The sequence below is a fragment of the Lepus europaeus genome, chromosome 5 (genome assembly GCF_033115175.1).
Source record: "Lepus europaeus isolate LE1 chromosome 5, mLepTim1.pri, whole genome shotgun sequence".
Classification (NCBI taxonomy): domain Eukaryota; kingdom Metazoa; phylum Chordata; class Mammalia; order Lagomorpha; family Leporidae; genus Lepus; species Lepus europaeus.
The window spans coordinates 147,996,177-148,118,072 of NC_084831.1; the positions used below are offsets into that span (position 1 = coordinate 147,996,177).

General features: G+C 43.0%; 1 protein-coding gene across 1 annotated transcript; it reads left to right on the forward strand.

Annotated features, from left to right (window-relative positions):
- Window positions 1-58,680: 58,680 nt before the first annotated feature.
- RNF32 (ring finger protein 32) lies at window positions 58,681-101,878 on the forward strand. Its single transcript, XM_062193825.1, has 9 exons — window positions 58,681-58,769; window positions 60,863-60,942; window positions 61,524-61,788; window positions 68,268-68,410; window positions 80,267-80,299; window positions 80,852-80,976; window positions 81,178-81,286; window positions 100,264-100,431; window positions 101,493-101,878. The coding sequence occupies exons 2-9, from the start codon at window positions 60,928-60,930 to the stop codon at window positions 101,739-101,741; spliced, it is 1,107 nt and encodes a 368-aa protein (XP_062049809.1). The 5' UTR covers window positions 58,681-58,769; window positions 60,863-60,927; the 3' UTR covers window positions 101,742-101,878.
- The last annotated feature ends 20,018 nt before the right edge of the window (window positions 101,879-121,896 follow it).

Below are 121,896 nucleotides of genomic sequence, written 5' to 3' on the forward strand. Positions count from 1 at the left end.
TCCAGCTCTGAACTTGGCGTCTAAACCCCCTCGTCTGCGGTGTTCTGCTCCGGCAGCCTGAGCTGACTAGTGAACGCAGAGTAACAAAGAGGAAAAGCATGAGACTGGGTGGCGTGCTTCACAAGATGGGGCTCGTGAAATTCTTCGGCATCTTAATCTGGGATAACTTTGGATGTTCACAAAAGGGGCCATCCTTCAACTGCTTTTCTTCTTCAAAAGGGCCTTTGCTATTCTTGGCCCTTAATATTCTCATATAATTTCAGAATCTATCAGTTTCCAGAAAATATGGCTGAGGTTTCTATTAGAATTACATTGAATCTATAGATGCATTTGAAGATCATGAAATTTATACAACAAAGTGTCTCCCCATTCACATACATACCAAGTCTGTCCATACATGAGGATCTTCTTTCATTTATTTCCACAATGTCCTATAATTTTCAGTACAGAGATCTCAACATATTTCACTACATTACTCCTAAGTATTTCATGTCTGCTGGCAGTAATTTATTAAAATTTTATTTATAATTATTGAATTATTATATAGAAATGCAATTATTCTTAACTATGTATCCTGAAAATTTGAAAACTGCTATCTATTAATTCTAATTGTTCATCTGTAGATTCTTTCAGAATTTTTATGTACACTATTCAATTTAATATCTGAATGCACTAAATATAATACCTGAACTATTTTCTAGTTGCACTGACTGTGTTTTTTAAAGGAACCTATAAGAATTACACTTCCAACAGACTTCACTTAGATTGCAGGGCTCCAGAATTCTCTGACTTCCTCTACCTTCAGCCAGGCTGAGGTCTGCACTGTTCCTTGATGCCCGGGCAGCACAGTGTGCCTATACCTGCCTTTCTGAAATGCTCTGTCTATGAGCTCATCTTGACTCTGTCCTCCCCTCTTCTTGAATAGAAGTTTCTTCTTCCTCAACTTTATATCCTTAATGTCTACTGGAGGATAAGAAGCTCTCAATAAATATCCACACAACGGAAGAGCTCAACCAAGTTATTAAAGTCGAATAATGGCCAAGGGTTTCACTATATACTCCTATTCGATGCTCATGAAAATCTATGAGGTAAGAAGGGCAGATATAATTAATAACCAGGTTTCAAGAAACTACAGGTCAAAACAGTAATTAGATGGGAATTGTGCAGTTATAAACCTGGACTGGGGCAGATCCAAGGCCAGGAACTTGTGCTTTCCCTTCTGATGTGCTGTCTCCAGACGAAAATGAAAATGCTGACAGTGTAACTCCGGGTCAGATTTTTGAATACTTTGAGCATATAAAGAATATGCTTTGGGTGAGGTCATTATTGATTTCTGTGTTTGTTCTAGCATCTAAGCCTTCAGGGATCAAAGGACAATTGTGTTTTTGTAGCAGGCAAGAGAGTCTCCCATTCTTATTTAAAACTGATTATATCAGGCTAAATGGCTCCAATGTATAGATGGTTATAGTCAAGGCAGGCTGTTATGGACTGAACTGTCACCCCACCTCCTCACATGTTTAAGTTCTAACACTCTCATGTGACTTTATTTAGTGATAAGATCTTCAAAGGGATAATTAAGTAAAAGTGAGAGCATAAACATAAGTGAGTCCCAGTCAATATGACTGGTGTCCTTCCAAGAAAAGGAGATTAGGACACAGACGTTCCCGGAGGGAAGATCACATGAGGACACAGGGAGAAGACAGCTGTCTGTTAGCCAGAGACAGGTCTCAGAAGAAACCAGCCCCACTGACACCTTGATCTTGAACTTCCAGCCTCTAAGGCTGTGAGAAAATAAATTTCTATTGCTTAAACTCCACCCAGGTTGTGGGTTTGTTACAGCAGTCCAAGCTGACCAAGACATGGGCAGTCAAGAGAAATGTCAATTGAGGGTCCTCTCTAACATGCGTGCGCCTCCCCTGCTGGTCTCGCTCTTCCTCTCGTGTGCTCCCTCCCCTCCCCCTCACAACCTGAGAAAACTCTGAGGACAAGTCTTCCCACGCACACTGTCCTCTCTAGCAGACTCTAGCAGACTTTCCCCTTCCTCCACCTCAAAGCCTACCTACCCTGGATGTACAACTCACATCGGAATATATCATAAGCCAAAACAGAGCGGAGTAGCAAGCATTTTGCTACCCGATGAGGCAATGCACAGCTCTCTTACAGCTGACTCCCTACACACCTACCAGGCAGGACCGACCTAACCCTTCTGAACAATGGTGAGGAGAGAAGGTAAAATCAAACAACAGGATTGCTAGCTTGCTCTGATGCCGAGTCGACTCATTCAAGTTACCAGGGGAGGGAGCGTTGCCTTTCCCAGCTCAGGTTTATTTATACAATGCAGCCATAGCAGAATGAGCAAGGTAGACGGGTAGACAGCTGCAGCACTCACTCCTAATGCTTTCGTTGATCTGTCATTGGTGGAGCAACAGGCCTTGTACCCAACAACTGTGCTTGGATACACACCCTACATGTACCCTACGTTGTGCTTAGATACATACATTTCTGCAAAACCCTAAAGTTTATAAATATTTTAAATCATACCAAAATTCTTAATCCTTTGCTTGTTCTCTTGACTTCTCCAAGGTTCTCAACTAACATCTCCTTCTGGACAGTCTTCCAGTGTCCCCTGTCTAGGAGAGTAACTTAGATGCATATTGGTAGTTACTCCTACTTTCACATCAATACAATACAATATGAGAATATGTTTCTGACTCTGTGCTGCCTGTATCCCATATTCTTTCTTTAGTGATTACACAAAGGCAGTTGGTTGTCTCCCAATTGTATGAAAAGCATGGCTATGGTGTGACACTGTCCCCTGAGAGGGTTCACATGCTGAGATCTTGGTCCTCACTGTGGGAAGCTGGAAGGTGGTATGGCACCTTTAAGAAATAAATCCTAGTAAGAAGAATGAGGCCATTGAAGACTCTGCTCTCAGAGGAATGGATGTGATTCTTATGGGACATCAGCCACTCTCACAAGGGGGTGTTATCAAACAGCAAGCTCGGCCCCAAGCGGTGTCTCTCTGGCTTCCTATCTCACCGTTTGATCTCTCCTTCTCACATTCCTACCATAGGGCTACCCAATCGGATGTGATGCAGTCAAGGGGGCCCTACCAAGTGCCAATGCCATGCTGTTTGAGTTTCAGCCTCCAAAACTGTGAGCTAAATAAACCTTTTTTCTTTATACATTGTCCAGCCTCAGGTACTTTGCTGAAACCGTGGAAAATGGATTTATATAACCATATTTTGCTTCAGTAATTCACATGAAGAAAGCTAAAATTTTATTCCTACAAATCTCACCAGTTTCCTACACTACTAAAATCCAACAGGTCTGCTGATTAATTAATAGTATTGTGTTAATTAATAGTATTAATTAATAGTGTTAAGTTCCTAGATTTTAATCTTAGTGTTGACTATCCTGTGATGGTTATAAAAGATTTTAACATTAGAAAAACTTAGGTGAAAAGTGTATGGCAGGGGCCAGTGTCACAGCATGGCAGGTTAAGCCACTGCCTGCGACACTGGCATCCCATGTGGGCACAGGTTCAAGTCCTGGCTGCTCCATTTCCAATCCAGCTCCCTACTGATGTGGAAGAAAACAGGATATGGCTCAAGTACTTGGGCTCCTGAATCCATGTGGGAAACCTGGAAGAGGCCCCTGGCTCCTGGCTTTGGCCTGGCTCAGGCCCAACTATTGCAGCCATCTGGGGAGTGAACCAGCAGATGGAAGCTTGCTTGCTCTCTCTCTCTCTGCAGCTCTGTCTTCCAAATAAATACATAATTTTTTAAAAAGAATATATGGTAATTTTCTAGTATTTTATAACTCTTCTTTAAGTCTAAAATCATCTCAAAGTAAAAGTTAAAAAAAAAAGTCAGGCTTTGGAGCTGGCATGGAAATGAGAATAAAGAAAGCACTAATATCATTGCCTATGTTTTCTGGTTAAGGATTCAGGGATGGTGATGTCACTGTTTTATCAAGAAACCTTCTATTGGGTTCAGAAAATATTGGTATCTGCAACAAACATTTCCCAAAATGTCAATGGCTTAACAAAATAAAATTATATTTCTCCGTCAACTGCCAGTGCAATGTGGAAGTTCTGCTCTTGGCTGGTCGTTGAGGGGTGGGCTGGGGGCAGCTGTGCCCCACACAGTCACTCAGAAACCCAGGCCAGGGAGGCACAGCCATCTTCAGCCTGTGGTTTCCAAGATTTCCCAGTTGTCCACGCTGAGCTAGCAGATGGAGACGAGCAAGAGGAGTTTCCACGGCCAGACCAGAAGCAGCCACATCACTCCTGTTTGAATTCTATTGAGTAAAACTGGATGAAGGGAATACTACATGCCCAGGGAGGAAACAAAATGAACTCAGTTACAGCTGGTCCACTGTGCCACCCCTGTCCTCATTAGCCAGGCTTTAGAAGCTGTCAGAGCCGTCCAGGGACGTGGCATCCTATGTGACAGCAGTGAAAAGTGGCTGTGCTGTGCACACTGAGACCCTTCCTGTGCCCTAACCATCACCGGGCATTGTGACGCAATCCCCAAGCGTTAGTGAGAGGTGACGGGTTTCACACTCTCAGCCTGAGTTGAGTCACCAGGGTCAAGATGTAAGGCCAATGTAAAATTATAACAAGCCCCGTTCCGTTTGTCAGTATAACTCCAGGAGTTAGGCAAGGGCGAGAACAATAGGGCAAAGGCATCGGAAAATTTCTCACTAATTCCAGTAGTGAGAAAAGAGAACTGTCTGTATTTAATAATCCCCTATAACGTACCGTGCTTTGTGCTGTATTTTTTATTATTGTTCTCTCATTTAATACTCAAAACCACTCTGTCAATTCAGTATTGGCATGCCAGTGTTAGCAGGGAGGAACCCAAGGCTAGAAAAGTCCTGGAGTCCACAGAAGAAGAAGATATAACAGCCTAGGTTATCTGTGCCCTTCCACTCCAGTTAGGGGATTACAGCTGACCCACAAATTGAGCTCATAAATCAAACACTCAAGCCAAGGCCTCCAAACCAGTAAGTGTGTCTACCTGCAGTGTTCTAACTGTGACCCACTACCTGTGGTCTTAACAAGATGCAGGACAACAAAGATACCCCACAAACTGCTGATAACTTTGAAGGGGAGGCATCGTGGATGCCACCTCAGCTGTACCTTATCTGGACAATCCCTTTATTCCAAGGAGGTTCAAAAAGTTTTATCGAAAATTAATTTAAAGGTAACTTTATTTTGGTGCAAAAAAATCTTGAAGCCCATGCATACATTTTTCCATAATATATGTTTCTATGAATTCTTCAAAGACCCTTTGTATGCATGGATTTCAAAGGGTTTTTTGTACCAAAATAAGCTTATCTTTAATTTCTTTTTCCAACTTTTAAGGTGCCCTCCAATTTAAAAGATCCCTGTGGATCTCTGGCCAGAATTTTTAGGCAACAGAGTTACTTTGGAGGACTCCTAAAAGAAAAGTTAAGACCCTGTTTGAAAACTGTGTCCAGGACCCCTGCCAACCTTCACTTAACTTGCGTTCATGATCTCTTCCTGCTTCTCACAGGAAACACAACCCTAACTTCACTGAGTTAGCAGAAGTAACTGGTCCTTTAAATTGAGTGAAGAAGAACGCCACTGCCCAATCCGAAATGTCAGTCCTGGCTCTTCTGCTCTTATCCAACACATGCCACTTCTTAAAGTCAAACACTGGTATTTTGGAAACTAAAATGACTCAGACAATAACCTGAGCACTCCTAAGTCAGGTCATCGCCTTTTCCCTTGGGTCTGCAGCCATCCCTCCTCCTTTGGAATTCCTTTGTGCTTTGCATTCCCTTCCCAGGCCCAAAAGATTCCCAACAAAGTCCCCTAGAAGCCTACTGTCCTTTCTTTTTCTTTTTCTTTTCTTCTTCCTCCCACCCTCTTCTTTTTTTTTTTTTAATGAGTGAAGATGCAAGTGACTAAAGCAACAGGAATTGAGTACCTGATTCCAGAACAGCCTCTGCGAAGGGGCCCAGCCCACCCAACAGCCCCATCCATAAACACTGAACAAGCTCTCTCTGTTCAGCAGTGCTGATAGTGAGATTAATTATCCTCCAGCCTAGCCAAGCCAGAGGCTGGGGCTGCCACAGGGATGTGTCCTCAGCCACTTAGCAAGCAAGCGCTTATTCATCACAAGTGCTAAGACCCTTGAAAAGAACTCACATTCCTGGGTCATAATGTTTATTCCTATGCTAATTTGATTTTGGAAAAACCAGATTTCCTTCCTGGAAAAAAAAAAGAAGAGCAAGCTTTGGCCAAAATAAAAGGAAGACTCAAATTCACATCACAAGCCCCTCCAGACTGCACCTCTGCGTTCCCATTAGGTGGTTACAGAGTGTCTGATCCTTCACTTGTTTGTTTCTGAGACTTAGGACAAATCCCCTGACAGGCACAAAGCACTTTCTTTGTCCTTACCGTCAGTTAATTTAAAGGGGACATGTTTACTAACAGCTTAATCTATTTCGAGCAAATACTTGTTCACATTCTTTTCCTCCATCAAAAAACAAAGCAAAGCAAAACGACCTTCAGAAAAATCACATGGAAACTTCCAGAGTCCCGAGGTGGCCTACAGAGCAACGCGATGGCTGTATGTACCTTAGCTGCACAAGCATGCCTCGTGAGCTCCCTGAACTTCTGCCCCTTGTGGCGAAGCCCTAGGAAGAAGAGTGGGCATGTTAAGTGGCTAGTCTCGATTTTTACAAGTCTGCACTGCACAAACAATACAACAATGAAAGCTTGCTTTGACCCAAAGAAATTCCTTCCTGTGAGAATTAACTGAAAGAAAAATCAACGTTTATGTTCCCCAAAAAGTGACAATAAACTTAATTAGACTTGATGTATTTAATAAGCAAACAACCGCTTGTAACTTCACAAACAGAATGAGCCCAGTTTGCTTTTGTTTAGTTATCATATCGTTCTATCAGGAAGCATTTGTTTCTACCAAAGTAATCAATTGTGTGGAAGTTTTCACATCAGGTTTGCTGGAGAGGTACAGCACGATTTGAATACTGTGCATGCTTGTGTTTTATTTTAAATATAGAGTCATATTTTAAATTGAATTTAACTATAAAACTTTCATAAAATAAAAATGCATGATCTCATAAAATCAAATCAGTCTTTAATTGTAATAATAAAAATTACATTAAAGTAATGGTGTCTCTGGGTTAATAGCTCTATAAAATAGCAGCTGAAAAGCCAATCTGTGCTACCTGAGTGACTATTTCTTTAACATTTCTGTAATTAAAAGATGAAGTTCTGATACGGGCTCCCAGCGTGCCTGACTTGGCAGAACTCCAGTTGGGAGTGAATTTTTACTAAGCTTACCAATGAATAGTTAATGAAATGTAACACAACTAAGACACATTACCAGGATCTCAGAAAGGGTTACACATTTTAGCTACATACCATAGAAGAAAAGGGCAACATTAAGCCAGCGAACATTTTTAGAAAATTCTGCCAAAATTATAGATTCTCATCTAGACAGGAAAGCAATATTATTTGTCATTTCTTTTTAGTGCACACCAGGAATAATATTTCCCAAGTATTTTACACACCATTACTATTAATTTGTGGATCAGGAAATTTGTAAGTATGATGTCCATTTCTTAATGCATTTTGAAGCAAGCCGATTAGGAGATTCTATTTTACAAAGGCATTTGATTTCTTTTTAAAAATTTTTAAATGTATAAATAGGGAATAAATTTCATGTATTTCATATATACAGTTTTAAGAGTATAATGATACTCACCCCACCCTTCCTTCTTCCCTCTTTTTCTTATTTTTCTTTTAATTTTTAAATAGCATAATTTCAATTTTCTTTATAATCACAAGCTTAAGCCTCCACTAAATAAAAATTCAATAGGTAGTAAGTAGAAAAACCACTGTTCCTCAATGGTATAGACAAGGGCTATAAACAATAATCAATCTCAAAATGTCAATTTCACTCATATACTTTACATTTTTGTACTCAGTATATTAATTATCACAATTCAGGAAAAACATGATATTTGTCTTTTGGGAACTGGCTTATTTCACTACTGCATTTGATTTCTAAGAAGGGCTTCTATGCATTTACATCTTCAAGGTAACCTATTTAAAGAAATCCAATTTCTTATACTGTATAGCATACCATGTAACACCCAAATACAATAGGTGTATATTCATATTTATTTCATATATGTCAACCTCCTCCCCTAAGGAGGTACAAGTTCCCTGACGATAAGGACTGTGTGCCTTTCTTATGTGTTTGCCAAGAGTGAGTCTCCAACATGCCCTAAAAACCTTTGCCAGCAAACACAGCAGGCTGAAGCCAGACTTGCTATCATCCACATCAATCTCCAAACACCGCTCCTTCTCTCACCTGCTTTTCTCCTCTTTCCCCACTCCTCTACCGTGGCCCTTCAGCCTCAACATCACCTTCAGCCTTATGACTCACAAGAAAATGAGAAATCAAGTCCTGCCAGTTAATTCCCACCTCTCCAAACCCTCAGTGATGCCTGTGAGACAATCTGTCACTGAGCTCCCAAGGGCTGCTGGCTACAGAAACCGACTGTAAACTCCGAGCTGTCTGTTACAGACACGAGCGTGATCACCTACAGAATAAAGTGCACCCTGCAAAGCCTGAACAAAGGCTGTTCCAAAGTCCTCCCCATGCCCCTTCCTCCTTCCCAGCCTTCTCCTTGGCCTCAGAATGGCCCACAGCAGCCCAGCACCTGTCCCCCTCCACTCCTTCGTGGATCTGGGATCTCTGTGGCTCCCCTTCTCCTCCTTCCACTGCATAGAAAATTTCAGTTTAGCTTGCAACATATGCCTCCAGGGCAGCTTTTCAGAAAGCACCTCCTTCTGCCAAGTCCCCGTGCTTTTGTCTTCATACCTCCAGCACATATTTTTACTCCTTTGGGGGTAACTGCGTTAATGTGTGCTGCCCCTGCCCTACTGCAACTTGTCTGTGAGTTCCCCAAGAACAAGGACGTTACCCCATTCCTCTTCCTGTGCTCAGCACACAGTTGATCATCTGACAAACAACAGGTGAATGAACACTCCCAGGTGAGCTAACCCACCTACTCGGCTAACAAGATCACATTTCCTTAGAAACTCCACTGATACCTGGGAAATAGAACACATCAAAGTTAGTACATTTGAAATTGTACATAAAAATCAGTTGCATTCCAAACACTAACAACAAACAATATAAAAAAGAAAATAAGCAAACAATCCCACTGACAATAGCATCAAAAATAAAATACTTGGGAATAAAAAAAAAAAAAAAAAACTTTGCCAAGCAAGCAGAAGACTTGCACAATCACTGAAAACTATAAGATACTACTGAAAGAAGACATGAGCAAATGGAAAGACACCCCAAATGTTCATAGATTGGAAGACTCAATATTGTTAGATGCCAATAATACCCTAAGCAATCTGCAGATTAGATGAAAGCCCTAAAATTCATATAGAGTCTTCAAGGAACTCAGGATAGCAGAAACAATCTTGAAAATGAACAAAGTTGGGGAATCACACTTCTCAGTTTCAAAATTTACTAAAAGGCTACAGTAGTCAACACACTGTTGTACTGGCATAAAAAATGGACATATGGACCAAAGAATCTAGGAATCAACACTCACATATAAGGATGAATGATTTTCAACAAGGATAGCAACACTATTATCTGAAGAAAGGACAAAAAAATGGTGTTGGGAAAACTGGATAAGCACAGGCAAAAGAATGAAACTGGACCATTACCTTATACTGTAAATCATGTGTCTAATAAGAGATTGATACCCAAAGAGTATTTTAAAACTCCTACAATTCAGCAACACAAAACCAAATCAATCTTAAAATGAGCTAATTAAATAATGTTCAACATCACTAGTCATTAGGGAAATGCTAATCAAAACCTCAATGAGGGATGAGCACTGTGGTGCAAGGGATTAAGCCTCCACTTGAGACAACTACATCCCATATCAGAATGCTGGTTCAAGTCCTGCTGCTCTGCTTCTGATCCAGCTTCCTGCTGATACAGCCTGGGAGGCACGTGCTTGGACCCCTCCCATCACATGGAAGACTTGGGTAGCGTTCCTGGCTCCTGGCTTCATCCTGGCCCAGTCCTGATTATGGTGGGCACTAGGGGAATGGGCCTGAGGATGGAAGATCGATCTCTCTCTCTCTCTCTCTCTCTCCACGTTTCTGTCTCTCTTTCTCTCAGCCTCCCTGCTTTTCAAGCAGATGAAAGTAAGCATTAAAAGAAACACAATGAGATGCATCCAAGATGAATATTATTTTAAAAAAAACAAGAAGGAAGAAAAAGAGGGGGAGGAAAAGGAAAAAAGAAATGGAAGAAAAAGAAAATAACAGAAATTGGCAACAATATGTAGAAACTGGAACCCTTGTACATTGCTGGTAGGAATGTAAACTTGTACAGCAGCTTTGGGAAGAGTATGGTGATTCCTTAAAGAAATTAAGATTTATTTATATATTTATTATTTGAAAGGCAGAGCAACAGGGGAGAGAGAAAGGTAGAGAGTGACAGGGAGAGAGAGAGAGAGAGAGAGAGAGAGAGAGAGAGAGAGAGACTCTTTCATCTGTCTGATTCACTCCCCAACTGGCCATAAGAGTCAAGTGTGGGGGCTGATGCTGTGGCACAGCAGGTAAAACCGACGCCTAGAGTGCCGGCATCCCATACAGCTGCCTGTTCGAGTTCCAGCTGCTCCACTTCCGATCCAGCTCTCTGCCATGGCTTGGGAAAGCAGTGGAAGATGGCCCAAGTCCTTGGGCCCCTGCACCCTTGTGGGAGACCTGTAGGAAGCTCCTGGCTCCTGGCTTTGGATCAATACAGCTCCAGCCGTTGCAGCTATCTGGGGAGTGAACCAGTGGATGGAAGACGAAGACTCTCTCTCTCTCTCTCTCTCTCTCTTTCTCTCTGCCTCTGCCTCTCTGTAACTCTGCCTTTCAAACAAATAAATAAATCTTAAAAAAAAAAAAAAGCCAGGTAAGGGCCAGGACAAAACCAGGGGCCCAGAATACCATCCTGGTCTCCCACTTGGGTGGCAGAGGCCCAAATACTTGGGCCATCTCCCACTGCTTTCCCAGGGCAATCTGCAAGGAGCTAGATAGGAAGCAGAGCAGCCAGGACTTGAACAAGCACTCTGACATTGGAAGCCAGTGTCATGGGTGGCAGTTTAGCCAGTTGCACCCCAATTCCTTTTTTTTTTGTTTTTGACAGGCAGAGTGGACAGTGAGAGAGAGAGACAGAGAGAAAGGTCTTCCTTTGCCGTTGGTTCACCCTCCAATGGCCGCCATGGCCGGCGCGCTGCGGCCGACGCACCGCGCTGATCTGAAGCCAGTAGCCAGGTGCTTCTCCTGGTCTCCCATGCAGGTGCAAGGCCCAAGCACTTGGGCCATCCTCCACTGCACTCCCGGGCCACAGCAGAAAGCTGGACTGGAAGAGAGGCAACCAGGACAGAATCCGGTGCCCCAACCAGACTAGAACCCCGGGGTGCCGGCGCCGCAGGTGGAGGATTAGCCTGTTGCGTCGTGGCACCGGCTCCAATTCCTTTTTATATATATATAAAGATTTATTTTATTTATTTGAAAGTCAGAGTTACACCGAGAGAAGAGAGGCAGAGAAAGAGAGAGAGGTCTTCCATCCACTGGTTTACTCCCCAGTTGGCCGCAACTGCTGGAGCTGCGCCGATCCAAAGCCAGGAGACAGGAGCCATGAGCTTCTTCTGGGTCTCCCATGTGGATGCAGGGGCCCAAGGACTCGGGCCATCTTCTACTACTTTCCCAGGCCATAGCAGAGAGCTGGATCTGAAGTGCAGCCAGGACTAGAACTGGCGCCCATATGGAATTCCGGTGCTTCAGGCCAGGGCTTTAACTTGCTGCGCCACAGCACTGGCCCCACACCCCAATTCCTTAAAAATTAAACATGGAATTACCAGATAATCCAGCAATCCCACTTGTGAATATATGCTCCAAAGAAATAAAAGCATGTGATTTAATCATTCCACATTGCATTATGTATCATAATGCCACTTTGTACCCATAAATGTATATAATTATAATGTATCACTTTATAGCACTGTTTGAAATAAAAAGTCTCTAAAAGACAAAAAAAAAAGAAATAAAAGCATAGATTCCAATACATATTTGAACACCCATGTTTATAGCAGCACTATTCACAACACCTAAAAGGCAGAAGCAACTCAAATTCCATTACTGGATGAATGTATAAGCAATACGTGGTATATGCATACAACAGAATATCATGCTGCCTTTAAAAAGAAAGAAATGCTAACACATTGTACACTTCAAATGAATCTTGAAGACATTATAAGTGGAATAAGCCTGTCACTGAAGGAAAATATGGTGTGGTTCCTCTTTACATGATGTCCCTTTGATATGAAAATTCACAAAGACACAGAATAAATGGTCATTGCTGGGGATTAGAAGATGGAGAATCTGCAAAGCTAGTATTTGATGTGTACAAGATCTCAGTTTGGGAGGGTGAGAAAATTCTGGAGAGGATGGTGATGATGGTTGCACAACAGTGAGACTATACTTACTGCCATTCAATTGTACACTTAACGGGAGGCGGCAAGATGGCGGAATAGGCAGGGAGCACACTTAGTCCGGGGGGAGAGAAAGTTTAATATAAGTGGAGATACTGCAGGGTCAAGGAAGAGTAGGGGATGAAACAGCAGAGGAAACTCTTCCGGAACTAGTGATTCACAGTGGACCTGCGTGGAGAGCGTGGGAGCCCAAGTTCGGGACACCAGCGGCAGACTCAACGCACCAGCGCTGGAACGCGAGGTGAGCCGAACCTCAATAGCCCGAGATACCAGCAGGCAAGTGGAAAGAGGAGGCTAGAGGGAACGAGGCTTGAAACTCAGTGGGGAAAAGTTCACCAGGCTAACTAGAAGAGAGAGAAAAAAAATTTAAAAAAAGTGACTGATACGGACACAAGTTTCTCTCTCTCCGCTCACCTCTCAAAGGCGAGCAAGACAGAGCAGGCGCCATTTTGGACATACGTCATAAGCAGGGCGACCTCAGGTCTGCACCAGCCCTGAGCCTAGCAGAAAAACCTGACTCTGGGGGGAGGGGTGAAATAACAGGAGATTAGCATCTAACTTGGCAACCCAGTGGGAGACTGCAGGAGAATTGGAGCCCACACTGAGGGCAGCAGAGATTCCCTGTGTGGTCCTTGGGAAAGAGCTTCCGATCTCTGGCTCCTGTGGGTATATCATTTGCCTGCTAACTACCTCCAATTACGTTCAGCTGTGCGGAATTACTTCCCTTTTAAATCAAAAAAAGAAAGAGAGATTTACCACACCTAACCTGGGAGTGTCATCCTTGACACACCCTCAACCCTGAGGAACCAAACACAGCTCTCAGTCCACACTCATCTCAAGCCTCTAAGGCTCCACTGAAAGCAGACAGTCCACTTAATATAGAGCCATAGTGTAACAAGAAAAAACACCACAGTGAAGAAACCAAATATCTCCAACATGCCAAACAACAAACGCAAAAACCAAGCTAACAAGAACAAGGAAGAAACTATGACGCCCCCAAATGAAAAAGACACCCCAATTCAAGATTATGAAGATGATGAGATCGAAGAAATGCAAGAAGCAGATCTCAAAAAATTGATAAGAACATTAAGAAGTTCTCAAAAACAAATTCTTGAACTACAGAAATCCTTCATGGACAAGATAGAAAATCTCTCTCGTGAAAGTGAAATATTAAGGAGGAATCAAAATGAAATGAAACAACTAGTGGAACAAGAAACTCTGATAGTGACTAGAAATCATAATGAAATGAAGAGTTCAATAGATCAAATGACAAACACATTAGAGAGCCTTAAAAACAGAATGGGCGAAGCAGAAGAGAGAATATCAGACTTAGAAGACAGAGAACAGGAAAGGAAACAGGCAAACCAAAGAAAAGAAGAAGAAATTAGAAATCTAAAAAATATTGTCGGGAATCTACAGGATACTATTAAAAAACCCAACATTAGGGTTCTAGGAGTTCCTGAAGGCATGGAGAGGGAGGAAGGATTAGAAGGCATTTTCAGTGAGATACTAGCAGAAAATTTCCCAGATTTGGAGAAGGACAGAGGCATCTTAGTACAGGAAGCTTATAGAACCCCTAATAAACATGACCAAAAGAGATCCTCACCACGACATGTTGTAATCAAACTCACCACAGTGAAACATAAAGAAAAGATCCTAAAAGGTGCAAGAGAGAAACGTCAGATCACTCTTAGAGGATCTCCAATTAGACTCACAGCAGACTTCTCATCAGAAACCCTACAAGCTAGAAGGGAATGGCGAGACATAGCCCAGGTACTAAGAGAGAAAAACTGCCAGCCCAGAATACTATATCCTGCAAAGCTCTCATTTGTGAATGAAGGTGAAATTAAGACTTTTCATAGCAAACAGAAACTGAAAGAATTTGTTGCCACTCATCCTGCCCTGCAAAAGATGCTTAAAGATGTCTTACACACAGAAACACAGAAACATGGTCACCAATATGAAAGAAGGTAAAGGAAGGAAACCTCACAGCAAAAGATCACAGGAAGCTCAATTTCTCTTTGACATAGAATTAAACTCTGATGCTCTGCTAAAGCAATGCGTTAAAGTAATCTATTATGTTCTCTTGATGTCTGTTAAATTCTAATTGTTCAAAAACAGCTGAATTTTTATTAAGAGCTATGGGTTATTTAAATATGTGCTTTTTTCAAAAATTTGAATAATCACCTTGTAACAATGATCAAATTTGTTCTATGTTATGTCATGATTTTAAGAAATCTTATTTCAACCAGATATTTTGGATTTTGAGCCTTCTTGGCATTCTTGACAGGCATTCAAAAAATCAAAGTTTCAAACAATCTGGTCTCTAAAATTTCCAGCAAATCCTGGACTTTGGTTTTTCCAGTTTGGGCCCAACTGAAAAAATCGAAGGACCTATGTCTCTCATCTTATAGAGACACCAACTAATCAGTCTATTTGGAGTATATTAGAAGTACTGTCAAGATGTGATGTGGTACCAAACTTTAAGTTTCTATAATGGAAAATGCTATTAATACAAATGTTTGAGAATTAAAAAGTCTAATGATCTTGTGTTACTAGACATGATAGTTATCTTAATGAGAAAGCCCCAGAGGCTTAAAGGGTTAAATACTTGTAAAATCCTACAGGTGCTTTCAAAAATACTGTGAAGTAAGCAAGTGCCTCTTGTTGGTTGATGAGTTTATAATTTTAAACATGGCGACTTAAAGTCTTTTGTCATCCACAGTTATATATGATCTGCTGCTCATAAAACTAAAGCGTTGTTGGTTCTGTGTTTAGCTGTCCTCCTATAGGTTCCTATGGACTTTTTCCAGCCACTTCTATTGTATTCAGTACTTTGGGATGGCTCTGTAAACAGATGAAGCCAATAATGTATTAACAGTACCAACTGAGAGAAAGTATGGTTAACTGAGGTTACTAAAAAGAAAAAGCAATTCAAATCAATTGGCAATCTACAAAAAGAGTTAAAGATTTTAAAAGCTATTATTAAAATTGCTATATTGGTCTATTATGCTATATTATGTGTGTGTACATATTGTATGTCCACATGGGGAAATTTTATTAAGAGTTTTATTTTAAATGGCTTATAGATAAGATTGTCCATAAATTTCAGCTGCTAAAATCAATCAAAGATACATTTTAATTTGTGGGACCTGAATCTGTGTATCATATGTTTTAGACTTGTTGGTAGAAAGAAACTAAAAACATTTTAGATGGTTGTGCTTAAGTTTACTGCCTAAACAAACTACACCATGTTAGATATTTAAGAGGTGTTTCCAAATACATGATTCTTAAAATTTATAGAAGGCATTGGACCTTCTGGTAAATGTTTTCTTAAGTTGTTATCTAATGGTTGAAACGGTTTGCTAAGTATTCATGTGATATTGCTATTGTCAGCAAGCGATCTAGGACTTGCTCCCTCATTTCTCTATTCTAAGCCCAACTTGTTCTTTCATTTCTCTATTCTCTTCAAGGTAGGAAACTAATTCTATTATGAAGGAATCTGTAAGACGCACAATTTAATCTTTAGACCTTATAAAAGAGATGGCTAACATTTTTGTATAATAGCATAGCCAAAATAAGAACTTAACTAATAATCTCATAGCTAGATTCACTTCGCCATCAGCAAAGTATACAGTAAGTAGAAAAAACCTCCCTTTCAGACCAAAGGGAAAGAAAGTTTTAAAGTGAGAATATAATTTTCCTCATGGGCATTGTCTACCTTAGAAAAACTTCTACAGAACATGCCTGTGACTATAGACTTGTAGTTCAGGCCACCAAAATTAGAGATGGGACTTGGGCACTCCCTTGACTTGCATCCTCTGGTCTGCTTGAACACAAACCAGGAGGAAAAGAAAGCTCGGCATCAGAAGCAATGGGTGGCAGGCCTATTAATGGCTGTTCTGTACAGTGATCTGCCCTCAAGCAGACCCAACAGGCCAGTCCACTGCAGTGGCTTTCAATGTGGTAAGCCTGGGCTTCAGCAGAAGTCAGCTTGTGAAGAGCCCTGGCAGCTCTGCCAAGAGTTGGATCACTGGAAATGGACCTGCCCTGGAGTCGAAGGATGCCCAGGTCAGAGCCACAGATCTTATTGGCTCTAAGCTGAAAAGCCCTTCACTCAGCCCAACTTCCAAAGGGACCACTGCAGCTGAGGGGATGGTCAAGTAGGGTCAGCAACATTGCAGGCAGAACTGTAAATTTCTTGTTAGAGATGCCACCTGCCTTGACCTGGCCAGCTCTCCTCCCAGGCCAGCCAAGTAATGAAAGTCAACAGAGTGCCTTCCCCTAGGAGGTTCACACCTCCCTTAGGATGTACCCCATGTGAAGAGATAGATAGGTCTGGGCCTCTTAATTTACAAGGCCTAAAGCCCACCAGATTATTATCAAGCCCCTTCTATCAGGTTCTATTTGCCTCTCAATCAGAAAACTTAATTGTAGCTTAGACAGCACCTTTCTTAGCTCCTCTAATAATGACTCTGTCCTTTGTTCTAGGCCCTGTCTAGTGCACTTGGGCCTCATTCCTTTGTAATCATAACCTCTACTCTACCACCAATGGCTCTACTCCCAACCTGTGTGTACTGATGGTCCTCTTCCCCACTTAATGCTGTATAATTGTTCAGACCTGGTAAATGCCACTCTTAGGATCATTGGTTACTATCCTCACTCTGTCTTTTATGACCTTGTCTAAATATGATGAGAGTCGGCGAACTTGGAAGGCTTCCATAGCCTTGGCAACTCATGACAACAGCCTAGGATGGTTACTGGCGCCATAAACTAGAGTGTCAATTTGTTGGGTCAACAACAGGAGCCACTGTGCAGTTGCTCCTCATGTGGGATCTCTGTCCTTAATGTGCTGTACATTGTGATTTAATGCTATAACTAGTACTCAAACAGTATGTTTCACTTTGTGTTTCTATGTGGGTGCAAACTGTTGAAATCTTTATACTAAATTGATCTTCTGTATATAAAGAGAATTGAAAATGAATCTTGATGCAAATGGAAGGGGAGAGGGAGCGGGAGAGGGGAGGGTTGTGGGTGGGAGGGAAGTTATGGGAGGGGGAAGCCATTGTAATCCATAAGCTGTACACTGGAAATTTATATTCATTAAATAAAAGTTAAAAAAAAATTGTACACTTAAACATGGTTATGATGTTAAATGTCACATTGTGTGCATTTTATCATGATGAAAAAATAGACATTCTGAGATTCCATGATTGTTTACAGCCCTTGTCTCTTCCATAGAGGAACAGTGTACTTTTTTTTCCCTCTTCATACTATTTGTTGAACTCTTTGACTTAGTGTAGTGTTAATTATATGATCATTAAGTAAACTGAAAATAGATCTTTGTAAATATTAAGAGTGGGAATGTGCAAGGGAGAAGGAAGAAGAGTTGGAATGTGGGTGGGAAGGAGGGTAGGGGTTGGAGGTGTCCCTATGTTCCTAAATCTGTACATATGAAACACATGAAACTTGTATAACAAATAAAATTTTAAAAATAAGATAGAAATGTTGGGAGCCAACATTATGGCATAGCTAGTTAAGCTGCAACCTGCAGTGCCAACATCCCATATGAGTGCCATTTTGGGTCATGGCCATTCCACTTCTGATCTAGCCTTGCTACAGCATTTTGGAAGGCCCCTGGCCCACATAGGAAATCTGGAAGAAGCTCCTGGCTCCTGGCTTCAACGTGGTCCAGCCCCAGCTACTGCAGCCACTTGGAAAGTGAATCAGGCATGTTAACAGGAAGCTGGATCAGAAGTGGAATAGCCAGGACTCAAAACGGCTCTCTGAAATGGGATGCTGGCATTGCAAACAGTGACTTAACCCACTGTGCCACAAGACTAGCTCCTGTACCTATATTTTTATAAATGAATTTAAACTTAATCAGTAGCCAACCTCTAATAACATACAATTTAATTGCCATTGTTTTTATTCAGTATTAACTAAGAGCCATTTACTAAAGGAGAGAAATTATCCTAATCTATATAATTAGATAATTATCTATATAATTAATTATATCTTATTTATCTTCATTAAAGAAGGAAGTTTCCTTTCCATTGCACAAACTAACTCACCTCTTTGTGCTCTCTCTCTCTCTCTCTCTCTCTCTCCAATACACACTCATTTTATGACAAGCTTGAATTGAACTAAGGGTCAAATGAATGGAGTAGGACTTAGGTGCTACAACAGGAAGTACTGACATTGACACGTAATTCATTGTCATGAGAATTTCTTGAGCACAATTTTTCTCGAGCATCAAAATGCCTACATGGTGAAGCTACTGAGTTTCAGGAATATTTTCCTTGGAGTGACGATCCCCACTGCTACTGCTAGTACTATTCTGATTCCCTCTGTGATTCTGACTAAGGAAGCCAGCTTGCAAAATAGTTCCATGACTCTTTCCAACATATCTTGTTCAGAGATTATCAGAAAATCCGGCAGTCAGGGATGGTTTGTTTTAGCTGACTCGCCTAATTACAAAAAGTCACTGCTATATGCAAAATATAAAACAGATTATGAATTTAAAATAAGAAGTATATTTAAACAGTTCTACCAGAAAATTTTTCTCAAGGTGAAAGCATCTTCATTTGCAGAAACTGTGAATATCTTCTTACACTTAATGAGACCTTTATGCTCCTACTAGTAAATCACATTTTCTTTCATGAGGCCTTCTTTTCTGGCCTAATATTCTCAATACCCCCAGAATGCAAAACCAAAGCATATTTGCAAGATTTAGAGAGGCTTAGACTTCACATCCAAACTTTAGAAGAGGAACAACCTTTTACAATTACATACTACATGTCCATTTATTTTTAGCAGCTGAACCCTTTGAGTAAAACCTGTTAGGGGCCCCAGGATGCCCCACACCCAAGGTCAGATTCTCCCTGGGAGAATTTAACGTACACAGAGCCCCCACACACTCAGCATCTCACTCGGACCTTCAAGCTCTCAAGGCAGCCACAGAGACTCCTCCAGGAAACCCCCAGGACTTCAGGGAGCATAATCTGAAACCCCTAAGCTGGTCTAAGCCTCAACTTGGCACATGAAGCCCAAAGTGGGCAGTAATTTACCCAAGACCACTGCTATTGGTGGCACTCTAAGCTGAAGTTCAAGTTAGTACTTTCATGCTATTCCCTCCACAGAGAAAATTTTTACAAAGAAGTACAGTGGTCAGATTAGTAAAGCAGAAACGGAAACCCTTTAAGGTGGCAACTGGGAAAGTTACTCTGTCAAAAGTTTAGGTAGAAGTAGGTGTTTTGCACAGCAGATAAGATGCTCAAGTCTCACAGTCAGAACACGTGGATTTGATTCCTAGCTCCAGTGCCTGACTCCAGCCTCCTCTTAATGCAGACCCTAGGAGGCACAGGAGATGACTCGAGTAATTGGGTTCCTACCGTCCATGTTGGAGATATGGATTGTGTTCCCAGTTCATGGTTTGGGCCCAGCCAAGCCCCAGCTGTTGTGGGCATTTAGGGAGTAAACCAGTGGAAAGGAGCTCTCTATATCTCTGTCAGCCGCTCTCTCTCTCCCTCCTCTCTATTTCTCCTTCTGTCTCTTACCACACCACCCCCATCTCCCTAACTTTCAAATAAAACAAAAAAAAAATCTTAGAAAGAAAAAAAAAGTTTAGGATAGGAACATGTAGGGTAATACTAATCGCTTACAATGCCACCTGACAACCTGGAAAAGACAAAATTTCACCTGACTCCCAGGGTCTGTGTGGTGACTCCACACCTGTTGCCCCCACCATGCTCCTCCTCTCAGAACGAATCCACCTCAACAAATGGCAAAGATTAGAAGTATACTACCCTAAAAGAAAAGGTAAAATATCTTCCTGCTGCTTTAGAACAGGGCTTGACAGCCCCAACCACCATCCTGTGAGTGTTAATCACAGGGACCTTTGTGTGCTTGGCTACATCATAGTGCGGGGACTCAGGAGGGGCATCTGACATGGCCCATTAGAACCGTCAAGGTTATTGATAAAGTGTACAGAATGCATTTACAAATCGCTCCATCACGAGTGCCCTGATATTTGGGTCATCTGTCCATAAAGTACATGTATGTGAGGTTTCAGCACCTCACAGAGGAATGAGAGCTAGAGTTGGGTTCTTTTTGGCACCTGAGAGGGACCAGTGGATCTGTAAGGAAGGGAAGCCCCACCATTTGTGCAGGGAGCTGGGAGGAGCTGGGGCAGCACTGCACCTGCATCGAGGCACCAGCAGGGACTGAAACAGCATCCTGACCTGGGCGCTGAGAGCACCAGTGCTGTCTGACTGTGGCTATGACCCTGGCTTGCTTGCCCTCTCCACTGGGCCCTCATCCCACACAGCTCTGCAGCCCCCTGTCTCCCTGAGACTCTGCCTGGCCCGAGGCAGCCCATCAGCTCTTCCACCAGCACCTGTGTCCCTCACAGTGCTGCTTGGTCTCTTCCCTACAGCCTGTCCCCCCCACACCTCTCCCTCTCTCCACCCTGTCCCCCTGGTTGTCAGACCAAGTGTCTGTCCATGTCCTTCTCTTCCTTTACTTCTCATAGGCGGCCAGGACCCTTGGGTCACTTCCCCTGCTACTTGAGGTGTGCCCCTGTCTCATTCCCACTCTTTATAGAACATTCTCATAAGCCAACAGGACTCTTCACAGCCCAGCTTTACCACAACATCATCCACCACCCTGTCTGACTGTCACCCCAGGCACTTACATCAAAACTCTTGTTGTTGTTCTTGCCACCTCTTTTGTCTCACATCCTATACCCACAAGATCACCAAGTCACATAGGTTTCACCTTTAAAATACCTCTGGGCCCTCACACTGGACACATCTCACCACCTCCACCTCTATTCCCACCAGGGCGGGCCACCATGGGTCCCTGGCCCACTCTTGCCTCTCTGCAAGCCAGTTTCAACACACAGCCGTGTCGGAGCCTTTCTGAACCCAGTCAGATCATGCCACTCCTCCTCAAACCTCCTGGTGGCTCTCATTTAACTTGATATAATGACAAAATCTGTACAATGACCTACAGGCTGTCCCCAAATACTTGTAGACTCTCATGACTACGTGAGCTCATTGTCCACCCATAATTCAGCTTCTCAATGGTGCCTCTTAAGCCTCCTGTGTCCTGCAACAAGGCCAGTGCTCCCAAACCAGGCCTGTGAACTGGCTGTCCTGTCCAACGTTGCCTGTTCCCAAGACCCGTTCTCCAAAGAAAGTCAGACAGAACAATCCTATAGACTGCATAAATTGAACAGGTTTATATAGGAAGGCATAAAAACTTTTCATTCATCCTCTCATTCAACAAAATCGTATTGAGTTCATATTGTATACAACATATTGTCTTCAATACTGAAGACAAAACAATGAAGAAAACAAAGGCATTTCTACCTCTTTGGAATGCATGCTCCAAGAAGACAGACAGGAGACAGAGATGGGGGGGGGGGGGAAATGCTGGCATGTTAGATGGCACATATTGAGAACCATACCGGCCTGATAAGGAGGTGTTGCCACTGGTTTATAGAATGGCTGGAGCAGGCTGCAGAGGAGACATGAGCCAGAGACCTTAGGGCAGAAGGCGAAGGATGCACACAGATTTGTAGACACATGTGGGACAAGCCTGCAGGCTTGGGGAAGGCAGAGAACAGCACAGGGAAAAGGTTGCCCTGGCAGGTTCTCGCACTAGCAATGAGGCCACCCTTGCCAGCCCAGGAAGCAAAAGGAAGAGGGGAGGAACCAGGGGAGGCATGGGGAAACACAAGGTGCATACAGGGATGGGTCAGGAGAGCCCTGGAAGATCTGGCCTCCTCTCTGCATGAGACGGGAAGTTGACTTGAGGAAAGTCATCATGGTCCAGTACCACATTCTCTGGACTCTCCTAGTGCTTCCTGACACCTGGCCACCCTGCTGCACCTGGCCAGGCACGCTGCTCACCTGCCTACATGACTGTCTGCCCTGTTCCTCTCCTGGCTGTTCCTTATCCTGGACTTGGCCCCACCACCACCCTCATACATCCTATAAAGCTTGACAGACAGACCCACACTCAGTTGTACCAGTTCATCTCTCCAAAACCTTAACACTTGCTCACTCCTTAAAGAACTCCTTCAGTAATTAGTCCAGGCAGGCACTGGACATGTGAAGATCTGAGAGACACGCTCTCCATCTTCTGGAAGCCCCAGACTTCTTGAAAAGACAAACAGGTTTAAACATGGGTTAGGGAAGGGTGAGGGAGGGGAAGCCAACTAATTAAAAGGTGTGTCATATCAAAAGAAGTATATACATATTACTGTAGAAATACAGAGACAAACTAATGCAAATTTAATATTTCATAAATTTCCATGCTATCTATGCATAGCAAATTAGGTCACCAAGAAACTAGCTCATGAGCTTTCTGATATGGTTCCACTGAAACTTCCCAAACTGTGTGTTCACTGCTCTCTAATTGTGTCTGAAATGGTCAAACTGATCCCTTCCCTTGCCTCTGACCACATAATGATCTGTCCACCTGCCCTTTGGTCTTGACGTGCCCGGCCTCTTCTCCACCTTGCCAACCCCTCCCCATTCTGGTCCACGGAAAGTCTTCCATGAAATCACCTCTGGCTTGCTCTGACCCCTCTCTCTAGCCTACTGTTAGATTTATAGACACTTAATTATTTTTAATTATTTTGTAGTTAATAATGAAGACATATTAATTTAAACCTTGAAGGTGTTGGAGAGTTATTATTACATCAGAAGATGTGTCTACTTAATTCTTAAAATAAATAATTTTATAAGCTTGTTACAATTAACTGAGTTTCTTCTCAGTTTGCTCTTCTACCAGACAAGGATGATGGACCAGTTAATCTCTTGGCGCTAAGTTTGCAGCGCCTAGGGACATTCTTGTTCTGTATTCCTTACATTAGTGACCTTGATGGGAGAGTAAACAGTCAACAAAAATTTTTTTTTTTTTGCTCTTTAGCAGCTCATAATTAGGGCAGACTGGAAGGCTGGAAAAATGCTATTCCATACTACTCTAGCACGTTCCTAGTCCACCTGATAATATGTACTATGAAAAAACTACACATAAGGGCTGGCGCAGTGGCATACTGAGTCAAGTCGCCGCCTGCAGTGCCAGCATCCCATATGGGCACCAGTTTGAGCCCTGGCTGCTTCACTTCTGATCCAGCTCTCTGCTATGGCCTGGGAAAGCAGTAGAAGATGGCCCAAGTCCTTGAGCCCCTACACCTACCTGGGAGACCCGTAAGAAGCTCCTGGCTCCTGGCTTCCAATTGGCACAGCTTCGGCCGTTACAGTCATCTGAGGAGTGAACCAGCAGATGGAAGACCTCTCTCTCTCTTTTTCTCTTTATCTCTCTCTCTCTCTCTCTGTCTCTCCTTCTCTCTCTGTGTAACTCTGACTTTCAAATAAATAAATCTTTAAAAAAAAAAAAAACTACACATAGATTCCCAAAATTTTTTTTATCAAAATAAACTTACCTTTTAATTCTACCTGTACTCATGAGTAAGCAAACAAGAAAGCTGAAGAGTATCCCCCAAATGCCCAATCATGCACTGCACATTGTATGGAACTGAACTCTGGACCAAGATGTTGGGAGTCAAGCTCAACTTTTATGATTCAATTGTAACGTGGTCAGACAACTCTGAAAATGTGATCTTTGCTAGTAATTTTTTGCTTATTAGTTAAGAAAAACAAATAGAATATATCTGGCAAATTCTGGCTTTAGTTAAGACCTAAATAAACAGGACATTAAGAAGTAATTTTTCTTGGCACAACTTTCGTGTTTAGAATTCAAGAATTTCTTGCCACCAGATTTAAAAGAAAGTTGAACTTAAATTACAACATGTCACATCATTATTTTTCCTAAAAATCATTAGAAACAATTTCGTGGGGTGAGCACTTATTTGACCTAGCTGTTAAGAAAGTACTTGGGGGACCGGAGCAGTGGCATAGTAAATAAAGCCACTCCCTGCAGTGCCGACATCCCATATCGGTTCCAGTTCAAGTCTTGGCTGCTCCACTTCCCATCCAGCTCTCTGCTATGGCCTGAGAAAGCGGTAGAAGATGGCCCAAATCCTTGGGCCCTTGTACCCATGTGGGGGAGGCCTGGAGGAGGCTCCTGGTTCCTGGCTTCAGATTGGCCCAGCTCCTGCCATGGCAGCTATTTGGGGAGTGAACCAGTGGATAGAAGATCTCTCTCTCTCTCTCTCTCTCTCTCTCTCAGTCTCGCTGTCTCTGCCTCCCTGTAACTGCCTTTCAAATAAATAAATAAATATTTTTAAAAAAAGAAATAAACTGCTTGGAATACACACATCCCATATCATATAGCATATAGTGCCTGGGTTCCAGTACTGGTTCTGCTCCCAATTCTAGCTTGTGCTAATGTGCACCCTAGGAGGCAGTAGTTGATAGCTCAAGTGACTGGGTCCCTACTCTCAAGTGGGAGAACTGGACTGAGTTACCAGCATCCCATATGGGCACTGGGTTCTAGTCCTGGCTGTACTTCTTCCAATCCAGCTCTCTGCTATGGCCTGGGAAAGCAGTAAAAGATGGCCCAAGTCCTTGGGCCCCTGCACCCACATGGGAGACCAGGAAGAAGCTCCTGGCTCCTGGCTCCTGGATTCGGATCAGCGTAGCTCCTGCCATGGCGGCCATTTGGGGAGTGAACCAGCAGATGGAAGACTTTTCTTTCTGTCTCTCTCTCTCTTGCTGTCTGTAACTCTACCTGTCAAATAAATAAAAATCTTTAAAAAAAATTGTTACAGAAAGACGTAAGTGCTAATAACTTAGAATTGAAAATTTCTATTTCATATTCCTCCTACAAATAAGTCTGACACATGAGACTCAATAGAAAGCAAGCAGATCTGAGTTCTAAATAAATATTTAATAAGTATACTGCTAATGGTTGTCACCTCTCTGACCTAAACCATTGTCTTAGATCCACTAATTCTGAAGGTTTTTTTAACATTGAATAAATGTGCTACTCATCTTAAAGGTAGAATGAGGTCTAAATAAGACAATTTATGCAAAATTACCTAAAATAGTGTATAGTATGTGCTCAGTAAACAGGTATTCCTTTCTAGCATCCTTTCCAATGTTACAAACATTTGCACTATAAATAAAACTGTCATCAATTTTAACAGAAGCAATAGGGTTAAACAACATGAGATCAACAGTTAAGGGAGAGAGCCACAGCATCCAGCAAGAGAAAGCACAGCATGAATCCATGTTTAAGAGGGAAAAGGAAGTCAGAATCAAGTTTTCAGTATTCTGATGCTTATTATACAGAGAACCAAATTGTAACCTACTCCTCATCTGAGGCATATGACTTACAGAAGACAAGTCAAAGGAAAAAAAAAAGACAGATTTTATTTAGTCTTATGTCCTAAAAATCCATAGCTACGTGTTGGGATTCCTCCTCACACCTTTGCTGGTTTAGGATCTGAGACACCGAATGTGAACATGTTGCACGCTCAGAGATTTGGTCCTGAACCTGTGCCTCCAGAGTGCAGGTGTGCTCCTTATTTATGAGCAAGCTGGCCCAGCTTCCACTTCCGAATCCAGGCATGCGGAGGCGCCAGCAGCAAGTGAGGGCAAGAGGGCAGTAAGCCCCAAGCCAGAACTGGCTGCTGGTCTGAGCATCTCCAAATCCTGCATCCAGAACTTCTCTCTTCACCGACTAAGAAAACAAAGACTGGTTTAATTGAACTCCTTTCTCTGCTTCCGGTACTGTTTTAGGCTCCAGACTATAAGGATGATTAGGAAAGCAATCCCTGCCTCAGGGAACCCACAGTCTAGCCAAGATACAGACACCTGCCATCACTGGTCTAAGTGCTGGGACAGACAGGTGGGCAGGCAGTGAAGCCATTAGAGAGGGGGCAGCATGAAGGCTCCAAAGATGATCACTAGTCAGGGCAGGAAGATTTCTAGGGCAGCAGTTGTCAGACATGAGGTGTGGCTGGCGCCGTGGCTTAACAGGCTAATCCTCTGCCTTGCAGCGCCGACACACCGGGTTCTAGTCCCAGTTGGGGTGCTGGATTCTGTCCCGGTTGCCCCTCTTCCAGGCCAGCTCTCTGCTGTGGCCCGGGAAGGCAGTGGAGGATGGCCCAAGTGCTTGGGCCCTGCACCCCATGGGAGACCAGGAGAAGCACCTGGCTCCTGCCTTCGGATCAGCACCATGCGCCGGCCACAGTGCACCAGCCACGGCGGCCATTGGAGGGTAAACCAACGGCAAAAAGGAAGACCTTTCTCTCTGTCTGTCTCTCTCACTATCCATTCTGCCTGTCAAAAACAAAACAAAACATAGGTGTGTCTAAATCGCCTGAGAGTTTGTTAACGAACAGACTTCTTGGTCCTCCTCACACAGTGTCTCTGAGTGAGCTGCAGTGGGCTGAGAATCTGTATTTCTGACAGTTTCCAGTTCACACTGGCACTGCCAACTGATGATCAAATCTGAGGATGAAGGTGGGGGAAGAATGGCATAAGGAAAGGCAGGGAGCACACAGAACGTAAGAAACTGTCCAGGTACAGTCTCAAGGCTCGTCTTCCCAAAGAGCCTGACTCAGATGGTGCCCTTCCAGTGCCCTCAGGGGTCCCAATATGCAGCCAGCATTAACTTGGGTAACCCTGACATGTCTCCATTCTGTCATTCAGTGCATTAGCTCTTTCTCCCAGCTTTGTAGCATTCAGAAACATAATGGGTATTCTTCATTTAATTTTTATTTATTTGAAATGCATAGAGAGCAAGAGAGGGAGAGGAAGAGGGAGAGAGAAAGAGAGAGAGAGAAAGAGAGAGAGTTATCATCCATCTCCTGGGTTACTCTCCAGAAGCCCACAACACCTGGGGCTGGGACAGTCCAAAGCCAGGAGCCAGGAAGTCAATCCAGGTCTCCCACGTAGGTGGCAGGGACCCAAGTGCTTGATCCATCACCTGCTGCCTTCAAGTGCACACATTAGCAAGAAGCTGGATCAGGAACAGAGTTGGGACTCAAACCCAGAACTCCAAAATGGGCATCCCGAGCAGCAACTTAACTGCCGCACTAAATGCCCACCCCGCAGGAATTCTTCAATTCTTCATCTCACGCACTGATTAAATGTGAACAAGGCAGAGTCAGAAAGCCAGTTTTAATGACTTTTTTTTTCTCTCTCATCCACTTAACCCCTCTAGGATGGAGCACCGGCATTGTAATCTGCTTACTTATTTCTTCAGGGGTGGGAAGTCTCAGTCCCGACTTATACTAAATTAATCAGAAGCACCACAGACCAGGAACAGAACTAACTTGATGCCTGCACTTGGTAGTCACTTGACATTAATATTAGCTGAAGAAATACATTGAGAATCACTGATATTTTAGATAGACCTTCTGACTGAATTTTGCCTATATGATTTAAGTAAGGAAATGGAGAGGTGAGTTTCGGCATTCTAAGATCCAGTGTTTCAGTCAGGGAGGATTCTCCAGAGAGACAGAACCATGAGGACATGCATATGGATACAGAAGAGGGGCTTTATTAGGAGAATTGGCTCACATAATGATGAGACTGAGAAATCCCACGATAGGCTGTCTCCAAGCTGGAGAACTAGGGAATCCAATAGCATGGCTCAGTCCAAGTCTGAGGTTTCAGAACAACAATGCCAATGGTATAATTCTCAGTCCAAGGCCAAGAGCCTAATACCCCAGGAACCACTGGCACAAGTCCTAAACCCAAAAGCTAGAGAACCTAGAGTTCTGACGCCCAAGGGCAAGAAAGTGTGTCCTGGCTTCAGAAGAGAGAGCAAGAATTCATCCCTCCTATGCCTTTTTGTCCCATCTGGGTCCCCAGCCCATTGGGTAGAGCTCTACCACCTTGAGGGCAGATCTTTCCTCACTCCACCCACCAACTTACCCAACATCTCTCCTGGAAACACCCACACAGATTTACCTGGGGCAGCCATTTAGTCATTCTAGACTAAAGCAAAAAACACCTGGATCTCACTCGAGCAGAAGAGGGATGGGCTTAGTTCCTAGAAATACTGAGAATAATTAAGACTTTATCAGCTATCTAGATATCCCTAAATCCATTCAGCTTGGTGGCATTCATAATCCTCCATCCAAATCCAGCCCTTGTCAATCTGGCACATATATGCATCTCTTTAAACCACACTCAATCTCCAAATTAATAACAAGGCCATAGTTCTGCCTATCATAATACAACTATACTGCATGCTATGGTTTGGACATATCTTCTCCAAAATTCAAGAATTGCCAATATGATGGTATTAAGAGGAAGGAATTCAGTAAGTGATTAGGCCATGAGGGTTCCTCCTTCAAGAATGGGCTTAGGCACTACCATATAGAGGCTTGATAAAGGGAGTTGGTTTCTTCTTCCCTTCTGCCTCCCACCATATAAGGAAGCAGCAAGAAGGCTCACAATAGACATCTCGATACTGGACTTCCAGACTCCAGAACTATGATGAAATAAATGTGTTATTTATAAATCACCCACTCTCATATATTCTGTAACAGCAGCACAAATAGACTAAGACACTTGATAAAGCTAACGAAAATATTGGAATGCAAGAGACAGTCTGACAATCTGAGGTAAAATCTATTGGACTTGTTGACATAAGACATGGCTTACTGCTCCCTTTAGGCAGCATCTGTTGGTTTTAGTTTATCAATATTATCCTTATATGTGTGCTTATATGAGAGAGAAATTTGAATTCTTTAACACTTGCTCAATTTCCACTCTTTCTTTTTTCTTATTCTAGATTTATGAACTGGATATTGTCTAACCAACAAAGTCATAAAGTTGGGCCTATTATAGCAGCACTGTAGCAGCTCTCCATCAAGTTGAAAAACATTAGATCAGACCAAAGAGATTTTGAAGGCAGAAGCTGCATGAACTCATGGTTCTAATTCTCATAGCATCCTCTGCTACATCACATCCTCTCTTATCTTACACCTGTGGCTCAGTGAAGAGTGTCCTGTCAACAGCTGATTAAAGAATAAAATAGAGGATAGTGCTGTGACATAGTAGAATTAAAAAGAGATGAACACTCTAACATGGGAAGCAGTCCATACAGCAAACTCATAGAAACACAATCACTTAAAATAGCACTCTGACCTCAGAATCAGCCCTTAAGGCACTCTGATTTGGTTGAAAAGCTCACAAGAGCATTTCGGCATGGGAAGCTAAGACACCGTGGCACAAAGTGACCTACATGAAGGACCTCTGTGGGTGAGACCCCAGTGGAAAGAAATGGTCATCAAAGAAGGAGGTACTTGTTTCTGAAGGGAGAAGAGAACTTCCACTTTGCTTATGGCATTTTCTAAATACTGAAGGAGTTTGTGGATTCAAAAGGCTTCCATAGCTGAGATAGTTCATGTCAAGAGCCTTGGATGATCATTGACATCATACATAACAGTGTTACTTGTTAAATTAAAAACAGGAATCACTGTGCACTTAACTTCCCTTGCAGGACCTCTGTCCTCAAAGAGTTGCATTGTGAGAGTTAACAGTAAAACTTGTTCTCAAAGATTTACTTCACATTAGTGTATTAAATGGAGGATATGCTTATCACTTATAAGTTTTAGATAGGCCTAAGTGCCCAACTCCATTGCTTGTTTTGTTAGGTGCTTCTTAAATTAATGAAAAAACTTGTTCTCAAAGAAAAAAAGTAAATTCTCACAATAACTAAAAGAAAAATAAGAAAGGAAGTAGGAAAAAGGGTGGGTGCAAGGGAGGGAGGAAGGATGGAGTAGGAACTGTCTTTATGTTCTTAAAACTGTATGTATGAGATACATGAAATTTGTTCAATTTATATAAATTTTAAAAATAATAAAAAGGGGGTGCCACAGCTCACTAGGCTAATCCTCCGCCTTGCGGCGCCGGCACACCAGGTTCTAGTCCCAGTCAGGGCACCGATCCTGTCCCGGTTGCCCCTCTTCCAGGCCAGCTCTCTGCTATGGCCAGGGAGTGCAGTGGAGGATGGCCCAAGTCCTTGGGCCCTGCACCCTATGGGAGACCAGGATAAGTACCTGGCTCCTGCCATCGGATCAGCGCGGTATGCCTACCGCGGCGGCCATTGGAGGGTGAACCAACGGCAAAAGGAAGACCTTTCTCTCTGTCTCTCCCTCTCTCACTGTCTAACTGTGCCTGTCAAAAATAAAAAAAAAAAAACTGAATCAATAGTTTTTCTTACTCAGAAAAGGTCATACATATTCAGATAGTTTTATAAGTGACTTTCATAAAACTTTGAAAGAACAGACCACTAACCCCCTTAGCAAAATAGGAATAGAAGGGAAATACTAACCTTGATTAAGTAGTATCCACCAAAAGCTACATCAAACATCACTTGAGTGGGAAACCATTTAAAGCATTTTTTTCTTTTTTTCTTCTTCTTCTTTTTTTTTGGGGGGGGGCAGGCTTAGTTAGACAGTGAGAGAGAGACAGAGAGAGAGAGTTATAGACAGTGAGAGAGAGAGAGAAAGAGAGAGAGACAGAGAGGAAGGTCTTCCTTCTGTTGGTTCACCCCCCAAATGGCCGCTATGGCTGGCGCACTACGCCAATCCGAAGCCAGGAGCAAGGTGCTTCCTCCTGGTCTCCCATGCTGGTGCAGGGCCCAAGCACTTGGGCCATCCTCCACTGCCTTCCCAGGACAGAATCTGGTGCCACGACTGGGACTAGAACCCAGGGTGCCGGTGCCACAGGCGGAGGATTAGCCTAGTGAGCCGCAGTGCCAGCCTTGAAGCATTCTTTTCTACTATCAGAAGGAAAACAATGATGTCCACTATCTCTTCTAATAAATATTGGATAGGAGGTATAGCTTGAACAATAAGAAATAAAATTAAAGACGTGAGAACTGGAAAGGAAAGAATTTCATTATTTACAGATGGTAAATGCTCCAGAAAACACAAAAAGGAAATTTTAGACAAATTATTAATAATCAGTTTAGCAAAGTAGCTCACCAAATGACCTACATACAACAACCATCATTTCTTGAGCAATGATAGTTAGGAACAAAAATTTTCTTAAATATCATTCAAATAGCAACAAACACTATAGATAACTAGGTATAAGTCTGATATAAGACGAGAAAACCTGTATGGAAACGTTTTATGAAGAACTAAATATAAAAAATGAGAAAGAACTCTACCCTGTCTCACACCCTGATACTAAAACAAGGCAAACACAGTAAAGGAAACCACACACCAATATCTCTCAAGACCACGGATAAAAAAATCAACAAGGATTCTAATAATACTCGGGGCTAGTGTTGTGGCATAACAGGTTAAGCTGCCGCCTGCAGTGTTGTCATCCATAGTGGCACCAGTTCAAGTTCTGGCTGCTCCACCTCAGATCCAGCTCCCTGATAAAATACCTAGGAAAGCAGAAGAAAATGGCCCAAGTACCTGGGCCGCTACACCCATGTGGGAGACCCAAAAGATGCTGATGGCTCCTGAATTTGACCTGGCCCAGCCCAGGCCATTCAGCCATCTGGGGAGGTAGCCATCGATGGAACATCTCTCTCTCTTTCTGTCTGTCTGTCTGTCTGTCTCTCTCTCTCTCTAACTCTGCCTTCAAATAATTCAATATTTAAAATGGGCAAAATACTTGAACAAGCACTTCACCAAAGAAGCAACTGAAAAGACATTGAACATCTTTATGCACCAGGGAAATCTAAACTGTGATGAGATAGCACGACATACATTGTTAGGATGGCCGGAGTTGAGGGCCTGGGAGATTGACAATGGCAGGAGCTGGTGAGGATGAGAGGCAACTGAAACTCTAACTGTGCTGTGGGAAAATTTGGCAGGATCATATAAAGTTAAGAACTCTTAGCCAAATGACCTAACAATCTCACCCTAAATATTTATCGAAGAAAAATACTAACCTGTGCACTGGCTCGCTCTTTCTCCTTCTCTCTCTCTCTCTCTCTCACACACACACACACACACACACATCAGTGCATGAATGTTTATAGTGGTTTATTATTCATAGTTGTCAAAAGCTGGAAACTCAACTCTCCACCAACCAGTGAATGGATAAACGAAACGAGGTACATTCAACTAATGGATACATCTCAGCAGTAAACAGGACGAATGGATACATGCTGCAGTCTGAGTGATTCTCCAGTGCACTATGCCAAGGAGGAAAAGCCAGACTCAGTTACATATTGTTCATATATGTGACATTCCGGAGCAAGCAAACCTAATCCAGAAACCGGAAACACATGAATGGCTGCCAGGGACTTAGGGTGAGGGAATGAACTGACTATAAATGGACACAGGAGAACTTCTTTGTGAAGCTAGATATGTTGTAAATCTTAACTTTTGTGGTAGTTACATGACAGTTTGCATTTGTAAAAATTCTTAGAATGCACCGCGGCTCACTAGGCTAATCCTCCGCCTTGCGGCGCCGGCACACCGGGTTCTAGTCCCGGTCGGGGCACCGATCCTGTCCCGGTTGCCCCTCTTCAGGCCAGATCTCTGCTGCGGCCTGGGAGTGCAGTAGAGGATGGCCCAAGTGCTTGGGCCCTGCACCCCATAGGAGACCAGGATAAGCACCTGGCTCCTGCCATCGGATCAGCGCGGTGCGCCGGCCGCAGCACGCCTACCGCGGTGGCCATTGGAGGGTGAACCAACGGCAAAAGGAAGACCTTTCTCTCTGTCTCTCTCTCACTGTCCACTCCGCCTGTCAAAAATAAAAAATTAAAAAATTAAAAAAATTCTTAGAACAATACAATTGAAAAGGTAGATATGCTTTTTACCTCAATATACTTGATATTGAAAATATACCAAGTAGGCCGGCGCCGTGGCTTAACAGGCTAATCTTCCACCTTGTGGCGCCGGCACACCGGGTTGTAGTCCCAGTTGGGGAGCCGGATTGCCCCTCTTCCAGGCCAGCTTTCTGCTGTGGCCAGGGAAGGCAGTGGAGGATGGCCCAAGTGCTTGGGCCCTGCACCCACATGGGAGACCAGGAGAAGCACCTGGCTCCTGCCTTCGGATCAGCGAGATGCGCCAGCCGCAGCGGCCACTGGAGAGTGAACCAACGGCAAAAAGGAAGACCTTTCTCTCTGTCTCTCTCTCTCACTATCCACTCTGCCTGTCAAAAAAAAAAAAAAAAAAGAAAGTATACCAAGTATATAAATATAAATTGACAGGAAAGTATTACTACAAAACGTGAAACAAAAGGAATGATGATAAATAAGGTAGTGTTTCAATAAATTATTCTACAACCAGACTAAGTATTATTTTGCAGCTATCAATAATATTTTAATATACCAGCTTGAAGCTCTTACCTGTAATTAGTTCCACAAATACAGACTGAGCGGCAGAGCTGCATTTCTTTAGAGAATCACAATCTAGAAGAATAGAGACTTAAGTAGACACCAGTGGTCTACATCCCCAGCCTCTTTATTTTGCCTTGCTATTGATCTGAGCCAGTGTTTGCCAAAAATTAGAAAGGAAATAGAAGTTAGAGCAACCATGCATGGGAAAGAATTAATTAATCTCACAGAATAATCAACCCAAGCTCAACACAAAGAATCTGAGACCAAATGTTCAGATTAAGATTACATGCCTTTGTTTTTCATACCATTTTTATGATGTTTAAACAAGGATTTTTTTTTGAAAGCTTTGACTTTTAAAAGGTCACATTGTGCAACATTTTTCTAAATCTTTGTCTGGTCTCACAACAAGGTAAGTTTCCTTAATGCTGCCACGAAGCAGGTAAAAGGCACGCAGAGGTGAAAGTTAAATAAAAAGCTATCTCAAATAGCATTTTTTTAAAGGCAAACATCAACCTTGTAAGTATTAAAAGCACGTTCTAAAAATCACTCTGATGACAGGTTAAGAAAGCCGCCTTTATGTGCATGGAGCCCAGCTCTTTTAAATGCGAATGTTTACCTAAAGATGCAGGCAAGGACCAGAATCCAGCCTCCAAGAGGTGGCTTTTGATTGCACACAGTGAACCCAATCTTTAACTAATAAATTGTCCCACACCTTTGTGTCCCGAGAAAGGCAGAGGAGGTCTGCTCTCTCACAAGAACATACAAGCCTCTTTAAAAGCAAGGTGGGTTTTGCCTCCTGTCTCTGCACTTGTTGATTTAGAGTCTCTGTGACGATGCACATCATTGGATTTTTTTTTTTTTTTTTGCTCTGTCATCTGTGCTACTGAGTGTACTTTGAATCAGATCAAAGTTGAAAGCTTCTAGAAAGATACACAAACCACAATGTGACAAATAGCATGCTGTGTTTGACACAGCAAACAATAAATTACTTTCATCAATCCAGATAAAGAATCCCATGTTTTCAATGCTAATTCTGATGTCTGAAATGATAGAACTTCGGTGCATTCTTAAAGAACTAGAAGTTTTAAATAATAAAGACAAGACATAAATAAAAGTTTCATAGCACAAGTTCTGAGGTTTCCATTGTTCAAAGAACTATGGTTTCAATATGCTCCTTTCTTAAACCTATTCCAAAGTTTAAATTGACTAGTATACATTCAAATAACACATGTTCATTTGCCTCTATTTTCTTAGTTGAAAAACACTCTGTGGAATATCTATATCCAACTAGACTTGATCAAACAAGGCACCCACATCATTCAACAACACTCCAACAACCTATTTCTTACCTGTGTAAACTTTTACCATAAGATGCCCCTCAATAAGAAATTGAACTGAATAAAGGTGGAACAGAAACATTATCTGTGCCTGGATTGTATCTTATGCTGTCGATAACCATTGCTAACAGCAAAGACTATCACCACTTGACACCTACTAGGCACTGCCTAAGTGCTTGCATATTATTTAATTTAATCCCTACCAAAAAAATCCTCTAAGGGAGGTATTATCACTCTTATCTTCCAAATGAGGGAAGTGAGGCATGAAAAAGAACCTGCCCAAGACCACGTGGACACATTTAGCAAGTGACAGAAGCTGAATTTGAACCAAAGTGTTTTTACTTCCAAAAAATGCAAGCATCAGTCACACTTGGTCGACACTTTATTTTAATAAACCTGAGTCACTATAATGGCTTAAAATTATTGTGTTGATCTTTTATTTCAGAATTTTTCCTGAATCAGAGAGAAAAATAACCTTCTTATTTCATCCCTTACAGAGTAATTTACTTCCATCATGGAAGACGATGTATTCAACAAACATCCTTCAAGTGCTTACTCTGGACCATGTGTTGGCTGCATGCTGAAGATACAGCAGTCTTTTAAAAAGGGACAAAAAAAAATCTGGACCCTGTAGAATTACATTTTTGCTTCTTAAAAATGTACTCTTGGATTCAGAGGTCCTGCCAGGATCTAAAAAGTCCAAAATTAAACTGTCAATACTCCAAACTTTTTCATCCTTATATCCAGTACCATGGTGGTTGTCACAACCCGGAATAACTAGGGAATACAATTTATACAATTCGGACAGCAATTTATAGTCACAGAACCAAAGTAGGGAAACAGTAAACTGTGGAATTAGAGCTATGGGCCTTTCCATTGTCCACTGTAACGATGAATGATCAAGGAGAAAAAAATGTAAAAGGAGCCCTGTGCTAATGATAATCTTGACAGCAGAAGAATGGCTTGTACTCTTGGGCAGAAGCTAAATGACTACACCAGATCTGCTCAACTATAATTATGTTTTAAAGGTTTATCTGTGTTATAGCACAGCAGGTTAAGTCGCTTGTGATTCCATTTTTGATCCATCTCCCTGCTAACGGCCTGGGAAAAGCAGTGGAAGATGTCCAAGTGCTTGAGCCCTTGCCACCCACATGGGAGACCCACATGAAGCTCCTGGCTCCTGGCTTCCATCTAGCCCAGCCCTGGCTGTTGTGGTCATTTGGGAAGTGAACCAGCAGATGTAAGATCTCTTTCTGTCTCTCCCTTTCTCCCTGTAACTCTGCCTTTCAAATAAATAAATAAATGTGGTATTCTTACATATTTTTTATTTATTTTTATTTATTTGACAGGTAGAGTTATAAACAGTGAGAGAAAGAGAGAGAGAGAGAGAGAGAGAGAGGTCTTCCCTCCATTGGTTCACTCCCCAAATAGCCGCTACGGCCAGCACTGCGCTGATCCGAAGCCAGGAGCCAGGTGCTTCCTCCTGGTCTCCCACCAAACACCTGAGCCATACTCCACTGCCCTCCCAGGCCACAGCAGAGAGTTGGACTGGAAGAGGAGCAACCAGGACTAGAACCCAACGCCTATATGGGATGCCAGCACCGCAGGTGGAGGATTAACCACGTGAGCCATGGCGCCGGCCCCATCAATGTGATTTTTTAAGAAAAAAACAGTCTTTGCTGAAATTCACACAGGAAAAAAAAATTTCATATTAGGAATCTAAAACTCTCTTCCCACTGGAACTAATTTTTTAAGAATTTTGATCACATGAGGCAATCTGGGAACCCACTGGCTCAGTACAGCAGAACATGTTTGCTTCTACTGCTTTCACGCATGCAGGCTCCCAGCACTGTGGGAGCACCCTGCAGTCCTCCGCCTCCCCCCACAAGAGGCTGTGCCTAGGCCAACAGAACAGTCTTCCTCTGGCCCTCCCTATGGTTCTGACCACCCGGTCTCTGGTCTACCAACACTTGCAGTTCCTTCCCATCTCCCACCAAGTAACACTGCAGAACGTCCTTCCCCCGGACTTGGCTGCTCTCTGCAAACACGTTCCCCTCTCCCTCCTCCTCCCAACCTGTCCAGGGTCAAGCCTGTCCTTCTGAGCTTCCTGGAAAAGTCCTCTCAATCTGCACACCTTAACCACTCCCTGAAGACACTTTTCTCCATATTTTGCCACGTTCTGTTTTGTTTTTTCTCATTGCCCTTTTTTCCTCCCAGGCTTCCCTGACTCTGCATCACCTCTGTCTTCTCCACGTTCATCAGCAGCCCCTCATTCTTCTTCCATAAAGGCCACTTCGTTCTGCCTCCATCTTGCTTCGTGAGCTCAGTTTTCCCTTCCTTCTAAATGACCATCTCCTCGACGCTACCTCGATGCCAAAGGCCTTAACTGGTCTAGCTTTTCTGTCTCTATCATTCCTGGCAGAGTATTTTCTTAAAATAGGCATCGAGAACAACACTAAGTTTGATAAATAAATGAACAACATGGGAATTTAAAGAAATGGTCACCAATTCTGCTAACCTGGTTATGCTGGCAGTAACACAGGAAGGAATATAAACAAAAAAAATGCATTAAAAGGCCGGCGCCGCGGCTCACTAGTCTAATCCTCCGCCTTGCGGCGCCGGCACACTGGGTTCTAGTCCCGGTTGGGGTGCCGGATTCTGTCCCGGTTGCAGGCCCTCTTCAGGCCAGCTCTCTGCTGTGGCCAGGGAGTGCAGTGGAGGATGGCCCAAGTGCTTGGGCCCTGCACCCCATGGGAGACCAGGAGAAGCACCTGGCTCCTGCCATCGGATCAGCGCGGTGCGCCGGCCGCAGCGCGCCAACCGCGGCGGCCATTGGAGGGTGAACCAATGGCAAAAGGAAGACCTTTCTCTCTGTCTCTCTCTCTCACTGTCCACTCTGCCTGTCAAAAAAAAAAATGCATTAAAATACTCCAAAAACAAACGATGGAGAGGTTACAGAACAATGGCATAAACAGAACTAATGTTTTTATGTGTTGCTGCTTTATTTTATAGTTTCTTTTTGTATTTCTACAGGCATAAAGGTATAAATTTTTTTCTATTAATGAAGTATAACATCAGCAAAAGATCTTAAGACAACATTTGTTTCAATTCACTGTTTATTCCCTATTTTATTAATTATTTTAAGAGTAATTCAGCATTTCAGGACAATCACAATACAATACTCTCACAACTGGGGCAGGTGAACTCTTTCAATGTTCAACTGTATGCATTACTGTGCACACAAAGCGTGATGATATCTTTTTTAAAAACCCACACACCTGTTGCACTTATCTTTCTGATTCATGTTAAGGGTAAAAAAGAGACAGTGACAGTTATTATAACAGGATTTAACATGAATGGGAATATAACCTATCAACAAGGTTGTTGCTACCTAAAAGCTCGTAACTAAGAAATTGAGGTCATAAAAAGAAGTGAAAGAATTTTTCACTGTGGAAACTTCCAATAGATTTAGGTGAAAATAAATATAGTATGAATGAAAGAGCCACCTATGTTACTTAAAATTTCCATAAAAACATTTACTTCCAAGTTATTTTTGTGTGATAAACTGTGGAAAAGTAGCTTAGGATCCTCATTTTGAATATTTTTATCTATGAATTAATAAGTTCTAGACTACTGGACTAAGATCCTCTTGTTTAAAAAATAATAACAATATGTTCAATATGTAGCAATTATTGGACAATCATCAGTGAGGCTGTTTTCTCTTTTGTGTTTGCTTTAAAGATTTATTTATTTGAAAGACAGAGTGACAGAGATAAGGGAGAGACAGAGAGACAGAGACACAAAGAGAGATATCTTCCATGCACTGGTTAACTCCCCTAAAGGTGCTCCTAACTCCCACTCTAGTTCTGGGCTCAGTCATGTGACTTGCTTTGACGAGCAGCATGTTACCAGACATGCAAGCTAAGACTCACAGCAGGCCTGCACATGGGGCTTGACCCTCCTTGCACCAGGGAGACATACCAGGGCTAGCTGTTTAGAACATGAAAAGCATATGGAGCGAGGCTGGGTTGTCCCTCTTGCCACAGGAAGGCCAGTCTGGGATAGCCAAGAGCCTTCTAGTTCCATTTTGAATGTTAGCTTTTTTTTTTCTTTTTTTTATACTTCCTCAGCAAATTGACTATTCATTCTAGTTGAGACCAAATAACCTACAACTAATCCTGGTCTCAGAATTGCCAACATGTTGGCTTACTCATAAGACAAGTGAATATTTACTGTTTGAAACCATGGACTTTGGACATAAGAAGGGCTAGAATATAGCATTATTATGACAATAGATAACTGATGGAAACACTGAGAGACTGAATAGACAAGTATATAGTGGTGAAACCATATGTGCAAATAGAACATTGACCCACAACCTCTGGAGCAACCAGCCCAGGGAAGCCAACCACAACTTCTGGACCAATTGGCCCAGAACATCAGGAATGGATCAATAAGAGCCATTTTCTGTATGTTTTGTCCCACTTCCAAAATCCAAATACAATATAATAGTCCCCTTGTATCCATGGGGACTATACTCCAAGACATCCTAGATGAGTGCCTAAAACTATAGTAAGTATTAAATCCAATATATACTAAGCTTTTTCCTCACACATACTCAGGTACTTCAGAAAATTTATGGAAAAATTGTATTAAAAGATAAGTTTACTTTGTTGCAAAAAAGTCCTGAAATCCATGTATATGAGGGGTCTGCAAAATTCATGGAAAATATGCATTATGAAATACAATGTATGGATCAAAATATTTTTAAAAAATAAACTTTTTGGCCAGCACTGCAGCTCAATAGGCTAATCCTCCACCTGCAGCGCCGGCACCCCGGGGTTCTAGTCCTGGTCGGGGTGCCGGATTCTGTACCGGTTGCCTCTCTTCCAGTCCAGCTCTCTGCTGTGGCCCAGGAGTGCAGTGGAGGATGGCCCAAGTGCTTGGGCCCTGCACCCGCATGGGAGACCAGGAGAAGCACCTGGCTCCTGGCTTCAGTTTGGTGGGGTGCGCCAGCCGCGGTGGCCATTGGAGGGTGAACCAACGGTAAAAGAAGACCTTTCTCTCTGTCTCTCTCTCTTTCACTGTCCACCCTCTAAAAAAAAAAAAAAAAAAAAAAAAAAGCTTTTAATTTCACCTTTTCCATTAACTTTTTGAAGTATCCTTGCAAAACCTATGATAAAGTTTAATTTATAAATTAGTGAGAGATTAACAATAACAGCACAGATCTTAGCAACTTTAGCATATCTTTTTTTTTTTCTTATTTTCCTTATCAAGTAAAGAACTTTCACCTTTTCACTCAAAGGTAGCATTTTTATGGCTTCTTTTTGGCAAATTTGAATGGCCAGCATCACTACTTTTATATTTTGCAGCCATTATTAAGAACAAGAAGGGTTACTTGGACATAAGCACTGTAACACAACAGCAACTAACCTGATAACTGAGACAGGTAAGTGACTAATGGGCAGGTAATGTATACAGATTGAATATGCTGGGCAAAGAGGCAATTCACGTCCCCAGCAGGATGAGGTGAAATGATACAAGATGTTATCACGCTACTCAGAATGGCAAGCACTTTAAAAGTTATCAATTGTTTATCTGCAATTTAATATTTTGACTGAAGTTGACCTGGGATAAATGAAAGTGCAGAAAATAAACCACAGATGAGGTGGAACTATTGTATGCTCCCCCTCACCACTCACCTAAGATGCCCACGTCCAGTGAGCCACCTCCAGCTTACCCCTGCCAATAGCCTCCAATCAGGGCACACCTGAGCTTTCCCTGCTAAATGAAAGTGATGGTAGCTTACTTTCTTGCTATAGCAAGATCTAAATAAATAGACGGTTTGCCTTTGGCTGGTCTTTATTGCCACAACAAGAAGGAAGGGGAGAATTGTGTACCTTAATACTATGCATGACAGACATAACCAAGATGGTTGGATCATAGGATATGATTGTGATTAAAATGAACAAACAGTACCAGATTGAAAATTATACTGTAACAGTTATTCATTTCAACTTTGACTTTCAAAGTATAGTTTTTTGTTGCAAATGATTTAAGAGATTCTTCCATGTGTTCCCAAGAGCTTCCCTAGACCTTGAATATGTAAAATATTTCTCTTTTGGGGCCGACACTGTGGTGTAGTGTATAAAGCTGCCGCCTATAATGCCAGCATCCTTTATGGGCACTGGTTCAAGTCCCAGCTGCTCCTCTTCTGACCAAGCTCTCTGCTATGACCTGGGAAGGCAGTGGAAGATGGCCCAAGTCCTTGGGTCTTGCACCCGCATGGGAGACCCGGAAGAAGCTCCTGGCTCCAGGCTTCGGATCAGCGCAGCTCCAGCCTTAACTGTGTATAGTGTCTCCCATCTGTGAGAGACTACCTGACTAAGGCACAGTTAATAGTGGTTAAATGGGAAGGAACACTTGAGTAGCACTATTTTTTTTATTTGACAGATAGAGTTAGACAGTGACCAAGAGAGACAGAGAGAAAAGTCTTCCTTCCATTGGTTCACCCCCAAAATGGCCGCTACGGACGAGCTACGCCAATCCGAAGCCAGGAGCTGGGTGCTTCCTCCTGGTCTCCCATGCGGGTGCAGGGCCCAAGCACTTGGGCCCGGCGCCCATATGGGATGCCGGCGCCGCAGACAGAGGATTAACCAAGTAAGCCACGACGCCAGCCTTGAGTAGCACTATTTTTAAAAATGTTTCCTTAGAGAAATATGATCATGAAATACATGTTAATAACTCAATGTTTTCATAATTTTTCTATATTTTAGAAAGATTCTTTAGAAGCAAAAAACTGTAGTAAAAGTGTTATCTAACAATAAAATTCAACACTTTTTATTTTATATCTGGGGGGGGTAAATCCATTTGACCATGGAAAATGTTCTTCCAAATGTGCTGCTGAACTCAGTTTGCTAGTATTTTTGTTGAGGATTTTTGCCTCTATGTTCATCAGTGATCGTGGCCTCTAATTTTCTTTTCTTCTGATATCATTATCCACCTTTGATATCTGAATAATGCTGGCCTTGTGAAATGAGTTTAGAAGTATTCCCTCTTCTTCCACTTTCTGGAAGAGTTTGAGAAGGATTGGTATTAGTTATTTGAAGCAGAAATCTTGTGATTTGATTGTTGCCTTAGCCCTTGTTTATATTCCTGTGGAGCTGTGATCTTTCTGCTTTTTACTTGTTGAATATTATGGTTAGTAGTGCATTAAGCCTGTAATTACAGAGTGGATTGAAATTATGTTTTGGCAAAAATCAAAGAAAAAAAAAAGGAAGGAAGGAGGGGGACTGAGGGAGGGAGAAGGGAAGGGAGGCAAGTATGCTTATCTTCATAGAATTCTACCTATGAAGTGTATGAAAACTGTTTTCTCTATGTTAATGAAAATTTTAAAATATATTTGCACTCATGCATGAAAAACTGTGGGCCAGAAAGGTTTGATAAGCCAAACAGGATATAGATTGGTGGGAAGGAGTCAGGGACTTCCCTTGAACTGGTCAGACTTGAGCCATTATTAAAGATTTTGGTTTTGTCTGAATTAGCATTTTCCTAAGTCTAGCCCATGGGCCACCATCATCAGAATCACCTGAGAATTCTCATTAAAACCCAGATTTCCCAATATGTACAATCATGTTGTACAAACACCACAGGTGATTCTAATATAAGTTATCTAGCTATGGCCAAACTAAATCACTTCAAATGTAAGTTGGTTATCCAGTTCCCACTTCAGTGGAAGGTGAATCAATGGCTCTACTCTATTTGCACTGGTTCTTAGGCTGCTCTTGGTTAATCAGAAATGTCGTACCCCCTTATTCTTCTTCACCCCAATGCATGTTCCTCTCAATGTACTTCAAAAACTTTCAATTTTGCACACCTTAAACTGAACTAAAAATGTCTAATTTTGACACTCTTCCTCCTCTTTACCTACTCCTTAGTCTATGACAACCCTGATGAATGAAATAAATTATTCAAGCCTAAAAGCTAAGGATCACCTTTGACTATCCTTTTTCTTTACAGTCCTTACAGGATTTCTCTGTTGACTGATTACAACACCCTTGACACACTTTTTATTCAGTGTCTTTCAAATTCATCCTCTACTGTCATTGCTTGAGCTTATATAGTGAGTTCTAAAACATATGTTTTCTTTATTCCTAAGCCATATCATTATTTCTTTGCTTATTAAAATATTTTAGAGAACTATTAAAACTACATAGAAAAAATAAAGCCTCTGGCTTCGGATCGGCGCAGTGCTGGCTGTAGTGGCCATTTGGGGCGTGAACCAACAGAAGGAAGACCTTTCACTCTGTCTCTCTCTCTCTCTCACTGTCTAACTCTGCCTGTCAAAAATAAATAAATAAATAAATAAGGCTTTTACTTTGTTTCACAAAAGAAGGAGGAGGAGGAAGAGAAATGGAAGAAGAAGAGGAAGGAAGGAAGGAAGGGAGAGAGGGAGAGATGGAGGAATGGAGGGAGGGAGGTAGGAAGAAAGGAGGAAAGGAAGGAGGGAGGGGAGGAAGGAAGGAAGGGCAACCGAGAGACAGAGATGGAGAGAGGGAGATTTTTCCGTGTCCTGATTTAGTCCCCAAACGCCCACAAAGGCTGGGGCTGGGCCAGGCCAAAGTTAAGAACCAAGCGCTCCATCCAGGTGTGGCACACAGGTGTCAAGGACTTAACGGCAGAGTCATCGTGTGCTGTCTCCCAGGCACATTAACAGAATGCTGAGTTGGAAGGACAGATCCCAGGCACTCCAGTGTGGAATGTGGGGTCCCATGGGGTCACTTCACCTGCTGCACCACAATGTCTGCTTGGTGCACTTCATTTTTGTTTCTGGTTTTTGTGGGTTTCTTTTTCCTGTAATGTTTGGTAAAATTCAGCAGTGAAGCAATCATGGCATGGGTTTTTGTTTTACGGGAAATTTTTAATTACTGACTCAATCTCCTTAATCATTATTGGTCTGTTCAGATTTTTCTATTTCTTTCTGATATAATCATAGTCAATGGTATATGTCCAGGAAAGTGTCCATTGCTTCTAGGTTAACCAATTTTTTTGTGTATAATTGATCATACCGATCATCTCATTCAGTGGTACCAGTTGTACTATATCCTCTTCCATTCCTTATTTTATTTATGTGAGCCTTTAACCCAGGAGTGCAATATGGACCAACACACACGAAGTTATAAATGTGACATACCACATTACAAAATAAAAGACAAAAATCATCTAATAATCTCAACAGATGAATAAAGATATCTGACAAAATTCAATATCCTTTCATAAAAAACTAAAGAAATTAGGTATAGAAGGAATGTTCCTCACCACAACAAAGGCCATAAATGATAGTCCCAGAACTAACCACCACACTAAATGTGTTAAAGTTTTTCCCTTAGGATCAGGAACAAGACATAGATGTCCACTCTCACCACTTCTATTCAATGTAGTCCTAGTCACATCAGTCAGGCAAGGGAAAGAAATAAAAAGTACCCAAATTATATCTGTTTATTGACAATATGATTTTATATACAGAAAAACCTAAAGACTTAACCACAAAACTACAAAAACTAATAAACAAATTCAGTAAAGTTTTAGAATATAAAATCAACATACAAAAATTAAAGTCTTTCTATATAATAACAATAGACTACCCAAGAAAGAAGTTGAGAAAACAATCCTATCTTTGTCCATTTCGATCCACTGCACCTGCAAGAACTTTTGTTCAGCTAAAATGTTGCCCAGGGCTTGCTTCTCCAGCTGTTCCACCTTCTAACCTTAGGGTCCCTTCCTACTCCTCAAAAACCCAAACTCACCCCCAAAAGTACCCCATCACTAGAATCCCTGGGCTCACTACTTCCAAGCCCTTCCCAGGCTCTGCCTGGTTGGTTCTTTCTCACCCCTGTGTGTCACTTTCTCCTTGGTGGGCATTCCCTGTCCACCATCTCTGAGAAGCCTCCTCCCCATCTCCCTCCCCCACACCCCTGTTTAATGTCATCATAGCCCCCAGCATAACCTGTAAGTGTCTCTTTATTTTTTTATTTATTCTTTGTTTTTAACATTTATAGATTCACAGCACCACGAGAGCCCACATAGCCATTAGCCAGCTTCCCACAAAGGTACCATCTTGCCAAACTGGGGTAACTATAGTTCAGCATCACAGCCACTCTGACACTGACAGACAAAATGCGAGCAAAGATCCCTCCTGTTGCTATTTTGTGGTCACCTCCACCTGCCTCCTAATCGCTCCCAACCCTTCATAAGCACTAATCCACCTGTCTTTATTCAAATACACAATAAGGACAGTTTCATTTTGATGTGCTTCCTGTTTCTACTCTCCATCCCCAGGGGATGAGCCTTTCATCTGTGGCTTCCTGTGCAAAACGTTTTGGGCCACTGGGCTCAAAGGCTGAACTCCTGGGCTTTCCAGTGTTATTCTCTGCCCTCGCTGGCTCCCCCCTCCCTCCTGAAATAAAAACAATAAATGTATATATTCTAGAACAAAAAAATTATATTAACTAGAAAGCACAGCCAAAGAGCCAAAGAGACAATCAACAGAATGAAGAAGGAGACAATCTACTGAATGAGATAAAATGTTTGCAAACTATACATCTGACAAGGGGTTAATACTCAAAACATGTAAGTTAAACAACAAAAAAAATGAAATAATTTAATTTTTTTAACTTTTATTTAATGAATATAAATTTCAAAAGTACAGCTTATGGATTACAATGGCTTCGCCCCATAACTTCCCTCCCACCCGCAACCCTCCCCTTTCCCGCTCCCTCTCCCCTTCCATTCACATCAAGATTCAGAAATAATTTAATTTTAAAATGAATAAAGGACATGAGTAGACATATCACAAAACTAAATCTTTAAAAAAGAATAAGAAGGAGAAGACAAAGGGGCCAGTGTTATGACACAGCACATTAAGTTGCTGTTTACAACACCAGCATCCCATATCAGTTTACCAGTTGAAGTCTCGGGTGCTCCACGTCCAATCCAGCTCCCTGCTAATGGCCTGGGAAAGCAGTAGAATATGGCCCAAGTGCTTGGGCCCCTGCAACCACATGGGAGACCCAGAAGAAACCCCTTGCTCCTGGCTTTAGATCAGCCCAGCTCCGGCCATTGCAACCATTTGGGGAGTGAGCCAGCGGATGGAAGATCTGTCTCTCTCTCTCTCTCTCTCTCTCTTTCTCTCTCTCTCTGTAACTCTGCCTTTCAAATAAATAAATAAACCTTTTTTTTAAAAAAATGGATAGTTGATCATAAATTATGAATTTTCTTTTCCTCCTCCCCACTACCTTGCCACCACCTTAGCAGTGCAACAATATAACAGTGGATGACAACTAACAGAGCTGAAAGACACAGAATCGATTTAAGAAGAACTTTCAAGGGAAACCAAAAGACAACAGGGGAGACAAAAATCAGGACACTACTGCTAATACTAACTGATAGAATCAAAAAGGGAGAGAACGATCCAACACGGGAAGTGGGAGACACAGCAGACTCATAGAATGGTAGATGTCCTAAATAGCACTCTGACCTCAGAATCAGCCCTTAAGGCATTTGGATCTGGCTCAAGAGCCCATGAGAGTATTTTAGGCATGGAAAGCCAAGACACTCTGTCAAAAAAAAAAAAAGAAGAAGAAGAAGAAGACCTAAATGAAAGATCTCAGCGAGTGAGATCCCAGTGGAAAGATCGGGGCCATCAAAGAAGGAGGTACCTTTCTCTGAAGGGAGGAGAGAACTTCCACTTTGACTATGACCCTGTCAGAATAAGATCAAAGTCGGCGAACCCTAAAGGCTTCCATAGCCTCAGCAACTCATGACTAGAGCCTAGGGAGATTACTGACACCATAAACAAGAGTGTCAAATTATTAAATCAACATCAGGAGTCACTGTGTACTTACGTCTCATGTGGGATCTGTCCTTAATGGGTTGTCCAATGTGAAGTAATGCTATAACAAATACTGAAACAGTATTTTTACACTGTGTGTTTCTATGTGGGTACAAACTGATGAAATCTTTACTTAGTATATACTGAATCGATCTTCTGTATATAAAGATAATTGAAAATGAAAAAAAATCTGGTGTTAAATTGGAAATTGTATAGAAAATTAATCAATTTTTAAAAAAATATCATGTAGGATCTCTGTCCTTAATGTGCTGTACATTGTGATTAATACTATAACTAGTACTCCAACAGTATTTTTCCCTTTGTGTTGCTATGTGAGGGCAAACTGTTGAAATCTTTACTTAATATATACTAAACTGATCTTCTGTATATAAAGAGAATTGAAAATGAATCTTGATGTGAATGGAAGGGGAGAGGGAGTGGGAAAGGGGAGGGTTGCGGGTGGGAAGGAAGTTATTGGGGGGGAAGCCATTGTAATCCACAAGCTGTACTTTGGAAATTTATATTCATTAAATAAAAGCTTTAAAAAAAATCAGGACACTAAAGAAAACTGGAGACTCTTAGACCTACAGCTACAGTAAACAGTAAACATAGCACAACTCCCAGCCAGATAAACACAAAGCCTCAAACTAACAGCCTATTCATCTCAGTTCCTATTATCCCATACCTCTACCTGGCTTTCAACAAAAAATGACAAGGCATGCAAAAAGGCAGGCAGGCAGAAAAGAATCACTTCCTGAAGTGACAACGCACACATTAGCACCAGATCCAGATGTGACAGAGATTTTGAAATTATCAAATGGGGAACTATGGAAAGTGTAATATGGTAATGGCTCTAGAGGAACAAGTGAACAACATGCAAGAACAGATGGGTAAAGTAAGCAGAAAGACTGAAACGCAAGAAAGAATCAGAAGGAAATACTAGAATCAAAAACACAGAAATAAAAATGTGTTTGATGGGCTCATTAGTAGGCTAGGGATGGCCAAGAAAAAAAATCAGTGGGTCTGAAAACAAATCAAAGAAATAAATCAAAGAAACGTCCCAACTGAAGGGCAAATAAACATAAAAAGATACTTCAAATCATCAATCACTAGAGAAATACAAATCAAAATCACACTTAGATAACATTTTATAACTATGAAAATGCCTATAATTTTTAAAAGAACAGAAAATAAAAAATGTTGGTCAGAATGTAAAGAAATTGGTGGGCCACAGGCCACTGTGGCATAGCAGATAAAGCCAACACCTGTGAGACTGGCACCCAATACGGGCGCCCGTTCATGTCCCGATTGCTCCATTTCCAATCCAGCTCCTTGCTAAAGACCTGGGAAAGCAGCAGAGGATGGTCCAACTGCTTAGGGCCCTGTACCCATGTGGGAGACCCACATGAAGCTCATGGCTCCTGGCTTCAGGACAGGAATGAACCAGCAGATAGAAGGTATCTTTCTTTCCCTCTCTCTCTGTCTCCCCCTCCCCTACCTTTGAAATTCTGCATTTCAAATGAAGAAAAAAAAAAAAACACTGAAAAAAAAAGCAAGTATAGCAAGATTGCAGGATACAACAGTCAATGGTTTTTCTACATACCAGCAATGAAGATGTGGAAATTAAAGACACAATACTAGTACTGGTATTTATCCAGTAGGGTAGGATGCCTGTATTTCCTATAGAGCACCTGGGTTTCACACCATGCTCTGGCTCCTGACTCTAGATTCCTGATTATGCAAACCCTGGGAGGCAGCAGTGCTAACTCGAGTAACTGCCACGTGCATGGAAGACCCGGATCACATTCCCAGCTCCCAGCTTCAGTGTAATCTAGCCCCAGTCATTGCAGGCATGTGCAAAGCCGAAACAGATGGAACTCACTCTCTCTCATTTGGGAAGTCTAAGCAGATGGAAGTGCTCTCTCTAACTCATTGACTTGCTTTCTGCCTCTCAAATAAATAAAAGTTTAAAAATAAAAACAGAATATATGAACATTAGCATCCCAAAAATGAAATATTTAGGTATAAAGCTAACAAAATATGCATAGGATATATATGAGGAAAACTACAAGATTCTAAAGAAAGAGTTTATTTTTATCTTTTTAAACACTTATATATTTGAAATTCAGAGTTACAGAGAGAGAGAGGGAGAGACAAAGAAAGAGATTCTCCATCTGCTGGTTCACTCCCCAAATGGCTACAACAACCATGGTTGGGCCAGGCTAAAGCCTGGAATATAGAACTCCATCCCAGTGTCCCACATGGGTAGCAGGAGCCCCAAGCACTTGGGTCATGTTCTGCTGTTTCTTAGGTGCAGGGAGCTGGATCAGATGTAGAACTTTCTACACAATTTGCTTAATTTATAAGTAAAACTTATTAAATAAAACAACTGTTAATTTAAAAAATGGATTCAGTCAATAAAAAGCCTCTCTCTTAATATGCTGAACATATCAAAGCATCAGTTGACTCAATTTTTAGAGAAATTCAATGCTAGCCTCAGTGGTTAGAAATCAGCAAACATTTATTTTCCAGGTTATTTTAGTTTGTACTAGTAACCTGGCATTTATAGTGCTCTCATCCACCCATCAAAACTTTTAACTAGGGAAGAAAAATCACAAATGTCTGAATAGGGTCTGCATTATCCCAACTCTTTTGATGCAGCCAGTACACATAATTGCTTCTGGCAACATTTTGAAAGTGTCTGGTACTTGTTGATCAGCGTAGTAGCAGGAATTTCTTCATCGTGTCAGATGTTAGATCATAGCAGGAGGCTGTTCTTTACCAAAGTGATAAATTACTTCTAAAAATGTAAGATTCAACAACAAAGAGTAAATTTCTCCACTTTCTAAGAAAATCATTTTTTAAAGGAGCTCATTTTTTATACCCATGACTTTCAATTACAGACAAAGAATTGAAAAAGATGATTTCTCCTCCTGTCTTGTCCAGTGCAGAAGGTGTTTTCTATAGTGTTTCTCTACCACCATTTCAGTTTTTGTTTTTTTTTGTTTTTTTTTTTTTTTTGACAGGCAGTGGATAGTGAGAGAGAGACAGAGAGAAAGGTCTTCCTTTTTCCGTTGGTTCACCCTCCAATGGCCGCTGCGGCCGGCTCATCGCGCTGACCCAAAGCCAGGAGCCAGGTGCTTCTCCTGGTCTCCCATGCGGGTGCAGGGCCCAAGGACCTGGGCCATCCTCCACTGCCTTCCTGGGCCATAGCAGAGAGCTGGCCTGGAAGAGGGGCAACCGGGATAGAATCTGGCGCCCCAACCGGGACTAGAACCCGGTGTGCCAGCGCCACAAGGCAGAGGATTAGCCTGTTAAGCCACGGCGCTGGCCACCATTTCAGTATTGACAGGAATGATATAATCTGTTACAGACATCAAAAAGTATATAAGCCTTTTGTGAGAAGAGCTGAATTCAACTTCTCCTGATCCCCCTTTAGAGTACCTAAAAGGAAATCTATAGGAGTGAAATTGACATGTTGAGAAGTGATGACTCTTAAGAGCCCTTGCCTCAACTATTGAGGAATAGTGGGTTTTTTCCTTCATACTATTTGTTGAACTCTTTACTTCATGTAGGGCTAATCTTATTATTATAAAGTTAAGTAAAAATAGATCTTTGTAAAAATTAAGAGTGGGAATAGGAGAGGAAGGAGGAAGCAGGGTGGGAGCATGGATGGGAGGCAGGGTAGGGTGGGAAGTATCACTATGTCCCTGAATCAGTGCTTATAAAATAGATGAAATTTGTATACCTTAAATAAAATTTTAAAAAAAATCAAAAAAATTAAAAACAAAACTATAGTATAATCTCTAGAAAAGAAAATTGGCAGAAAGTTCCTACTGGGATACCTGAGTCTTTATTACAGTTACTGCTGATGTAGACACTCACAGAGATTGGCAAACTTACAAATAATTATTGAGCCTAACATATTAACTTACAATAAAGGACTTAGAGTCATTTGACAAAAGACCTTGGATGAAAGCAAGTTATTTTAGCTTTTCAACACGATAACAAAATACCTCTGCAGGCTAACTTAGAGAAAAGTGGTTTTTTTATCTCACACTTCTGGAGATTCTTTAGGTTTATTTTTAGTGTCAAGGGTTGTATTAAAAGAAGCAAGAACAGATTACACAACTGGATAGGATTAACACCACAGGTACTCCTCAGCTTATGATGGGGCTCTGCACTGAAGAACCCATCGTGAGCTGAAAATGCATTTTAATACCATGATAAAGTTGAAAAATCGTAAGTCAGAGATATCTGTATTTTCTAGAGAACAAAGGAGAAGTGGGAGAGCATTAAGATATTAAATATGTGAGGAGGATGTTCTCATCCTGCCTAGGCTTTGGCCAGTGCAGTGTTTGGAGACCATGTAGACAGGCAAGCTCCAATCCTGGGGGGGGGGGGGGGGAGGGTGTACTAAGAACCCTCACATTGCCAACACCCATGTCCAATAACTTGTCTACAGTATAATTTGGGAAAACCACATCCTCAACCAGGGGAGAAACAGCAACTGCCAATTCTATATAGTATTTGAACATCTCCCCTGAACTGCCTTCCACACAGGCTACATTTAAGATTTTCTCTTCATATGAATGTTTCCATTTAAACAGCCAGCCCCTCCCATCTTGAGCTATCTCTATTTGGAAGTGCACAGTCATCATCACTTTCTCATCAGAATGTTTACACAATAGATCTTAACTCTTAGTTACACACACACACACACACACAGCACAGTGGGGTACAGTATGCATCTTATTCATCCTTTCTCAATGCTTATTTATCCACTGTTTTATCTCAAAGGTCGAGCAACAGAGAAAGATAGAGAGATCTTCCATCAGCTGGTTCACTTCCCAAATGATCCAAGCCAAACACAGGAGCCAATAAATCCATCTGGGTCTCCCATGTGGGTGGCAAGGACTCAACATCTGGGTTATCACTTGTTGTTTCCCAGACATATCAGCAGGAATCCAGATTGGGAGCAGAGGTGGAGGCAGGACTCTATTCTAGGTACTCTGATATGGGGTGTGCACCTCATTCAAAGCATATCCATCATATCCATGCCCTTTCTCTCAGGACCAGGCACACGTACCTCAAATTATATCTTCTGTCCATCTCCACAAGTCCTAAGACATGTAATTAACATTTTTGAAATTAAAAGATCAATTAACCACAGAGGATATATTCAGTAAGAGTTTTCAGAAGATGTGAACATATTTTGCATATGTGCATTTGCTTAAGCCCATCAAAAATTTCTAAGGCTTAGTAAGTTAAATATCACTGACAGTACAGGTTTGGGAGCAAGACAGACGGGTTTTATGTATTAACTAACCTTATCCAAAAATGCTGCATACAATACAGTAGAACCCACTATCTTCAGGAAGGATGAATACTGTCTTCCTCTTATTTATTCTTCAAATATCAACCATGTTAGCTCTGCTTTCATCAAGAATTATAAAGTATTAATTATAAGCTTGATTTTCAAGCAAAAGCCTACAGAAAAAAATTCTGTGTGCCTAACTGAAGAATGGTAGATTTTTAAAAATTTCTGATGGAAAACATGGCAGACAGAAAAACTTTCATAACGATTTTTATTTTTAAATTATTCAGTCATTGGGTACTAGGTGATTTTTTAAAACACATGTATGCATTGTATGAAATTCATCAGGGTAAACATAGCCATCTCCTCAAAATTGTAGCATCTCTCCACAGTGAAAACATTCAAAATCCTTTCTAGTCTTTTTAGAGAAATACACAGTAAATTATCACCACCTATAGTCACCGTACTGTGCAAAAGAACATGAGAACTTCAGACTCCTATCTTAGTGAAATAGTGCTCATTGATCCACCCGTCCCCACCCCTCCCTTTCATGACAATGTAATACTTGGATGTAGGATAGGAAGTTTTTAAATGTTTTATTAATATAAAAACATATTTTATGCATTCCATAGGTGAAGTTCCAAGAAGACATGCAGACTTCCCTCACTTCTCTGTTCTCCTCATCCTTCTTCCTCCCTCCCCTCTCTTCATCAGTTTTTGCAAAGCCTTAATTTTAATCCACTCTATACTCACAGGGTCAATTTTCTACTAATCTTAATATTGAACAAGTAAAAAGTAGGAAGACCACAGTTCCACAGAAGTTTAAACAAGGGCTAAAAATGAGGACAGGGAGTTTCATATGAGTACTTTTCAGAATTTTACAAAGTTCAAGAAAAATACCTTATAACTTGATAGAACTGTAGTAGCAGTTCACATACAATCTCATATTTTAATCTTACCACAGCCCTAAGGTGGTAATAATATGTCTGTTTATCATTCAAATTCTGCCTGTTGCAAGTAAAAGAAAAACCAGACTCAAACTGGCTGAAGTTAGTAAGTGAATAGGCCAAGAGTAGGCTAGCTTCAGGGCTCAAACCATGTATCACCAGAATTTGGACTCTGAATCTCAGCACCGCCATTTCCTGTACAACCTCCTCCTAAGGTTCACGTGGTAGCCCCTAACCGCTTGAGGCTCTCACCTTGTGATTCTGAGATGGCCTACACAGCTGCAATTTCAAGTCTTTTCTTGTTTGTACATTCAGTCATAAGGAATAAAAGAACTTTCCAAGAGTGCCCACAAATATACTGATTTGCCTAGCTGGGTTATATGCTCATCCTTAATTAAGTCATGTGGCCAGGGTACTGGATTTTCTGACTAACGTAGACTGTTCATATGTTCCATTCAGGGACTGAAGAATCCCCAGGGCAACTGCTGGAGATTGGCTGATGGATGTACAAATAAGGAATGCATAGTTTAGGCAGATAGAGCAATTTGCTCAGTATCAGGCACCTACAAAGTATAAGCACACTTCAAAAAGCTGATGGGTTAAAAGACAAGTTTATTGTATGCAAAAAATTGAAATCCATGCATACTCTTCTATAATATACATTTTTCTTTAGCATTTTGAAGACTCCTCATATGCAGACTTCAAAAATTTTTGCAACAAAATAAACCTATCTTTTAATTCATTTTATAAGAACATGTTGAAATACTTAAGCTTAGTAACTTAATTTCATTATTAACCTAATCTGGCTTATCAAAACTGTGAGTCTATTTTTAGTCTGTTTTTACAAATTTCAAAGCAGGAATGACCAGTTTATAAAATTATTTCCACTAAGATAAAATAAGAATTTTTTAAAAATTAAGAATCATAAGTAGAGTTTGGGAGTGAGCATTTAGCCTAGCAGTTAAGACACCTGGTCCCATATTGTAGTACCTTGATTTGATTCTCTGCACCAACCTTTTTTTTTTTTTTCTTTTGACAGGCAGAGTGGACAGTGAGAGAGAGAGACAGAGAGAAAGGTCTTCCTTTCCCATTGGTTCACCACCCCCCCAATGGCCACTGCGGCCAGCGCACTGTGGCCAGCGCACCGTGCTGATCCGAAGCCAGGAGCCAGGTGCTTCTCCTGGTCTCCCATGCGGGTGCAGGGCCTAAGGACTTGGGCCATCCTCCACTGCCTTCCCGGGCCACAGCAGAGAGCTGGACTGGAAGAGGAGCAACTGGGACAGAATCCGGCGCCCTGACCGGGACTAGAATCCGGGGTGCCGGTGCCGCAAGGCGGAGAATTAGCCTATTGAGCCGCGGCGCCAGCCATGCCAGCTTTTTTGATTTGATTCTCTGGTGCCAGCTTCCTGCTAATGCAGACCCTGCGAGGCAGCAAGGAAGGCCCAAGTAAGTGGGTTCCTGCCAGCAGCATTCCTGGCTCCCAACTTTGGCCCTGGCCCAGCTCTGACCGCTGTAGGCATTTAGGGAGTAAATCAGTGGAAAAGAGAACACCATGTTTCTTAAATAAATGAGTAAATAAAATATAAGTAGAGTCTAAAATTATTATAGATAAAGCTTTTATTACCAATTTTTGTCAATTTTTAGGACCTAGTGATCAATTTCTAGTACAACTTGGCTGGTAAATTATTCAAACCTTGCTTTCAAGGAAGTTAAAAAAAATGACTATTTTACTGTTTTCTTTACACTTTCAGCCTAATTTTACTTCAATAAAAGTACAACATAAGATTGACCCAACAGGGTTCAGTGCTGTGGTGTAGCAACTCCTCCTCCTCCCTCCCCTTTTCTCTCTCTCCCATTCAAATCAATAAATAAAATAAATCTTTAAAAACAGACTAACACTGGGGCCAACGTCATGGCTCACTTGGTTAATCCTCTGCCTGAGGTGCCAGCATCCCATATGGGCACCGGGTTCTATTCCTGGTTGCTCCTCTTCCAGTCCAGCTCTCTGCTGTGGCCCAGGAGGGCAGTGGAGGATGGCCCAAGTGTTTGGGCCCCTGCACCCACATGGGAGACCAGGAAGAAGCTCATGGCTCCTGGCTTCGGATTGGCGTAGCATCACCATACTGGCCATTTGGGGAGTGAACCATCAGATGGAAGACCTTTCTCTCTGTCTCTCTCACTGCCTATAACGCTACCTGTCAAATAAAAAAAAAAAAAAAACAGGCTAACACAATACAGTCATTTTTAAAAAAGAAAAAAATCTGCTACTGACTTCTACTTCTGGCCATGATGGAGTGAGAGATAAGATTTAAATTCTTTTTTTTATTTGTTTATTTTTTTTCCTCCCCTCTCCCACCCTGTCTCCTCTTCCATTCACATCAAGATTAATTTTCAATTATCTTTATATACAGAAGATCAATTTAGCATATATTAAGTAAAGATTTCAACAGTTTGCACCCACACAGAAACACAAAGTGTAAAATACTATTTGAGTACTAGTTATAGCATTAATTAAACACCTAAGAATAATTGTGTATTAATTACAGAGTTCAACCAATAGTTTTAAGCAGAACATAAAAAATACTAAAAGGGTAAAGAATTAAGTTCTTTTTTTTCTTTTTTTTTGTTAGTTATTATTTTTAAGATTTAAATTCTTACCTTAAAAAATTAAAAATATATATATATAAGATAGGGGCTGGGATTGTGGTGTAGCTGGTAAAGCTGTCACCTTTCACACCAGCATCCCATATGGCCAACGGGCTGCTCTACCTCTTGATCCAGCTCCCTGCTAATGGCCTGGAAGAAGCAACAGAAAATGGCTACATGGTCTGTGCCCCCTTCACTCATGTGGGAGATTCAGAAAGCTCCTGGCCTGGCTCAGCCCTAGCCCTTGTGGCCCTCTGAGAAGTGAACCAGCAGATGGAAGAGCTCTGTCTCTCCTTCTCTCTATCTAACTCGTTCAAATAAATAAATAGATCTTTTTTTCTTTTCTTTTTTTTTTTTTTTTTTTTGACAGGCAGAGTGGACAGTGAGAGAGAGAGACAGAGAGAAAGGTCTTCCTTTGCCGTTGGTTCACCCTCCAATGGCCACCGCGGCCGGCGCGCTGCGGCAGGTGCACCACGCTGATCCAAAGGCAGGAGCCAGGTGCTTCTCCTGGTCTCCCATGGGGTGCAGGGCCCAAGCACTTGGGCCATCCTCCACTCCCCAGCCACAGTCTGCTGACCTGGAAGAGGGGCAACCAGGACAGAATCCGGTGCCCCAACCGGAACTAGAACCTGGAATACCGGCGCCACAAGGCAGAGGATTAGCCTACTGACCACGGCGCCAGCATAAATAGATCTTTAAAAAAAAAAAAAAAAGGAAGAAGTTAAGACAAAATAGGAGAGGAAAGACCTTCAGGTAAAGAGAGCTTCAGAGGAGCTGGCACTGTGGTGTAGAAGGCTAAGCCTCTGCCTATGGAGACTGCACCCCATATGGGCATCAGTTCATGTGCCAGCTGCTCCTCTTCTGATCCAGCTCTCTGCTATGGCCTGGGAAGGCAGCAGAAGCTGGCCCAAGTGCTTGGGCCCCAGCACCCATGTGGCAGACTTGGAAGGAGCTCCTGGTTCCATGGCTTTGGATTGGCCCAGCTCCGGCCATTGCAGCCATTTGGGGGGTGAACCAGAGGATGGAAGACCTCTCTCTCTGTCTCTCCCTCTTTCTGTCTATAACTCTACCTCTCAAATAAATGAAATCTTAAAGAGAGGGAGCTTCAGAGATCTAAAATGAGTTCTTTTTGAGTATTTACCTGAGTAGTGATCGCTGCATGCATAAAAACAAAGTGCCCAGGTAAAGCTGCTGCCTGCAGTTCAGGCATCCCATATGGGCAGTAGTTCGAATCCTGGCTGCTCCACTTCCGATCCAGCTCTCTGCTATGGCCTGGGAAAGCAGTAAAAGATGGCCCAAGCCCTTGGGTCCCCGCACCCACGTGGGAGATCCAAGGAAGCTCCTGGCTTCAGATTGGCGCAGCTCCGGCCATTGCGGCCAATTGGGGAGTGAACCATTGGATGGAAGATATCTCTCTCTCTCTCTCTCTGCCTCTCCTTCTCTATCTGTGTAACTCTGATTTTCAAATAAATAAATAAATCTTTAAAAATAAGAAAAGAAAAGAAAGTACCCAAAGCAGGGGACTGAGCCACAGAATCATTCTGGTCTCACATATTGGAAAGGGTTGAAGTTCCTAACAGCCACTGTGGAGGAATTTCTTTTTTATTTTTATTTCTTTTTATTTTTTTAACTCTCAAAAGATTTATTTATTTGAAAGGCAGAGTTACAGAGAGGCAGAGGCAAGGAGATAGTTATCTTCCATCAGCCGGTTCACTCCCCAAATGGTTGCAACGGCTGGAGCTGGGCTCATCCGAAGCCAGGAGCCAGGAGCTTCTTCCAGATCTCCCACGCAGGTGCAGGGGCCCAAGGACCTGGGCCATCTTCTACTGCTTTCTCAGGCCATAGCAGAGTGGGATTGGAAGTGGAGCAGCCAGGACTCGCACCGGCACCCCTCTGCGATGCCAGCCGTGCAGGTGGCAGCTTTACCCACGACGCCACAGCGCCGACCCAGAGGGACCTCTCCAACCTGGATATGTAAGACACTGGGTAGTCAGGCAGTGGGAACAACATGGCCTTGGAGAGTAGGCCCAGAAAGCAACACACTAGTTCCAAGTCACTTAACCGTGACGCACACAAAGCTCCAAATCATTCAAGAAAGATGAAGAAGCCAGCAGCCAGCAGCCAGGCCAGACATCCAATCACAAGTCAGCAGGCACAGGAGAGGAGAACGCAACCCATAATGGGCAGAAAAACGAACGAACGGAACCAAAATGGCACAGACGATACAATTCCTAGCCAGGTCTTCCTAGACAAAACCGAAGCCCAAGTATGAGCTATGGAAGACGCACACAGAGCCGTGTCGCGTTCCTCCCGTCGTGCCCGTCGCCTTCGAGCGCCCGTCCTCGCGTACCTCACCACAGACGCCGACGGCACGCGGTGCGGCGCCATGGGCGCACTGTCAAGGGCGGGCGGAGCTCAGAGAGCGTCACGTGACGCCCCGGGAGCTGGCGCCGCCCTCTGGGCAGGACGGGCGGAGCTGGCGAGTGAGCATGCGCCCTGAGGGAGCGCCCGCCATCGTCCCGATCGTTGGCGCGGCGCGCTGCGCAGGGAGCATGCGCGCTGGAGAGTGCGCGCCCTGGGGTCGGACAGTCAGAGCAGCTCGCGGGGCGGGGCGGGGCCAGCCGGCGTGCGCGTGGGGGCGGGAGCGCGGAGTCGCTGCGTTGCCAGGGTAACGGCGTGCGGCCGCGGGATCCCGGGGCGTAGCTCGCGAGGTTTGCGGAGGCCGTTTGCTGGGTACCGGCGTGTCCCCAGAGCGCCGCGGACGGGCGAGCCGAGCGAGGAGGCGGGAAGGCGAGGTGGGACGGACTGGGGAGCGCCCGGGAGGCCCAGCGCTGCCCTGGGAAGGCGCGCGCCGGCCCTGAGGAGCGGCGGGGTGGTGGCCGACTCCTCAAGTGTCCGGAGAGCGCCTTGGCTTTGCCGCCGGCTCTGGAGCCTGGTGTGGGGTTGAGGTGCTGATGATAAGTTGCCTCAGGGAACAGTACTCTGTGTGCTTAGTCTCCACGGAAGCGAGTTTCCAAGACAGTTTTAGTTCACGTGCGGCAGCTGGTTCTGTGTGAATGGGGCACAGTTATGCTGTTCCGGAAACCTTAGGAATAATTATCTGACATCAGGGGTTTCTCTGATACTGCCCGTTACAGAAACGGGGACCCAATGCAAAGATGGCTTCGCTTTGTGAGGAGCATTTTCACCATGCGTGTGTGCTTCCGGCTGTCGGAAGCGGAATGTCACAAAAAGTGTCTAAACAAGGAATTCAAGAGGGAGAAGAGACGACCCGGTGTAGAATTAGATTTTTTTGAAAAGATTGTGAGTGAGTGTTCATTAGCTTTTGGTCCCTTAGACAAATTACTGCGGCACCACAATGGTATTTTTTGGCTCCCAAGCTTTACCTCCTTTAAATAATTTTTAATACTGAGATTTATAGAGGTAGGGTGTACCTACTCTCATTTTTGATACTGATCCAGGGTTAACTCTGCAACCCTGCTGTTGCCTCAGAGTCGTGTCTATGTTTTCTCATTTGTAAACTGGTATTGGACTACATACTTGAAGAGTTTCCAATATCTTTAAATGTTAAATTCTAAAGGGACACAGTTTTGAAAAGGTCTTATCTTGGCATGAATCACATTGCTTATAGGTATGGATGAGATGAAATTGTAGACTACAGCTAGGTATGATTATTTTGCATGTTTTAGTATGATACCAGCTGTATCTACCGCCATGTTGCTGGCGTATTGAAAGTAGAAATTTCTAGTAGTGATCCTTGAGAATTTCAAATACCTTCTGTATCATAAACTTCTTTCCTACATCCTTGATGCCAGAATTGAAAGGGAACAAGAAAAGGGTTACAGTACAGATGACCATGTAGCTTCTAAAGGATTTTAGCAGTTATTCATCTTTCTTTGGAAGCCTTGGGTATCTCATAAACTGCTTTCCATTATCTTTTCTCTCTCTACATGCAGTTCTTCCTAAGTTTAGTCTTCCTGTTGGACTAAGTGAATCTGCATATTGGCCCTAAGAAGTATATTGGGATTCATTCCTTTCTATTCTTATAGTTACTCTTTCAATACATTTTGGACTCTTGTCTCCGTAAAATACAGGCTTGTCCAAAAATTAGAAGAGTTAATTTTAAATGCTGCTTCTACCAGCTTTGAAGGGAATTAGAGCAAGAATAACCATTAAGTCTTCTGTGTGAAAGATCCTTGGATTCTTCACTAAGTTTGCCTCAGTTAATCCTTTCAATAACCCTGCAACGTCAGTATTATTGTGCCTGTTTTATAGAAGAGGAAACCAAAACGCAAATACATCCAACACCTTGCCCAGCAGAGAGGGCAATCAGTGACAAGGCTGGAATCCCAAGTTCATCTGCTTCCCACGTACTATATTTCTGTACACTGGTAGATTGGAGTTAGCCAAAGCTTCTCTTCTATTCCAGTTTCTGCAGTGTTCCTTTTCCCCTCTAAATCGTAAACATGTCATACCTTTGTTTTCCTGATACCAGTAGAGTGACATATTCACTGCCCTTTCTCCTTTAAATCTTTCTTTAAATGTGACCTGTTTAGGAGGTTTTTCATTTTTTAGTCTCTGAGCCTTCCAGTGTGTGATTTTATTTAGTTTGAAGTTTGGTTATACCTAGGTATATTTTTGCCAGTGGATTGTTCTCCTGTGTATTGCTCTATGTTCTCTCCAAATCAGTCACTAGCTGTTTAAGGACAAGATGGAATCAAGTCATAACTGGTTTGGATTCCTCCCCTTCTTCTAGAATCAGAGTGCGTAGCTCAGTGCCTCACTGTAATCATTCCTATTACTTCACTAGCAATTAGAGCCTATAAACTTCATTAAAAAAAGACTTATGTGCATTCCACCCTTGACTTTCTGTTAATTGTTTTTACAGAATGAAAGGAATGTAATATGTGATGAAAAGATTTGTTACGTTCAGACAACCTGTTCAGATTCAACATGTTAAAAAAAAAGGTATATTATCCTCTTTTAAAACATCCACATTGTTTTACTCATGAAATATATCTTAATGCAGCCATTTGAGAATACAAAAAACAGTTTGCAAACCTTGTTTGGACTAGGTGTTGTCAGCGAGAATGGGAGATACTGGGTATGGTGTGGGAGCAGGGGGCATGTGGGTGAGAGAAGGAGTCTACTCTAGTACTTAATGTAGCCCTGTCTCCTCTGGGTGCTAGCTTTTATTCGGTATGGGAGATGTATTATGTTTTCATACACCAAATATGCTTAAGTGCAAGATTTTCTTTGGTATTTGCCTGGAGTCTAAGATAATTATAGTGAAACAGAATGCGTTTAGTCATGTATTTGTTTATAGGCAGTAATGAATTTATTCATATTTTATTATAATTAAGTCTTTAGTAATTTTAAAAACAGATATTTCTGTGTTGTTAGCATAAACAATGAGACTGAGGTTTTCTCCCACTCACATAACAATAGATTTAATGGGCCATCCAGGTTGAATATTAAAGCCTCAGGTTTTTCCCAGCTGATCATTACATAATGTTCCTGTGAAAAAGACTTTTTGTCCTCCTTTTTAGGGTCATTCATCTAAAAAAGATAACTTAGCAGTTACTGCAGTGGCTCTGCAGGATCACATTTTGCATGATCTTCAACTGCAAAACCTTTCAGTAGCTGATTATTCGAAAACAAAAGTACAAAAGAAAGAGAACAGATCTAAGTCTCTAAAAAAGGATGCAAAAGCAACAATAGATACTGGACTTAAAAAATCTACACAGAGTCCCAGAGTGGAGGATCCAGAAAAAGAATATGTTCTTGATCCAAAACCACCACCATTAACTTTAGGTAAGCTGATCTGTTTGTCCATGTCTTAGTTTATGAACTAATGATTCTATTGACATTAATAGTATAATTTTGGTGCAGTATAGAAATAATTTGCTTATACAGAAAAGTATGTTATGTGCTGAAGTTCAAAAATCCTAACAATTTGAGTAAGAAAATAATGATAAGCGGAATAAGTAAAAATAGTAGAGTAGAAAAAATATCCATTAATCCACACTAATACAAATAATTAATAAATGGTGAAGAAGGTTTATAAAATAGCAACTAATAAGTACAGCAGACAAAGTGATAGGAAATGATAATTTGGGAAACGCCACAGAGATTATCATCAATAGATGCTGAAACTCCTATCCTGAGACACAGGATAGCCACATAGTCTCATACTGTCTTCCCACACGTATGTATTCATTGCAAAAGGAGAAAGAGTAGCTTCACACTGGTAAGACTTGGCAAACAGTACCCTCACCAAGTAAAATGATTTCATCACTAAGGGCACATGCCGGCGTCCATTGCCTTCTGATAAAAGGTGTAACACCATTTGTATAGCCCTGCTAGCCCGCTTTTCCTTACTTTAACTGTAATTCCTGAGGGGAGCTTCTTTGGGAAGGAAAAGGTTTATTTCAGCTCAAAGTTTGGAGATTACAGGATTGTCCAGTCCCGTAGTCTGGTGTGGTACCTGATCAAGACTGGTCTTGGTGGGTGCAGAGTCACTATCTCCCAGTGGGGCAGAAAGCAAACAGCAAACCTAGGCTCAAATAATCAAAACCTCTCAGGAAAACCTCCCTCCAAGGGCACACCCCTCAGTGACCCAAAGAGCTCCCACCAGCCCCACATCACAGATACTATCATTAGATAAAATCTCCACCATTTTTGTTTTGAAGATTTATTTATTTATTTGAAAGTCAGAGTTATACACCTACAGAGAGAGAGAGAGAGAGAGAGAGAGAGAGAGGTAGGTCTTCCATCCGATGGTTCATTCCCCAATTGGCCAGAGATGCGCCGATCCGAAGCGAGGAGCTTCTTCTGGATCTTCCATGTGGGTGCAGGGACCCAAGGACTTGGGCCATCTTCCACTGCCTTCCCAGGCCACGGCAGAGAGCTGGATCGGAAGTGGAGCAGCCAGGACCTGAACCATGCCCATATGGGATGCCAGCACTGTAGGCAGTGGTTTTACTCGATACACCACAGCACCAGTCCCAAGTCTCCACCCTTAATCCATCAACCATTAGCATCAAGATGTCAGAATTTACACAGCTGCCTGAGTTTTGGAGAGACCTATGCTGCTGTACCCATAACAGTGGCATTCTTGCCAATAATACATATCTAAGTGGGATCATGAGGAAACTTCAAACAAATCCAAATTGGGGACACTCTACACAATTTCTAACTAGTACCCTTCAAAAGTATCAGCTCAAAAAATGTAAATAAAGAGCTAGAAGTTGTCCTAGATTAGGAGACTAAGGGAACATGACAACTAAATGTAATCAAGAATTGTGGCTCAGATCCTAGTTCAGAAATAAAGGACACCTAGTGTAGGGTTAACTATGCTATCACTAAGTAAACTGAAAATAGATCTTTGTAAAAATTAAGAGTGGGATGGGAGAGGGAGGAGGAAGAAGGGTTGGAGTGTGGGCAGGAGGGAAGGTAGGGGGAGAAGTAGGACTATGTTCCTAAATCTGTACATATGAAATACATGAAACTTATATAACCTAAATAAAATCTTTTAAAAAAAAGAAATAAAGAACACCAGTGAGATAAATTTGAATGAGGTATCTACACTATAATAGTTGTCCCTTTTGCACAGGAGATAAGTATCAAGATCCCCAGTGGATACTTCAAACCATAGATAGCACCAAATCCTGTATATGATTTTCCATATATATACACCTATAAAGTTTAATATATAAATTAGGCATAGTACAAGATTAGCAATGATGACAAAATAAAATAATTGCAGCATTATAATGTAATGAAAGTTGTATGAATGTCACTACTGTACTTGCCTTTCTCGTGGTAATGAGATGATACAGTGGCTTCATGATGAAATGAAGTGAATGCATAGGCATTGTGACATAGTGTGCAGCTACTATTGATCTTCTGATGCGACACCGGGAGGAGGATCACTTACTTCGGGTCATCTTGGGTTTTTGAGCCATGATGATATCAATGGATGGATGTCAGGTACAGTGTTGACGTTTGGGAAATCTCAGTGGTTAAAAGATTTTTTGCCAAAACCTTTTGGCAGGACATTATAATTAGAAGTTGTCTTTTTCTTTTTTAACTCATTGAGGTGTTGCTGTAAAGGTTGTTATCAGTGATCATATTGGTAACTTCAATCTGCATTCCATCCTTGGATCATATTCTATTATTTTGGCCTTTAATGTCTGTGCCTTTCAAAACACTTGTGCAATTTTCACTAAAATTTCCAGATCACTGGTTCTGCTTCAATTTCTTCTTCATCTTCTTCCTTTGTAGAGGATACAATATGTTTCCTCCTTAGTTAACACTTCTTTTTTTAATATTTATTTATTTATTTAAGAGGCAGAGTTACAGACAGAGAGAGGGAGAGACAGAGAGAGAGAGATCTTCCATCTACTGGTTCACTCCTCAAATGGCCACAACCGTCAGAGCTGGGCCATTCTGAAGCCAGGAGCCAGGAGCTTTTTTCCAGGTCTCCCACATGGTGCAGAGGCCAAAGCACTTGGGCCATCTTCCACTGGTTTCCCAAGCCATTAGCAGGGGGCTGGATCAGAAGTGGAGCAGCCAGTACTCAAACTGGCATCCGTAAGAGATGCCAGCACCACAGGTAGAAGCTAACCTACTACACTGCACCATGGCCCCTCGCTAACACTTCTTGATAGCCGTCAATATATTCTTCCACTTTTTCTTCAAGCATGTTAGCAAATCTTTCTCTACCAAGTTGTCTTACAGTGTGCATGATTTTCCTAAATTTTCCATGAATCACCAGAAAACCTTTAAAATCATTCCTGAGTTTGCCCCATAAATTCTTCCAGCAGTCATTTACAGCTTCTAGCTTTAATTCACTTGTTGCACCTTTGATGAATATTATTGTGTCAACCGTGGTGAGTGATTTGCAGTACACCATTATGTCCAGGTTAGTGTCTATGTTAAATTGCTGTTCAAATACAATAAAGTACCAGGGATGTGTGTGGCTTTAACAAATTGAATACCCTGGTCAAGAAACTGAAGCAATATGGTTGTATTTGGAGGGAAAAAATACAACTTCAACATTTTCATAGCAAAGAGATTCGGGAAGACCTGATACATTACTTTTTTTCTTTTTTTAAAGATTTGTTTATTTGAAAGTCAGAATTACACAGAGAGAGAAGGAGAGGCAGAGAGAGAGAGAAGTCTTCTTTCCGCAGATTCACTCCCCAGTTGGCTGCAACGGCTGGAGCTGGTCCAACCCGAAGCCAGGAGCCAGGAGCTTCTTCCAGGTCTCTCACGCAGGTGCATGCCATGCACTTGGGCCATCTTTTACTGCTTTCCCAGGCCATAGCAGAGAGCTGGATCGGAAGTGGAGCATCCAGAACTTGAACCGGCACCCATATGGGATGCCTGCACTGCAGGTGGCAGCTTTACCAGCTACACCACAGTGCCTGTCCCGATACATTGCTTATTATTAAAAGGAATTTAAATTCCAACCCTTCATCTTTCAAATATATATTTTTTTCTGCCTCTGGGATGAAGTAGTGCTGGAACTGTTCCATGAACAAGGTGATTGTCACTCACACTTTCCGATGATGTTGCAAGAACACAGGCAGATAATTTTTGTTTGTTGTTGAGAATATGTGTTTTCTTCGTTTTGTATCCTGTGCCTGCCTTTATCATCTGCCCTGCAGCACTGCCACTTGGTGTCAGAGTTAACCTGTCCTTTCGTGTTTTAAGCCCTGATGCCTTTTTTGAGTATATGTTCTACTGAGCATCTTCTTCCAGAAGAGCCTGATTTCATTGCTTTAGATCGTATGCCTTCTCCTTAACCAGTGTCTTCAACTTATGGGAAATGTAGCAAAACATCTTCACTGGCTGATGCAACCTCTCTAGTAATATTTGTAATTTTTGTTCCAGACTTATTTTTGAGTCTGTGTAACTACCCTTCATTTGCAGTACATGGCTTTGGGTCCGTCACTTCAGGGGATTCCTTGCTTAAATCATATAGGTTCAATGCTTTCAGGTGCAACACATTGTTGTCAGTTGGAACATGACTTCTGTTCATTTCTTCCACCCACAAATTTAATGTTTTTTCCATCTTAATTAAGCACTTATGTACTATAACCATAACTTATGCAGATTGAGGTATAATTGCAAAACAAGCATAATTTCTTTCTCCTTCATAATTTCACAGGTAGATTCATTAGATCTTAGCAACTCCCATGTGATTCTTTTTTCTTATTAAGTCAAGAACTTTCACCTTTTCACTTAAAGGAAGCACTTTATGGCTTCTCTTTGGCATATCCAAATTGCCAACATCACTACTCTTGTGCTTTGGGGCCATCGTTAAGTAAAATATGGGTTACTTGAATACCAGCACTATGCTACTATGACAGCTGATGGATGGATCCTTAATTACTAATGGGAGGGTAGCATCTACAGCGAGGACTACTAGACAAAGGGATAATTCATGCCCTAGGCAGAATGGAATGGGATGGAACAGGATTTCAGCACACTATTCAACACAGTAGGCAATTTAAAGCTCTGAATTGTTTATTTCTAGAATCTTCATTTCATATTTTTAAACCGTGGTTGAGCACAGGTAACTGAAACCACAGAAATCAAAACTGCAAATGGGGACTAGGGGGCACTACTGTGATTGATATATCAACATTGATCTCCTGGTCTTGACAGTTATCGCAAGGTTATGTAAAATGTTAAAATTTCACATAAAAGGTATAAGAATTCATGATGCTGCCTTTCCAGATTATTTTAAGTTGAAAAAAAATAGATTTTTAAAATGATGATGGGTGTGGAAAATAGATTTGGTTGGGGATAATGTATCCTAGTGCAGGTTGGATAGAAAAAAATGGAAGACCTGTGGGTTGGAGTTGGCACAAGGTAGAGAGGAAACTGCTCCCACAACGTTGCCCTCTGGATACCTTATATATTGTTTTCCTACAAACTTCTGCTAATTACACTAGCTATCTTCTAGAAAATGGCATGACTGAGAACTTGCTGAAGCTTGGAATAATGTTAGACAGTAATTTGTAGTGAATATCTTTGCCTGTATATACAAACTCTGTAGCAAGTCAAATAGCTTTATCATAGTTAAGCTTAAAGTTTTTTCAGGTAAGATTTAAATGAGACATTAGGAAGAACTCAATTTGGAAAACAAATAAAGTTATAAATCAGGGGGTTTTTTTAGGAGCTCTTAATGAAAAAACTTTATTATGCAGGTAAGTACCAATGAGATAGAACCATATGCTCATCACTAGTATCTACCCATAATATTCCACTTCAGTTTTCTGACTTTTATTGTAACATTTTATCTTATTTCTCTGAAGAAATCCTTGTAGGGTGATTTTTTATATGTTTATTATTTGGGTTTAAGGGAGGCGGTAGAAGCTGATACTTTGGTTTCTACCAGCATTTTGCCCAGTGTATTGCAGTTACTTCTCAGAACTTAGCAAAGAGTTCCTGACTGGGGAAATTTATTCTTAAAAAAAAAAAAAAAAAAAAAAAAAAGATTATTTATTTGAAACGCAGAGTTGCAAAGAGGCAGAGAGAGAGAGGTCTTCCATCCCATGGTTCATTCCTCGAGTGGATGCAACAGCTGGAGCTGGGCTAATTGAAGCCAGGAGCCTCTTCCGGGTCTCCCACGTGGTTGCAGGGGCCCAAGGACTGGGCAATCTTCTACTGCTTTTCCAGGCCACAGCAGAGAGCTAGATCAGAAGTGGAGCAGCCAGGACTCAAACCAGTGCCCATATGGGATGCCAGCACTGCAAGCAGCAGCTTTACCCACACACCACAGCACCAGCTCCAGGAAATTTATTCTTATTAACTTTATATTATAAGAATTTTTAAGCAGAGGATACTTACAACCGATATGCATTTTATACGGTCAGTGGTAGCAAAGAGGAATACATTGGAAAAAGGCAGAACTGAAGGGTGAGATTTAAATTAAGTGAGAAACAATGAGGATCTTTGGCCAATACATGAGAAAAATTAGTGTTCTTATTTTTCTTCTAAAAAATTGGATGTTGATCCTGCTTGCCTTATGGAGTTATTGTGAAAATGAAATAAGATATAGGAATACCTTATAAATCAAAATATAAACCATTACTGAAAATGTAAGATATCATTCTCTCTGACCTCTGTCTTCATAAGAAAACAGCATTCTAAATGTTGTGAAATACTAATGTGATATAGATTGCTTTTGTATTTGTTTGCAAGTAGCGTCATTAAAATTGGAGATAAGCACCATATTTTATAGTTCTAAGTCATTTTCTGTGTTGTCTTAACCATAGCACAGAAGTTGGGCCTCTTTGAGCCTCCCCCATTGCCACTGTCATCAGAGGAGTGGGAGAAAGTGAAGCAGCGATCCATCCTGCAGGGGGATTCTGTGCAGCCATGCCCTATATGTAAAGAAGAATTTGAACTTCATCCCCAGGTGTTAACATGAAGAATGTTAAAGAACCCTGGGGGCGGGGTGGGGATGTTTTCTAATGACAAGATAATGAGATGGAGCTTAAAAATCCAGGCTTTCCTCTTTTCAATTTCATCCTCCAATGTGACCGTCAATATTTAGGTTTTGTTTCCCATTCATTCATATGATGGGAAAGAGCCAAACACCTTTATAAATAGCTTTGTTTATTACTGAATGATACTAATTCTCAAGTAAAAAGTACTCGAGTACTGAACAGCAAGCTGAGACAACTGACGGAGGATGGAGAGAAGCAGGAAGGATGAAAGCAAAAGGAATTTTTAAGTTATTTTGTGAATTGAGTCATAAGAGAAAAGTAAAAACTATGCCTGAATATCTTCAAAGAATTTGTGGGAAAAAAATTTTTTTAAGATTTATTTTACTTACTTGAAAGAGTTTCAGAGAGAGGTAGAGAGAGAGGTCTTCTGTCCACTGGTTCACTCCCCAGAAGGCCGCAGCAGCCAGAGCTGCGTCAATCCGAAGCCAGGAGCCAGGAGCTTCTTCCGGGTCTCCCACGTGGGTGCATGGGCCCAAGGACTTAGGCCATCCTCCACTGTTTTCCCAGGCCACAGCAGAGAGCTGGATCGGAAGAGGAGCAGCCAGGACTAGAACTGGTGCCCTTATGGGATGCCGGCGCCTCAGGCCAGGGCTTTAACCCACTGCGCCACAGTGCCAGCCCCAAGAGAATCTTAAGAAAAGTTCAATCATTTCCTGTTTATTCATGAAACTGTCATAATAAGAGCATGATATTACCCTGGATTTATGGCTGGAATATAATCCATAACAGAGGTATGCTTCAGTAGAGATGTTGTCTGCTCACTAAATTGTCTTCTTTGGGAAGTTATGAACACACATTTTCAGAATTTTGTTCCTCCTAGTGGTTGCTGTACAGTGATTTTCCACAATCTATAGCATCATGCTTCCTACCTGTCAGGTACTTGGAGGCTTGCTGAGATACACGGCAGATGCTTAATTCAGGCATAGAATTCATAGCCTAGGAAACATGGGCTTCACTTAGCACACCACTACATACACTTTCAGTGGTCAATGGTAATTTGTTTCAATATGTTTCATCATCAAGTAGTTAAGTGTGCAATCATTAAGTACATAATTTACCTTTAAACCTACTTATTTCAGATTATTAAGATCTAACCTTATATATGTGAAAGTGGTTATTTTAGAGAGGTTTTAGCTCTTAAATCATAGAATTAACCGTCTGGTATAATTTAGTACATTAGCAAGATTTAATGAAGCTGTAAGGAATCTTTCTGGCATCAGCAACATTTTTATTAATTATATTATTAATATTTGGCTTGTTTATATGAATAATGAAAACTTAAAATTGATATTTTAAGGACAGAGTTGTCAGAGTACATCCTTCTCAGTATTTCTCCCATTCTGTATTTTTATACATAGATTTCTCATTTTCATACTAAATTCTATTGTTTTTGCATATCTATAAATACAGGCACAATTCTATTTATTTTGCATTTCCATCTTCTGTTTCTGTGTTTAGATTTTTCCCTAGTTACAAACAATAACATTTTCCCAAGACTTAATGATTTTGGAGGGTCTTCAGTTAATCTCACATATCTCAGAGGTAGGCATTATACTCATTTAATACATCAGAAAATTAATAGTTCAAATATCCACAGTCAGCCAACTCAGAATGTATGATAAAGTTCAACTGGAATTTATTTCTAACTTCTAGGATATTTTTGGTCTAAATACTACCACTTAATCTCCTATTTTTGTTGTATCAATGAGTGCTTACCAATTCACAAACATTTATGATCATTTAAAGTATAGTTAAATATATGAAATATAATGGCATTTAATATAGCTTATCAAATATCTGTTGGCTAAAACACTTTCAAAGAGCATAAAGAATGATAATCACTTGTTATCAAGATGGCGCTGGAGGTGAAGAAGGAAGCGCCTGCTACTCTCAAAGCAAAAGCAAAAGCTTTGAAGGCCAAGAAGGCCGAGTTCGAAGGTGTCCACAGCCACAGGCAAGACTACGTGTCACCCATGTTCCAGGGGCCCAAGACACCACACCTCCGGCAACAGTCCAAATATCCTTGAAAGAGAGCCCACAGGAGAAACAAGCCATCACCAGGGTCCCCCTGACCACTGAGACTGCCATGCAGAAAACAAAAGACAACACACTCATATGCATTGTAAGTGTGAGGGCCAACAAGCGCCAGATCAAACAAACTGGGAAGAAACTCTGGGACGTCAGTGTGGCAAAAGTCAATACTACAGTCAGGCCTGTTGGAGGAGAGAAGGCACGTGTTTGACTCACTCCTGATTTTAATGTCGCCAGTAAAATTGGCATGGTCTAAATTGAGTCCCGGTGGCTAATTCTGAATATATGTTTTTTCACCATAAAAAACAACAAATAATTGAGTACATAAAAGATTGTTGTGAGAATAAATGGTGGCGACATCTTCACCAGGTCCCCTGCCAGGGGATGCCATCTTGCCAGGAAGAGATGCAGACATCAGTGTGGGAACACAGGAAACATGAAGATTCAAGGAAGTATGACACCTCCAAAAGAACAGTTCTCTACAAATAGATCCTAATGTTAAGGAAATCCATGAAATACCTGAAATAATGATGATCTAAGGAATAAATACAGATAGACAGTTTTAAAAGTGAGGAACGTAATAGATAATATGAATGAATAGGAGTAGAAATCATGAAAAAGAACCAAAGAAATTTTGGAGCTAAAAACGTCAATTGGTGAAATAAAAACACAACTGAAAAAAAAAAAAATTGAGAGCTCCCACAGCAGAATAGACAAAATAGAAGCAGTAGTTTCTGATCTGGAGGACAAGACTTTTGAAATAAGGCAGACAGAAGAATGTAAAAGAATGAAGAAAGCCTACACAACATGTGAACATGTGATACCATTAAGCAAACAAATATTCATATATCATAGGGATACCTGAAGGAGAACATAAGGCAAAAGGCATTGAGAACCCACTGAATGAAATAATAGCTGTAAACTTCCCAAATCTTGAAAATGAAAATAGACATCCAGATACAAAAAGCTCAAAGTCCTGAGACTCAACCAAAAAAGATCGCTGAGGCATATTACAAGTCAAATTGTCAAAAGTTGAGGACAAAGAAATCTAAAGAAAGAAAGAGGAACATGCCAAGTTGCAAATAAAGGAAAACCAATTAGACTAACAGACTTCTCAGCAATAACCTTACAGGCCAGAAGAGAATAAAATTGTGTAGTTAAGATCTTAACAGAAAAACATCCAACCAAGAATATTATATCCAGTGAAGCTATCCTGTAGCCGTGAAGGGAGAAATAACGTATTTCCCATGGAAGTAAAAACAGAATTTTCCACCAGCAAACCACCCTTAAAAGAAATCCTGAAGGGAGTCCTACATTCGAAATAAACACAGGATAGTACCAAATTGACTAACAGAGCAGATACAATCAGTAACCAATCAATGAAGTGACAGGACTTAGTTCTTTATCTGTCAATATTAACATAGAATGTAGTGAATTAAATTCCCTAGTCAAAATATACAGATTGGCAGAATAGATTTTAAAAAAAGAAAAAGGTCTCGTGTATATTTCAAACAAAAAAAGTAACTTCACAGGGAAGATACACATAGACTGAAAGTGAGGGCTGTAAAAAGATATACCATGCAAATAGAAACAAAAAATGAACAAGAGTAGTTATACTCATTTCAGATCAAACACTATAAAAAGGGGCCAGTGTTGTGTCATAGCAGGTAAAGCCAGTACTGGCATCTTATATGGGTCCCAGCTACTCCACTTCTTATCCAGCTCCCAGTTAATGGCCTGGGAAATAGCAGAAGGTGGACCAAGAGTTTGGGCCCCCGCCACCATGTGAGAGACCTGGATAAAGCTCCTGGCTGCTGACTTCAGCCTGGCTCAGTCCTGGTTGTTGCAGCCGTCTGGGGAGTGAACCAGCAGGTGGCAGATTCTCTGTCTCTCTGTAACTCTGACTTTTGAATAAAAAATCTTTTTAAAAAATACATAAAAAGAGAAAAATATGCTTTGATAAAAAGACCTATTCAGCAAGATGTAGCAATCATAAATATATATGTGCCCAACGAAAGAACACCGACATATTTACAGCAAATATTAGACCTAAAGGGAGAGATAAATTCAAATATAATAATAGTCAGGGTGGGGTGGGGACATGCCATTTAGACAGAAAAATCAACAAAGACATGTGAGAGTTGACCTATACTATTAAACCAATGGACCTAGTAGATATTTACAGGACATTTCACCCAACAGCTACAGAAAAACATTCTTATCAGCACATGGAACATTTATTTTCTAGAATAGATTGGATATTAGGCCACAGATCAAGTCTCAGCAAATTTTAAAAGATTGAAATCATACCATGTATATTCTCAGACCACAAAGGAATAAAACTAGAAATCAACAAGAATATACAATTTACTAATAGAAATTAAACAACATGTTCCCAAATGACCAGCGCATCATTGAAAAAATTAAAAAGGAAATAAAAAACCTTGTTTTTTTAAAAAAATGATATTTATTAGTTTGAAAGTGTTACAGAGAGAGGAGAGACAGACCTTCCATCAGCCTATTCACTCCTCCCAAATGGCTGCAATAGCCAGAGCTGAGTCAGACTAAAACCATGAGCCTGGATCTCCATCTGAGACTCCCCTGTAGTGGCAGGGGCCCAAGTACCTGGGCTATCTGCTGCTTTTCCAAGTGTGTTATCAGGGAGCTAGATGAGAAGTAGAACAGCCAGGATTCAAACCAGCACCCATATGGGATGCCAGTATTGCAGGTGGTGGCTTAACCCATTACACCACAACACCAGCTCCAAAAACTTTCTTGAAACAAATGAAAATGGAAACAATATATCAAAACCTATGGGATAAATCAAAAGCAATATTAAGAGAGAATTTTATAACAATAAGTGCTTAGTTTTTAAAAAATAGATCACAAATAATCTAATGATGCATTTCAAGGACTTCTAAAAGATCATCAAAATGAAAGTATTTTGAGAACATAAACAAGACAAATGTTTAGCCAGAATAACACAGGAAAAAAGAGAAAATTCAAATAAAATGGGAGATGAAAAGGCAGATATTACAACCAGTACCACAGAAACATGAAGAATTTTAAGAAACTACCATGTACAGCTATATGCTAACAAATTAGAAAGCCTCTAATAAATGGATAAATCCCTGGATACATATAACCTAACAAATAAATCAAGAAGATATATAAAACCAAAAAGAGCTATAAAAAGCAATGGGATTACAGCAGTAATTAAAAGTCTTCCAACAAAGAAAAGCCCAGGCCCTGATGGCTTTACTACTGAATTCTGAAAAATTTAAACAGGAAATAAATCTTTTTCAAATTATTCTAAAATATTGAAAAGGATGGAACTCTGCCAAACTCTTTTTACAAGGCTGGCATCACTGATAGCAAAACCAAACACATGTGAAAAGGAAACCACAGACCAATATACTTGAACATAGATGTAAATAATCTTAAGAAAATAATAGCAAATTAAATCAAAAAGATTGTACATCATGATTAAGCAGGATTCATCCCAGACATGTAAGAGTGGTTCAACATTTGAAAATCAATAGACATCATAAATCACACCAGCAGAATGAACAAAAACCATATGATCTCAGTAGATGGAGAAAAAGCATTTGTTAGATTCAATATCCCTTCATGCTAAAAACCCACAACAAATTAATTACAGAAGGAACATACCTCAAAATTATAAAAGCTATATATGACAAACCAGCAGCCAGTATCAACCTGAATGTCTTAAGACAAGAATGTCAACTTTCACCACTCTTGCTCAATATAATATTGGAAGACTTAATAAGAGCAATTAGGGAAGAGAAAGAAATAAGGGGCATTGCAACTTGAAAGAAGAAAGTAAAAATAACCATGTTTGCAGATGATGTGATACTGTATGTGGAAGACCCTAAACACTCCATCAAAAAGCTGTTAAAAATGATACACTAATTCAGTAAAGCTGTAGAATACAAAAGCAAAATACAAAAACAGTAGTGTTTTTATACACCAATAATGATCTTGCCAAAAGACAAATCAGAAAAGAAATTCCAGGAATTATAGCTTCAAAAAAATCAAATATTTAGAAATAAATTCAACCCAAGTGAAAGATCTTTATAGGAAAAATATAATCCACTGATGCAAGAAATGAACAAGAACACACACAAAAAAATGGAAAGATATTCCTTGCTCATGGATTGAAAGAATATCATTAAAACATCTGAAGTAATCCACAGATTCAGTGCAATCCCTATAAAATATCAGTGATATTCTTTACGTAATTCATATGAAATAACAAAAAACATAGAATAGACAAAGCAATCCTGGGAGGGGGGTGGAATAAGCTAGAAGCATCACAATACCTGATTTTGAAGCATATTACAAAGCTATAGTAATTAAAATAGCATGGTACCTGCATAAAAACCAGCCCATAGAGCAATGGAAAAGAATAGAGGCCGGCGCCGTGGCTCAACAGGCTAATCCTCCGCCTTGCGGCGCCGGCACACCGGGTTCTAGTCCTGGTTGGGGCACCGGATTCTATCTCGGTTGCCCCTCTTCCAGGCCAGCTCTCTGCTATGGCCCGGGAAGGCAGTGGAGGATGGCCCAAGTGCTTGGGCCCTGCACCCGCATGGGAGACCAGGAGAAGCACCTGGCTCCTGGCTTTGGATCAGCGAGATGCGCCGGCCACAGCAGCCATTGGAGGGTGAACCAGCGGCAAAAAGGAAGACCTTTCTCTTTCTCTCTCTCTCTCTCTCTCTCTCTCACTATCTACTCTGCCTGTGGGGAAAAAAAAAAAAGAAAAGAAAGAAAGAAAAGAATAGAGAGCCCAGAAATTAATGCACATACATAGAACCAACTGACTTCTGACAAAGGCGCCAAGAACCTACATTGGAAAAGGAATCTTTTGGTTTTGCCAAAACTGGATGTATATACATAGAAGAGTGAAGTTAGATCCCAACCTCTCACCACATATAAAAATCAACTCAGAGTGGCTCAAAGTTCTGAATGGAAGACCTGAAACTATGAAATCACCAGGGGGAAAAAAAATACAGGAAAAGTAGTTCAAGCCATTGGTATAACTGATGATCTCTTGGATAAGACCCCAAAAGTGCAGGCAACAAAAGAAAAACTACAAATGGATTATATCAAACTCAGAAACTTTTGCAAAGAAAACAATCTAGTGAGGAGACAACCATTAGAATGGGAGAAAATCTTTGCAGACTATTTACCTGACAAAGGGTTAATATCAGTAATATACCAGCAGGGACTCTCGTTGCCACGCAGTGCAATGCTGGCATCCCGTGTGAGAGCCACTTTGAGTCCTGGCTACTCCACTGTGATCCAGCTGTCTGCTGTGGCCTGGGAAAGCAGTAAAGATGGTCCAAGTGCTTTGGCCCCTGCTCCCACGTGGAAGACCCGATTGGAGTTCTAGGCTCCTGGCTTTGGCTTGGCCCAGTCCCAGCCATTGTGGCCATTTGGGGAGTGAACCAGCAGATGGAAGATCTCTCTCTCTCTCTCTCTCTGCAACTCTGCCTGTAAAACAAATTATATATCAGTAACTAAAAAAAAAAAAAAATCCAGTTAAGAAATGGACAGCAGACTTGAATAGACAGTTCTCAAAAAGAAGAAATATAAATGGCCAACAAATATATAGGGGAAAAAATGGTCAGTATTACTAGCCATCAGAGAAATGCAAATCAGAAGCACAATGAGCTGCCACCTCACCCCTGTCAGAATGACTGTTATCAAAAAGAGAGTGACCTGGCCAGGATATGGAGAAAGGGAAACTCTTATACACTGTTGGTAGGGATGTAAATTAGAACAGTCACTGTGGGAAACATGAGATTTCTTTTAAAAGTAGAAATGGAGCAATTGCACTACTGGGTAGATACCTAAAAGACATAAACTCATTCTATAAAGGAGATACCGGCATCACCACGTTTATAGCAGCACTGTCCACAGTGGCCAAAATATGAAATCAACCAAGGCATTCATCATCAGATGAATAAGGAAAATATGATGTATATGCATAATAGAATACTATTCAGGTATTTTTTTTTAATTTTTTTTATTTTTGACAGGCAGAGTGGACAGTGAGAGAGAGAGAGAGACAGAGAGAAAGGTCTTCCTTTGCCGTTGGTTCACCCTCTAATGGCCGCTGCGGTAGTGCGCTGCGGCCGGCGCACCGCGCTGTTTCGATGGCAGGAGCCAGGTGCTTATCCTGGTCTCCCATGGGGTGCAGAGCCCAAACACTTGGGCCATCCTCCACTGCACTCCCTGGCCACAGCAGAGAGCTGGCCTGGAAGAGGGGCAACCGGGACAGGATCGGTGCCCCGACCGGGACTAGAACCCGGTGTGCCGGCGCCGCAAGGCGGAGGATTAACCTGTTGAGCCACGGCGCCGGCCTATTCAGGTATTTTAAAAAATGTGAATTCCTATCATCTGCCGCAAAATGCATGGAACTGGGGAGCATGTGGAGTAAAGTAAGCCACATAAAGGCAAATGTACCACATGTTCTCCCTTGTATGTAGAAGCTAAAATTTAAAAGAAAAAACTCAATCTGAACACAGAATGTTGATTACTTGAGGATAGCAGGGGTGGGAAAGATAAAAGGAAGCTGGATGTGGTTAGTTGTAACAAATATACTAATATGCAGTGTTAGTAAGGGAAATGAAGTGAGGAGTATCTGAGAACTCACAATTTTATTTTGTAAAATTAAAACTATTCTGGGGCTGGTGCTGTGGCATAGTAGTCTAAGCCTCCGCCTGCAGCGCCAGCATTCCATATGGGTGCCAATTCGAGTCCTGGCTGCTCCTCTTCCTATCCAGCTCTGCTTATGGCCTGGGAAAACAGTGGAAGACATCCCAAGTGCTTGTGGCCTTGCACCCATGTAGGAGACCTGGAAGAAGCTCCTGACTCCTCGCTTCAGCCATTGCAGCCATTTGGGGAATGAACCAGCAGATGGAAGACCTCTCTGTCTCTCCCTCTCTCTCTCTTAACTCTGACTCTAAAATAAATAAATAAATCTTTTAAAAAATTAAAACTTCTAAAATAAATTAAAAAAAAAAAGAATAGGTGGTAGGATGGGCTTTTGGCCAGCATGTGGGACACCCATATCCCATATCCATGTGCCTGGATTTGAGTCCTGGCTCTGCTTCCAATTCCAGCTTCCTACTAAGGCACACCTGGGAGGCAGCAGTGATGGCCCAAGTGCTTGGGTCCTTGCCACCCACCTGGGATACTTGGATTGAGTTTGAAACTCTTGCCTTTGTCCTGGCCCAGCACTTACAATTGTGAGCACTCAGGGAGTGAACAGCAGATAGAAGATCTCTGTCTCTCTGCCATTCAAATAAGTAAATAGTTTAAGAAAAAAAAAAAGAAAAGAAAAGAGTAAGTGAAGAGAATAAAAAAAGAGGTCCAAGTAACCGAGTTTATCTAATTTAGACTGTTGGTAAAAGTTTCCAGAATAGGTTTTATAACTTTCTGAGTTCTATGTTTTCCAATATTTTTTCCTGTATTTCCATTTAAGAAGTAAAGTATAGATTAAATGAAGGCAGGTGGGCTGGCACTTTAAAAGTGAGAAAGTTTAGGGTGGGTATTTGCCTATCAGCTGAGATGCCTGCAGCCCACCTCAGCGTGCCTGGGTTTAATTCCTGGCGCCAGATCCTGACTCCAGCTTTCTACTAATGTAGACGCGGGGTGGCAACAGTGGTGGCTCAAGTCACTGAGTTGCTGCCATCTGCCTGAAAGACCTGAATTGAGCTCCTGGCTCTGAGATTCAGCCAGGCTAAATTCATCCTGGCTCTGGGATGCAGTCTTAGAGAAGGAACCAGCAGATGGGTGCTCTGACTCTCCAGGAAAACCAAACCAAACCAGAGACTTATCCCCAAATCAGGTGGCACCCCTGAGACTGAACCCTCACCCAAGAGTGTTACAGACTGCCCTCACTGGTTGTTTTGACCAAAAGGTAAATGACTTTGATGGCCCCATTCCCCTTTTTAGTTCCATGAGTGTCCACCCTTCTCAGCTAGGGAAACTCTATCGTTGCCAGGAACAGGATCCTTAGGTGCACAGCCCAGTACATGTACCTATGGTGGTGGTTCCACCCCACTTTGCCTTCCTTCCACTAAAGGCCTACTAGCTGTCTTCTGTCAGCCCAGAAGACTATTTTGTGGGAATTTAGGTCACAGAAGGGTGAGGTTTCCTCCCTCCCTCCCTTTCTCCCTCCCTCCCTCCCGTCCTTCCTTCCTTCCTTTGAAAGGCAGAGTTACTGAGAGAGGAGAGACATAGAAAGAGGTCTTCCATATGCTCATTCACTACCCAAATGGCCACAACAGCCGTGCTGGGCCAGGCCAAAGCCAGGAGCTTCATCCAGGTTTCCCACATGGGTACAGGGGCCCAAGGACATGCGTATCTGCTGCTGTTTTTCCAGGCGCATCAGTAGGCAGCTGGATTGGAAGTGGAGCAGCCAGGACTTGAACTGATGCCCATATAGGATGCCAGTGTCACATGTGGCGGTTTAACCCATTGTGCCACACACCAGCCCCATAAGGTTTTCTTGTCAGTCTACTTTCCAGCACTTAAAAAGGAAAAAACTTCTATGTCTCCATATTTTTAAAGATTTATTTATTTACTGAAAAGAGAAAGAGAGAAATCTTCCATCTGGTTCACTTCCCAAATGGCTCAATGGCCAGGGCTGGACAAGGCCAAAGCCAGGAACCTAGAACTCCATCTGGGTCTTCCACATGGGTGGCAGGGGCCCTGAGTACTTGGGCCATCTTTTGCTGCCTTCCCAGGCAGCTGGATTGGAAATGGAAAGGCTGGGACTCAAACTGACACCCATATTGGGTGACAGCTTAAACTGCTATGTTACAACTACAGCCTCTCCTTGATCTCTTCCCATCTAAGACTAACAGATTATATTTCAGAAAAAGCTGTGGTTAAAAGAAAAAATTTCAAGAGTGTAAGTCAGTTGAACAAAGCCCCCAAAGATGCTTACTTAGTATGTATTTGTTCCTTCCCCTACCAGCCCACATCCCACATAGACTGGTCCTTCACACTCACCTTCATCCAGTTTGTATTCACTTTTAGGATCTACTGGAAAATATATCTGTTTTGTAATTGGTTTTATTTAATTTTATTTTTGTTTGTTCATCTGAGACACAGGGAGGGATGGACACTAAGTGAGAGGGAGAGAGAGACAGGCAGTCTCATCCACTAGTGCACTCCTCAGATGCCTGCCACTACTGTGACTGAGCCAGACACTCCATCCAGGCCTCCCATCGGGTAGCAGGAAGCCAAGGACAGGAGCCATCACTGCTGCCTCCCAGGGTCTGCATTAGCAGGAATCTGGAGTCAGACGCCAGAGCGGGGTAGGGGGCGGGGATCAAGCCCAGGTATTCTGATATGAGCTGCGTCTTAACTGGTGTGGCGATCTCTAGGCTACATGCCTGCCCCCATAATTGTTTTGCTTTTAAGTATATGCTCACTTTAATAGCTTAGTGTCAAACTTCATGTGTTTATTTGATGTTTCAGATTGTTGTTAACTCCAGTTTTCTTGTTTAGACTGTGTGCTTATGCTGTGCTAACCCTGAATGCTAAATAGAAATATCAAAGTTACTGATCTGCTTCTTAAATTTTTCAAAGAAATAATACTGCTTACCTTTTAAGCGTTCAGAACTCTTTTAATTAATGCATTTATGCTGCTTCTCTTTTATTGAACTTCAAACATCTTTTTGTTTCCTCATGAGCAGGTGCTGCTTTCATGTTCCCATGTGTTTCACAGAGTAAGTCACCCTGCTCCACCCCCACCATCAAGTGTGCTCTGCATCAACTTTGCAGCCCAGAGAAACCCCACGCATTGTAAAGTCTCCCCAAAAGAGCCATTAGTTTCTCCGCAGTCACCATTCATAGTTGGAAACATGACTTCAGGCTACAAGTACAATTCATCCTGTTTTGAAAATCATGAATCCGATGTGACAAAAGAACCACAAATGTTTGTATAACAGATTGTTGTTGGTAATGCACATCCAAGTGAGTGATAGCTTAATTCATGTGATCTAGCTGCTTGGGAGTCTTAGACACAACCATGAGCTACCTGTACACCAGTTGACTTTCAGAAGTTTTTGATCTCTCTGCATGTTTATTCTTGTAAAAACTCATTTTTGGAACAGGTTTCGTGAAGAAGGTGTTAATATCTGATGAAGCTTCTTCACTTTGTAATCTAAATTGGAGCAAGTCTCATAATTATGAGAGAAAAGAGCACTGTAATTACATCAGAAGTAGAAATGTTTATAAATAATGACTTATAAAATTTTAAGTGAAATGTTTTCCTTCAGGCATGCCTTCAGGCCTTTGAAAAGTTCACAAATAAAAAAACCTGTCCTCTCTGTAGAAAGAACCAGTATCAAACCAGAGTGATACACGACGGGGCCCGCCTATTCAAACTAAAGTGTGCCACAAGGTAAGAAGGGTCTCCGCCCACTCACTGGGACCCCAGCGCCGAAGGAGCAGAGGGTTTAAAGATCAGGCTGCAGAAACTAAATGTAAAAGACATTGGGGTGTCAGCTCTCTTTTGGGCCACCATCGTCTCCCAGGGCCTGCGGCCCAGAGCTTATGCTCACTACTGAACTATTTGTTACAGTCTTCAAATATCTCCTTTTAGAATCCAGGCCTACTGGAGAGGATACATTGTTCGAAAATGGTACAGAAACCTGAGGAAAACAGTACCTCCCACAGACGCCAAATTGAGGAAAAAATTCTTTGAAGAAAAGGTAGGCATAGATCATCAGTCCTCTGGCCGTAGTCTCCATATGTCAGTGGTTCATATGGGTGTTACGGGCAGTAAAATGTTGATTCTTCCCTCAGTCTGGGGGCTTTTTAAAGTCATTGGAATAGTCATTGAGTAGTTTTGTTGTACTTAAATTGGCTGCCAACATAGACAATAAAATACTTTTCAATTTCCTTTTCTAGCTGAATCTTCAAGCTTATAAAATTATGATAGTGTAATTGAAAACAACTTTTCTTTGGCCATTTTGTGCCAATTGTTTAATCTTTTCAGATAGAAGAAAGGAAACAAGTCGTAATTTTTCACACCCTCTGAACTGAAAGTAAATGAAGATATCAGATTCGATTCTTCTAGTCATGATGAGAATGGAAGAAAGCTTTATAAAGAAGAAAGCCTCCACAATGCCAGAGTATATAAAGGAGAACTGCCTTTCCATCCTTTCTTTTAACCACTGTGTCTCTTCTTACTTTTGGGGTCTGTTTTCTGTTACTTGTACCCCATACGTAAAGGACAGGCATGGCAGAGTGGAAGGAGCCAGCCCCATACCTGTCCTCCTTAGCTTTGTGGCCTGGGGCAAATGGCAGCAACCATAAGAAAGCAATCATTGCTACCTTGCCGTATTGCCCTACACACTGGCTGTACCGTCCATAAAGCACTGTCACGTCCTGACATATGTTAGCTGCAAGTTGAGATAAAACTCGCGGTCACACTGCTCTGTCACAGTTTGCTGTGGCAGTATCATTTACACACTCAGATCTTTTTCTAAACTTTATCTTGCTAGCCTGTACTCCCATTTGGAATAATGAGTAATAGAAAGATACTCTTCCCTGGAGAAAGCAATCCCTAATTCCTCCCTTCACTCGGGAGGCTAAGCAGCCACAGTCGTGTCCTTTGGGTGCCTTGGCTTATTTGTACCACAACACTGAGCTTCCTGGGTTTATCCCAGACTCACAGTGCACCCTGTCAGAGTAAAGTGCTATTCTTTCTGGGTGCCCTCATGCACTTCTCTTAATTTAGTGATGCTTTTACTGACCTGGGATAAGAAAGCTTCTTGAAAATGTCCCAGAATGACATTTAGGGACCCTAAAAGTAAATGGCTTTAGGCTTGACTATAAGGCAGTGTGGTTTTTTAAATCCCCTGATAACCCTTTCTGGCCACTTAAGCAATGTAAAGAAGCATGAGCAAAAGGAAATGGGGACATTGACTTAATGTGGTGTCACTGTGTCTCAGATGTAATCAAGTAAAATGTATTTAATTTGCCTTCCTGAGTAGGAAAACATTAAATGCAATAGTAACATGTGAGCAAATGGCCTTAAAATACTGTATGTCTTGAAGACAGAGCTGCTGAACCAGTGGCTGGCAAGTATTAGCTGCTGTGGCTTGAGCTGCCAGAGTCGCCATCCCTGTTGTGACCAGTGTGGAGCAATGAGGGGCTTCTACTTTTGGGACACAGAAAAGGCAGGCAGAACAGGGGGAGACCACGGCTGAGGAGAAAGTCTGCAGTGTTATTTACATATGAGATAAATTATACTCTCCCAGTCATTGGTATCCCTCATAATATGAACTGATAGCAAAGGATATTTAGGGAAAGAGCTAAGAGTCCTAGTAAAAGACACCCTCCACTTGTTTACAAGAGTCGTGTAAAAAGCTTCTCACTTTTCAGTGCTGCCTAGTTCTTTCTCACATAGCCCAGTTGACAGAAGAAACAGCAAATCGGCCAAAAGTCCCCATAATTACTGGATATAAAGGATGTGCTACCTTCCCTTTTTCTTGAATATGACCAGTCCTCTTGCTGTTTAGAAAGCAGTATGTTGACCTCTCCAGGTTGGCTCTCGTCCTTGTCCAGCAGCCAACATTACAGCCTCAGCCTCACCTGCAGACCTCACACCCACTCCTGCAGGAAGCATGTATCTCTGGCCAATTCTTTGTATTCTCAGTAACGTCTCTCATCTTTCATCGGAGATTGTTAGTCTCCAGTGTTCATTCTCAATTCAATAGCTGACTGTCTCCCATGATGGTTTCCATCCTTTTATATTCTTTTCATGTTTTTATATTCTGTAGTCTCACAGTCTGGATCTCTGAATCTCTCTGACTCATTTCTTTTTTTTTTTTATTTCATAAATGTGAATTTACAAAGTGCAACTTTTGTATTGTTATGGCTTCCCCCACCAACCTCCCTCCCTCCTGTGGCCCTCTCCTCCCCCTCTCCCTCTCCCATCCCGCCCTTTATCGAGTTTCATTTTCAATTAGCTTCATATACTGAAGATCAACTTAGTATATACTAAGCAAGGGTTTCAACAGGCTGCCCTCACACAACCGCACAAGGTATAGGGTACTGTTCAACTAGTAGTGTTTTTACATTTCATAGTAAAACACATTAAGGACAGAGATCCTACGTGGGGAGCATGTACCCAGTGACTCCCGTTGTTGATTTAACAATTGGCACTCTTATTTATGATGTCAGCAATCACCTGAGACTCTTACTATGAGCTGTCTAGGCTATGGAAGCCCCTTGAGTTCACCAACTCTGAACTTGTTTAGTCAAGGCCGTGTCACAGTGGAGGTTCCTTCCTCCCTTCAGAGAAAGGCGCCTCTCTCCTTGATGGCCTATTCCTTCTGCTGGGGTCTTGTTCACCAGGATCTTTCATTTAGATTGTTTTTTGCCACCATGTCATGGCTTTCCATGCCTATGAGTCTGAGTCATTTCTAATATGTAATCTGCTGGCTCTTCAATCAGAATCATTCATTGTTTTCTCCTAAAATTTTAGACAGTGATATTTTGCCTTATATATTTAAAATTTTTGTTATGAATTCATCATCGGATAACAACTTTGAACACATTGCTTTCACTGCAGTAGTCATGAGACTCAACTGATCGTCCTGGCTATAGTATTACCTGTGTATGATTTTGTGACACACAGATTACTTGTCCGTTTTCCACTCTATAAAATATAAAAGACCCAGTGTGATAGGATTATTTTCAGAATCTGGAATTTGGAATAGAGTAAGGAGCTTTTAAGTCTATAACCAAAGCCAAAACAGCACTGTCCTGTGCCGAGGGTGGCCATCAACAGAGCTGCCTCACAGCTCAAATGCTTTTCAGAGAAAGAATATTGACCGTATCTCTACTTGCCAACGTTTAACCCTGTAATCATTCTGCTTAGAGCTTTTTAACCTTTGCAAATAAGTCCTCCCAACTAAGTAAACATATTTTCAGTTTCTTAAAGGAAGATAAGGAAAAGCAAACCCAGCTGGCAGGTGAATAGAGTGCCCTTTCCTCATCCTCACCCAGCGCCACTTCAAGGGATGGCCTCATTCCTGCCCTTGCTTGGTGAGATGGGAGCCCCTGTGGCACCCACAAGGACCCTCATGCTCCTCAGTACTTGCTCTGGGAACCCAGTCTCTCCCACAGCTTCATTTACCCTTCTGTGGGAAGGAGTATCACGCCAATGGCTGTTCCTGTCCCCTATTTCCAACTTCTCACAAGTCCTAGGATTTACTCTGCCCAATCCGGCCCCTCTGCCCTGTTTCTCTTCATGCTATCTCCTTCCTTTACGCTTTTACCCCTAATCTACCCTGTACCTTGCTAAGTACACTAACTCGCCCTGCGTGTTGCCATGATTAGTCTAACTTGTGCCCCTGCCTCAATTAAAATATTACCATTTTCAAGGCCTAGTTCAAGTACTCTTCTAATTTCATTGGCCTTCTCTAAACCTCAGTTGTATGCTAAAAAAGAAAGAAAAAACACTCAAAAGGTAGAAAAAGGAAAAGTTTAAATTATATTTGAGCTTATATTTTACATTTCTAGTTTTTTCTTTTGAGGCTTTTAAAGATGACCACAGAAAATTTGGATAGCTAATTCACTTTAGCTAACTATCTAAGAATAAATTGATAAGCAAAACAATTTTGGTGCAGGGGAGGGGGGAAAGTAGTTGTGTTAGGGGAGAGAGGTGTTGCAAGTAAACTCTTCAGGGCAGTGACTTTCAGACTTTTCCCACAACTCACAATAAGGAGTTTATTCTGTACAATGACCCAGCATATGTGTGCCCTTAAGGGAAACAAATCTTTCACAAGACAGCAGCCACCCTTAGCACATCCACCAACTGTGATCAGTTGTGTTCTATGTCATCTCCAAAATGAAGGACTCACACATTCATGTAAGTCAATATTGGATTACGTACGCTAGTATATAAATAAATGCACATCAAACACAAGCAATGTTCTTATCCTCTGAAGATAGCCTTGCTTACTCAGCCGTCATGTGTGGGGTGGGGAAAGGCAGGATAGATACACAAATTCAGATCACAGGAAGCTGGTGCTCCACACTTGGTACATTGGATAATTGCCTCTGCTTTCAGTTGTTAATAAACTGTGGAATCCAAGAATTCCAGGCTCTGTCTCTGCTGGTTTCCTAACTCATCCCTGCAGTTTCTCTGTGCCATGCTCTTGTCACTTATCCTGTTTGGCCACAAACATCTGAAATCTGTAACCCTCATTTTAAATGAGTAAAGATTGAGTCTAATGTAATATATACATATATATTATATTATATAAAATTATATAAAATATATTGTATATACTATAACATATATATATAAAATATTAACTGTAGGTAGATGCTCTTATCACAGCTCCTGGTTGCCTGGTTTGTTTTTTTTAATATTTTTTTATTTATTTTGAGAGGTGGAGAGACAGAGACAGAGTTCTTCCATCTGCTGGTTCACACCCCTAACAGCCATTATGGCACAAGCTAGGCAGATCTGAAGCCAGGAGCCAGGACTTCTGGGTCTCCCATATGGCTGCAGGGGCCCAAACACCTGGGCCATCTTCTACTGCTTTCCAAGGCCATAGCAAAGAGTTGGATTGGAAGAGGAGTAGCCAGGATTCGAACCAGCACCATGTGGGATGCTGGCACCACAGACAGAGGCTTTAGCCCATTACACCACAGCGCCAGCCCATGATTGCCTATTTGGATAGAACTGGAGAGCTGCTCTTTATGATGTAGGCTGCTTGTTAGTCATTTACCAAATGGCACTTGCAATTTGATGATTTTTTTCCTACCTTTCCAACTTCATGGAACTCATTTTCTGAGCTGTAAGAATTCTCTGGGAAGTATTAATTAATATTATAATCTCTAAATTAAAATCATCCACCTGTTTAATGGAATCTGTCAAACTGGGCTATTGGAGTTCACATTATCCAGGTGTGATGGTTAATTTATGTGTCAACTTGACTGGGCTAGGGGATGCTCAGATTATCTGGTTAAACATTATCTCTGGGTGTGTCATGAGGGTGTTTCTGAAAAAGATTAGCACTGGAAGCTATGGACTCAGGAAAATAAATCACTCTCCCAGTGTGGATGGGCAGTACCCAACCCCTTGAATAAAAAGCCAAGGAAGAAAGAACTCTGCTGTTTCTGGCCACTTCTGGGACGTCAGTCCTGCCTTTGGTCTAGGACTCCTCCCAACCATACTCCTGATTCTCAGCCTTCAGACTCAGAGTGGAGCTGTAGTCACCAGCTTGCCTGAGTCTCCAACTTGCAAAAGATGGACTATAGGACTTCTCAGCCTCTAAATCCGTGCGAGCCCATTCCTCATAATATATTCCCCTACACACACACACACACACATCTCTTACTGGTTCTGTTTCTCTGAAGAACCGTGACTAATACATCAGAATCCAACAGATGCATTTTGACCATGAGGATGTGTATACAAATGATAGTTTGAAGAGAATTTATGTCAAAAAATCACCGTAAACTGTGAGGTGAAAGACCACTAAGGAATGTGACATTTGCAGTCTCAAACTATTACCCCACAATTTACAAACTATTACCCCACACGTTACTCAATTTACAAAGAGAATGAGGAATCTTTACAATGGGGAAGTCTGGCATATGTCTCCTACCCAGTGATCAAAGTGATCAATAATCAAGTAGATTGACACCATTTGTCCTTAACGTGCACAGGAACCCTGGAGCATTTTCATGCCAAAAATGCTTGACCTGTACCAAATTAGGAGAAAATAGTAAGCAGATTAATCAAAAATGAGAACTATTCTTCAAAATAGCTGGCGTGAACTCTAAAATATCAATGTCATAAAGAAGAAAATGGCTGAGGAATGTTCTAGAATACAGGTGTGGAGAGCAGTATAAGTTTAATGAGATCTTTGATTGTATGATGGACCAAACTGAAACAAGAGCTATAATTGAGGTAGTTTAGGAGTTTTAATATGCATTATATTTTACACAGCAGTAATCTATCAATGTTAAATTTCCTGGTATATTAATCATAGTATGACTTAAGGTACAGTGATCTGATTCTCAGGAGTCACATGCCAAGTATGTACAGGTAATGTCTTACAATGTTTGCAGCTATCACACATTCATATAAAAGTGTAAAAGCTAACCAAAAAAGGAAAATAGTAGAAAATGTAAGATGATAGGATTAAAATATAGCAGTAATTGCAGTAATTATAATAAACGTGATTGAGATAATTTCCCTGTTAAACACAAACTCTTGGATTACATTGAAAAAATCAGGTAGTAACTGCTTATGAAAGACACATTTAAAACAAAAGTGCTCTGTATAAAATAATACTCAAACGAGACAATTTAAAAATGAGATAAATGGCAAAAATAGAACAAAATGAAAATCATAATAAAACGAATGGATTATAAAGTTAGTATGGAAATTTAGAATCTAAAATGCACCCCCTTCTCGTGTCCATGACAAGAACACTGATGTTCTGTGGTATACAGCTAAAGCTTCATGTAGAGGAGAATTAGTAATGTTAAGTGCCTTTGTTAATACCAAGAAAGATTAAAAGTAATGAATTATTCAATTCAGGAAACCAGTGGGGAAAAAGCACTAATTTTGTATTTCACTTCATTCATTTCATCTGGAAGGCAGAGCAAGAAAGAGAAAAAAAGAGAGATCTTCCATCCACTGTTTGATTCCCCAAACGCCCAGAACAGCCAGAGCTGAACCAGGCTGAAGCCAAGAGCCCTGAACTCTATCTGGATCTTCCATGTGGGTGACAGGAGCCCAAGTACTGGGGTCGTCATGAGCTGTCTTCCCAGGTGCACTAACGGGAAGCTAAATTGGAAGTAGAGCAGCTGGAATTCAGATGGACACTGTAACATGGAGGCCGCCATCCCAAGTGGCAGCTTAACTCACTGTGCCAAAGCACTCATCCCTAATTTTTTTAAATGTAGGAAATACAAAGATAAATTATTAGGGAATAAGTGAAACTAGTAAGTAAAACCAATAGCTGGTATTTGGGAAAAGAAAAGATAAATTTCTCATGGGGGTTTTTTTCAAAAAGCCTGCAAGAGGGTCTCGTGTTTGGAGCACTGGCCATACCCATATTATAGTGCCAGTTCCAGCCCAGCTGCCCTGCTTCTGACCCAATTCCCTGTTAATGTGCCTGGAAAGGGCTGAAGCCAGGGCCAGAAACTCCATCCTGGTCTCCCACATGGTGGCAACGGGCCCAAGCAAAACGATCATTTTTTATTTCTAAAAAAAAAAATAAAGATATATTTAGTAAAAATAATGTTTGCTTATACATATATTAACATTTAGGGGTTGCTACTATTACATTTATTTTTAAGAGTTATTTATTTATTTGAGAGGCAGAGTTACAGACAGAGAGAGGGAGAACAGAGAGAGAGGTCTTCCATCCACTGATTCACTCCCCAAATGGCCACAATGGTTGGAGCTGGACCGATCCAAAGCCAGGAGCAAGGGTCCTCTTCCGGGTCTCCTACATGGGTGTAGGGGCCCAAGGACTTCGGCCATCTTCAACTGCTTTCCCAAGCCATTAGCTGGAAGCTGGGTCAGAAGTGGAGCAGCCAGGACTCGAACTGCTGCCCAGATAGGATGCAGGCACTGCAGGCAGAGGCTTAACCTGCTATGCCACAGCACTGGCCCCTATTATTCTTTTTTAAACAATGTAATAAATAAAATAAATATGTTACAGTTCAAAATAAGAACAGCTTAAGAAGAGGCCGGTTTTTCAGTTTAGTGGTTAAGACTCCTGCATCTCTCATCAAAGTACCTGAGTTTGATTCCTGACTCCAGCTTCCTACCACAGCAGGGCTCTGGGAATCAGTGGTGATGGCTCAAGTTAACTGGGCTCCTACCACCCACGGGGGGAGACCTGGAGCGCATTCTCAGCTCCTCACCTCTGCCCGGCCAGGCACTAGCTATGGTAGATGTTTGAGTCTCTCTCTCTTGCTTTCTCTGCCAAAAACAGAAAATGTTAGACAGTAGGACCACACAGCCCATGTTCGTAAATAAGGTAATCATCTTCCACAGAGGGACTTTTATAAAAGCCTAGCTTTTTTCCGTGATTTAATAGTATACGCTGTCTTACAAAAATAGTGAAATGTTTTTCTGATTATAGGAACAACTTTATTATTTTCAAGAAAAAATTTCGGATATTTTTCCTTTAAATACCTATAAAATTTTTTGTTTAACATAAGGTGTAAATAAAATGAGTCTTCAAAATCTGGAAGTTCCGGATTAAGATATTGAAAATAAAAATGGAACTGTTGGCCTTGGATTCTCAATGCAGGCTTCTGTTTTCCATTATATTCATTCTTACATTATAATGATGAAAGTGCTTTTTTTTAAGATTTATTTATTTATTTGAAAGTCAGAGTTACACAGAGAGAGAAAGAGAGAGAGAGAGAGAGAGATCTTCCATCCGATGGTTCACTCCCCAGTTGGCCACAACAGCCGGACCTGTGCCGATCCGGAGCCAGGAGCCTCTTCCAGGTTTCCCACATGGGTGCAGGGACCCAAAGACTTGGGCCATCTTCTACCGCTTTCCCAGGCCATAGCAGAGAGCTGGATTGGAAGTAGAGCATCTAGGTTTCGAACCAGAGCCCTTATGGGATGCCAGCGCTTCAGACCAGTGTGTTAACCTACTGCGCCACAGTGCCGGCCCCTGAAAGTTCTGAAGAACCAAAAATACATACTAAAAGTCTGTTTTCACATAAAGCAGTGTTATGGGTTCCTAAGTAATAACAAATATTAATAATGAATAAATTCCAAAGCCAGAATGAACGGTGACTTTATCAAGGCTTCCTTGGATGAGAGGACAACTTCTACATAGTATGGGAAGGCGGGCATTTGGTATGGCAGTTAAAATGCTGCTTGGGATGCTCACATCCCATATCAGAGGGTCTGGCTTCAAGTCCTGGCTCTGCTTCCAGCTCCAGCTCCTTCCTAATGTGCACCCTGGAAGGCAGCAGGTTCCTGCCTTCCTGCCACCCGTATGGGAGACCCAGATTGAGTTCCAGTCTCCATGGCCCAGCCCTGGCTGTTGTGTGCATTTGGGGAGAGGACCAACACATGCAAGATCTCTCTGTCTCTGTCTCTTTGCCTTTCAAATAAAAGAAAAACCAAGTCAAATCAAATGGAGAAATTGTAATCGATTCTCCTTTCTGTCTGAACAACCATTCCAACTCTGTGTGCTGGTGGTTCTCAGACTCTTCGAGACTCACAGAAATGTAGAGAAATTTACGGCTTTAATGGTCATTGCCAACTTGTAAAAACTTTTTATTTTATTTTACCAAGTAAGAGTTTTTAAAAACAACAGAACACCCATATCTTCTCAGAATCACTTCCTAACAGAAAGACTTCTCTAACAGCAGGAAAGTGCAAAGTCCCCGACCACACCCTTTTCCTGGCATGCATTTAGCCTCAGGAACATTTCACCCCGTGGAATGTACTCTTGTTTCTTTGCTGGCAGATAGCTGAAGACTTTGCCATACATGGGAACCATTGGCTTAGATCGAAGATAAATTACCTTCAGGGAAAAAGGAGTCTAATCAATAGAAGAGAAAGGCAACGCAGAATAATAGTGAATTTGATATTTTTAGACACAATAAATTAGGAAGTGTTTGTTTCCTTTGTATGCCTCAAGACCTCAGGAGGATGGATGTGTTTTTAATTCTCTAGATTAGATTAGCACAAGCCAATGTTTTTATAAGTTAATCTATTTTACTTGTTAAAGAACCGTAGTCTTGCATTTTCATTCAAGTTAATGAAGTCTTTTCTTTGTTTTTCACGCATCTACTGGGGGGTTAACTAATTAATAAAACGCAAGGATCATCTTTCTACAAATAGGACTCCTTCCGTACTTGGAGAGTTTCTTTTCACAAATGTGCCTTGCTTTAAAGTCCTGGCGTACTCCTAACACAGCGAAGTCAGGTTACAAGCCAGGTTCTTTTCCATAGGCCACAGTCTTGTGGTAAAAGCTAAAAGGTCAGATGTTGGGTTGTGTACCCTTGAGTGAGAGTCAGAATGAAAATGCAGTCCGCGAGGCCTTTGTCACAGGGGTGTTTGACTTGTCTGGGGATGATACAGTAGTCCCAGTGCACATTCATTCTGGTTTTGACAAACTCAGATCAAAGAGGCCCGGAAAGGTCACCGGAGCTGTTATGCTAATACCCAGCATAGTGTGTACAGAAAGCCCCAAGTGTGGCCCAGAATGCAGTGCTTGGTCCTTGAATGCCTTTGATCCTTATCTAAAAATTCTGCTAGCATATGTCATATAACTGAGGTATGGTCTTTTATTGCTGCAATTAAAACTTTTCAAATGCATTATATTATCTCCACCCCAGCTAAAAGTCCTGGCCATTGTTTAAAAAGTGAGGTTAGTGATTTGTCAGCCTAGGGGCTGCCCGCTCCCACACCCTCCAGCCTGGAGTTTCTCTTACTTTTTTCATTTACATCTCACCAAACAGCATAATGGTCTGAAAGTTTGTTTAGTCCTTTGACTTCCTTTATCACGTGGAGATGGCAAACATTCTGTTGCTAACTTGAAGTGGCTCCAAGCAGCAAGACTGGAAGGATATTAAACCAGTAAAAGCTTATCAACTGATTCATTGATATGCTGTAAATTCCAGGCTTTTCATTTTGCTTTTGAGGGCGGCCATAAGTCAACACATTAGTAAGCAATTTGCTGACATCCAGATGGATCACTCACAGAGGCCTCTTGGGTAGACAAAGTTCACCTGGGTACTTCTGTTAGTATTTTTCTTTAATGGTTAGCCAGTATGTTGCTTGTAAATGACCAGTAATCGCTTTACATATCAATAGCCCAGACTCTCAAGTTACTTTAGTTCATCAGGTATCTGAAACAGGAAACTTAAGAGAGAAATATAGTGACACTTGCTCTTTTTTCAAATTGGAAATTTTTATTTCGGTCTGTTTCTATAGGATTCATAGTACTAACCATTAGTTTAAAAATGAGAGCTCAGTTGTCATTTGTTTCTCCTGGGTCTTGCCCTTCAGTTACTCAGGTCATCTGACGTCCATCACATAAAAAGGGAGGGAATATGTAAAGGAAAAAGGAACACTGAACACATGATAATCTGACCTCTCAGGAAGGCTTAACAGTCAATGCGCTTGCTTCAGACATTGGTTTAAATGAACTACAACAGGTGGTCAATGCATAGGTGTTGACTTGCCTTTCAAAAAAATTACCCTTTCAAACACCTGAAGCTGGAACAGTAAGAACCATCTTACCAGCTCGCTTTTAGAGACTTGCCGTAAATAGATACGGCAGGACTTCCAGCATAGTTGTTACCAAGCTAATGCCAGTTTTATGATGAACAGCCAAATGTTTGTTTCATTAAATTTTAACACTGGAAATACTTCAAAATCCCTCTGGATAGACATTGTTCTTTCTTTCTTTTTTTTTTTTTTTTTTTTTTGACAGGCAGAGTGGATAGTGAGAGAGAGAGACAGAGAGAAAGGTCTTCCTTTTGCCGTTGGTTCACCCTCCAATGGCTGCCGTGGCTGGCGCACTGCGCTGATCCCAAGGCAGGAGCCAGGTGCTTCTCCTGGTCTCCCATGGGGTGCAGGGCCCAAGCACTTGGGCCATCCTCCACTGCCTTCCCAGGCCATAGCAGAGAGCTGGCCTGGAAGAGGGGCAACCGGGATAGAATCCGGCGCCCCAACCGGGAGTAGAACCCGGTGTGCCGGCACCGCAAGGCGGAGGATTAGCCTATTAAGCCACAGCGCCGGCCAACATTGTTCTTTTTTAAAATCTCTCAAGAAGGGATTTCTACTGTACTCCTTGTGAATGTGCACAAGAAGAGCATCTACTTTTCCTCACTTAGATCCATTGCAAATTTTAAGTCAGATTGTATCTATTTGATGCTAAGGGCCTAAACGGAGATGAATCAAATGCTTCCCCAAAAGCAAGGCGCTCCATCCAGGAGATAAGAAATATACACAGCCATCCAGGGAAACTGTCCAATTAAGAAGTGGACTGTGAGAGCTCAGAGACAAGAGAAATCAGCTCCAGGGGGCATGTGTAGAACTTCCAGAGTCGCTGACGTGAGTGAAGTCAAGGGAACAGAGAGACAGAATGGTTATTCACCAGACTGAATAAACAAGTGTGACCAGACCAAGAGGTTCTTAGAGGAAAGCAGTGAGAGGAAAGTTCGGTAGCTTAGACGTAGTAAGATGCCCTTGGAAGGTTTGTTTTGTTTTGTTTTGTTTTTTTGAGAGACAGAGATACATTCAGTAAATGCCCTCAGTAGCCAGAGGGCCTCTGCTGGTAGCCAGGAAAGTAATGTGCATGTGCGGGTGGCAAGAACCCAGTTCCTGAGCCATCCCCACTGGCTCACAGGGTTCACAGGAGCTGGAGCCAGGTATCCAACTCAGGTACCCTGCTAGGGATGCAGCCATCCTGACACTTGTCCTTTTTTAAGATTTAGTTTTTTATTTGAACAGTAGAGTTACAGAGAGAGAGGGAGGGAGAGAGGGAGGGGGGGAGAGAGAGAGAGAGAGAGAGAGAGAGAGAGAGAGAGAGAGAGGTCTTCGATCTGCTGGTTCCCTCCCCAAATGGTCACGACAGCCGGAGCTGGGCCCATCAGGAGCCAGGAGCTTCTTCCCCATCTCCCAGATGGGTGCAGGGGCCCCAAGCACTTGGGCCGTCTTTTGCTGCTTTCCCAGGTGCATTAAGTTGGCAGCAACCTGGAACAGAAGCCAGATCAGACTCAAACTGGCGCCATATGGGATACCGTTGCCAAGGCAGCATTACCCACCCCCCCAACTGGCATCTTAAATGCTAGGCCAAACACCCACCCCCATTGAAGTTACTGATCACATCCAGCGTGTGGTGAACAGTGTTCTGAGAAGCTAGCATGGATGATGGGTAACGGATTGGCAGAGGGAAAGGCTGGTGGCAGTGGGCTCCAACAATTGGCAGCCTTAAACATGCCACACTTTGGCCTCTCCTCCCAGACCCCTTCTGCCTCCTGCATCTCCCCTCCAGGGAGAACTGTCCAAGTGTGCCCCCTTCCACTCCTGCTGTGTCTTCCGGATTGTCTGCTGGAGCACACAGTACTCTGGACTGCTGCTTCCTTGTTAAAAGAACAAGAGTTCCTGGTCCTTGCCCCCAGGCTCGTACTGCACCCTCCGGGGAAATAACAGCTCAACAGTGTCAAGACTGAACACCAGCCTCTGTAGGAACTGTTTAACCCTTGTTGTCCTTCACCATTCAAAACCTGTACGTGGTAACCGGAAGTTAAAATTACTTAGTTAAGATTGAATAATAGCACGTTAACCACCATTACCTATCAAGATGGTTGTTTTCTCATTTATTAATGCTTTTAATTTCTTTTAAAGAAGAAATGTGAGTTGCTAAGTGTGAAAGGGATAGTATTTCGTTAGGCAGGCTGAATGGATATTAAGCACCACGGCTCAATAGGCTAATCCTCCGCCTGCGGCGCCGGCACCCCAGGTTCTAGTCCAGGTTGGGGCGCTTGTCCTGTCCCGGTTGCTCCTCTTCCAGGCCAGCTCTCTGCTGTGACCCGGGAAGGCAGTGGAGGATGGCCCAAGTCCTTGGGCCCTGCACCCTCATGGGAGACCAGAAGAAGCACCTGGCTCCTGGCTTCGGATCAGCACGGTGCGCCGGCCACAGTGGCCACTGAGGGGTGAACCAATGGAAAGGAAGACCTTTCTCTCTGTCTCTCTCACTGTCCACTCTGCCTGTCAAAAATAAAAAAAGATATAAATTAAACTGAATAGCAGCCGGTGCCGTGGCTTAACAGGCTAATCCTCCACCTTGCGGCGCTGGCACACCGGGTTCTAGTCCCGGTCAGGGCGCCGGATTCTATCCCGGTTGCCTCCCTTCCAGGCCAGCTCTCTGCTATGGCCCGGGAAGGCAGTGGAGGATGGCCCAAGTGCTTGGGCCCTGCACCCGCATGGGAGACCAGGAGAAGCCCCTGGCTCCTGGCTTCGGATCAGCGAGATGCGCCGGCCACAGCGGTCATTGGAGGGTGAACCAACGGCAAAAAGGAAGACCTTTCTCTCTGTCTCTCTTTCTCACTGTCCATTCTGCCTGTCAAAAATAAAAAAAGATATAAATCAAACTGAATAGCAACATCAGAAGTACATCTAAACTGCTTTCATGGACTGCCACTTGGAGGTTTTGCATTTGTAAAACTTCATTTCAACAGGAAGATTTGAGAGGCTGCTTGCAGCTCTTCTCCACAGACTTGGCTGTCAGCGGTCGCTCATCCCTCCATTCACTCATTCCATGAATGCACACTGGTGGCCACTCGGCCTGCTGTCTGCTGCCAGGCCCCCTGTCTCCACAGAGTCGGGGAGGGAGACAAGAAATAAAATACCTTGTTAAAAATATTAGAAATTTGAGGGCCGGTGCTGTGGCATAGCAGGTAAAGCCGCTGCCTGTAGTGCTGGCATTTCATGTGGGGGCCAGTTTGCGTCCCGGCTGCTCCACTTCCCATCCAGCTCTCTGCTGTGGCCTGGGAAAGCAGACTATTGTGGCCATTTGGGGAGTGAACCAGCACATGGAAGACCTCTCTGTCTCTCCTTCTCTCTGCCTCTGCCTCTCTGTAACTTTGCTTTTCAAATAAATAAATAAATCTTTTTAAAAATTAGAAATCTCAGGAAGTAATTAGTGCCATTAAGAAAAACATAGAGAAAGGAGATGGTGACTACAGAGGAGAGCGAAGGAGAAACTGCTGTGATGAAATCCAGACAGGAACGCAGGAGGGGATGTACCGTGCCACAGGACCCTGGAATGGCTGTCCAGGCAAGAGGAGCAGCGGCGGGAGCCAGGCTTGGGGGAGAAGGCCGGGTGGGCAGGGCACCCCTTCGGTACCGGGATGAAAAGACAGCAGACCCGAGGCGGGACCCACCCTGGATGCTGAGCCGGAGGCCCAATCCCTGGGGGAAAGCCGAGGGGCAGCTCGTGGTGGCGTCCAGTTTCTGGGAGTGCTCGGAGGCCAACCACAGGGTTGGCTGGTGACCCGGATTCAGGGTTGGAGGAAACAAGGACTTCTAGGAATTGGGTTTGTGCAACCCCGCTGGAAACAGAGAAGGTGTGAGGAGTGCCAGGCGGGGCTTCCGTCCTAGATCTGTTGCTGTAGGCGTCCTGCCTATCAGATCTGCCTATCAGAAGTGTTCCTTGGCAGTGGCAGGGCAAGCGTGTGGCTCCAGGAATGGAGACATGGAGAGTCTATAAAGAATACTTGAATGTGTGAGGTCACCGACGGGGAAAGAGTCTCTAGAGAGGAGAGGGCACAGCTCAGTCCAGAACACAGAGGGAAGGCAGGAAGGCAGCCACGTGCCCAGACAGAAGGATGAGCCGTGTGACGAACGATGCAGAGCCACGCCAGTGCGCCCCGGTCCAAGGCCTCCCTTATGTTGAGTGGAGGAGCTGCATAGAGGGAGCGTGGCCAGTGGTGTGCGTGCAGAGGGAGACGTCCAGAACGACCGTGGGGACCTGAGGGCCGTTGAGGCCTGGTACTTAACACGGGGACGGGGCACTGGGTTCCAGGGGACAGCAGGGAGGAAGGGCATGGCCCACTGCCATGAAAATGGAAATGCAGACTCCCTGTTTAGTACTAAAAATACAAAACGTTCTCTCTCCAACTGAACTGGTGTTTTCGTTCGCTGTGTAATGTTGCTCTAAGAAAAAAAATGTTAATTATTAGCATGAATTTGCCATTCAGCTTTATACTACAGAGTCAATTTTAAGTACAAATAGAAGAGCATTTGAAACGTGCAGTCATGAAAATCACAGTCATACTTCCTGCCTCAGACATATGTGCATTTCTTTCTTAGCAGAACAGTTGAAATGGCTAAACAAAACCAACTCCAGTTTTGATTTCACTTCTTGATGCACACACGTCCTACCCACACACTCTCCCTTGAGCTCCCTGCTGAGCGAAGGCCACAGGAAAAGGACCTGGGGGCTACCCTGCCTTTTTTTTTTTTTTTTTCAAAGATTTATTTATTTGAAAGTCAGAGTTACAGAGAGGCAGAGGCAGAGAGAGAGAGAGGTCTTCCATCGACTGGTTCACTCCGTAAATGGCCCCAACGGCCAGAACTGTGCCAATCTGAAGCCAAGAGCCAGGAACCTCTTCCTGGTCTCCCACATGGGTGTAGGGGCCCAAGGACTTGGGCCATCCTCTGCTGCTTTCCCAGGTCTTAGCAGAGAGCTGCATCAGAAGGGGAGCAGCCAGGACTCGAACCGGTGCCTATATGGGATGCCAGTGCTTATATGGGATGCCGGCGCTGCAGACTGGGGCTTTAACCCACAGTGCCGGCCCCATGCCCTGCCTTCCCTTCCCTCTTGTGCCACTCTATTCCCTGTAAGCAGTGCCAGGGAGAGAGGGCACATGCCTGACAATCTTCAGAATTCAGAAGGGAAAAGAGAACGTGGGGCAGAGGCGGTAGCTTGAAGCAGCAAAGAAGGCTAAGGGCTTTCCAGACCCAAAACAGATACAAACCACAGATTAAGAAGCCAAAGAACCCCAGTACAATTTACAAGAAAAACAAAACACCTGCCCAGCGAAGCAGCAAGACACTGGAAACACAAGGAGCGATGTACATGGACCACGCTAGTTTCTCAGTAGCATCAACAGAAGCCAGCAGAGTATGAGTGACATCTCAGCGTCCTGGAGAAGACCTAACAGGCAGCCTAGAGCGCTGCAGGTTCCAAATGAAAATAACCATGCAGCCAGCACCACGGCGCACTTGGTTAATCCTCCACCTGCGGCGCCGGCATTCTAGTCCCGGCTGCTCCTCTTCCAGTCCAGCTCTCTGCTGTGGCCCGGGAGGGCAGTGGAGGATGGCCCAAGTGCTTGGGTCCCTGCACCTGCATGGGAGACCAGGAAGGGGCACCCGGCTCCTGGCTTCAGATGGGTACAGCGCGCTGGCTGTAGCGGCCATTTAGGGGGGTGAACCAATGGAAGGAAGACCTTTCTCTCTCTCTCTCTCTCTCTCTCTCTCTCTCTCTCTCTCTCTCACTGTCTATAACGCTACCTGTCAAATAAATTTTTTAAAAAAATTATAAAAAAAAGAAAACGTTCCAGAACAGAGACAAAGCCCATGCAATTTCATGTAGACAACAAGGGATTGCCACTAAAATGTCTTTGCTAAAGGCCATCCTGAAGAATACCTCTCGTGATGAAGAAGGAAAATGACCCCAGATGGGTTCACCACTGGCACGTAAGTGGTGAAAATGTGGGCACTCTGATAGGCATCCATTATGCCAAAGAACAATAATGCTCACCGAGGGAGTGAGCGAGCCAGGGACCTGCACTGTGGTGGAGCGGTAAGGCTACCACCTAGGACATCGGAATCCCATAAGGGCACCAGTTTGAGCCCCTGCTGCTCCACTTCCCATCCAGCTTCCTGCCAATTGACCTGGGAAAGCAGTAGAAGATGGCCCAAGTCCTTGGGCCCCTGCACCCACGTGGGCGACCTGGAGGAAGCTCCTGGCTCCTGGCTTCAGATTGGCCCAGCTCCGTCCATTGTGGCCATTTGGGGAGTGAACCAGTGCATGGAAGATCTCTCTCTGCCTCTGCCTCTCTCTCTGTAATGCTTTCAAATAAAATAAATAAAAATAAGCCTTTATGTATCAAAAATAAGACTTTTATATAAAGATGTGAATTTGGAGCATCACTAGAGACTATTTATAGACAACATTTGCAGAACAAACTTTTTTATTTTTTTATTTTTTTTAAAGATTTACTTTATTTATTTGAAAGAGCTACAGAGAGAGGTAGAGACAGAGAGAGGGGTCTTCCATCTGCTGGTTCACTCTCCAGATGGCCGCAGCGGCTGGAGTTGAGCCCATTCGAAGCCAGGAGCCAGGAGCTCCTTCTGAGTCTCCCACATGGGCGCAGGGACCCAAGGACTTGGGCCATTCTCTACTGCTTTCCCAGGCCACAGCAGAGAGCTGGATGGGAAGTGGAGCAGCCGTCACCCATATGGGATGCTGGTGCTTCAGACCAGGGCTTTAACCCGCTGCACCACAGTGCTGGTCCCAGGACAGACTTTTTACAAGTCTGGAATAAAACTGTAATATGCTTTTCCTTCTCTGTGCTAGCAGTGAAAGCAGAATTTTAAGATACATCCTAAAGATGTATCAGCCTACAACTGTTGATAAATGGATTACATTTGCTTGGCAGATTGTTTTTTAAGATTTATGTGTTTATTTAAAAGGCAGGGTTACAGAGAAAGATGGGCAGAGACAGAATCTTCCATTCTCTAGTTCACTCCCCAAATGGCTACAGTACCTAGACCTGGGCTGGTCCAATGCCAGGAGCCAGGAGCAAGGAGCTGTTCCCAAGTCTCACAGGTGGGTGCAGGGGCCTGAGCACTTGGGCCATCTTCAGCTGTTTTCCCAGGTCATCAGCAGGGAGCTGAATCAGAAGTGGAGCAGCTGGGACTCGAACCGGCACCCATGTGGGATGCTGGCATCACAGGGAGCAGCTTTAGGCGCTACGCCACAGTGCCAACCCCTGCTGAAGAGATTTTGAAGTTCTTTGGGCAAATGAAAACGTTGAAGTTAGGATTCTAGTGCCTGACGGGACAAGCAGAAGGGATAACTGGGTTACAAGCGGTACGGGGGCAGCAGATGCACCCGCCGCCTGTGGGGTAACCCCGCTCTGTCCTCAGTTCTCAGAGATCAGCCAGCGCATCCTGTGCTCCTACAGCACCAACATAGAAGAGCTGCTCTCCGAAATCGACCACTGCTTGGCCGTGAACCGAAGCATTCTGCAGCAGCTGGATGAGAAGTGCAGCCACGAGATCACAGAGGAGGCCTGGGAGAAAATTCAGATCCAGGTAGGCTTTGCACCGGCTGCCTATCAATCCCCGGAGCCACTGCAGCCACCAGGAGCCAGTGAGGGCGTGAGGGGAGGGCAGGTGGTGGGGAGAGGGGGGTCCTTCCTGGAGAATTTGCTCACGGGGAGCCTGGTGGCGTCCGGCCCCGGCTGCACCGACACGAGCAAGGAACCCCCAGGCCCTCGTCACGAGCTCTGAGGTGACGGCCAAGGTTCCTCCCGTGTGAAATGCTTGTCATGCTAGTGAACGTTGCCGCTCTGAGCAGTGGAAACACCAGAGGGAAAAGCCTGCTGTGCTCGTGCCTTCCGGAAGGGTTTCCTGTTAGCTGTAGCCTGCCCTCGTCCTGCACCTGCAGCGGCCATAGAAGAAAAGGAGAAGACTGGGAGACCGTCGGCCGCAGACGCCAGTACAGAGGGGAAATTTACTTAAAAAAACTTCAACAAGAAGCTCAGCAATAGGGTCAAGTGTTTTTTGTGTTTTTTTTTTTTTAAAGATGTACTTATTTATTTGAAATTCAGAGTTACAGAGAGGGAGACGCACAGGCAGAGAGAGAGAAAGAGAGAGAGAGAGCTGTCATCCACTGGTTCACTCCGCAAATGGCCACAATAGCCAGGGCTGGACCAGATGGAAGCCAGGAGCCAGGTGCTTCATCCAGGTCTCCCACATGGGTGCAGGGTCCCAAGGACTTGGGCCATCTTCCGCTGCTTTCCCAGGTGCATTTTCAGGGAGCTGGATTGGAAGTGGAGCAGCCAGGACTCGAACCGCTACCCATAGTTACCACAACGCCAACCCCTTGAGTCAAGTATTTTGAAAAGTAGAAAGGGAATATATATTAATTACATATGGTGTTTATTATAATGTCCAGCATTTGAGAAAGCATTTTTCTTTTAAATTTACTTATCATAGGTGGGTCACTATTATTGAGCCTATATCTGATGTTACTTTACCACAGAATGAAACATCTTCATTTTTTAGAGCAGTGTCTCTTGGTTTAAATCTAAGTAACTTTCTATTAGGGTGAAACTAGTGACCTCCCATAACCAAGGCCATTGTGCGTGCAGGCCCTTGGCCGGGAGAGCCTCGAGTGTTCCATCTGCCTCACCCCACTGGCGCTCAGCGGCGACTGCCAGCCCGCGGCGGGCGCCAGCAGCAGCCAGCCGGCCCGGGAGACGGTGCTGCTCTCCTGCTCACACCTCTTCCACCACACCTGTCTCCTCGCCCTGGAGGAGTTCTCCGTGGGGGACAGCTGCCCCTTCCACGCATGCCCTCTGTGCCGCTCCTGCTACCAGAAGAAAATTCTGCAATGTTGACTTCATGGTCAGGACGTTCTGAGAGGAAAAAAGCTTATCTTCATTTTGGTGAATTCTGTGATGTTTTACAGTGTATTTGTTGTCCAGTGAAATAAATTCGAATAGATGGATAGAGGAAATTAAATTATATTTTAAAAGCTGGCAACCCATCTAGTTTTTGTCTTTACAATGTTGAATTCTTCAATTTAATCACTTGAAATAAATGATAGCAATAATAATAATGTTATTCGAAATACTCAGTCTAATGAGTATTAATCAGTGCTAATTAATCAGTACTAATGTCTGACCAACAAGCTAAAAACACTATCAATAAGTCCCAAATTGTTTTCATTAATACATCTTAACTCCTCTGCTACTAATACTAATAATCACTGGATTTCTGGGCAATACCTTCGTAGTTGTGCGATTTGAATGTATAAATGTAAAATATAAAAACAGTGATGCGCAACATCAGAAAATAGATTTTTAATGACTTGCAGAATATAAAGGCCACACATGAAGACCATGAACATTCTTTGCTAAGATCTGGTTTATTATGATAGTCATCCCTCGGTATCCGAGAACTGGTTCTAGGAGCCACCCCCATGCCAACTCCTATAGATCCCAGGATCTGAATGTACCCGCCCTGTATGTGAGATGGAGTAGGATTTGCATGTAACCTGCGTGATTCTCCCATCTACTCTAAATCACTCCTGATTACTTATAATCCCTAAGACAATGTAAGTGCCCTATTATGACTGACTATGTCCATGGATATGCAGGGCCCTCTGCATTGGGCGCGAGGTGATTCGTAGTACCACTAACGCCATGTTGCTTAGGTCACCCCAGCTGCTACAGTAAAGCCACATCTCAGTGGCTTTCCAGAGAGAGATGTTGATTCTAACCTGCCAGTCCTTGTCAGCACCTGGGGGAGGCGAGCGAGGGGCCTGCCCTGCGTGGCCTGTCCAGCTCCATGAGTGCCTCCTATGCCCCCAGAGTCCCCTAGTGAATCTGCTCACCTGTTTGAGGAAGAGAGGAGATTGCTGGGAACCACGCTGGGGAGGTGGTGAGCGTGTTAGGAAATAGCACACCTGAGTGCAAGAGGAAGAGACAGGGTGCCAGTGGGTGCACACTTGCCAAGGGTTCAGAATAATCCACTGTGTGATTCGGCAGAAAAAAAAAATCAAAATTCTGACTTCTATTTACTTATCTCATTTTAAATGGGACTTAGGTGCGTTTTTATGATTTATCCTGTATTTATATAGAATTTATGGAAAATAGGAATTATTTTGGCATTGCCCAAACAAGTCTTAATGATGGAGTACACCATTATGAGAATTGGACACTAACACAGAGGAGGCTTTAAACAAACAGTAAGCAGTTCTACTGTGAGAGAGCGGAGGGCCACTGCCTCACAGGCCCTCACATTGTTCTTAGGAGCCCAAAACTGCAGACCTCTCTCTGCCCATTCCCAGACCAGCAGGACTATGCAGTCTGATCCCTCTGCCCTGAACCCTGGATCTGGAGGGAGAGACGTGGGTCACCAGGGGCAGTGAGAGTCAGACCATGCCCACGCTGGATCTGCACTTCTTGCTGGGCTCTCACTGATTCTGGGCCATCACCCATCCTCCCAGGAAACTCCTTGCTGCTGGGAGGGAGTTGGCAGAGTCCACTCTGTCCTTTGCAACCAGGTAGTTTATTGACTTAGAAATTCAAGTCAGTTTTAAGGAATAGACACTCAGGAAAACGGTGGAGATGGGAGCCTGAATTGGACTTCACTGGGGATGAAGACACTGAAAATCTCATGCGTATTCAAGAACTCAGATAGTTGGAGACAGGTAATGTCAAATCAGAAAATCTTTTAAAACATGTATTTATTTGGAATGGAGAGAGACCAAGAAATCTCCTGTCCACTGATTCACACCCCGCATGCCCACAACAGCCAGGCTTGGCCATACTGAAGCCTCGCATCCAGAACTCCCTCTGGGTCTCCCTTGTGGGTGTCAGGGACCCAACTACTTGAGCCATCACCTGCTGCCTCCTAGTGTGTGTATTAGCAGGAAGCTGGAATTGGAAGCAGAGCTGGGACTCAAACCCAGCCACTCCAATACGGGATGCTGATGGCCCAAGCAGCGGCTTAACCACTGCACCAACCAACCACCCCAAATCCGGTAACTTTCTTATTGAAAAGTGACCTTCTGGAATGCTACGCCCATCAAAAGTTTGGGGAGGGGCCGGCACCATGGCTCACTAGGCTAATCCTCCGCCTTGCAGCGCCGGCACATGGGGTTCTAGTCCCGGTCGGGGCGCCGGATTTCTGTCCCGGCTGCTCCTCTTCCAGTCCAGCTCTCTGCTGTGCCCAGGGAGTGCAGTGGAGGATGGCCCAAGTGCTTGGGCCCTGCACCTCATGGGAGACCAGGATAAGCACCTGGCTCCTGCCTTCGGATCAGCGCGGTGCGCCGGCTGCAGTGCGCCGGCTGCAGTGCGCCGGCCACGGCGGCCATTGGAGGGTGAACCAACGGCAAAAGGAAGACCTTTCTCTCTGTCTCTCTCTCTCACTGTCCACTCTGCCTGTCCAAAAAAAAAAAAAAAAAAAAGTTTGGGGAGGCCAAGTTAGAACCAAACAGTGAAAAAGAAGGAAGTAGCTTCTCTGGATAGACTGAAAACAATGGCCCATTCTCAGGACAAGTCACGAAAACAATATAAACTTATACAATTGGGTCACCACCTTATCAGGTCTCTTACATGAACACCAGGGCATTGATCAGGAACGACTGGGGCCCTGAGACGCCTGGGTCAGTGGGAGGACGCGGAGGACATGGAGGACCTTGGCCTTCAGCTCCCATGGAGACTTCCTGTCAGTCCCCGCCCACTGACACCACGGCTCTCCGCCCCTCGCTTTCACAGCTTGCAACCCACTTGCCTGAGAATTCCCTTGCAAGATGAAGCCAACTCTCGTGCCTGCTGTTGCCCTATCTCTTTGTTTTGAAAACCTACCATGACCTTGGTTAGGGGCAACTACAAGTCAACATCAAGTCCAAACAGAGAATATGGGACCAGAGGCATTTGGTAACAAAGGTCACACTCTGCAATCCCCTTGACTTTGGGCTTGGCCCTGTGACATGTTCTGAGCAAGGAGGGTGTTAGCACATGGCACCGCACAGGCGTGGAACGTGCTCATGAGCTCGGGCTCATCCCCTGCGTGCCTGCTGCTTGCCAAGAGACTGCGCCTCAGGCACAGCTGATCGGAGGCAGTGTGGGAGTCCTGGAGCAGACCGGGCTGGAGAAGGAGATGCCAGAGTCCTGGAGAACAGCAATGGAGGACCTAGTTCCTCTAGGGAGGGCAAGGGCGTCACCACAGTCACACCCTATCCTTGGATGAGGGGTTATACCAAGGCAGTCTCAAGGATCAGGGACTGCTCTGCACCTGCCATGCTTGCCTGCTGCTAGCCTATGTTCTGCAGTTGTCTGTTGAGTGTATGTAGGGCAGGCAGCAGGACGAAAGCGACTTGTATTTTGAGTTCACGGGTCCTAGACAAAGAGGAGCCTCACCCAGACCTAACGCATACTAGGCTTGGGCCTGACCTTGTGATGAGATAAAGCGTTGAAGTTTTTGTAATGAGATGAGTGTGATTTACCTCTGAAAGAGATCGAGTGCTATTACCATTCCTACTTTTCATATTCCTATAATAGGGATCTTTACACGTTTTGTGGGAAATGTGTATTATAAAAAGAAATCTATGCATGGATTTCCGGCGTACGGCCTAGTGGTTAAGCCGCTGCTAGGATGCCCACGTGTCATATCGGACTGCCTGGGTTTGAGTCCTGGCTCTGCTCCCTATTGCAGCTTCCTGCTGAAGCACACCCAGGGAGGCAGCTGGTGATAGCACTTGAGCTACTTGAATCCCCGCCATCTACCTGGGAGACTTGGATTGATGACGAAGCTTGGGTAGCAAAATGGTGACATCAATGCCCACCCCCCAAATCAGCAGTTTACAAATCAGTAATTTAAGAAGAGAAATGGTGATGTTGAAGATGAAGACTACAGTGGTAGACTATCCACGTCATCTTATTTATGTAGAGGGCTGATGATTAACAGTAGAAACAATAGCCAGCACCATAGATACAGCCCAGTTGATTCAGTTTTTGCAGCTCTGATTGAAAAAGCAAAACTTCCGCCCAGTGAGTGCCAAACTGTTGCACCCAAACCAGCTGCAGACGAGAGCAGAGTGTTCAATGGCAATCTTAGACAAGTGGGATCCAGGTCCTGAAGCATTTCTCCAAGGAACCGAAACAGGAGAGGAGGCCTGGTTTTACTACGATGATCCTGAAGACAAAGCACAAAGCAGTGGGCACCAAGTGGCAGAAGTGGTCCAAAGCCCAAGTGGACCAAAGAGCAAAAGTCATTGCAACATGCTCAAAAGCATCTTTCCCATTGAGTTTCTGGAGGGACATAGAACGATGACATCTGCTTCTTGGGAAAGCGTTTGGGGAAAGTCAGCCGAAACTTCAGCCAGGAAGTTCCACCACAGTCCTCCGCCATGACAGTGCGGCTGCTCACTCTCTCATCACACCAGGGCCATCTGGGCAGAGGTTTGACAGGACATTAGTAGGCAGCCACCTTACATGCTGAGTGGCTCCCTCTGAGTTTTGGTTTCCTAATCTTAAAAAAATGAGAAGGGCGCCCATTTTTCCTAATACCATTAAAGAGCCTGCACTGGCAATAGCTAAATCCCAGGTGTGTGTTCTCTAGGGATGGACTGAGTGACTGCTATCACTGTTTTTGAAGTTGTTTTCTATTTGATAAAGTTTATGTAGAGAAACAAAGTTCATAGTTTCAATTCAGTTTTCTCAAGAACATTCTGAAGTTCCTTCATATATCCACACTGTGCTATTTTTTATTTCTATGATATTTGGTTCCATAGATCTTTTAATCTCATTTTATTAGATTTGAGTTCTTATTTTATTGAATTTTTAAATTAAGTTGCTTAATAGTGTATTTTCTCCTTGGTTGGATTCTTCGACTTTTGCATACTATATTTTGTTAACTTGTGTAGCACGTTTGCATTAGACTTCTTGCTTATACTGGGATGGCTCTGTCTCCTCTGCTTGTCCTGATGAAATATACTGTCTCCCTATCTAAGCCTGATTTGTTCTTCCCTCTAAGTTATAGCTTGAAGGCTATGTAGTTTGTCTTTGACACGCTTTTCTGAGCTCAGAGAATGCAGAAGGGTTGATTCCTCTTACACCAGTGCCATCTTTGTTGGAATACCTGGGCTCTGCTCCCTGCTCAAACGTGGCTCAATAGCTTATATCAGAAATGGTGGGCGGGAGATGAGAAAGGACAGGTATACACACCATGCCGATCAGAACGTGCCTTTTGGCTGTGCACAGCTTTCCGTTTCCGTTTGGTATCCTGGAAGCATCATCCCAGGAAGCAAGACTAGTTCCTCGGCTCGTGTTCCCACTTCGCCCCTTTTCTTTGCAATTGTTACGTGAAATACACAGGGTCTCCCTCAGCTCGCACTGTGTTAGCGGACTCCGTCCAGGTTAGGGTATGAGGGGAGGTACGAGTACATTACTGTATCTCTCTGGTCTTCTCTAGAATTTTGTTCTTTCTTCTCAGGCACGCCAAGAAGTAAGAGTAAACGTTTAGGAGTTTATTAGGTTATACTCCTCTCGTCTTGGCTTGATGTCAATGTCCTTTGATTATTTGCTCACGTATACTTTCAGGAGAAGAAAATTCTGCCAGGCTATTTAAGCATAAATTCCTGAATTTATTTAAAACTATGATTTTTTTTTTTCACTTCTAGTTTTATTTCATTTGGTCAGAGAATATAATTTCATCAGTCTTTTTTTTTTTTTTCCTAAAATAACGCTTATCATAACAAGCGTCCATTTCTTGTTTGTTGGATTGGGAATGGTCAGTCCAGGGCAGGCTCAGCTGGGATTGGCTCCAGACTGCGAGTCTGAGCCAGACAAAACTCCACAAATTTGGTTTCTGGCACCTGCAACCAAAGGATTCTGGTGACGACTGGAAGACAGTGGTGGAAGTGGTCTATCAGTGTCCTCTAGAGAAACAACCAACTAGATATGTAATTACACATAAAACGGAGTGGGTGGGGCTAGCGAACAGTTCTGGCATGCTCTATGTAACCAGAGACTCCGGAGAATGGTAATCAGGTCCAAGGCTAAAGGGCTGAGACTAGGAGAACCAAGGGCAGAAACCCAGTCCGGGGGCAGGAGAAGATGAAATGAGAGGTCCCAATATGAGCAGTGAAGTAGAAAATAACGAGGGTGATATCCCCCCCCCCTTTTTTTTTTGTCCCGTCCAATGCCTCTGAATTAATGACGCCCACCCACATCGGTCAGACAATCTGCTTTACTGAGCACACAGATTGAAATGTGGATTTCATTCAGAAATACCCTCACAGCCACACCCAGAAACACTGTTTAATCTGGGCACACCGTGTCCCAGTCAAGTCGACACACAAAATTAACCCTCCCAAGTGAGAACAAAGAGGTGCCAAGAATGAGGCAGAACCGCCTATGCTAAGCGCTCACACGAGACCTGCACACTTGGCTCTGGGCTGCCTAGCAGGGGATCCAAACAGGAAAATCCTGTCCGTTACACAATCCATCCTGGCATGAGTTTGAAACCAGGCCAGCGTTCAGGAAGGCTGATGCCTGGAGAAAAGCATTTCCTCTTTCACTTCTGCGTTGCTAATTACGGTGGCCGTGGAGGAGCGCTGCTCAGAGCCTTTCCAGACAGTCAGCTGTGCGGAGCGAGCTGCTGGCACCATCCAGCCGCACCTCCTGCCTGTGTTCATGGCAGGCTCACGCGCTCCCCGGGCTGCCCCTGAGACTTCAAGGGTCTGTGCTACTCATGCTGCTATGTACCCCCCCCCCCCCCACGGATGGCTACTCCTTAGCACTAAACACACTTTTCCCAGCATTCTGCGTAAAAAGGGTATGTGATGTCAAGAACATAGGAGCTCTACGATGAAGCCTCTGTGGAATGCTGCTTCTAATGTTCTCCAGGAACAACAACAATAAAAAAAAAGATGTTATTCATTTGAAAAGCAGGGAGAGAAGGAGAGAGAAATTGTCCATAACAGTTCACTTCCCAAATGGTCCCAACAGCCAGGGCAGGGCCAGCCCAAAGCCAGGAGCCTGGAACTCTTAACAGGTTTCCCATGTGGGTGCAGGAGCCCAAGCACGTGGGTCATCTTCAGTGCTTTCCCAGGCCATTAGCAGGGAGCTGGACAGGAAGTGGGACAGCTTGGACTCAAGCCTGCACTCTTATGGGATGCAGGTGTCGCAGGCACCAGCCCCACTGCATCTTTGAAGGGACATCGAAATGAATAGCATTTTGTTTTAAAGCCATGTACTAAGATAAACCAAAGCCCATAATACTTCAGCAGAGCTGAACACTGGCCAAGGATTAGGTGGCAAGGGTTATTATCTTTTTTTTTTTTTTGACAGGAAGAGTTAGAGAGAGAGAGAAAGGTCTTTCTTCCATTGGTTCACCCCCCAAATGGCCGCTACAGCCGACGCACTGCGCCGATCCGAAGCCAGGAGCCAGGTGCTTCTCCTGGTCTCCCACGCGGGTGCAGGGCCCAAGCACTTGGGCCATCCTCCACTGCCTTCCTGGGCCACAGCAGAGAGCTGCACTGGAAGAGGAACAACCAGGACAGAATCCGGCGCCCCAACCGGAACTAGAACCCAGGGTGCCGGTGCCACAGGCAGAGGATTGGCCTAGTGTGCCACAGCACCGGGGGGTTGTTGTTTTTTGAGATTCATTTTGAGTGACAATGAAACTATATTCACTTCATTAAAAAAGAAAAAATTTATTTGAACGGCAGAGTGACAGAGAGGGAGAGATGGAGATTTTCCAACTCACAGTTCACTCTGCAAATGGCCACAATGGCCAGGACTGAACTAATGGGAAAATGGCAGAATAGTGGCAGGACAGGACGGTCTGTCTCACACAGGGCAAAATTAACACTTAAACAGAGGATAAAGGACACTTCTAGGACAGAGCAGTGAGAGAGCCCCAGCAGGAGACCCAGCGAAAACAACAGAAATGACCCAGATCAGACCCTCCCTGAAAGAACAAATACACAACAAAATACAACAGGAGCTTGGACTGAGCAAGGAGGATGCCTGCCCCAGCAAACCAGGTGAGAGGGGAATCCATGGGCCCACAGTGCTGCTGATACAGTGGGAGGCAGACCATGGTGAGTTGCTTTTAAAGTTCCACGTGGGCCCCCTGTGACAGCAGGGATAGGAAGAAAAAAGGCACACGTCTCACAGGCAGTCAGCTGCTGCCCCCACCTCCCATGCATGCGCTGGCAACCACAGGGTGTGCCCCCAGCCAAACAGCGAGGGTCACAACAATTAAGAGGAATTCCTTCCCCCTATGTGTAAGCTGCTCCACGCCAGTTGCCCAGCAATGGGAGGAGAGGGGGAGCCCCACCTATGGGACCCTCCTACGTGCCCAGCACCATCAAGAAGTAAGCTGGGATGAAATGGGCAGGTGCTCTGTGCACCCGTGATCCACAGACCTAACCAGAGAAAAACACCCCCTTACCCCGCCCCACTAACACCAATGCTGGTTGGGAGGATCACACATAGACAGCAGCTCTGAGAACACCTTAGTTTCATTATAGACAGGGCTGGCTAGTGGGGCCGAGTAGCCCCCCTGACAATCCACAAGAAAACGGTGACTGCATAGGAGGAGACAGAGTATGGCTGGGCCCTGGGCAACTAAGAGCGTTTCTCTGCACTCCCCTCTCAGAGCTCCTCGATTACCTGTAGCAGCTCGTAACAGAAGGAGCCGTGCTCACAGGAAAGACTCCACAGATCAAACGAACAGTTCATTTAGCAGTGCAGCTGAGCACACCAGGCACTAACACTGGGGCATCCCACAGCTGTGAGGAAAAGGGCAGGTCCCACCGACTGCAGTGATCATCCCTCTCCATCCAGTTAACCAGAGGAGAGCTACCAAGCCCAACGGGGGTCTTACCCTGGATACTTGCCCCACCCTGGAAGACTGAACACAGCACCATGACCACATCCAGCACCTCTTGGCATTCACTGAATGTGTAGACGTCCCACTGAGCCACATAAAAACAGACCAAAGATTAAAAAAAAAAGAGACAATAAAAAAATAGACAAATGATGAAAAACAAAAAATTTTAAAAGGAATAAGCAAGATGCTATGAGCCCCTCCCAAAGGTACCCTACAACATTTCAATATTAGAAGATGAAGATGAAGAGATTGAGGGAATGCCAGAAACAGAATTCAGAAAACTAATCATCGGATTAATTAGAAGCAATCAGGAGCAAATTCACAAACTAAAGAAAAATATATACTATACAAATGAAAATTTTTCCAATGAAATTGAGATATTAAAGAGAAATCAAAATGAAATACCAGAAATGAAGAATTCAGTAGATCAAATAAAAACTGCAGTGGAAAGTCTTAACAACAGAGCAGATGAGGCAGAAGAAAAGATATCCGAGTTAGAGGACAAATCTCCAGAAATTTTACAGTCAGACGAAAAACAAGAAGAAATTAGAAAACTAAAAAACACTGTTGAAGATCTATAAGATATTACCAAATAACCTAACATATGGGGTCTTAGGAGTCCCTGAAGGTGTGGAAAGAGAGAAAGGATTAGAAGATCTTTTCCATGATAATAACAGAAAACTTCCCTAATTTGAAGAAAAAAAAAGGACATCCAAGTACAGGAAATACATGGAACGCCCAATAGGCATGACCAGAAAAGATTTTCACCACAACACACTGTAGTCAAACTCTCCACAGTGAAACATAAAGAAAATATTCTAAAACGGGCACAAGAGAAATGCCAGATTACATTCAGAGGATCTCCAATTAGACTCACAGCGGACTTCTCATCAGAAACCCTACAGGCTAGATGAGAATGGCAAGATATATTCCAAGTCTTAAGAGAAAAAAACTGTCAACCCAGAATACTGTACACTGCAAAGCTCTCATTTATGAATGAAGGTGAAATAAAGACCTTCCATAACAAACAGAAATTGGAAAAATTTGTCACCACTCATCCAGACTTTACAAAAGTTTCTTAAGGATGTGCTACACACAGAAACATAGTCTCAATAGACACAGAGAAAGCATTTGACAAAATGCAATACCCTTTCATGATGAAAATTTTAAGCAAATTAGGTATAAAGGGACATTCTATAACACAATCAAGGCAGTTTATACAAACTGACAGCCGGTGTTCTGTTGAACAGGGAAAAGCTGGAAGCATTACCACTGAGATCTGACACCAGACAAGGATGCCCACTCACCACTGCTTTTCAATATAGTCCTGGAAGTTTTAGCCAAAGCCATTAGACAAGTAAAAGAAATCAAAGGGATACAAATTGGGAAGGAGGAAGTCAAACTATCCCTATTTGTAGATGACATGATTCTATAGATAGGGGATCCAAAACACTCCACTAAGAGAATACTGGAACTCCTAGAAGAGTTTGGTAAAGTAGCAGGATATAAAATAAGCACACAAAAATCAGCAGCATTTACATATACAGACAATACCACAGCTGAGAAAGAGCTAGTAAGATCAATCCCATTCACAATAGCTACCCAAAACAATCAAATACCTTGGAATAAATTTAACCAAGGATGTCAAAGATCTCTACAATGAGAATTACAAAACATTAAAGAATAGAAGAAGATGCCAACAAATAGAAAAATCTTCCATGTGCATGGATAGGAAGAATCGTCATCATCAAAATGTCTATACTACTGAAAGCAATGTACAGATTCAATGCTATACCAATGAAAATACTAAAGACATTCTTCTCAGACCTAGAAAAAATGATGCTGAAATTCATATAGAAACACAGGAGATCCCAAATAGCTAAAGCAATCTTATTCAACAACAACAAAAACTGGAGGCATCACAATACCAAATTTCAAGACATACAACAGGGCAGTTATAATCAAAACAGTCTGGTACTGGTATAAAAACAGATGAACCAATGGAATAGAATAGAAACACCCAAAATCAATCCAAGCATCTACAACCAACCTATCCTTGACAGAGGAGCTAAAATCAACCCCCAGAGCAAGGACAGTCTCTTCAACAAATGGTGCTGGGAAAACTGGATCACCACATGCAGAAGCATGAAGCAAGACCCCTAGCTGACACCTGTCACTAAAATCCACTCAAAATGGACTAAAGACCGAAATCTACAACCCAATACCATCAAATTATTAGAGAACATTGGGGAAACCCTGTAAGACATTGCATAGGCAAAGAGTTCTTGGAAAAGACTCCAGCGGCACAGGCAGTAAGAGCCAAAATTGACAAATGGGATTACATCAAATTGAGAAGCTTCAAAAGAAACAATCAGCAAAGTGAAGAGGAAGGAAGGGAAAGGAAGGGAGGGAGGGAGGGAGGGAGGAATCCAGTCATTTACAACAAAATGGATAAAACTAGTAAACATCATCCTTAGTGAAATAAGCCAGTCCCAAAGGGACAAATTCTCTATGTTCTCCCTGATGTGTGATAACTAATAGAGACCCTAAAAGGCAATCTTAGAATTGGAATTGACACTTTGAGAAGCAATGATTTTAACAGCCCTTCTTTTCCTTTATCTTACTTATCATTTATTCTTTCATATTAATCCTAGAACTCTTTACTTAACAGAGTTAACCCCTTGTGTATATAGTTAATTGAAAATAAAGAGTGAGAATAAAAAAGGGAAGAGGAAGTGGGTGGGAGCATGAGTGGGAGGTCGGGCACGGCGGGAAGAATTATCATGATCCTAAAGTTGTAATTGTATAATGTATGGAGTTTGTAGCTGTAAAGTTGTATAGTTCTGCATACATTCCTATGGACTTACTTCCAAGGGTACACTTTAAAAACTTGCCATGGGATGCCAAATCCCTTAAGCTGGGTGATAAAAATAGCATTTTAAGTGTTAAAGTGATCATATAAAGAGGAGTTTGGTAATAAATAAAAATTGTTTGGTAATAATAATAGAATTAAAAAGAAGTGAATGCTCCATCATGGGAAGCAGTCCATACAGCAGACTTATAGAATGACAATCCCCTTAACTAGCACTCTGACCTCAGAATCAGCCCCTTAGACATTCTGGTTTGGCTGAAAAGCCAAGAGAAGCATTTCAGGCATGGAAAGCCAAGCCACTGTGGCAAAAAAAAAAAAATGTTCTACATGATGGATCTCTGGTGGGTGAGACCCTAGTGGAAAGAAGCAACCACCAAAGAAAGATTTACTTTATCTAAAGGAAGAACTTCCACTTTGCTTATGGCTTTGTCGAGTTGTGGATCCAAAAGGCTTCCATAGCCTGGGTAGCCCAAATCAAGAGCCTCAGGTGATCATTGATGTCATAATAGTACATAAAGAGTGCTAATTGTTAAATAAACAACAAGAGCCACTGTGCACTAACTTCCCATGCAGGACCTCTGTCCCCAAAGAGTTGTACTAGTAAAAAAATTAGTTCCATTAAGTGTATTAAGTGGAGGATACTCTTATGTCTCATAAGTTATAGTTATGTCTAAGAGCTCACAAAAGATGTATCATCCTTGGGTTCTTCTTTAAAGATAAAAATTAAGTTTCTAAAAGAAAAGAGGGGAGAAGGAAGGAAGAAAAAAAAAAGCAAAATTACCTTTGAGATGCAATAACTTTGAACAGCCCTTGTCTGGATTGTTGAGGAACAGTTTTGTCTCTTCTTTTTTTTCTTTTTTTTTTTTTTTTGACAGGCAGAGTGGACAGTGAGAGAGAGAGACAGAGAGAAAGGTCTTCCTTTTCTGTTGGTTCATCCCTCAATGGCCACTGTGGCTGGTGCACTGATCCAAAGCCAGGAGCCAGGTGCTTCTCCTGGTCTCCCATGCAGGCGCAGGGCCCAAGCACTTGGGCCACCCTCCACTGCACTCCCGGGCCACAGCAGAGAGCTGGACTGGAAGAGGAGCAACCGGGACAGATCCGGCGCCCTGACCAAGACTAGAACCTGGTGTGCCGGCGCTGCAGGTGGAGGATTAGCCTATTGAGCCGCGGCACCGGCCTCTTTCTTTTTCTCTCTCATACAAAGTGCTAAACTCTTTTACCTAGAATAGACTTAATCCTCTGTATATAAATATAAATGAAAATAGATCTTGGTAAAAAACAAGACAGAGAACAGGAAAGGGAAGTGGAAGTGGGGGAGAATGGATGGGAGGGCAAGTACAGTGGGAAAAATTACTATGTTCATAATGTTGCATTTATGAAATGCACGTAAATAAATAAATAAAAATAATTACCTCTGGAAAATCAAATCGCAAGGGCTGAGACAAGCCAAAGCCAGGAGCCTGGCTGCCCTGTGAGTGACAGGGGCCCAAGTATTTGCTGCTTTCCCAGGCACTTTAGCAGGGGGCTGGACTGGAAGTAGAATAGCCAGAACTCAAAAGTGATGCTCCGATATAGGATACCAGCATCTCCAAGTGGTGGCTTCACCTGCTGTGTCACAACACTGGCCCCTAGTCACTGCATTAAGGGTGCTTATTGTAAGGCTTTCTGTAGCAGGGGTGTTGACAAACATCTGACTAAATTAAAATGTGGCAGCAACTTTAAAAAATGATATCCCTGGTCTCATGGTAGTGTTATGGAATAAAATTCTCTATAAGGACCAATAATCAGAGCTACTATTAAATTCTTGAGCCTAGCCATCACCTATTTCTTCCCAGAGAGCCAAAGTGTAAGGGTCAAAGATGATAGGGCCTTGAACATATTTCTGTTTTTGTTGAAAAACACTGTAGGTTGTGGCAGGCATTTGGCTTAGCGGTTAAGATGCCTTTTGGGATGCCCACATCCCATATTAGAGTGCCTGAGTTTGAGTGCAGGTGCTAATGCATGCACTCAGAGACACCAGGCAAAGAGAGACTCAGCAGTTGGGTCACTGACACTCATGTGGGAGATCCACGTTGAGTTCTCAGCTCGCAGCTTCAACCTGGCCCAGCCCGTTATTTGTAGGCATTTAGAGAATAAACCAGCAGATGGGTCTCTCTCTCTCCCTCCCTCCCTGTCAAATAATGAAGTAAAAATAGATAAATTATTTTTATTTATTTTTTATTTATTTTTTATTTATTTTTTATTTTTTGACAGAGTTAGAGAGTGAGAGAGAGAGAGACAGAGAGAAAGGTCTTCCTTTTTCCGTTGGTTCACCCCCCAAATGGCTGCCACGGCTGGCGTGCTGCGCCAATCCGAAGCCAGGAGCCAGGTGCTTCCTCTTAGTCTCCCTTGTGGGTGCAGGGCCCAAAGACCTGGGCCATCCTCCACTGCACTCCCGGGCCACAGCAGAGAGCTGGACTGGAAGAGGAACAACCGGGACAAAACCGGCGCCCCGACTGGGACTAGAACCTGGTGTGCTGGCGCTGCAGGCAGAGGATTAGCCTAGTGAGCTGCGGCGCTGGCCAAAATAGATAAATTAAAATCAGAGAAAAATACCATGGAAAAAGTTTCTCAGGTTTGTCGTGAAATGAATTTCTAATCAGATGTCTACAATGGGTGTGACTGGGGAGCACAGCACTATTTTTATGAAAATCTAATCATCCATATCTGGATTCAGCCACAGGGGACCATGTTACAGAGTTAAGGTGAGCAAATTGGGGGCTGCAAACATTCACACTGCAAGATCTCACACACTGCCCTGCTCTGTCCCGTCAATGAATGGTGCCTGGCAGACAGTAAGTGTTGCTACATGTTTCTGAAAAAGAGCTGAAATATTTTACACTGTACATTTTTCTTATACATGTCTGAGACTTTGAAATAATTTAGACCAAAAAAATTGCATAAATATTACACAATTGCCATGTAACCATCACCCAGCTTCCCCATGTGAACATAGTCCCCACAGCAATCATCTACACCAGCAGTTAACACTGATGCAGTACTGTAACTGTGTACAGCCCTGACTCAAACTGTACCTGCTGTCTCCGAGATGTTTCATGAATAACAATTATCTTTTTTTTTTTTTTTGACAGGTAGAGTGGACAGTGAGAGAGAGACAGAGAGAAAGGTCTTCCTTTTGCCGTTGGTTCACCCTCCAATGGCCGCCGCGGTAGCGCGCTGCGGCCGGCGCACCGCGCTGTTCCGATGGCAGGAGCCAGGTGCTTATCCTGGTCTCCCATGGGGTGCAGAGCCCAAACACTTGGGCCATCCTCCACTGCACTCCCTGGCCACAGCAGAGAGCTGGCCTGGAAGAGGGGCAACCGGGACAGGATCGGTGCCCCGACCGGGACTAGAACCCGGTGTGCCGGCGCCGCAAGGGAATAACAATTATCTTTGCCAATATTGTGTTAGACCAAAAGAACGTACCAGTTTCCAAGTTACAAGCTAAGTGTATAAAGTCACCATATGAACAAGAACAAAATTATTTCCACACAGAGGAAAATGAGTCATTGTCAAGAGCCCCATGAAATAAACAGCACATTTAAGGATTCACAATTCAAAACACAAGGTTAGTGTTTGGTACATTAATATAGGAGAATACACCTGAACATCAAATTATAAACTATACTGGTTGAGGTTCAGGATACAGAAATGACTTAGAAATAAGCTCTAGTTTTATGGGCATTTATTCATTAAAAGGGCATTTCAAATCACGCTACTTGATAGAGGTCATTGCCACAACTAGTGAGTGCTTGGGGGACAGGAGTGGTCCATCGGAACTGCACCCCGGTGCCAGCTACAGACTGACTGCAGCAGCATCAGGGTGGCCACCCTCCACGGAAGCCCAACAGAGGGGAGGGAAGGCAGCTACGGTGTTCAGGCACCCAGACTCTTTCAACTCTTCTTCTTCTTCTTCTTCTTCTTCTTCTTTTTTTTTTTTTGACAGGCAGAGTGGACAGTGAGAGAGAGAGACAGAAAGGTCTTCCTTTTGCCGTTGGTTCACCCTCCAATGGCCACCGTGGTTGGCGCGCTGCGGCCAGCGCACCGCGCTGATCAGAAGCCAGGAGCCAGGTGCCTATCCTGGTCTCCCATGGGGTGCAGGGCCCAAGCACTTGGGCCATCCTCCACTGCCTTCCCTGGCCACAGCAGAGAGCTGACCTGGAAGAGGGGCAACCGGGATAGAATCCGGTGCCCCGACCGGGACTAGAACCCGGTGTGCAGCGCCGCTAGGCGGAGGATTAGCCTGTTGAGCCACGGCGCCGGCTCTCAACTCTTCTTAAAAAGACAAATTCATGTTCCAAAATGGCCCTTGGAGTTCCAGCTCTCACATCAGTGAGAGAGAGGTCAGGCCGGGCAGGACGGACTCCTGGCTGCTGGCACAGTCTTCCCCAAGGACCTACCCAAGTATGCTGGCGTCTCCTGGTCAGGAGGGAGCCACATGGCTACAGCTGGCTGGCAGTGCTTTTGCTGAGTTCATTGCCACCACAAACGAGACTGGGGTTCAACTCCTGGGTATGAAGGAAGGAATGGTTGTTGTGCAGTAACTGGCAGTCCACCCCAACCACTGGCTCACTCCTTTCATCAAGATAAATCCTGGCAATAATTTATTGTGAAAAAAAAAGTACTAGTATAAAGGCAGTTTGGTTTGGGGAATTAGATGGCGGTGATGGTTTGCACAACCGTGCGAACGTACTACACACCAATGCTTTCAAAGACTGAATTTTATGGTACGTGAATTACATCTCAAAATTGTTAGAAGCAAAAGTAGGTAAATATTCTTTTTTTAAGATTTTTATTTATTTGAAGGATAGAGTTACAGAAAGAGGTAGAGACAGAGAGGTCTTCCATCCGCTGGTTCACTCCCCAGATGTTTTGCAATGGCAAGAGCTGTGCCGATCCGAGGCCAGGAGCCAGGAGCTTCTTCCAGGTGTCCCACGCAGGTGGAGGGGCCCAAGGACTTGGGCCATCTTCTACTGCTTTCCCAGGCCAGAGCAGAGAGCAGGATGGGAAATGGAGCAGCCGTTGCCCATATGGGATGCTGGTGCTTCAGGCCAGGGCGTTAACCCACTGCGCTACAGCACCAGCCCCAGTAAATAATCCTTTAAATCTTGCCATAGTGAAGGCCTAAATATGACACCAAGAAATTCATGGGAAAATGCACACTTCAACAGAGAAGTTTAAAATTTCCATATAGCAAAACAAATATTGTGAGCAAGTTTTAAAAATAATAACCAAGAAAAATAATCCTAATACATCAGAAAGATAATTAATACTAATACACAGGCATTTTAAAAATAAAACATTAAGGAAATTGTAAAATACCAAGACAGGTGGGCAAGGTTTTTACTGATGATTCACAGAAGCAGAAAAACAGACAGCTGCTAAAATAACGAAAGTACGCCCCCTCCACTAGTTATTAAAAATGCAAAGAAAAACAGTTGCCTGTCAGATTGCCAGCAATGCAAAGGGCTGTCAAGACCCATTTCTGGCTACAGAAATACAACTGCACACACTGCTGATGAGAGTGCATGTGCATACTCTGGGGATATGTTAGAAATGCATGCCCCCTCCATTTCTAGGAATGAACTCTAAGGCGCCAGTGTGCTAAGATATGTGGGGAAAGTTCGCTGTCGGCATTTACACCCATCAATTAGGAGTTAAAATATGGTACACAAACACACACCAAGGAATAGTGTACTGGCCACTCAATATATAAAGATATAAACCTATGTCTGTTGGAATAGAAAAAGCCCATAGACAAAGGAGATTACATAAAGCCTAGGTGGTATCTGGCTTGTCAGAGAGCAATCACATGAAATTACAATGGCACACACATCTAAACACTGAAATTTAAGAATTAAATGAATCAAGGGAAACATTTTAATGATCCAGTATTCTTGCTTTTTGCCGAGTTAGACTTGGTTACTATTTCAAGGACAAAGCCACATAACAAAACTGTAATGAATTTGACACATCTAGACTTTCAGGCGTAACCAAATAAAACAAAATACAGATGTAAAATTGAGACTAAGAATGTTTTCCTGCTTGTTACAAGCTTTTCACATAGCCAACATCAACCCAAAGTCCTCATTGTAACTTAAGAACTATAATTTAGGAAATTACAACAAATGGAAAGTTTCCATAAGGATAACCGAGGACTCGTTTGGAAGTGTCACGTGAACCAGGCAAACACTAGTATGTATGACTTTTCATGGCAGCCTCAGTTGTCTCTACATAACTACCGATAAAATATTTTTAAACTTATTTTCATCCTTTATAAGGACTGCTACAAGTAATTGTGACACTTAAACATGTCAACTTACTACAGGAGAACATTTAAGAAAATTATTAAAGATGACAACACTGATCAAGTACTTGATGTTCCAGGCACTGTGAAAGTGTGCGACATGCCAATCTACTTTGACAAATTAGCCATGGTTATGGTGGGGTGGATATACACTATTTATATCTAGAGAAAACTCACTGCGCATCCCACATGAGCACCAGTTCCAGTCCCGGCTGCTCCACTTCTCATCCAACTCCCTGCTAATGTGCCTGGGAAGATGGCCCAACTGCTTGGGCCCCTGCTACCCATGTGGGAGACCCAGATGGAGGCCCAGGCTCCCAGCTTTCTGTTCCAGCCCTGGTGTTGTGGCCACGTAGGAAGTGAAGCAGTGGATGGAAGATTTTTTCTTTCTCTCTCTCCCACTCTCCCTGTAACTCTTTCAAATGATTCGGCTTAGTGAAATAAGCCAGAGCCCAAAAGACAAATATGCTTTCCCTGATTTGTGGCAACTATATACACAGTTCAGAAAAAGTATAACATTATACAAGCAAACTTGTCATTTTGACATTTGATTATTGTTTATAGCCCCTGTCTATACTCTTGAGGAAAAGTCATTTTTCTACTGTTTCAATGGTGGTTGAATTCTTTATTTAGTGGAGAGCTATAAAGTAAACTGAAAGTCTATTATTGTAAAAATTAAAAGAAAAATAGAGAAGAGGGAGGGAACATGAAATTTGCTACCTTTATATAAAGTTTTTAAAAAATCACAAAAAAGAGAAAACAGCATTGAAATGCAGAAAAAATAAGTAAATCTTAAAAAAAAAAAAATACCACCCCTTTCACTACATAGCACACACACACGAGTTTCTTATGCCCTGATGACTTGGCACAGATAACTCTGGTTACAGTTTTCTAGTCCTTTACCACAGCCCCAGATACAGTCGTCATCTTTCACACAAGACACCAGAAGGCACAAATACCAAGGAAGCTGATGCCCGGGAAGCGTGAGCCTCTCCCTAGCTAGGATCACCCTCTGGCTCAGCAATCCCAAGGTCTGCCCAGTTCCAAGGCTGTGCACTGAGCCAGTCAGCCACACTGGCTTGAAGACTCTCAAAGCTTCTTCCCAGATTGACAAGAAACCTCCAGAACCCTGCGAGGCCCACAGTTGTGACGAGCCGATCAGAGCCACTATCTTGAAGAACTTTTTCAAAATCATTGTTCTTCCTTTATAAATAATGAAGTCTTTTTTTTTTTTTTTTTTTGACAGGCAGAGTGGATAGTGAGAGAGAGAGACAGAGAGAAAGGTCTTCCTTTTTGCCGTTGGTTCACCCTCCAATGGCCGCTGTGGCCGGCGCACAGCGCTGATCCGAAGCCAGGAGCCAGGTGCTTCTCCTGGTCTCCCATGCGGGTGCAGGGCCCAAGCACTTGGGCCATCCTCCACTGCCTTCCCGGGCCATAGCAGAGAGCTGGCCTGGAAGAGGGGCAACCGGGATAGAATCTGGCGCCCCAAGCGGGACTAGAACCCCGTGTGCCAGCGCCGCAAGGCGGAGGATTAGCCTGTTAAGCCACGGCGCCAGCCATGAAGTCATATTCTTAAAGCCCAAATATCTCACACATGTTCTCTAACTAGCTCACCATCACCAGGTATCATAGACGACAGAGGTAATAACTTTTTTTCTGTTTTCTTTCAAAGATTCATCCATCCATTTGAAAGTCAGAGTTACACAGAGAGGAGAAGTTACACACAGAGGAGAGGCAGAGAGAGAGAGAGAGAGGAGAGAGGGAGGTCTTCCATCTGCTGGTTCACTCCCCAATTGGCTGCAATGGCTGGAGCTACACTGATCCGAAGCCAGGAACCAGGAGCTTTTTCTGGGTCTCCCACGTGGGTGCAGGGGCCCAAGCACTTGAGCCATCTTTTGCTGCTTTCCCAGACCATAGCAGAGAG

Excerpts from the sequence above, each read along its gene's own strand:
- RNF32 (XM_062193825.1), top strand. Across the intron at positions 61,789-68,267 it reads ACCACCACCATTAACTTTAG|CACAGAAGTTGGGCCTCTTT; the intron begins GTAAGCTGATCT and ends TCTTAACCATAG. Across the intron at positions 68,411-80,266 it reads AATTTGAACTTCATCCCCAG|GTGCTGCTTTCATGTTCCCA; the intron begins GTGTTAACATGA and ends CCTCATGAGCAG.